The sequence below is a fragment of the Protomyctophum parallelum genome (genome assembly GCF_964188405.1).
Source record: "Protomyctophum parallelum genome assembly, chromosome: 19".
NCBI classification, from domain to species: Eukaryota; Metazoa; Chordata; class Actinopteri; order Myctophiformes; family Myctophidae; genus Protomyctophum; species Protomyctophum parallelum.
This window is the reverse complement of record NC_139717.1, coordinates 37541106-37685284: the sequence shown is the minus strand read 5'-3', so window position 1 is coordinate 37685284 and position 144179 is coordinate 37541106. Positions and strand designations below refer to the sequence as shown.

General features: G+C 41.1%; 3 protein-coding genes across 5 annotated transcripts in view; 1 reads left to right on the top strand and 2 right to left on the bottom strand.

The window, feature by feature from the left end:
• Window positions 1-51003: 51003 nt before the first annotated feature.
• Window positions 51004-84323, bottom strand: lin28b (lin-28 homolog B (C. elegans); the record flags this gene model as incomplete). Its single annotated transcript, XM_083790602.1, has 4 exons — window positions 51004-51319; window positions 57010-57197; window positions 79343-79533; window positions 84296-84323. 4 exons carry the CDS (start codon window positions 84321-84323, stop codon window positions 51004-51006), a joined length of 723 nt encoding a protein of 240 aa, XP_083646728.1.
• On the bottom strand, window positions 74352-119899 carry LOC310876755 (prolyl endopeptidase-like). 2 transcript variants are annotated; one of them, XR_014570776.1, is made up of 15 exons: window positions 119726-119899; window positions 119334-119408; window positions 110085-110218; window positions 109099-109229; window positions 107880-108089; window positions 106331-106452; window positions 105748-105853; window positions 104809-105000; window positions 104120-104317; window positions 102812-102915; window positions 98819-99050; window positions 98238-98369; window positions 97549-97705; window positions 92853-94455; window positions 74352-74372 (listed from the first exon to the last, which is right to left on the bottom strand). XR_014570776.1 is itself a non-coding variant. In XM_083790397.1 (14 exons), exons 1-14 carry the CDS (start codon window positions 119861-119863, stop codon window positions 94161-94163), a joined length of 2226 nt encoding a protein of 741 aa, XP_083646523.1. In that variant the 5' UTR covers window positions 119864-119899; the 3' UTR covers window positions 92268-94160. The 2 variants fall into 2 exon arrangements, 1 of the variants encoding a protein (XP_083646523.1); XM_083790397.1 differs by lacking the exon at window positions 74352-74372 and having other exon boundaries at window positions 92268-94455.
• Window positions 119900-137982: 18083 nt separating this feature from the next.
• The window catches only part of LOC310876612 (PR domain zinc finger protein 1-like), a 13440-nt gene continuing 7243 nt past the window's right edge, over window positions 137983-144179 (top strand). For both annotated transcript variants that reach the window (XM_083790195.1, XM_083790194.1), the window contains exons 1-3: window positions 137983-138139; window positions 139890-140150; window positions 141986-142105. In XM_083790195.1, the coding sequence (XP_083646321.1) occupies window positions 138113-138139; window positions 139890-140150; window positions 141986-142105 (408 nt within the window). In that variant the 5' untranslated portion in view covers window positions 137983-138112. The remainder of the gene's footprint in view (window positions 138140-139889; window positions 140151-141985; window positions 142106-144179) is intronic.

Here is a 144179-nt window from a genome sequence, read left to right as displayed (position 1 = left end):
TAGGCTAGAATGGGGTTGCTAGGTGTAAGTATGTCGTTACTAGTGCATGCCAAAGTTTGTGCTATTGCCATAGAGAATGCATTGGGCGTTTAAGTTAAATAACTCATAAACTACAAAACATAAAAATAAAAAAAAGTTCCAGCATGTGTCTCCACAGTAAGCTGAATAATAAAAAGTGTGAATGGAGTTTCTAGGTGAAAGTGACTTTTGACGTGCCTATAGAGCTGCCATTGAGCCCCATGTTAAATGTCTCAAATTTGAAAGCACTATATTTCTAAAACTATGAAACATTTCAAAGTTTCCTTTTCAGGCAAACATGTCCACCGTAAGATGAACCTAAGTAGGCTAGAATGGGGTTGCTAGGTGTAAGTATGTAGTTACTAGTGCATGCCAAAGTTTGTGCTATTGCCATAGAGAATGCATTGGGCGTTTAAGTTGAATAACTCATAAACTACAAAACATAAAAATAAAAAAAAGTTCCAGCATGTGTCTCCACAGTAAGCTGAATAATAAAAAGTGTGAATGGAGTTTCTAGGTGAAAGTGACTTTTGACGTGCCTATAGAGCTGCCATTGAGCCCCATGTTAAATGTCTCAAATTTGAAAGCACTATATTTCTAAAACTATGAAACATTTCAAAGTTTCCTTTTCAGGCAAACATGTCCACCGTAAGATGAACCTAAGTAGGCTAGAATGGGGTTGCTAGGTGTAAGTATGTAGGACTAGTAGCATGCCAAAGTTTGTGCTATTGCCATAGAGAATGCATTGGGCGTTTAAGTTGAATAACTCATAAACTACAAAACATAAAAATAAAAAAAAGTTCCAGCATGTGTCTCCACAGTAAGCTGAATAATAAAAAGTGTGAATGGAGTTTCTAGGTGAAAGTGACTTTTGACGTGCCTATAGAGCTGCCATTGAGCCCCATGTTAAATGTCTCAAATTTGAAAGCACTATATTTCTAAAACTATGAAACATTTCAAAGTTTCCTTTTCAGGCAAACATGTCCACCGTAAGATGAACCTAAGTAGGCTAGAATGGGGTTGCTAGGTGTAAGTATGTAGTTACTAGTGCATGCCAAAGTTTGTGCTATTGCCATAGAGAATGCATTGGGCGTTTAAGTTGAATAACTCATAAACTACAAAACATAAAAATAAAAAAAAGTTCCAGCATGTGTCTCCACAGTAAGCTGAATAATAAAAAGTGTGAATGGAGTTTCTAGGTGAAAGTGACTTTTGACGTGCCTATAGAGCTGCCATTGAGCCCCATGTTAAATGTCTCAAATTTGAAAGCACTATATTTCTAAAACTATGAAACATTTCAAAGATTCCTTTTCAGGCAAACATGTCCACCGTAAGATGAACCTAAGTAGGCTAGAATGGGGTTGCTAGGTGTAAGAATGTAGTTACTAGTGCAAGCCAAAGTTTGTGCTATTGCCATAGAGAATGCATTGGGCGTTTAAGTTGAATAACTCATAAACTACAAAACATAAAAATAAAAAAAAGTTCCAGCATGTGTCTCCACAGTAAGCTGAATAATAAAAAGTGTGAATGGAGTTTCTAGGTGAAAGTGACTTTTGACGTGCCTATAGAGCTGCCATTGAGCCCCATGTTAAATGTCTCAAATTTGAAAGCACTATATTTCTAAAACTATGAAACATTTCAAAGTTTCCTTTTCAGGCAAACATGTCCACCGTAAGATGAACCTAAGTAGGCTAGAATGGGGTTGCTAGGTGTAAGTATGTAGTTACTAGTGCATGCCAAAGTTTGTGCTATTGCCATAGAGAATGCATTGGGCGTTTAAGTTGAATAACTCATAAACTACAAAACATAAAAATAAAAAAAAGTTCCAGCATGTGTCTCCACAGTAAGCTGAATAATAAAAAGTGTGAATGGAGTTTCTAGGTGAAAGTGACTTTTGACGTGCCTATAGAGCTGCCATTGAGCCCCATGTTAAATGTCTCAAATTTGAAAGCACTATATTTCTAAAACTTTGAAACATTTCAAAGTTTCCTTTTCAGGCAAACATGTCCACCGTAAGATGAACCTAAGTAGGCTAGAATGGGGTTGCTAGGTGTAAGTATGTAGTTACTAGTGCATGCCAAAGTTTGTGCTATTGCCATAGAGAATGCATTGGGCGTTTAAGTTGAATAACTCATAAACTACAAAACATAAAAATAAAAAAAAGTTCCAGCATGTGTCTCCACAGTAAGCTGAATAATAAAAAGTGTGAATGGAGTTTCTAGGTGAAAGTGACTTTTGACGTGCCTATAGAGCTGCCATTGAGCCCCATGTTAAATGTCTCAAATTTGAAAGCACTATATTTCTAAAACTATGAAACATTTCAAAGTTTCCTTTTCAGGCAAACATGTCCACCGTAAGATGAACCTAAGTAGGCTAGAATGGGGTTGCTAGGTGTAAGTATGTAGTTACTAGTGCATGCCAAAGTTTGTGCTATTGCCATAGAGAATGCATTGGGCGTTTAAGTTGAATAACTCATAAACTACAAAACATAAAAATAAAAAAAAGTTCCAGCATGTGTCTCCACAGTAAGCTGAATAATAAAAAGTGTGAATGGAGTTTCTAGGTGAAAGTGACTTTTGACGTGCCTATAGAGCTGCCATTGAGCCCCATGTTAAATGTCTCAAATTTGAAAGCACTATATTTCTAAAACTATGAAACATTTCAAAGATTCCTTTTCAGGCAAACATGTCCACCGTAAGATGAACCTAAGTAGGCTAGAATGGGGTTGCTAGGTGTAAGAATGTAGTTACTAGTGCAAGCCAAAGTTTGTGCTATTGCCATAGAGAATGCATTGGGCGTTTAAGTTGAATAACTCATAAACTACAAAACATAAAAATAAAAAAAAGTTCCAGCATGTGTCTCCACAGTAAGCTGAATAATAAAAAGTGTGAATGGAGTTTCTAGGTGAAAGTGACTTTTGACGTGCCTATAGAGCTGCCATTGAGCCCCATGTTAAATGTCTCAAATTTGAAAGCACTATATTTCTAAAACTATGAAACATTTCAAAGTTTCCTTTTCAGGCAAACATGTCCACCGTAAGATGAACCTAAGTAGGCTAGAATGGGGTTGCTAGGTGTAAGTATGTAGTTACTAGTGCATGCCAAAGTTTGTGCTATTGCCATAGAGAATGCATTGGGCGTTTAAGTTGAATAACTCATAAACTACAAAACATAAAAATAAAAAAAAGTTCCAGCATGTGTCTCCACAGTAAGCTGAATAATAAAAAGTGTGAATGGAGTTTCTAGGTGAAAGTGACTTTTGACGTGCCTATAGAGCTGCCATTGAGCCCCATGTTAAATGTCTCAAATTTGAAAGCACTATATTTCTAAAACTTTGAAACATTTCAAAGTTTCCTTTTCAGGCAAACATGTCCACCGTAAGATGAACCTAAGTAGGCTAGAATGGGGTTGCTAGGTGTAAGTATGTAGTTACTAGTGCATGCCAAAGTTTGTGCTATTGCCATAGAGAATGCATTGGGCGTTTAAGTTGAATAACTCATAAACTACAAAACATAAAAATAAAAAAAAGTTCCAGCATGTGTCTCCACAGTAAGCTGAATAATAAAAAGTGTGAATGGAGTTTCTAGGTGAAAGTGACTTTTGACGTGCCTATAGAGCTGCCATTGAGCCCCATGTTAAATGTCTCAAATTTGAAAGCACTATATTTCTAAAACTATGAAACATTTCAAAGTTTCCTTTTCAGGCAAACATGTCCACCGTAAGATGAACCTAAGTAGGCTAGAATGGGGTTGCTAGGTGTAAGTATGTAGTTACTAGTGCATGCCAAAGTTTGTGCTATTGCCATAGAGAATGCATTGGGCGTTAAAGTTGAATAACTCATAAACTACAAAACATAAAAATAAAAAAAAGTTCCAGCATGTGTCTCCACAGTAAGCTGAATAATAAAAAGTGTGAATGGAGTTTCTAGGTGAAAGTGACTTTTGACGTGCCTATAGAGCTGCCATTGAGCCCCATGTTAAATGTCTCAAATTTGAAAGCACTATATTTCTAAAACTATGAAACATTTCAAAGATTCCTTTTCAGGCAAACATGTCCACCGTAAGATGAACCTAAGTAGGCTAGAATGGGGTTGCTAGGTGTAAGAATGTAGTTACTAGTGCATGCCAAAGTTTGTGCTATTGCCATAGAGAATGCATTGGGCGTTTAAGTTGAATAACTCATAAACTACAAAACATAAAAATAAAAAAAAGTTCCAGCATGTGTCTCCACAGTAAGCTGAATAATAAAAAGTGTGAATGGAGTTTCTAGGTGAAAGTGACTTTTGACGTGCCTATAGAGCTGCCATTGAGCCCCATGTTAAATGTCTCAAATTTGAAAGCACTATATTTCTAAAACTATGAAACATTTCAAAGTTTCCTTTTCAGGCAAACATGTCCACCGTAAGATGAACCTAAGTAGGCTAGAATGGGGTTGCTAGGTGTAAGTATGTAGTTACTAGTGCATGCCAAAGTTTGTGCTATTGCCATAGAGAATGCATTGGGCGTTTAAGTTGAATAACTCATAAACTACAAAACATAAAAATAAAAAAAAGTTCCAGCATGTGTCTCCACAGTAAGCTGAATAATAAAAAGTGTGAATGGAGTTTCTAGGTGAAAGTGACTTTTGACGTGCCTATAGAGCTGCCATTGAGCCCCATGTTAAATGTCTCAAATTTGAAAGCACTATATTTCTAAAACTATGAAACATTTCAAAGTTTCCTTTTCAGGCAAACATGTCCACCGTAAGATGAACCTAAGTAGGCTAGAATGGGGTTGCTAGGTGTAAGTATGTAGTTACTAGTGCATGCCAAAGTTTGTGCTATTGCCATAGAGAATGCATTGGGCGTTTAAGTTGAATAACTCATAAACTACAAAACATAAAAATAAAAAAAAGTTCCAGCATGTGTCTCCACAGTAAGCTGAATAATAAAAAGTGTGAATGGAGTTTCTAGGTGAAAGTGACTTTTGACGTGCCTATAGAGCTGCCATTGAGCCCCATGTTAAATGTCTCAAATTTGAAAGCACTATATTTCTAAAACTATGAAACATTTCAAAGTTTCCTTTTCAGGCAAACATGTCCACCGTAAGATGAACCTAAGTAGGCTAGAATGGGGTTGCTAGGTGTAAGTATGTACTTACTAGTGCATGCCAAAGTTTGTGCTATTGCCATAGAGAATGCATTGGGCGTTTAAGTTGAATAACTCATAAACTACAAAACATAAAAATAAAAAAAAGTTCCAGCATGTGTCTCCACAGTAAGCTGAATAATAAAAAGTGTGAATGGAGTTTCTAGGTGAAAGTGACTTTTGACGTGCCTATAGAGCTGCCATTGAGCCCCATGTTAAATGTCTCAAATTTGAAAGCACTATATTTCTAAAACTATGAAACATTTCAAAGTTTCCTTTTCAGGCAAACATGTCCACCGTAAGATGAACCTAAGTAGGCTAGAATGGGGTTGCTAGGTGTAAGTATGTAGTTACTAGTGCATGCCAAAGTTTGTGCTATTGCCATAGAGAATGCATTGGGCGTTTAAGTTGAATAACTCATAAACTACAAAACATAAAAATAAAAAAAAGTTCCAGCATGTGTCTCCACAGTAAGCTGAATAATAAAAAGTGTGAATGGAGTTTCTAGGTGAAAGTGACTTTTGACGTGCCTATAGAGCTGCCATTGAGCCCCATGTTAAATGTCTCAAATTTGAAAGCACTATATTTCTAAAACTTTGAAACATTTCAAAGTTTCCTTTTCAGGCAAACATGTCCACCGTAAGATGAACCTAAGTAGGCTAGAATGGGGTTGCTAGGTGTAAGTATGTAGTTACTAGTGCATGCCAAAGTTTGTGCTATTGCCATAGAGAATGCATTGGGCGTTTAAGTTGAATAACTCATAAACTACAAAACATAAAAATAAAAAAAAGTTCCAGCATGTGTCTCCACAGTAAGCTGAATAATAAAAAGTGTGAATGGAGTTTCTAGGTGAAAGTGACTTTTGACGTGCCTATAGAGCTGCCATTGAGCCCCATGTTAAATGTCTCAAATTTGAAAGCACTATATTTCTAAAACTATGAAACATTTCAAAGTTTCCTTTTCAGGCAAACATGTCCACCGTAAGATGAACCTAAGTAGGCTAGAATGGGGTTGCTAGGTGTAAGTATGTAGTTACTAGTGCATGCCAAAGTTTGTGCTATTGCCATAGAGAATGCATTGGGCGTTAAAGTTGAATAACTCATAAACTACAAAACATAAAAATAAAAAAAAGTTCCAGCATGTGTCTCCACAGTAAGCTGAATAATAAAAAGTGTGAATGGAGTTTCTAGGTGAAAGTGACTTTTGACGTGCCTATAGAGCTGCCATTGAGCCCCATGTTAAATGTCTCAAATTTGAAAGCACTATATTTCTAAAACTATGAAACATTTCAAAGATTCCTTTTCAGGCAAACATGTCCACCGTAAGATGAACCTAAGTAGGCTAGAATGGGGTTGCTAGGTGTAAGAATGTAGTTACTAGTGCATGCCAAAGTTTGTGCTATTGCCATAGAGAATGCATTGGGCGTTTAAGTTGAATAACTCATAAACTACAAAACATAAAAATAAAAAAAAGTTCCAGCATGTGTCTCCACAGTAAGCTGAATAATAAAAAGTGTGAATGGAGTTTCTAGGTGAAAGTGACTTTTGACGTGCCTATAGAGCTGCCATTGAGCCCCATGTTAAATGTCTCAAATTTGAAAGCACTATATTTCTAAAACTATGAAACATTTCAAAGTTTCCTTTTCAGGCAAACATGTCCACCGTAAGATGAACCTAAGTAGGCTAGAATGGGGTTGCTAGGTGTAAGTATGTAGTTACTAGTGCATGCCAAAGTTTGTGCTATTGCCATAGAGAATGCATTGGGCGTTTAAGTTGAATAACTCATAAACTACAAAACATAAAAATAAAAAAAAGTTCCAGCATGTGTCTCCACAGTAAGCTGAATAATAAAAAGTGTGAATGGAGTTTCTAGGTGAAAGTGACTTTTGACGTGCCTATAGAGCTGCCATTGAGCCCCATGTTAAATGTCTCAAATTTGAAAGCACTATATTTCTAAAACTATGAAACATTTCAAAGTTTCCTTTTCAGGCAAACATGTCCACCGTAAGATGAACCTAAGTAGGCTAGAATGGGGTTGCTAGGTGTAAGTATGTAGTTACTAGTGCATGCCAAAGTTTGTGCTATTGCCATAGAGAATGCATTGGGCGTTTAAGTTGAATAACTCATAAACTACAAAACATAAAAATAAAAAAAAGTTCCAGCATGTGTCTCCACAGTAAGCTGAATAATAAAAAGTGTGAATGGAGTTTCTAGGTGAAAGTGACTTTTGACGTGCCTATAGAGCTGCCATTGAGCCCCATGTTAAATGTCTCAAATTTGAAAGCACTATATTTCTAAAACTATGAAACATTTCAAAGTTTCCTTTTCAGGCAAACATGTCCACCGTAAGATGAACCTAAGTAGGCTAGAATGGGGTTGCTAGGTGTAAGTATGTACTTACTAGTGCATGCCAAAGTTTGTGCTATTGCCATAGAGAATGCATTGGGCGTTTAAGTTGAATAACTCATAAACTACAAAACATAAAAATAAAAAAAAGTTCCAGCATGTGTCTCCACAGTAAGCTGAATAATAAAAAGTGTGAATGGAGTTTCTAGGTGAAAGTGACTTTTGACGTGCCTATAGAGCTGCCATTGAGCCCCATGTTAAATGTCTCAAATTTGAAAGCACTATATTTCTAAAACTATGAAACATTTCAAAGTTTCCTTTTCAGGCAAACATGTCCACCGTAAGATTAACCTAAGTAGGCTAGAATGGGGTTGCTAGGTGTAAGTATGTAGTTACTAGTGCATGCCAAAGTTTGTGCTATTGCCATAGAGAATGCATTGGGCGTTTAAGTTGAATAACTCATAAACTACAAAACATAAAAATAAAAAAAAGTTCCAGCATGTGTCTCCACAGTAAGCTGAATAATAAAAAGTGTGAATGGAGTTTCTAGGTGAAAGTGACTTTTGACGTGCCTATAGAGCTGCCATTGAGCCCCATGTTAAATGTCTCAAATTTGAAAGCACTATATTTCTAAAACTATGAAACATTTCAAAGTTTCCTTTTCAGGCAAACATGTCCACCGTAAGATGAACCTAAGTAGGCTAGAATGGGGTTGCTAGGTGTAAGTATGTAGTTACTAGTGCATGCCAAAGTTTGTGCTATTGCCATAGAGAATGCATTGGGCGTTTAAGTTGAATAACTCATAAACTACAAAACATAAAAATAAAAAAAAGTTCCAGCATGTGTCTCCACAGTAAGCTGAATAATAAAAAGTGTGAATGGAGTTTCTAGGTGAAAGTGACTTTTGACGTGCCTATAGAGCTGCCATTGAGCCCCATGTTAAATGTCTCAAATTTGAAAGCACTATATTTCTAAAACTATGAAACATTTCAAAGATTCCTTTTCAGGCAAACATGTCCACCGTAAGATGAACCTAAGTAGGCTAGAATGGGGTTGCTAGGTGTAAGAATGTAGTTACTAGTGCATGCCAAAGTTTGTGCTATTGCCATAGAGAATGCATTGGGCGTTTAAGTTGAATAACTCATAAACTACAAAACATAAAAATAAAAAAAAGTTCCAGCATGTGTCTCCACAGTAAGCTGAATAATAAAAAGTGTGAATGGAGTTTCTAGGTGAAAGTGACTTTTGACGTGCCTATAGAGCTGCCATTGAGCCCCATGTTAAATGTCTCAAATTTGAAAGCACTATATTTCTAAAACTATGAAACATTTCAAAGTTTCCTTTTCAGGCAAACATGCAGTCCACCGTAAGATGAACCTAAGTAGGCTAGAATGGGGTTGCTAGGTGTAAGTATGTAGTTACTAGTGCATGCCAAAGTTTGTGCTATTGCCATAGAGAATACATTGGGCGTTTAAGTTGAATAACTCATAAACTACAAAACATAAAAATAAAAAAAAGTTCCAGCATGTGTCTCCACAGTACGCTGAATAATAAAAAGTGTGAATGGAGTTTCTAGGTGAAAGTGACTTTTGACGTGCCTATAGAGCTGCCATTGAGCCCCATGTTAAATGTCTCAAATTTGAAAGCACTATATTTCTAAAACTATGAAACATTTCAAAGTTTCCTTTTCAGGCAAACATGTCCACCGTAAGATGAACCTAAGTAGGCTAGAATGGGGTTGCTAGGTGTAAGTATGTCGTTACTAGTGCATGCCAAAGTTTGTGCTATTGCCATAGAGAATGCATTGGGCGTTTAAGTTAAATAACTCATAAACTACAAAACATAAAAATAAAAAAAAGTTCCAGCATGTGTCTCCACAGTAAGCTGAATAATAAAAAGTGTGAATGGAGTTTCTAGGTGAAAGTGACTTTTGACGTGCCTATAGAGCTGCCATTGAGCCCCATGTTAAATGTCTCAAATTTGAAAGCACTATATTTCTAAAACTATGAAACATTTCAAAGTTTCCTTTTCAGGCAAACATGTCCACCGTAAGATGAACCTAAGTAGGCTAGAATGGGGTTGCTAGGTGTAAGTATGTAGTTACTAGTGCATGCCAAAGTTTGTGCTATTGCCATAGAGAATGCATTGGGCGTTTAAGTTGAATAACTCATAAACTACAAAACATAAAAATAAAAAAAAGTTCCAGCATGTGTCTCCACAGTAAGCTGAATAATAAAAAGTGTGAATGGAGTTTCTAGGTGAAAGTGACTTTTGACGTGCCTATAGAGCTGCCATTGAGCCCCATGTTAAATGTCTCAAATTTGAAAGCACTATATTTCTAAAACTATGAAACATTTCAAAGTTTCCTTTTCAGGCAAACATGTCCACCGTAAGATGAACCTAAGTAGGCTAGAATGGGGTTGCTAGGTGTAAGTATGTAGGACTAGTAGCATGCCAAAGTTTGTGCTATTGCCATAGAGAATGCATTGGGCGTTTAAGTTGAATAACTCATAAACTACAAAACATAAAAATAAAAAAAAGTTCCAGCATGTGTCTCCACAGTAAGCTGAATAATAAAAAGTGTGAATGGAGTTTCTAGGTGAAAGTGACTTTTGACGTGCCTATAGAGCTGCCATTGAGCCCCATGTTAAATGTCTCAAATTTGAAAGCACTATATTTCTAAAACTATGAAACATTTCAAAGTTTCCTTTTCAGGCAAACATGTCCACCGTAAGATGAACCTAAGTAGGCTAGAATGGGGTTGCTAGGTGTAAGTATGTAGTTACTAGTGCATGCCAAAGTTTGTGCTATTGCCATAGAGAATGCATTGGGCGTTTAAGTTGAATAACTCATAAACTACAAAACATAAAAATAAAAAAAAGTTCCAGCATGTGTCTCCACAGTAAGCTGAATAATAAAAAGTGTGAATGGAGTTTCTAGGTGAAAGTGACTTTTGACGTGCCTATAGAGCTGCCATTGAGCCCCATGTTAAATGTCTCAAATTTGAAAGCACTATATTTCTAAAACTATGAAACATTTCAAAGATTCCTTTTCAGGCAAACATGTCCACCGTAAGATGAACCTAAGTAGGCTAGAATGGGGTTGCTAGGTGTAAGAATGTAGTTACTAGTGCAAGCCAAAGTTTGTGCTATTGCCATAGAGAATGCATTGGGCGTTTAAGTTGAATAACTCATAAACTACAAAACATAAAAATAAAAAAAAGTTCCAGCATGTGTCTCCACAGTAAGCTGAATAATAAAAAGTGTGAATGGAGTTTCTAGGTGAAAGTGACTTTTGACGTGCCTATAGAGCTGCCATTGAGCCCCATGTTAAATGTCTCAAATTTGAAAGCACTATATTTCTAAAACTATGAAACATTTCAAAGTTTCCTTTTCAGGCAAACATGTCCACCGTAAGATGAACCTAAGTAGGCTAGAATGGGGTTGCTAGGTGTAAGTATGTAGTTACTAGTGCATGCCAAAGTTTGTGCTATTGCCATAGAGAATGCATTGGGCGTTTAAGTTGAATAACTCATAAACTACAAAACATAAAAATAAAAAAAAGTTCCAGCATGTGTCTCCACAGTAAGCTGAATAATAAAAAGTGTGAATGGAGTTTCTAGGTGAAAGTGACTTTTGACGTGCCTATAGAGCTGCCATTGAGCCCCATGTTAAATGTCTCAAATTTGAAAGCACTATATTTCTAAAACTTTGAAACATTTCAAAGTTTCCTTTTCAGGCAAACATGTCCACCGTAAGATGAACCTAAGTAGGCTAGAATGGGGTTGCTAGGTGTAAGTATGTAGTTACTAGTGCATGCCAAAGTTTGTGCTATTGCCATAGAGAATGCATTGGGCGTTTAAGTTGAATAACTCATAAACTACAAAACATAAAAATAAAAAAAAGTTCCAGCATGTGTCTCCACAGTAAGCTGAATAATAAAAAGTGTGAATGGAGTTTCTAGGTGAAAGTGACTTTTGACGTGCCTATAGAGCTGCCATTGAGCCCCATGTTAAATGTCTCAAATTTGAAAGCACTATATTTCTAAAACTATGAAACATTTCAAAGTTTCCTTTTCAGGCAAACATGTCCACCGTAAGATGAACCTAAGTAGGCTAGAATGGGGTTGCTAGGTGTAAGTATGTAGTTACTAGTGCATGCCAAAGTTTGTGCTATTGCCATAGAGATCGAATGCATTGGGCGTTAAAGTTGAATAACTCATAAACTACAAAACATAAAAATAAAAAAAAGTTCCAGCATGTGTCTCCACAGTAAGCTGAATAATAAAAAGTGTGAATGGAGTTTCTAGGTGAAAGTGACTTTTGACGTGCCTATAGAGCTGCCATTGAGCCCCATGTTAAATGTCTCAAATTTGAAAGCACTATATTTCTAAAACTATGAAACATTTCAAAGATTCCTTTTCAGGCAAACATGTCCACCGTAAGATGAACCTAAGTAGGCTAGAATGGGGTTGCTAGGTGTAAGAATGTAGTTACTAGTGCATGCCAAAGTTTGTGCTATTGCCATAGAGAATGCATTGGGCGTTTAAGTTGAATAACTCATAAACTACAAAACATAAAAATAAAAAAAAGTTCCAGCATGTGTCTCCACAGTAAGCTGAATAATAAAAAGTGTGAATGGAGTTTCTAGGTGAAAGTGACTTTTGACGTGCCTATAGAGCTGCCATTGAGCCCCATGTTAAATGTCTCAAATTTGAAAGCACTATATTTCTAAAACTATGAAACATTTCAAAGTTTCCTTTTCAGGCAAACATGTCCACCGTAAGATGAACCTAAGTAGGCTAGAATGGGGTTGCTAGGTGTAAGTATGTAGTTACTAGTGCATGCCAAAGTTTGTGCTATTGCCATAGAGAATGCATTGGGCGTTTAAGTTGAATAACTCATAAACTACAAAACATAAAAATAAAAAAAAGTTCCAGCATGTGTCTCCACAGTAAGCTGAATAATAAAAAGTGTGAATGGAGTTTCTAGGTGAAAGTAACTTTTGACGTGCCTATAGAGCTGCCATTGAGCCCCATGTTAAATGTCTCAAATTTGAAAGCACTATATTTCTAAAACTATGAAACATTTCAAAGTTTCCTTTTCAGGCAAACATGTCCACCGTAAGATGAACCTAAGTAGGCTAGAATGGGGTTGCTAGGTGTAAGTATGTAGTTACTAGTGCATGCCAAAGTTTGTGCTATTGCCATAGAGAATGCATTGGGCGTTTAAGTTGAATAACTCATAAACTACAAAACATAAAAATAAAAATAAGTTCCAGCATGTGTCTCCACAGTAAGCTGAATAATAAAAAGTGTGAATGGAGTTTCTAGGTGAAAGTGACTTTTGACGTGCCTATAGAGCTGCCATTGAGCCCCATGTTAAATGTCTCAAATTTGAAAGCACTATATTTCTAAAACTATGAAACATTTCAAAGATTCCTTTTCAGGCAAACATGTCCACCGTAAGATGAACCTAAGTAGGCTAGAATGGGGTTGCTAGGTGTAAGAATGTAGTTACTAGTGCATGCCAAAGTTTGTGCTATTGCCATAGAGAATGCATTGGGCGTTTAAGTTGAATAACTCATAAACTACAAAACATAAAAATAAAAAAAAGTTCCAGCATGTGTCTCCACAGTAAGCTGAATAATAAAAAGTGTGAATGGAGTTTCTAGGTGAAAGTGACTTTTGACGTGCCTATAGAGCTGCCATTGAGCCCCATGTTAAATGTCTCAAATTTGAAAGCACTATATTTCTAAAACTATGAAACATTTCAAAGTTTCCTTTTCAGGCAAACATGTCCACCGTAAGATTAACCTAAGTAGGCTAGAATGGGGTTGCTAGGTGTAAGTATGTAGTTACTAGTGCATGCCAAAGTTTGTGCTATTGCCATAGAGAATGCATTGGGCGTTTAAGTTGAATAACTCATAAACTACAAAACATAAAAATAAAAAAAAGTTCCAGCATGTGTCTCCACAGTAAGCTGAATAATAAAAAGTGTGAATGGAGTTTCTAGGTGAAAGTGACTTTTGACGTGCCTATAGAGCTGCCATTGAGCCCCATGTTAAATGTCTCAAATTTGAAAGCACTATATTTCTAAAACTATGAAACATTTCAAAGATTCCTTTTCAGGCAAACATGTCCACCGTAAGATGAACCTAAGTAGGCTAGAATGGGGTTGCTAGGTGTAAGAATGTAGTTACTAGTGCATGCCAAAGTTTGTGCTATTGCCATAGAGAATGCATTGGGCGTTTAAGTTGAATAACTCATAAACTACAAAACATAAAAATAAAAAAAAGTTCCAGCATGTGTCTCCACAGTAAGCTGAATAATAAAAAGTGTGAATGGAGTTTCTAGGTGAAAGTGACTTTTGACGTGCCTATAGAGCTGCCATTGAGCCCCATGTTAAATGTCTCAAATTTGAAAGCACTATATTTCTAAAACTATGAAACATTTCAAAGTTTCCTTTTCAGGCAAACATGTCCACCGTAAGATTAACCTAAGTAGGCTAGAATGGGGTTGCTAGGTGTAAGTATGTAGTTACTAGTGCATGCCAAAGTTTGTGCTATTGCCATAGAGAATGCATTGGGCGTTTAAGTTGAATAACTCATAAACTACAAAACATAAAAATAAAAAAAAGTTCCAGCATGTGTCTCCACAGTAAGCTGAATAATAAAAAGTGTGAATGGAGTTTATAGGTGAAAGTGACTTTTGACGTGCCTATAGAGCTGCCATTGAGCCCCATGTTAAATGTCTCAAATTTGAAAGCACTATATTTCTAAAACTATGAAACATTTCAAAGTTTCCTTTTCAGGCAAACATGTCCACCGTAAGATGAACCTAAGTAGGCTAGAATGGGGTTGCTAGGTGTAAGTATGTAGTTACTAGTGCATGCCAAAGTTTGTGCTATTGCCATAGAGAATGCATTGGGCGTTTAAGTTGAATAACTCATAAACTACAAAACATAAAAATAAAAAAAAGTTCCAGCATGTGTCTCCACAGTAAGCTGAATAATAAAAAGTGTGAATGGAGTTTCTAGGTGAAAGTGACTTTTGACGTGCCTATAGAGCTGCCATTGAGCCCCATGTTAAATGTCTCAAATTTGAAAGCACTATATTTCTAAAACTATGAAACATTTCAAAGATTCCTTTTCAGGCAAACATGTCCACCGTAAGATGAACCTAAGTAGGCTAGAATGGGGTTGCTAGGTGTAAGAATGTAGTTACTAGTGCATGCCAAAGTTTGTGCTATTGCCATAGAGAATGCATTGGGCGTTTAAGTTGAATAACTCATAAACTACAAAACATAAAAATAAAAAAAAGTTCCAGCATGTGTCTCCACAGTAAGCTGAATAATAAAAAGTGTGAATGGAGTTTCTAGGTGAAAGTGACTTTTGACGTGCCTATAGAGCTGCCATTGAGCCCCATGTTAAATGTCTCAAATTTGAAAGCACTATATTTCTAAAACTATGAAACATTTCAAAGTTTCCTTTTCAGGCAAACATGTCCACCGTAAGATGAACCTAAGTAGGCTAGAATGGGGTTGCTAGGTGTAAGTATGTAGTTACTAGTGCATGCCAAAGTTTGTGCTATTGCCATAGAGAATGCATTGGGCGTTTAAGTTGAATAACTCATAAACTACAAAACATAAAAATAAAAAAAAGTTCCAGCATGTGTCTCCACAGTAAGCTGAATAATAAAAAGTGTGAATGGAGTTTCTAGGTGAAAGTGACTTTTGACGTGCCTATAGAGCTGCCATTGAGCCCCATGTTAAATGTCTCAAATTTGAAAGCACTATATTTCTAAAACTTTGAAACATTTCAAAGTTTCCTTTTCAGGCAAACATGTCCACCGTAAGATGAACCTAAGTAGGCTAGAATGGGGTTGCTAGGTGTAAGTATGTAGTTACTAGTGCATGCCAAAGTTTGTGCTATTGCCATAGAGAATGCATTGGGCGTTTAAGTTGAATAACTCATAAACTACAAAACATAAAAATAAAAAAAAGTTCCAGCATGTGTCTCCACAGTAAGCTGAATAATAAAAAGTGTGAATGGAGTTTCTAGGTGAAAGTGACTTTTGACGTGCCTATAGAGCTGCCATTGAGCCCCATGTTAAATGTCTCAAATTTGAAAGCACTATATTTCTAAAACTATGAAACATTTCAAAGTTTCCTTTTCAGGCAAACATGTCCACCGTAAGATGAACCTAAGTAGGCTAGAATGGGGTTGCTAGGTGTAAGTATGTAGTTACTAGTGCATGCCAAAGTTTGTGCTATTGCCATAGAGAATGCATTGGGCGTTTAAGTTGAATAACTCATAAACTACAAAACATAAAAATAAAAAAAAGTTCCAGCATGTGTCTCCACAGTAAGCTGAATAATAAAAAGTGTGAATGGAGTTTCTAGGTGAAAGTGACTTTTGACGTGCCTATAGAGCTGCCATTGAGCCCCATGTTAAATGTCTCAAATTTGAAAGCACTATATTTCTAAAACTATGAAACATTTCAAAGATTCCTTTTCAGGCAAACATGTCCACCGTAAGATGAACCTAAGTAGGCTAGAATGGGGTTGCTAGGTGTAAGAATGTAGTTACTAGTGCAAGCCAAAGTTTGTGCTATTGCCATAGAGAATGCATTGGGCGTTTAAGTTGAATAACTCATAAACTACAAAACATAAAAATAAAAAAAAGTTCCAGCATGTGTCTCCACAGTAAGCTGAATAATAAAAAGTGTGAATGGAGTTTCTAGGTGAAAGTGACTTTTGACGTGCCTATAGAGCTGCCATTGAGCCCCATGTTAAATGTCTCAAATTTGAAAGCACTATATTTCTAAAACTATGAAACATTTCAAAGTTTCCTTTTCAGGCAAACATGTCCACCGTAAGATGAACCTAAGTAGGCTAGAATGGGGTTGCTAGGTGTAAGTATGTAGTTACTAGTGCATGCCAAAGTTTGTGCTATTGCCATAGAGAATGCATTGGGCGTTTAAGTTGAATAACTCATAAACTACAAAACATAAAAATAAAAAAAAGTTCCAGCATGTGTCTCCACAGTAAGCTGAATAATAAAAAGTGTGAATGGAGTTTCTAGGTGAAAGTGACTTTTGACGTGCCTATAGAGCTGCCATTGAGCCCCATGTTAAATGTCTCAAATTTGAAAGCACTATATTTCTAAAACTTTGAAACATTTCAAAGTTTCCTTTTCAGGCAAACATGTCCACCGTAAGATGAACCTAAGTAGGCTAGAATGGGGTTGCTAGGTGTAAGTATGTAGTTACTAGTGCATGCCAAAGTTTGTGCTATTGCCATAGAGAATGCATTGGGCGTTTAAGTTGAATAACTCATAAACTACAAAACATAAAAATAAAAAAAAGTTCCAGCATGTGTCTCCACAGTAAGCTGAATAATAAAAAGTGTGAATGGAGTTTCTAGGTGAAAGTGACTTTTGACGTGCCTATAGAGCTGCCATTGAGCCCCATGTTAAATGTCTCAAATTTGAAAGCACTATATTTCTAAAACTATGAAACATTTCAAAGTTTCCTTTTCAGGCAAACATGTCCACCGTAAGATGAACCTAAGTAGGCTAGAATGGGGTTGCTAGGTGTAAGTATGTAGTTACTAGTGCATGCCAAAGTTTGTGCTATTGCCATAGAGAATGCATTGGGCGTTAAAGTTGAATAACTCATAAACTACAAAACATAAAAATAAAAAAAAGTTCCAGCATGTGTCTCCACAGTAAGCTGAATAATAAAAAGTGTGAATGGAGTTTCTAGGTGAAAGTGACTTTTGACGTGCCTATAGAGCTGCCATTGAGCCCCATGTTAAATGTCTCAAATTTGAAAGCACTATATTTCTAAAACTATGAAACATTTCAAAGATTCCTTTTCAGGCAAACATGTCCACCGTAAGATGAACCTAAGTAGGCTAGAATGGGGTTGCTAGGTGTAAGAATGTAGTTACTAGTGCATGCCAAAGTTTGTGCTATTGCCATAGAGAATGCATTGGGCGTTTAAGTTGAATAACTCATAAACTACAAAACATAAAAATAAAAAAAAGTTCCAGCATGTGTCTCCACAGTAAGCTGAATAATAAAAAGTGTGAATGGAGTTTCTAGGTGAAAGTGACTTTTGACGTGCCTATAGAGCTGCCATTGAGCCCCATGTTAAATGTCTCAAATTTGAAAGCACTATATTTCTAAAACTATGAAACATTTCAAAGTTTCCTTTTCAGGCAAACATGTCCACCGTAAGATGAACCTAAGTAGGCTAGAATGGGGTTGCTAGGTGTAAGTATGTAGTTACTAGTGCATGCCAAAGTTTGTGCTATTGCCATAGAGAATGCATTGGGCGTTTAAGTTGAATAACTCATAAACTACAAAACATAAAAATAAAAAAAAGTTCCAGCATGTGTCTCCACAGTAAGCTGAATAATAAAAAGTGTGAATGGAGTTTCTAGGTGAAAGTGACTTTTGACGTGCCTATAGAGCTGCCATTGAGCCCCATGTTAAATGTCTCAAATTTGAAAGCACTATATTTCTAAAACTATGAAACATTTCAAAGTTTCCTTTTCAGGCAAACATGTCCACCGTAAGATGAACCTAAGTAGGCTAGAATGGGGTTGCTAGGTGTAAGTATGTAGTTACTAGTGCATGCCAAAGTTTGTGCTATTGCCATAGAGAATGCATTGGGCGTTTAAGTTGAATAACTCATAAACTACAAAACATAAAAATAAAAAAAAGTTCCAGCATGTGTCTCCACAGTAAGCTGAATAATAAAAAGTGTGAATGGAGTTTCTAGGTGAAAGTGACTTTTGACGTGCCTATAGAGCTGCCATTGAGCCCCATGTTAAATGTCTCAAATTTGAAAGCACTATATTTCTAAAACTATGAAACATTTCAAAGTTTCCTTTTCAGGCAAACATGTCCACCGTAAGATGAACCTAAGTAGGCTAGAATGGGGTTGCTAGGTGTAAGTATGTACTTACTAGTGCATGCCAAAGTTTGTGCTATTGCCATAGAGAATGCATTGGGCGTTTAAGTTGAATAACTCATAAACTACAAAACATAAAAATAAAAAAAAGTTCCAGCATGTGTCTCCACAGTAAGCTGAATAATAAAAAGTGTGAATGGAGTTTCTAGGTGAAAGTGACTTTTGACGTGCCTATAGAGCTGCCATTGAGCCCCATGTTAAATGTCTCAAATTTGAAAGCACTATATTTCTAAAACTATGAAACATTTCAAAGTTTCCTTTTCAGGCAAACATGTCCACCGTAAGATTAACCTAAGTAGGCTAGAATGGGGTTGCTAGGTGTAAGTATGTAGTTACTAGTGCATGCCAAAGTTTGTGCTATTGCCATAGAGAATGCATTGGGCGTTTAAGTTGAATAACTCATAAACTACAAAACATAAAAATAAAAAAAAGTTCCAGCATGTGTCTCCACAGTAAGCTGAATAATAAAAAGTGTGAATGGAGTTTCTAGGTGAAAGTGACTTTTGACGTGCCTATAGAGCTGCCATTGAGCCCCATGTTAAATGTCTCAAATTTGAAAGCACTATATTTCTAAAACTATGAAACATTTCAAAGTTTCCTTTTCAGGCAAACATGTCCACCGTAAGATGAACCTAAGTAGGCTAGAATGGGGTTGCTAGGTGTAAGTATGTAGTTACTAGTGCATGCCAAAGTTTGTGCTATTGCCATAGAGAATGCATTGGGCGTTTAAGTTGAATAACTCATAAACTACAAAACATAAAAATAAAAAAAAGTTCCAGCATGTGTCTCCACAGTAAGCTGAATAATAAAAAGTGTGAATGGAGTTTCTAGGTGAAAGTGACTTTTGACGTGCCTATAGAGCTGCCATTGAGCCCCATGTTAAATGTCTCAAATTTGAAAGCACTATATTTCTAAAACTATGAAACATTTCAAAGATTCCTTTTCAGGCAAACATGTCCACCGTAAGATGAACCTAAGTAGGCTAGAATGGGGTTGCTAGGTGTAAGAATGTAGTTACTAGTGCATGCCAAAGTTTGTGCTATTGCCATAGAGAATGCATTGGGCGTTTAAGTTGAATAACTCATAAACTACAAAACATAAAAATAAAAAAAAGTTCCAGCATGTGTCTCCACAGTAAGCTGAATAATAAAAAGTGTGAATGGAGTTTCTAGGTGAAAGTGACTTTTGACGTGCCTATAGAGCTGCCATTGAGCCCCATGTTAAATGTCTCAAATTTGAAAGCACTATATTTCTAAAACTATGAAACATTTCAAAGTTTCCTTTTCAGGCAAACATGCAGTCCACCGTAAGATGAACCTAAGTAGGCTAGAATGGGGTTGCTAGGTGTAAGTATGTAGTTACTAGTGCATGCCAAAGTTTGTGCTATTGCCATAGAGAATACATTGGGCGTTTAAGTTGAATAACTCATAAACTACAAAACATAAAAATAAAAAAAAGTTCCAGCATGTGTCTCCACAGTACGCTGAATAATAAAAAGTGTGAATGGAGTTTCTAGGTGAAAGTGACTTTTGACGTGCCTATAGAGCTGCCATTGAGCCCCATGTTAAATGTCTCAAATTTGAAAGCACTATATTTCTAAAACTATGAAACATTTCAAAGTTTCCTTTTCAGGCAAACATGTCCACCGTAAGATGAACCTAAGTAGGCTAGAATGGGGTTGCTAGGTGTAAGTATGTCGTTACTAGTGCATGCCAAAGTTTGTGCTATTGCCATAGAGAATGCATTGGGCGTTTAAGTTAAATAACTCATAAACTACAAAACATAAAAATAAAAAAAAGTTCCAGCATGTGTCTCCACAGTAAGCTGAATAATAAAAAGTGTGAATGGAGTTTCTAGGTGAAAGTGACTTTTGACGTGCCTATAGAGCTGCCATTGAGCCCCATGTTAAATGTCTCAAATTTGAAAGCACTATATTTCTAAAACTATGAAACATTTCAAAGTTTCCTTTTCAGGCAAACATGTCCACCGTAAGATGAACCTAAGTAGGCTAGAATGGGGTTGCTAGGTGTAAGTATGTAGTTACTAGTGCATGCCAAAGTTTGTGCTATTGCCATAGAGAATGCATTGGGCGTTTAAGTTGAATAACTCATAAACTACAAAACATAAAAATAAAAAAAAGTTCCAGCATGTGTCTCCACAGTAAGCTGAATAATAAAAAGTGTGAATGGAGTTTCTAGGTGAAAGTGACTTTTGACGTGCCTATAGAGCTGCCATTGAGCCCCATGTTAAATGTCTCAAATTTGAAAGCACTATATTTCTAAAACTATGAAACATTTCAAAGTTTCCTTTTCAGGCAAACATGTCCACCGTAAGATGAACCTAAGTAGGCTAGAATGGGGTTGCTAGGTGTAAGTATGTAGGACTAGTAGCATGCCAAAGTTTGTGCTATTGCCATAGAGAATGCATTGGGCGTTTAAGTTGAATAACTCATAAACTACAAAACATAAAAATAAAAAAAAGTTCCAGCATGTGTCTCCACAGTAAGCTGAATAATAAAAAGTGTGAATGGAGTTTCTAGGTGAAAGTGACTTTTGACGTGCCTATAGAGCTGCCATTGAGCCCCATGTTAAATGTCTCAAATTTGAAAGCACTATATTTCTAAAACTATGAAACATTTCAAAGTTTCCTTTTCAGGCAAACATGTCCACCGTAAGATGAACCTAAGTAGGCTAGAATGGGGTTGCTAGGTGTAAGTATGTAGTTACTAGTGCATGCCAAAGTTTGTGCTATTGCCATAGAGAATGCATTGGGCGTTTAAGTTGAATAACTCATAAACTACAAAACATAAAAATAAAAAAAAGTTCCAGCATGTGTCTCCACAGTAAGCTGAATAATAAAAAGTGTGAATGGAGTTTCTAGGTGAAAGTGACTTTTGACGTGCCTATAGAGCTGCCATTGAGCCCCATGTTAAATGTCTCAAATTTGAAAGCACTATATTTCTAAAACTATGAAACATTTCAAAGATTCCTTTTCAGGCAAACATGTCCACCGTAAGATGAACCTAAGTAGGCTAGAATGGGGTTGCTAGGTGTAAGAATGTAGTTACTAGTGCAAGCCAAAGTTTGTGCTATTGCCATAGAGAATGCATTGGGCGTTTAAGTTGAATAACTCATAAACTACAAAACATAAAAATAAAAAAAAGTTCCAGCATGTGTCTCCACAGTAAGCTGAATAATAAAAAGTGTGAATGGAGTTTCTAGGTGAAAGTGACTTTTGACGTGCCTATAGAGCTGCCATTGAGCCCCATGTTAAATGTCTCAAATTTGAAAGCACTATATTTCTAAAACTATGAAACATTTCAAAGTTTCCTTTTCAGGCAAACATGTCCACCGTAAGATGAACCTAAGTAGGCTAGAATGGGGTTGCTAGGTGTAAGTATGTAGTTACTAGTGCATGCCAAAGTTTGTGCTATTGCCATAGAGAATGCATTGGGCGTTTAAGTTGAATAACTCATAAACTACAAAACATAAAAATAAAAAAAAGTTCCAGCATGTGTCTCCACAGTAAGCTGAATAATAAAAAGTGTGAATGGAGTTTCTAGGTGAAAGTGACTTTTGACGTGCCTATAGAGCTGCCATTGAGCCCCATGTTAAATGTCTCAAATTTGAAAGCACTATATTTCTAAAACTTTGAAACATTTCAAAGTTTCCTTTTCAGGCAAACATGTCCACCGTAAGATGAACCTAAGTAGGCTAGAATGGGGTTGCTAGGTGTAAGTATGTAGTTACTAGTGCATGCCAAAGTTTGTGCTATTGCCATAGAGAATGCATTGGGCGTTTAAGTTGAATAACTCATAAACTACAAAACATAAAAATAAAAAAAAGTTCCAGCATGTGTCTCCACAGTAAGCTGAATAATAAAAAGTGTGAATGGAGTTTCTAGGTGAAAGTGACTTTTGACGTGCCTATAGAGCTGCCATTGAGCCCCATGTTAAATGTCTCAAATTTGAAAGCACTATATTTCTAAAACTATGAAACATTTCAAAGTTTCCTTTTCAGGCAAACATGTCCACCGTAAGATGAACCTAAGTAGGCTAGAATGGGGTTGCTAGGTGTAAGTATGTAGTTACTAGTGCATGCCAAAGTTTGTGCTATTGCCATAGAGATCGAATGCATTGGGCGTTAAAGTTGAATAACTCATAAACTACAAAACATAAAAATAAAAAAAAGTTCCAGCATGTGTCTCCACAGTAAGCTGAATAATAAAAAGTGTGAATGGAGTTTCTAGGTGAAAGTGACTTTTGACGTGCCTATAGAGCTGCCATTGAGCCCCATGTTAAATGTCTCAAATTTGAAAGCACTATATTTCTAAAACTATGAAACATTTCAAAGATTCCTTTTCAGGCAAACATGTCCACCGTAAGATGAACCTAAGTAGGCTAGAATGGGGTTGCTAGGTGTAAGAATGTAGTTACTAGTGCATGCCAAAGTTTGTGCTATTGCCATAGAGAATGCATTGGGCGTTTAAGTTGAATAACTCATAAACTACAAAACATAAAAATAAAAAAAAGTTCCAGCATGTGTCTCCACAGTAAGCTGAATAATAAAAAGTGTGAATGGAGTTTCTAGGTGAAAGTGACTTTTGACGTGCCTATAGAGCTGCCATTGAGCCCCATGTTAAATGTCTCAAATTTGAAAGCACTATATTTCTAAAACTATGAAACATTTCAAAGTTTCCTTTTCAGGCAAACATGTCCACCGTAAGATGAACCTAAGTAGGCTAGAATGGGGTTGCTAGGTGTAAGTATGTAGTTACTAGTGCATGCCAAAGTTTGTGCTATTGCCATAGAGAATGCATTGGGCGTTTAAGTTGAATAACTCATAAACTACAAAACATAAAAATAAAAAAAAGTTCCAGCATGTGTCTCCACAGTAAGCTGAATAATAAAAAGTGTGAATGGAGTTTCTAGGTGAAAGTGACTTTTGACGTGCCTATAGAGCTGCCATTGAGCCCCATGTTAAATGTCTCAAATTTGAAAGCACTATATTTCTAAAACTATGAAACATTTCAAAGTTTCCTTTTCAGGCAAACATGTCCACCGTAAGATGAACCTAAGTAGGCTAGAATGGGGTTGCTAGGTGTAAGTATGTAGTTACTAGTGCATGCCAAAGTTTGTGCTATTGCCATAGAGAATGCATTGGGCGTTTAAGTTGAATAACTCATAAACTACAAAACATAAAAATAAAAATAAGTTCCAGCATGTGTCTCCACAGTAAGCTGAATAATAAAAAGTGTGAATGGAGTTTCTAGGTGAAAGTGACTTTTGACGTGCCTATAGAGCTGCCATTGAGCCCCATGTTAAATGTCTCAAATTTGAAAGCACTATATTTCTAAAACTATGAAACATTTCAAAGATTCCTTTTCAGGCAAACATGTCCACCGTAAGATGAACCTAAGTAGGCTAGAATGGGGTTGCTAGGTGTAAGAATGTAGTTACTAGTGCATGCCAAAGTTTGTGCTATTGCCATAGAGAATGCATTGGGCGTTTAAGTTGAATAACTCATAAACTACAAAACATAAAAATAAAAAAAAGTTCCAGCATGTGTCTCCACAGTAAGCTGAATAATAAAAAGTGTGAATGGAGTTTCTAGGTGAAAGTGACTTTTGACGTGCCTATAGAGCTGCCATTGAGCCCCATGTTAAATGTCTCAAATTTGAAAGCACTATATTTCTAAAACTATGAAACATTTCAAAGTTTCCTTTTCAGGCAAACATGTCCACCGTAAGATTAACCTAAGTAGGCTAGAATGGGGTTGCTAGGTGTAAGTATGTAGTTACTAGTGCATGCCAAAGTTTGTGCTATTGCCATAGAGAATGCATTGGGCGTTTAAGTTGAATAACTCATAAACTACAAAACATAAAAATAAAAAAAAGTTCCAGCATGTGTCTCCACAGTAAGCTGAATAATAAAAAGTGTGAATGGAGTTTATAGGTGAAAGTGACTTTTGACGTGCCTATAGAGCTGCCATTGAGCCCCATGTTAAATGTCTCAAATTTGAAAGCACTATATTTCTAAAACTATGAAACATTTCAAAGTTTCCTTTTCAGGCAAACATGTCCACCGTAAGATGAACCTAAGTAGGCTAGAATGGGGTTGCTAGGTGTAAGTATGTAGTTACTAGTGCATGCCAAAGTTTGTGCTATTGCCATAGAGAATGCATTGGGCGTTTAAGTTGAATAACTCATAAACTACAAAACATAAAAATAAAAAAAAGTTCCAGCATGTGTCTCCACAGTAAGCTGAATAATAAAAAGTGTGAATGGAGTTTCTAGGTGAAAGTGACTTTTGACGTGCCTATAGAGCTGCCATTGAGCCCCATGTTAAATGTCTCAAATTTGAAAGCACTATATTTCTAAAACTATGAAACATTTCAAAGATTCCTTTTCAGGCAAACATGTCCACCGTAAGATGAACCTAAGTAGGCTAGAATGGGGTTGCTAGGTGTAAGAATGTAGTTACTAGTGCATGCCAAAGTTTGTGCTATTGCCATAGAGAATGCATTGGGCGTTTAAGTTGAATAACTCATAAACTACAAAACATAAAAATAAAAAAAAGTTCCAGCATGTGTCTCCACAGTAAGCTGAATAATAAAAAGTGTGAATGGAGTTTCTAGGTGAAAGTGACTTTTGACGTGCCTATAGAGCTGCCATTGAGCCCCATGTTAAATGTCTCAAATTTGAAAGCACTATATTTCTAAAACTATGAAACATTTCAAAGTTTCCTTTTCAGGCAAACATGTCCACCGTAAGATGAACCTAAGTAGGCTAGAATGGGGTTGCTAGGTGTAAGTATGTAGTTACTAGTGCATGCCAAAGTTTGTGCTATTGCCATAGAGAATGCATTGGGCGTTTAAGTTGAATAACTCATAAACTACAAAACATAAAAATAAAAAAAAGTTCCAGCATGTGTCTCCACAGTAAGCTGAATAATAAAAAGTGTGAATGGAGTTTCTAGGTGAAAGTGACTTTTGACGTGCCTATAGAGCTGCCATTGAGCCCCATGTTAAATGTCTCAAATTTGAAAGCACTATATTTCTAAAACTATGAAACATTTCAAAGTTTCCTTTTCAGGCAAACATGTCCACCGTAAGATGAACCTAAGTAGGCTAGAATGGGGTTGCTAGGTGTAAGTATGTCGTTACTAGTGCATGCCAAAGTTTGTGCTATTGCCATAGAGAATGCATTGGGCGTTTAAGTTAAATAACTCATAAACTACAAAACATAAAAATAAAAAAAAGTTCCAGCATGTGTCTCCACAGTAAGCTGAATAATAAAAAGTGTGAATGGAGTTTCTAGGTGAAAGTGACTTTTGACGTGCCTATAGAGCTGCCATTGAGCCCCATGTTAAATGTCTCAAATTTGAAAGCACTATATTTCTAAAACTATGAAACATTTCAAAGTTTCCTTTTCAGGCAAACATGTCCACCGTAAGATGAACCTAAGTAGGCTAGAATGGGGTTGCTAGGTGTAAGTATGTAGTTACTAGTGCATGCCAAAGTTTGTGCTATTGCCATAGAGAATGCATTGGGCGTTTAAGTTGAATAACTCATAAACTACAAAACATAAAAATAAAAAAAAGTTCCAGCATGTGTCTCCACAGTAAGCTGAATAATAAAAAGTGTGAATGGAGTTTCTAGGTGAAAGTGACTTTTGACGTGCCTATAGAGCTCCCATTGAGCCCCATGTTAAATGTCTCAAATTTGAAAGCACTATATTTCTAAAACTATGAAACATTTCAAAGTTTCCTTTTCAGGCAAACATGTCCACCGTAAGATGAACCTAAGTAGGCTAGAATGGGGTTGCTAGGTGTAAGTATGTAGGACTAGTAGCATGCCAAAGTTTGTGCTATTGCCATAGAGAATGCATTGGGCGTTTAAGTTGAATAACTCATAAACTACAAAACATAAAAATAAAAAAAAGTTCCAGCATGTGTCTCCACAGTAAGCTGAATAATAAAAAGTGTGAATGGAGTTTCTAGGTGAAAGTGACTTTTGACGTGCCTATAGAGCTGCCATTGAGCCCCATGTTAAATGTCTCAAATTTGAAAGCACTATATTTCTAAAACTATGAAACATTTCAAAGTTTCCTTTTCAGGCAAACATGTCCACCGTAAGATGAACCTAAGTAGGCTAGAATGGGGTTGCTAGGTGTAAGTATGTAGTTACTAGTGCATGCCAAAGTTTGTGCTATTGCCATAGAGAATGCATTGGGCGTTTAAGTTGAATAACTCATAAACTACAAAACATAAAAATAAAAAAAAGTTCCAGCATGTGTCTCCACAGTAAGCTGAATAATAAAAAGTGTGAATGGAGTTTCTAGGTGAAAGTGACTTTTGACGTGCCTATAGAGCTGCCATTGAGCCCCATGTTAAATGTCTCAAATTTGAAAGCACTATATTTCTAAAACTATGAAACATTTCAAAGTTTCCTTTTCAGGCAAACATGTCCACCGTAAGATGAACCTAAGTAGGCTAGAATGGGGTTGCTAGGTGTAAGTATGTAGTTACTAGTGCATGCCAAAGTTTGTGCTATTGCCATAGAGAATGCATTGGGCGTTTAAGTTGAATAACTCATAAACTACAAAACATAAAAATAAAAAAAAGTTCCAGCATGTGTCTCCACAGTAAGCTGAATAATAAAAAGTGTGAATGGAGTTTCTAGGTGAAAGTGACTTTTGACGTGCCTATAGAGCTGCCATTGAGCCCCATGTTAAATGTCTCAAATTTGAAAGCACTATATTTCTAAAACTATGAAACATTTCAAAGATTCCTTTTCAGGCAAACATGTCCACCGTAAGATGAACCTAAGTAGGCTAGAATGGGGTTGCTAGGTGTAAGAATGTAGTTACTAGTGCATGCCAAAGTTTGTGCTATTGCCATAGAGAATGCATTGGGCGTTTAAGTTGAATAACTCATAAACTACAAAACATAAAAATAAAAAAAAGTTCCAGCATGTGTCTCCACAGTAAGCTGAATAATAAAAAGTGTGAATGGAGTTTCTAGGTGAAAGTGACTTTTGACGTGCCTATAGAGCTGCCATTGAGCCCCATGTTAAATGTCTCAAATTTGAAAGCACTATATTTCTAAAACTATGAAACATTTCAAAGTTTCCTTTTCAGGCAAACATGTCCACCGTAAGATGAACCTAAGTAGGCTAGAATGGGGTTGCTAGGTGTAAGTATGTAGTTACTAGTGCATGCCAAAGTTTGTGCTATTGCCATAGAGAATGCATTGGGCGTTTAAGTTGAATAACTCATAAACTACAAAACATAAAAATAAAAAAAAGTTCCAGCATGTGTCTCCACAGTAAGCTGAATAATAAAAAGTGTGAATGGAGTTTCTAGGTGAAAGTGACTTTTGACGTGCCTATAGAGCTGCCATTGAGCCCCATGTTAAATGTCTCAAATTTGAAAGCACTATATTTCTAAAACTATGAAACATTTCAAAGTTTCCTTTTCAGGCAAACATGTCCACCGTAAGATGAACCTAAGTAGGCTAGAATGGGGTTGCTAGGTGTAAGTATGTAGTTACTAGTGCATGCCAAAGTTTGTGCTATTGCCATAGAGAATGCATTGGGCGTTTAAGTTGAATAACTCATAAACTACAAAACATAAAAATAAAAAAAAGTTCCAGCATGTGTCTCCACAGTAAGCTGAATAATAAAAAGTGTGAATGGAGTTTCTAGGTGAAAGTGACTTTTGACGTGCCTATAGAGCTGCCATTGAGCCCCATGTTAAATGTCTCAAATTTGAAAGCACTATATTTCTAAAACTATGAAACATTTCAAAGTTTCCTTTTCAGGCAAACATGTCCACCGTAAGATGAACCTAAGTAGGCTAGAATGGGGTTGCTAGGTGTAAGTATGTAGTTACTAGTGCATGCCAAAGTTTGTGCTATTGCCATAGAGAATGCATTGGGCGTTTAAGTTGAATAACTCATAAACTACAAAACATAAAAATAAAAAAAAGTTCCAGCATGTGTCTCCACAGTAAGCTGAATAATAAAAAGTGTGAATGGAGTTTCTAGGTGAAAGTGACTTTTGACGTGCCTATAGAGCTGCCATTGAGCCCCATGTTAAATGTCTCAAATTTGAAAGCACTATATTTCTAAAACTATGAAACATTTCAAAGATTCCTTTTCAGGCAAACATGTCCACCGTAAGATGAACCTAAGTAGGCTAGAATGGGGTTGCTAGGTGTAAGAATGTAGTTACTAGTGCATGCCAAAGTTTGTGCTATTGCCATAGAGAATGCATTGGGCGTTTAAGTTGAATAACTCATAAACTACAAAACATAAAAATAAAAAAAAGTTCCAGCATGTGTCTCCACAGTAAGCTGAATAATAAAAAGTGTGAATGGAGTTTCTAGGTGAAAGTGACTTTTGACGTGCCTATAGAGCTGCCATTGAGCCCCATGTTAAATGTCTCAAATTTGAAAGCACTATATTTCTAAAACTATGAAACATTTCAAAGTTTCCTTTTCAGGCAAACATGTCCACCGTAAGATGAACCTAAGTAGGCTAGAATGGGGTTGCTAGGTGTAAGTATGTAGTTACTAGTGCATGCCAAAGTTTGTGCTATTGCCATAGAGAATGCATTGGGCGTTTAAGTTGAATAACTCATAAACTACAAAACATAAAAATAAAAAAAAGTTCCAGCATGTGTCTCCACAGTAAGCTGAATAATAAAAAGTGTGAATGGAGTTTCTAGGTGAAAGTGACTTTTGACGTGCCTATAGAGCTGCCATTGAGCCCCATGTTAAATGTCTCAAATTTGAAAGCACTATATTTCTAAAACTATGAAACATTTCAAAGTTTCCTTTTCAGGCAAACATGTCCACCGTAAGATGAACCTAAGTAGGCTAGAATGGGGTTGCTAGGTGTAAGTATGTCGTTACTAGTGCATGCCAAAGTTTGTGCTATTGCCATAGAGAATGCATTGGACGTTTAAGTTGAATAACTCATAAACTACAAAACATAAAAATAAAAAAAAGTTCCAGCATGTGTCTCCACAGTAAGCTGAATAATAAAAAGTGTGAATGGAGTTTCTAGGTGAAAGTGACTTTTGACGTGCCTATAGAGCTGCCATTGAGCCCCATGTTAAATGTCTCAAATTTGAAAGCACTATATTTCTAAAACTATGAAACATTTCAAAGTTTCCTTTTCAGGCAAACATGTCCACCGTAAGATGAACCTAAGTAGGCTAGAATGGGGTTGCTAGGTGTAAGTATGTAGTTACTAGTGCATGCCAAAGTTTGTGCTATTGCCATAGAGAATGCATTGGGCGTTTAAGTTGAATAACTCATAAACTACAAAACATAAAAATAAAAAAAAGTTCCAGCATGTGTCTCCACAGTAAGCTGAATAATAAAAAGTGTGAATGGAGTTTCTAGGTGAAAGTGACTTTTGACGTGCCTATAGAGCTGCCATTGAGCCCCATGTTAAATGTCTCAAATTTGAAAGCACTATATTTCTAAAACTATGAAACATTTCAAAGTTTCCTTTTCAGGCAAACATGTCCACCGTAAGATGAACCTAAGTAGGCTAGAATGGGGTTGCTAGGTGTAAGTATGTAGTTACTAGTGCATGCCAAAGTTTGTGCTATTGCCATAGAGAATGCATTGGGCGTTTAAGTTGAATAACTCATAAACTACAAAACATAAAAATAAAAAAAAGTTCCAGCATGTGTCTCCACAGTAAGCTGAATAATAAAAAGTGTGAATGGAGTTTCTAGGTGAAAGTGACTTTTGACGTGCCTATAGAGCTGCCATTGAGCCCCATGTTAAATGTCTCAAATTTGAAAGCACTATATTTCTAAAACTATGAAACATTTCAAAGTTTCCTTTTCAGGCAAACATGTCCACCGTAAGATGAACCTAAGTAGGCTAGAATGGGGTTGCTAGGTGTAAGTATGTCGTTACTAGTGCATGCCAAAGTTTGTGCTATTGCCATAGAGAATGCATTGGGCGTTTAAGTTAAATAACTCATAAACTACAAAACATAAAAATAAAAAAAAGTTCCAGCATGTGTCTCCACAGTAAGCTGAATAATAAAAAGTGTGAATGGAGTTTCTAGGTGAAAGTGACTTTTGACGTGCCTATAGAGCTGCCATTGAGCCCCATGTTAAATGTCTCAAATTTGAAAGCACTATATTTCTAAAACTATGAAACATTTCAAAGTTTCCTTTTCAGGCAAACATGTCCACCGTAAGATGAACCTAAGTAGGCTAGAATGGGGTTGCTAGGTGTAAGTATGTAGTTACTAGTGCAAGCCAAAGTTTGTGCTATTGCCATAGAGAATGCATTGGGCGTTTAAGTTGAATAACTCATAAACTACAAAACATAAAAATAAAAAAAAGTTCCAGCATGTGTCTCCACAGTAAGCTGAATAATAAAAAGTGTGAATGGAGTTTCTAGGTGAAAGTGACTTTTGACGTGCCTATAGAGCTGCCATTGAGCCCCATGTTAAATGTCTCAAATTTGAAAGCACTATATTTCTAAAACTATGAAACATTTCAAAGTTTCCTTTTCAGGCAAACATGTCCACCGTAAGATGAACCTAAGTAGGCTAGAATGGGGTTGCTAGGTGTAAGTATGTAGTTACTAGTGCAAGCCAAAGTTTGTGCTATTGCCATAGAGAATGCATTGGGCGTTTAAGTTGAATAACTCATAAACTACAAAACATAAAAATAAAAAAAAGTTCCAGCATGTGTCTCCACAGTAAGCTGAATAATAAAAAGTGTGAATGGAGTTTCTAGGTGAAAGTGACTTTTGACGTGCCTATAGAGCTGCCATTGAGCCCCATGTTAAATGTCTCAAATTTGAAAGCACTATATTTCTAAAACTATGAAACATTTCAAAGTTTCCTTTTCAGGCAAACATGTCCACCGTAAGATGAACCTAAGTAGGCTAGAATGGGGTTGCTAGGTGTAAGTATGTAGGACTAGTAGCATGCCAAAGTTTGTGCTATTGCCATAGAGAATGCATTGGGCGTTTAAGTTGAATAACTCATAAACTACAAAACATAAAAATAAAAAAAAGTTCCAGCATGTGTCTCCACAGTAAGCTGAATAATAAAAAGTGTGAATGGAGTTTCTAGGTGAAAGTGACTTTTGACGTGCCTATAGAGCTGCCATTGAGCCCCATGTTAAATGTCTCAAATTTGAAAGCACTATATTTCTAAAACTATGAAACATTTCAAAGTTTCCTTTTCAGGCAAACATGTCCACCGTAAGATGAACCTAAGTAGGCTAGAATGGGGTTGCTAGGTGTAAGTATGTCGTTACTAGTGCATGCCAAAGTTTGTGCTATTGCCATAGAGAATGCATTGGGCGTTTAAGTTGAATAACTCATAAACTACAAAACATAAAAATAAAAAAAAGTTCCAGCATGTGTCTCCACAGTAAGCTGAATAATAAAAAGTGTGAATGGAGTTTCTAGGTGAAAGTGACTTTTGACGTGCCTATAGAGCTGCCATTGAGCCCCATGTTAAATGTCTCAAATTTGAAAGCACTATATTTCTAAAACTATGAAACATTTCAAAGTTTCCTTTTCAGGCAAACATGTCCACCGTAAGATGAACCTAAGTAGGCTAGAATGGGGTTGCTAGGTGTAAGTATGTAGTTACTAGTGCATGCCAAAGTTTGTGCTATTGCCATAGAGAATGCATTGGGCGTTTAAGTTGAATAACTCATAAACTACAAAACATAAAAATAAAAAAAAGTTCCAGCATGTGTCTCCACAGTAAGCTGAATAATAAAAAGTGTGAATGGAGTTTCTAGGTGAAAGTGACTTTTGACGTGCCTATAGAGCTGCCATTGAGCCCCATGTTAAATGTCTCAAATTTGAAAGCACTATATTTCTAAAACTATGAAACATTTCAAAGTTTCCTTTTCAGGCAAACATGTCCACCGTAAGATGAACCTAAGTAGGCTAGAATGGGGTTGCTAGGTGTAAGTATGTAGTTACTAGTGCATGCCAAAGTTTGTGCTATTGCCATAGAGAATGCATTTGGCGTTTAAGTTGAATAACTCATAAACTACAAAACATAAAAATAAAAAAAAGTTCCAGCATGTGTCTCCACAGTAAGCTGAATAATAAAAAGTGTGAATGGAGTTTCTAGGTGAAAGTGACTTTTGACGTGCCTATAGAGCTGCCATTGAGCCCCATGTTAAATGTCTCAAATTTGAAAGCACTATATTTCTAAAACTATGAAACATTTCAAAGATTCCTTTTCAGGCAAACATGTCCACCGTAAGATGAACCTAAGTAGGCTAGAATGGGGTTGCTAGGTGTAAGATTGTAGTTACTAGTGCATGCCAAAGTTTGTGCTATTGCCATAGAGAATGCATTGGGCGTTTAAGTTGAATAACTCATAAACTACAAAACATAAAAATAAAAAAAAGTTCCAGCATGTGTCTCCACAGTAAGCTGAATAATAAAAAGTGTGAATGGAGTTTCTAGGTGAAAGTGACTTTTGACGTGCCTATAGAGCTGCCATTGAGCCCCATGTTAAATGTCTCAAATTTGAAAGCACTATATTTCTAAAACTATGAAACATTTCAAAGTTTCCTTTTCAGGCAAACATGTCCACCGTAAGATGAACCTAAGTAGGCTAGAATGGGGTTGCTAGGTGTAAGTATGTAGTTACTAGTGCATGCCAAAGTTTGTGCTATTGCCATAGAGAATGCATTGGGCGTTTAAGTTGAATAACTCATAAACTACAAAACATAAAAATAAAAAAAAGTTCCAGCATGTGTCTCCACAGTAAGCTGAATAATAAAAAGTGTGAATGGAGTTTCTAGGTGAAAGTGACTTTTGACGTGCCTATAGAGCTGCCATTGAGCCCCATGTTAAATGTCTCAAATTTGAAAGCACTATATTTCTAAAACTATGAAACATTTCAAAGTTTCCTTTTCAGGCAAACATGTCCACCGTAAGATGAACCTAAGTAGGCTAGAATGGGGTTGCTAGGTGTAAGTATGTACTTACTAGTGCATGCCAAAGTTTGTGCTATTGCCATAGAGAATGCATTGGGCGTTTAAGTTGAATAACTCATAAACTACAAAACATAAAAATAAAAAAAAGTTCCAGCATGTGTCTCCACAGTAAGCTGAATAATAAAAAGTGTGAATGGAGTTTCTAGGTGAAAGTGACTTTTGACGTGCCTATAGAGCTGCCATTGAGCCCCATGTTAAATGTCTCAAATTTGAAAGCACTATATTTCTAAAACTATGAAACATTTCAAAGTTTCCTTTTCAGGCAAACATGTCCACCGTAAGATTAACCTAAGTAGGCTAGAATGGGGTTGCTAGGTGTAAGTATGTAGGACTAGTAGCATGCCAAAGTTTGTGCTATTGCCATAGAGAATGCATTGGGCGTTTAAGTTGAATAACTCATAAACTACAAAACATAAAAATAAAAAAAAGTTCCAGCATGTGTCTCCACAGTAAGCTGAATAATAAAAAGTGTGAATGGAGTTTATAGGTGAAAGTGACTTTTGACGTGCCTATAGAGCTGCCATTGAGCCCCATGTTAAATGTCTCAAATTTGAAAGCACTATATTTCTAAAACTATGAAACATTTCAAAGTTTCCTTTTCAGGCAAACATGTCCACCGTAAGATGAACCTAAGTAGGCTAGAATGGGGTTGCTAGGTGTAAGTATGTAGTTACTAGTGCATGCCAAAGTTTGTGCTATTGCCATAGAGAATGCATTGGGCGTTTAAGTTGAATAACTCATAAACTACAAAACATAAAAATAAAAAAAAGTTCCAGCATGTGTCTCCACAGTAAGCTGAATAATAAAAAGTGTGAATGGAGTTTCTAGGTGAAAGTGACTTTTGACGTGCCTATAGAGCTGCCATTGAGCCCCATGTTAAATGTCTCAAATTTGAAAGCACTATATTTCTAAAACTATGAAACATTTCAAAGTTTCCTTTTCAGGCAAACATGTCCACCGTAAGATGAACCTAAGTAGGCTAGAATGGGGTTGCTAGGTGTAAGTATGTAGTTACTAGTGCATGCCAAAGTTTGTGCTATTGCCATAGAGAATGCATTGGGCGTTTAAGTTGAATAACTCATAAACTACAAAACATAAAAATAAAAAAAAGTTCCAGCATGTGTCTCCACAGTAAGCTGAATAATAAAAAGTGTGAATGGAGTTTCTAGGTGAAAGTGACTTTTGACGTGCCTATAGAGCTGCCATTGAGCCCCATGTTAAATGTCTCAAATTTGAAAGCACTATATTTCTAAAACTATGAAACATTTCAAAGATTCCTTTTCAGGCAAACATGTCCACCGTAAGATGAACCTAAGTAGGCTAGAATGGGGTTGCTAGGTGTAAGAATGTAGTCACTAGTGCATGCCAAAGTTTGTGCTATTGCCATAGAGAATGCATTGGGCGTTTAAGTTGAATAACTCATAAACTACAAAACATAAAAATAAAAAAAAGTTCCAGCATGTGTCTCCACAGTAAGCTGAATAATAAAAAGTGTGAATGGAGTTTCTAGGTGAAAGTGACTTTTGACGTGCCTATAGAGCTGCCATTGAGCCCCATGTTAAATGTCTCAAATTTGAAAGCACTATATTTCTAAAACTATGAAACATTTCAAAGTTTCCTTTTCAGGCAAACATGTCCACCGTAAGATGAACCTAAGTAGGCTAGAATGGGGTTGCTAGGTGTAAGTATGTAGTTACTAGTGCATGCCAAAGTTTGTGCTATTGCCATAGAGAATGCATTGGGCGTTTAAGTTGAATAACTCATAAACTACAAAACATAAAAATAAAAAAAAGTTCCAGCATGTGTCTCCACAGTAAGCTGAATAATAAAAAGTGTGAATGGAGTTTCTAGGTGAAAGTGACTTTTGACGTGCCTATAGAGCTGCCATTGAGCCCCATGTTAAATGTCTCAAATTTGAAAGCACTATATTTCTAAAACTATGAAACATTTCAAAGTTTCCTTTTCAGGCAAACATGTCCACCGTAAGATGAACCTAAGTAGGCTAGAATGGGGTTGCTAGGTGTAAGTATGTAGTTACTAGTGCATGCCAAAGTTTGTGCTATTGCCATAGAGAATGCATTGGGCGTTTAAGTTGAATAACTCATAAACTACAAAACATAAAAATAAAAAAAAGTTCCAGCATGTGTCTCCACAGTAAGCTGAATAATAAAAAGTGTGAATGGAGTTTCTAGGTGAAAGTGACTTTTGACGTGCCTATAGAGCTGCCATTGAGCCCCATGTTAAATGTCTCAAATTTGAAAGCACTATATTTCTAAAACTATGAAACATTTCAAAGATTCCTTTTCAGGCAAACATGTCCACCGTAAGATGAACCTAAGTAGGCTAGAATGGGGTTGCTAGGTGTAAGAATGTAGTTACTAGTGCATGCCAAAGTTTGTGCTATTGCCATAGAGAATGCATTGGGCGTTTAAGTTGAATAACTCATAAACTACAAAACATAAAAATAAAAAAAAGTTCCAGCATGTGTCTCCACAGTAAGCTGAATAATAAAAAGTGTGAATGGAGTTTCTAGGTGAAAGTGACTTTTGACGTGCCTATAGAGCTGCCATTGAGCCCCATGTTAAATGTCTCAAATTTGAAAGCACTATATTTCTAAAACTATGAAACATTTCAAAGTTTCCTTTTCAGGCAAACATGTCCACCGTAAGATGAACCTAAGTAGGCTAGAATGGGGTTGCTAGGTGTAAGTATGTAGTTACTAGTGCATGCCAAAGTTTGTGCTATTGCCATAGAGAATGCATTGGGCGTTTAAGTTGAATAACTCATAAACTACAAAACATAAAAATAAAAAAAAGTTCCAGCATGTGTCTCCACAGTAAGCTGAATAATAAAAAGTGTGAATGGAGTTTCTAGGTGAAAGTGACTTTTGACGTGCCTATAGAGCTGCCATTGAGCCCCATGTTAAATATCTCAAATTTGAAAGCACTATATTTCTAAAACTATGAAACATTTCAAAGTTTCCTTTTCAGGCAAACATGTCCACCGTAAGATGAACCTAAGTAGGCTAGAATGGGGTTGCTAGGTGTAAGTATGTAGTTACTAGTGCATGCCAAAGTTTGTGCTATTGCCATAGAGAATGCATTGGGCGTTTAAGTTGAATAACTCATAAACTACAAAACATAAAAATAAAAAAAAGTTCCAGCATGTGTCTCCACAGTAAGCTGAATAATAAAAAGTGTGAATGGAGTTTCTAGGTGAAAGTGACTTTTGACGTGCCTATAGAGCTGCCATTGAGCCCCATGTTAAATGTCTCAAATTTGAAAGCACTATATTTCTAAAACTATGAAACATTTCAAAGTTTCCTTTTCAGGCAAACATGTCCACCGTAAGATGAACCTAAGTAGGCTAGAATGGGGTTGCTAGGTGTAAGTATGTAGTTACTAGTGCATGCCAAAGTTTGTGCTATTGCCATAGAGAATGCATTGGGCGTTTAAGTTGAATAACTCATAAACTACAAAACATAAAAATAAAAAAAAGTTCCAGCATGTGTCTCCACAGTAAGCTGAATAATAAAAAGTGTGAATGGAGTTTCTAGGTGAAAGTGACTTTTGACGTGCCTATAGAGCTGCCATTGAGCCCCATGTTAAATGTCTCAAATTTGAAAGCACTATATTTCTAAAACTATGAAACATTTCAAAGTTTCCTTTTCAGGCAAACATGTCCACCGTAAGATGAACCTAAGTAGGCTAGAATGGGGTTGCTAGGTGTAAGTATGTAGTTACTAGTGCATGCCAAAGTTTGTGCTATTGCCATAGAGAATGCATTGGGCGTTTAAGTTGAATAACTCATAAACTACAAAACATAAAAATAAAAAAAATTCCAGCATGTGTCTCCACAGTAAGCTGAATAATAAAAAGTGTGAATGGAGTTTCTAGGTGAAAGTGACTTTTGACGTGCCTATAGAGCTGCCATTGAGCCCCATGTTAAATGTCTCAAATTTGAAAGCACTATATTTCTAAAACTATGAAACATTTCAAAGTTTCCTTTTCAGGCAAACATGTCCACCGTAAGATGAACCTAAGTAGGCTAGAATGGGGTTGCTAGGTGTAAGTATGTCGTTACTAGTGCATGCCAAAGTTTGTGCTATTGCCATAGAGAATGCATTGGGCGTTTAAGTTAAATAACTCATAAACTACAAAACATAAAAATAAAAAAAAGTTCCAGCATGTGTCTCCACAGTAAGCTGAATAATAAAAAGTGTGAATGGAGTTTCTAGGTGAAAGTGACTTTTGACGTGCCTATAGAGCTGCCATTGAGCCCCATGTTAAATGTCTCAAATTTGAAAGCACTATATTTCTAAAACTATGAAACATTTCAAAGTTTCCTTTTCAGGCAAACATGTCCACCGTAAGATGAACCTAAGTAGGCTAGAATGGGGTTGCTAGGTGTAAGTATGTAGTTACTAGTGCAAGCCAAAGTTTGTGCTATTGCCATAGAGAATGCATTGGGCGTTTAAGTTGAATAACTCATAAACTACAAAACATAAAAATAAAAAAAAGTTCCAGCATGTGTCTCCACAGTAAGCTGAATAATAAAAAGTGTGAATGGAGTTTCTAGGTGAAAGTGACTTTTGACGTGCCTATAGAGCTGCCATTGAGCCCCATGTTAAATGTCTCAAATTTGAAAGCACTATATTTCTAAAACTATGAAACATTTCAAAGTTTCCTTTTCAGGCAAACATGTCCACCGTAAGATGAACCTAAGTAGGCTAGAATGGGGTTGCTAGGTGTAAGTATGTAGGACTAGTAGCATGCCAAAGTTTGTGCTATTGCCATAGAGAATGCATTGGGCGTTTAAGTTGAATAACTCATAAACTACAAAACATAAAAATAAAAAAAAGTTCCAGCATGTGTCTCCACAGTAAGCTGAATAATAAAAAGTGTGAATGGAGTTTCTAGGTGAAAGTGACTTTTGACGTGCCTATAGAGCTGCCATTGAGCCCCATGTTAAATGTCTCAAATTTGAAAGCACTATATTTCTAAAACTATGAAACATTTCAAAGTTTCCTTTTCAGGCAAACATGTCCACCGTAAGATGAACCTAAGTAGGCTAGAATGGGGTTGCTAGGTGTAAGTATGTCGTTACTAGTGCATGCCAAAGTTTGTGCTATTGCCATAGAGAATGCATTGGGCGTTTAAGTTAAATAACTCATAAACTACAAAACATAAAAATAAAAAAAAGTTCCAGCATGTGTCTCCACAGTAAGCTGAATAATAAAAAGTGTGAATGGAGTTTCTAGGTGAAAGTGACTTTTGACGTGCCTATAGAGCTGCCATTGAGCCCCATGTTAAATGTCTCAAATTTGAAAGCACTATATTTCTAAAACTATGAAACATTTCAAAGTTTCCTTTTCAGGCAAACATGTCCACCGTAAGATGAACCTAAGTAGGCTAGAATGGGGTTGCTAGGTGTAAGTATGTAGGACTAGTAGCATGCCAAAGTTTGTGCTATTGCCATAGAGAATGCATTGGGCGTTTAAGTTGAATAACTCATAAACTACAAAACATAAAAATAAAAAAAAGTTCCAGCATGTGTCTCCACAGTAAGCTGAATAATAAAAAGTGTGAATGGAGTTTCTAGGTGAAAGTGACTTTTGACGTGCCTATAGAGCTGCCATTGAGCCCCATGTTAAATGTCTCAAATTTGAAAGCACTATATTTCTAAAACTATGAAACATTTCAAAGTTTCCTTTTCAGGCAAACATGTCCACCGTAAGATGAACCTAAGTAGGCTAGAATGGGGTTGCTAGGTGTAAGTATGTAGGACTAGTAGCATGCCAAAGTTTGTGCTATTGCCATAGAGAATGCATTGGGCGTTTAAGTTGAATAACTCATAAACTACAAAACATAAAAATAAAAAAAAGTTCCAGCATGTGTCTCCACAGTAAGCTGAATAATAAAAAGTGTGAATGGAGTTTCTAGGTGAAAGTGACTTTTGACGTGCCTATAGAGCTGCCATTGAGCCCCATGTTAAATGTCTCAAATTTGAAAGCACTATATTTCTAAAACTATGAAACATTTCAAAGTTTCCTTTTCAGGCAAACATGTCCACCGTAAGATGAACCTAAGTAGGCTAGAATGGGGTTGCTAGGTGTAAGTATGTAGTTACTAGTGCATGCCAAAGTTTGTGCTATTGCCATAGAGAATGCATTGGGCGTTTAAGTTGAATAACTCATAAACTACAAAACATAAAAATAAAAAAAAGTTCCAGCATGTGTCTCCACAGTAAGCTGAATAATAAAAAGTGTGAATGGAGTTTCTAGGTGAAAGTGACTTTTGACGTGCCTATAGAGCTGCCATTGAGCCCCATGTTAAATGTCTCAAATTTGAAAGCACTATATTTCTAAAACTATGAAACATTTCAAAGTTTCCTTTTCAGGCAAACATGTCCACCGTAAGATGAACCTAAGTAGGCTAGAATGGGGTTGCTAGGTGTAAGTATGTTGTTACTAGTGCATGCCAAAGTTTGTGCTATTGCCATAGAGAATGCATTGGGCGTTTAAGTTAAATAACTCATAAACTACAAAACATAAAAATAAAAAAAAGTTCCAGCATGTGTCTCCACAGTAAGCTGAATAATAAAAAGTGTGAATGGAGTTTCTAGGTGAAAGTGACTTTTGACGTGCCTATAGAGCTGCCATTGAGCCCCATGTTAAATGTCTCAAATTTGAAAGCACTATATTTCTAAAACTATGAAACATTTCAAAGATTCCTTTTCAGGCAAACATGTCCACCGTAAGATGAACCTAAGTAGGCTAGAATGGGGTTGCTAGGTGTAAGTATGTATAGTTACTAGTGCATGCCAAAGTTTGTGCTATTGCCATAGAGAATGCATTGGGCGTTTAAGTTGAATAACTCATAAACTACAAAACATAAAAATAAAAAAAAGTTCCAGCATGTGTCTCCACAGTAAGCTGAATAATAAAAAGTGTGAATGGAGTTTCTAGGTGAAAGTGACTTTTGACGTGCCTATAGAGCTGCCATTGAGCCCCATGTTAAATGTCTCAAATTTGAAAGCACTATATTTCTAAAACTATGAAACATTTCAAAGTTTCCTTTTCAGGCAAACATGTCCACCGTAAGATGAACCTAAGTAGGCTAGAATGGGGTTGCTAGGTGTAAGTATGTAGTTACTAGTGCATGCCAAAGTTTGTGCTATTGCCATAGAGAATGCATTGGGCGTTTAAGTTGAATAACTCATAAACTACAAAACATAAAAATAAAAAAAAGTTCCAGCATGTGTCTCCACAGTAAGCTGAATAATAAAAAGTGTGAATGGAGTTTCTAGGTGAAAGTGACTTTTGACGTGCCTATAGAGCTGCCATTGAGCCCCATGTTAAATGTCTCAAATTTGAAAGCACTATATTTCTAAAACTATGAAACATTTCAAAGTTTCCTTTTCAGGCAAACATGTCCACCGTAAGATGAACCTAAGTAGGCTAGAATGGGGTTGCTAGGTGTAAGTATGTAGTTACTAGTGCATGCCAAAGTTTGTGCTATTGCCATAGAGAATGCATTGGGCGTTTAAGTTGAATAACTCATAAACTACAAAACATAAAAATAAAAAAAAGTTCCAGCATGTGTCTCCACAGTAAGCTGAATAATAAAAAGTGTGAATGGAGTTTCTAGGTGAAAGTGACTTTTGACGTGCCTATAGAGCTGCCATTGAGCCCCATGTTAAATGTCTCAAATTTGAAAGCACTATATTTCTAAAACTATGAAACATTTCAAAGTTTCCTTTTCAGGCAAACATGTCCACCGTAAGATGAACTTAAGTAGGCTAGAATGGGGTTGCTAGGTGTAAGTATGTAGGACTAGTAGCATGCCAAAGTTTGTGCTATTGCCATAGAGAATGCATTGGGCGTTTAAGTTGAATAACTCATAAACTACAAAACATAAAAATAAAAAAAAGTTCCAGCATGTGTCTCCACAGTAAGCTGAATAATAAAAAGTGTGAATGGAGTTTCTAGGTGAAAGTGACTTTTGACGTGCCTATAGAGCTGCCATTGAGCCCCATGTTAAATGTCTCAAATTTGAAAGCACTATATTTCTAAAACTATGAAACATTTCAAAGTTTCCTTTTCAGGCAAACATGTCCACCGTAAGATGAACCTAAGTAGGCTAGAATGGGGTTGCTAGGTGTAAGTATGTAGGACTAGTAGCATGCCAAAGTTTGTGCTATTGCCATAGAGAATGCATTGGGCGTTTAAGTTGAATAACTCATAAACTACAAAACATAAAAATAAAAAAAAGTTCCAGCATGTGTCTCCACAGTAAGCTGAATAATAAAAAGTGTGAATGGAGTTTCTAGGTGAAAGTGACTTTTGACGTGCCTATAGAGCTGCCATTGAGCCCCATGTTAAATGTCTCAAATTTGAAAGCACTATATTTCTAAAACTATGACACCTTTCAAAGATTCCTTTTCAGGCAAACATGTCCACCGTAAGATGAACCTAAGTAGGCTAGAATGGGGTTGCTAGGTGTAAGTATTTAGGACTAGTAGCATGCCAAAGGTTGTGCTATTGCTATAGAGAATGCATTGGGCGTTTAAGTTAAATAACTCAGAAACTACAAAACATTTCAAAGTAAAACGTTCCAGCATGTGTCTCCACAGTAAGCTGAATAATAAAAAGTGTGAATGGAGTTTCTAGGTGAAAGTGATTTTTTTGACGTGCCAAAATCTGCCATTGTGTTTTACATCATTTTAATCGTTGATTAGTCACCTTTACAACGAGGTACAGCTTGTGTGTGTGTGTGTGTGTGTGTGTGTGTGTATAATAATATATAATTATATATATATATATATATATATATATATATATATATATATATATATATACATATATACATATAGTATTAGGGCTGTCAAACGATTACATTTTAAATGTTTTACATTACATTTCTTAAAAATGTATTAGTCATGATCAATGATATAACATGAATAACAGTAGACCATCTTGCCAATTAGACTATACCAGTAAGACGCCCTGAGGGCGAGAAGTGAGGTCACGTGCACACACAACATATGGAATTAATTCTGTATACTGGTCATGGAGCGTGTCTTGAGTGTACAGGGTTTGATGAGGTAAGATCAACATATGGAATGTCAGAACAGGTCAGCTCCATATATGGAGATCTAAGGGTGGCAGCGGGGGCAGTGTATTGAGTGTACAGGGTTTGATGAGGGCCCAGGTAGGGCCGGGCCTTTATTTTTGGGCCTGAGAACTCTACTAATAACTTTTGGGCGGGCCCGTCTAGAGTTTGAATGGACAGGTATCAGTCAAAAGGGAAAAATCGAAGAGGAAGGACGGGTGGGGAAGGATCAACATATGGAATGTCAGAACAGGTCAGCTCCATATATGGAGATCTAAGGGTTTGAGGTCAGATGTATAGGGTTGCTGGCCGGCTCAGCTCCATATATGGAGATCTAGGTGATGATTCAGTCTTTTCCATGTATGGCTATCCAGGGTTTGATGAGGTCAGTGTCGTGATCTTATATCATATATGGAAACGGCCATATATGGTGGCGTGACGTGTCACGAGGCATGATGTCATGAGGCGTGACCATATATGGAGGCATGACACGAGGCGTGACATGACACACTTACTGACTGACTGACGGGAAATGCAGGTTTTCATAGTAAACAGTGGCCTACAGTCGCAACAACACATTCTTAAGAACTTTGTCCCCCAATGCATATAGTATCACTTGTGTGGGACAGGGGTACGGGGTTATAGCAACTTATTACATTACTTAAATGCCTTGATATCATATGTCATATTCGACCATATAGGCCTAGCCTATTATTGCATATCATTTTTATTATTGTTAGATTTGCATTTCTTCAAATTTGCACACTTACCAACTAATAAGCTTTCAATGAAACTATTACCTACAACAAACTACATCAAACTTTTCCAAACCGAGCACGTAGATATGATTAAGCACAGCTGAGCACGGCCCGCTGACGGAGCACGTCATGTCTGCGAGGCTGCAGCTCCTCAATCAGCCACATGGGGGAGCTGTTGGCGAAGAATTGGACCCAAAGTTATTATAGCTCTAGGCTCAGGCTTCATGGCATATTACATCTGTCTGTCTCCAAAGGCTTTACACTAATTTATTTTCTACTTCTCTTCTCTTTATCTTTCTTTCTTTCTTTCTTTCTTTCTTTCTTGTATAGATCTAGTGATAATGCAAGCAAATCACTTTTGGTGTTTTTAAACTGAATTGTGATGAATTTGTAAAACTTGAAATAGTTTTTCTTAGAACACAACCCTGGGCTACAACAGCTAACTGCAGCTGCACAAAACGGTTTTAAATGTTAATTCATCTAAATTACAGGTCTTGAAAAGTTAAATGTAGTTTATAAGCCTGGAAATGTATATCCCAGTGTATAATGTAAATGTAAATGTACAAATACATGATCCGGTGAGATAAAAATTTACCATTGCACTTAGACTTAGATGTATTTTCTTGGTTGTTTATTTATCTGGCCCTCTGAGGTCTTAAGCATGAAGTCAATAAAAATGGCACAATCTTCTCTCCTGTATTTCCAGTTAACAGACCAGGTTATATTATTAACTAACTATCACCTGAAATTATGAGTCCTTATTTCCTTTTACTACCACTTAGGAGCAGAAATGCACATCATGTGGTTCTCATTGTCAGTAGGCTAAGTGGGAGTAGCAGTAGCTCAATGGGTGGGTGTGTTGAACAGACAGGTCCTATACTGTATACTCTCTCTAGCCTAGAGCAGTGCTCCTCAAAACTATGTTTTATTTCACTATTATTTTTAACGACCCTATAACTCTGAGAGTATATCCTATAATGGAATCATGCCTCTTTGAATAAATTACCTTCCCATTTCTAGGCCTACAATACAGTATATAGAGCATTAAAACCTGCCGCATAGATTCATCAGATGCATTCAGGACAATGTTGGGCCATGGAAGAGATTTCATATCTTAAGTCTTTTTTTATTATTATCATTATTTGTGGAAAAAAGACATAACATCGATTAACTCCTTTGTATGTGTTGCCTTGTTGTTGAGTGCACCATACATCTTAATCAAAGCTCGATAACAAGATCATAACATTCTTGCAATTACATTATTCGGTGATCCTACATGTAGCCTTCACAAGTCTCAATAAAGTCACTATTTAAATGTTACCACATGTAAGTAATCTGTTTTCTTGTACAATCATTCTAAGCCAGGTGTCTTCAACGTTTTTCAGCCCAAGGACCCCTTAGCTGAGAAAGAGATGCAGCAGGGACCCCCCCCCCCCCACCCACCCACACACACACACACTTAATGTATAAAATTGTGATCAGCATAGATCAGCTTCATAGACTTGACAGCACAATAATCCGTGTATATGCTGGATTCATGTCAATGTGTATTTTCAAACATTTAACCACTCAAACCGTCAATACTCAATAAACTTGACCTTTAACTGGTCTGCTCTTTTTCCATCTACACCAAACCTTTGCTGAAAATAGACACTCTACAGGCTCACAACGCCTCGTAGATCTATTTTGGGCTAAAGTTGTCAGAATAGGGATTCGAGGGTTCAAGTGGTTAATGTAAAAGCAATCATCCTGTAACACAAAGATAATAGGATGATCTTTGTGTATCATCCTATTATCTATTATCATATTACCCCCCCTCCCCATGTAGAAATTCTTGAGGATCCCTTGGCTAAGGGTCCTGAACCCCCTGTTGAAGACCCCTGTTCTAAACTATATGAGGTGTTCCCGGTGGAGTCAAATACTGAACTGGACAATAAACAAGATATCAATCAGTAGTTACATTGATTGGCAGAAAATGTAAAGCTAACATAAACAACAATATCACTTATCTTTTAACTGTGGTTGTGTATTTTTGTTCAAACTGGCATTAGCAGATATGAAGTTCATAGGCCCACTGCAATATAAGTAACTCTCTCAATGGAGTTTGAACTGTAATACTGCGGTCATATCCCAAAAATCCATCTTTAATCTCATGAGTTAGTTTCAGTAAAAAAAAGAAAAGAAAAAAAAAGTATTGATAACAATATTCATCTTCATAAACATTTTTAGAATGACCTCTATGCTCACGATTAGTACACAAATCTACTCATTTTCATATTAAATGTTAATAATGCCACTCAAAACTACAAACGTAGTTCACGACAGGAAGGGGCATGTCTCTGGACAATACAACATTCTGATTATCTGAGGTGGTCAAAATGGCCAATGAAGGCCATTACCCAGGCTGACCGGAGAGAGAACAAAACAATCTATTTGGTAATAGGATCACAGACAAAACATATAGTTAGGCACTCCTTGTGCGTATGCGTATTACAATCCTATTCGTGTCCACCTCATTGCCTGTCATATCAAGTGGTTACCAAAAAAAATAAAAACGCGGTTATGATAAAATACTTACAAACTAAAAAAGGAAAAAAATGTCTTTTCAAAATGTGTTCATACGGAAATGTAAAATATTTTATATATGTAGATAGCTAGCCCAATAAACTGAGGTAAATTCACTGGTAGTCCAAAGCTGAATGACAGGTGTGTATCGGCAAACACACTTGTCACACATCTGTAGCTCGTAGACACCTTTCACTCTGGATTTTTGAGACCAACAAACATGAGACCATTTTCAAAACTAAGGTAAAGTCTTGAGAGGGCCTTGATTGTTATGATATTTTTGGAGTCACACTTGGTGAGCCATCTCAGGGCCGTGATTGGTTGAAAATGCCACGTGACTCTAGTGCGTGCGCACGGCGTGTAACGAACAACTGCATGGAGGAAGAGGTAAAAGGGTTTTTGGAGGAGGTAAAAGGGGTTTTGGAGGTAAAAGGTTTTTTTGGAGGAGGTTAAAAGGGTTTTTGGAGGAGGTAAAAGGGGGTTTGGAGGTAAAAGGGTTTTTGGAGGAGGTAAAAAGGGTTTTTGGAGGAGGTAAAAGGGGTTTTGGAGGTAAAAGGGGTTTTGGAGGTAAAAGGGTTTTTGGAGGAGGTAAAAGGGTTTTTGGAGGAGGTAAAAGGGGTTTTGGAGGTAAAAGGGTTTTTGGAGGAGGTAAAAGGGTTTTTGGAGGAGGTAAAAGGGTTTTTGGAGGAGGTAAAAAGGGTTTTTGGAGGAGGTAAAAGGGTTTTTGGAGGAGGTTAAAAGGGTTTTTGGAGGAGGTAAGAGGGTTTTTGGAGGAGGTTAAAAGGGTTTTTGGAGGAGGTAAAAGGGTTTTTGGAGGAGGTTAAAAGGGTTTTTGGAGGAGGTAAAAGGGTTTTTGGAGGAGGTTAAAAGGGTTTTTGGAGGAGGTAAAAGGGTTTTTGGAGGAGGTTAAAAGGGTTTTTGGAGGAGGTAAAAGGGTTTTTGGAGGAGGTAAAAGGGTTTTTGGAGGGGGTTAAAAGGGTTTTTGGAGGAGGTAAAAGGGTTTTTGGAGGGGGTTAAAAGGGTTTTTGGAGGAGGTAAAAGGGTTTTTGGAGGTAAAAAGGGTTTTTGGAGGAGGTAAGAGGGTTTTTGGAGGGGGTTAAAAGGGTTTTTGGAGGAGGTAAAAAGGGTTTTTGGAGGAAGTAAAAAGGGTTTTTGGAGGAGGTAAAAGGTTTTTTGGAGGAGGTAAAAAGGGTTTTTGGAGGAGGTAAAAGGTTTTTTTGGAGGAGGTAAAAGGGTTTTTGGAGGAGGTTAAAAGGGTTTTTGGAGGAGGTAAAAGGGTTTTTGGAGGAGGTAAAAGGTTTTTTGGAGGAGGTAAAAGGGTTTTTGGAGGAGGTAAAAGGGTTTTTGGAGGAGGTTAAAAGGGTTTTTGGAGGAGGTAAAAAGGGTTTTGGAGGTAAAAAGGGTTTTTGGAGGAGGTAAAAAGGGTTTTTGGAGGAGGTAAAAGGGTTTTTGGAGGAGGTAAAGGGGTTTTGGAGGTAAAAGGGTTTTTGGAGGAGGTAAAAGGGGTTTTGGAGGTAAAAGGGTTTTTGGAAGAGGCAAAAGGGTTTTTGGAGGAGGTAAAATGGTTTTTGGAGGAGGTTAAAAGGTTTTTGGAGGAGGTAAAAGGGTTTTTGGAAGAGGCAAAAGGGTTTTTGGAGGAGGTAAAATGGTTTTTGGAGGAGGTTAAAAGGTTTTTGGAGGAGGTAAAAGGGTTTTTGGAGGAGGTTAAAAGGGTTTTTGGAGGAGGTAAAGGGTTTTTGGAAGCGGTAAAAGGGGTTTTGGAGGTAAAAGGGTTTTTGGAGGAGGTAAAGGGGTTTTTGGAGGAGGTAAAAGGGTTTTTGGAGGAGGTAAAAAAGGGGGTTTGGAGGTAAAAAGGGTTTTTGGAAGAGGTAAAAGGGTTTTTGGAGGAGGTAAAAGGGGTTTTGGAGGTAAAAGGGTTTTTGGAAGAGGTAAAGGGGTGCATGGAGAAACGGAGGATATGAGGTAGGCATTTGCTGTAAACAAAAAAGGAAGTAGTTATGTAGTAAAGGAGGAAAACTGAAGCCTAACACGCTGCCGAACGACATTGTCACTTGGCGAAAATAACAGATTTCTTTGCTTGAAGATCGGTTATTTTCTGCAAGCAATACAGTATAAATGAGGCTTTAGTAACTCATCAGATCTGGGAAGTACGACCAGGGAGTCTGTGGCAACACTAAGGATCTTCACACACAACACTTCAGTACATTGAGACCTACAGTTAATCATACAAGCTCATCAACAAAAAAAAAAAAAAAAAAAAAAATACAAAACCAAGAAATGCACAACTATGTATAACTCAAGAGGTAGTTACTAATATCAGTACATGAATCGGTTACATAACGAGTCCTTTCAACATTGCTGATCCGAGTGTGTTGAGTCAGTCGGTGGATGATTCCCAAAAGAATAAAATACACTTTTTTGGTTGATTCCCTGAGAACAGTTCATCATCCTGAGAGGAATATTGTGGGTAAAAATGTAAAAATACATCATACAAAAAAGATGTTATTTCCATAGAGATTTGAGCATGGGCTGTGCTCCTTGTGTGGTTTGGTCATTCACCTTTCTTGCTTTTCTCTCTGTCATGGTGCATTGTTGACATTTGATTTTAACGCACACACACATTCAAAAAGCTGTACATTGTTTAAAAAGAAAGAAAACGCAGTGTTGCACTTCCAGCAATAAGTCCCTCTTATTCCGAAAGAGCAGGATAGCAAGCACAAGTCTTACTTTAAATGCCTTCAAAGAAATAAAGCCAAACTCTTTGGCATAGAAAATACCAAAAAAAAGTTGGTTGTCTACTTATAGAGCTTTTAAAAAACAACACACAAGCTAGTTTGATATCGTTATACAAAGTCATTTGATTTGTCAGAACATTAAGATACGACTCCGAAGTGACCCGACTTGAACTTTGTGAGGAGTCAACTTCAGATAAGCTCTTTTCACATTCAATATGGTCAGAGAAGAGTTGTTAAGTCACTAGTAAGCGCCACTAAAGCCATGCTTGGGATTCAAGTTATACCAAAAGCAGCACTCTCTCTCCTCTAATCTCTCTCACTCTCTCTCAGTGAATCAGTTTGAAGCACAAGCAGCAATGGCGGTGGCCTCTGGACCAGGACAGCGCCAGTAGCTCACTGGATGCTCCCTAAACAAATTGTAGGCACAGACGGGAGAGGGACAGGTAGTCAAGATTTAAACGCAGCTGGGATGATAAGAGAGAGAAAATGGGTTTCAAATTGGATTCTTACAGCTGGACATTCCTCTCCGACTGCAAGAATGGGCCGGCCTCTGTACTGGCGAGGTGAACGTTCTGACACCACAACGATAATAGATTTATGTCCTTGCTAAATGTGCTGTCAAGAGCTGCGCTGACAAGGCAAAGGCAATCTAAACATGTTGAAAGACGGGATGATGCTGGGAACTGACGAATGAGGGGAAGGGCCTGGAGTAAAAACAAGTATGGGGTGCAATCGATAATCATTGACGGAAATAACCAGTGGTCAAATGGAGAGAGGGGTACAAAAGGCTACCTTGATTTCACGCCTTCTGTCACGTGCCATTGAAAATATCCCATGCAATATACAGGGCTATTCAGCTATGTCCAAACATACTCCATATATATAAGCGTTACTTAAAGTTAATAGAATTTCAATCATATATTGTAAATTTACACATATATTAATGACATATAGTGTGACATATAAACTGTGATGTTATTTCCAACTAATTACCCAACAGCCTAAAAAGGTTTGTCTGTATACTAAGAATCCAATGGAATACTGTTAAATTTCTTATGTTGGATCTTGGTTATAAACTATGCTCTACCTGGGTAACATGATTTCTTATCTAAGGCATATCTATCTAAGATTATAGGAAACAGAAAGGTTAATAGTGTCGTGTCGACTAGCGCTCGGAGAAAATGTTTTCCTTTCTTGTATTATTCACCTGCCACTGCCATCTTCCTTTCACAGCTTTAAAGCCTGCGAAAATCACACACACACAAACGTGTGTGTGCATGCGTGCGTGCGTATACACACACACACACACACACACACACACACACACCTAATTTATGCTCTGTTGTACGACGGTGTCATGCAGCGTAAATAGCTACAAACGTGTAGATTGCTATTGCCAGTGAGCAATGCAGTTGTACAACAAAGTAAAAATCAGCTTCATTAATTCTCTCTCCTTTGAACGTGCATGCAGCAAGACACATGCACACTCTTTGAAACCGAGTTTAGCAACAATCAGTTGGTCCAGTCTATTTTAAGTCAGAGAGAAGGATGCAGTGGAGCGCAAGGCTTTTTTTTCTTTCTTTTTTTTTTTCTTTTTTTTTTCTCGTTTTTGTTTTTTTTGGCCATTAGGCTGTAGAAAAAGTATTTAGCAGCTCACCATATTTGAACCATTCCCTCTGGAATCCGTTAATAGAAATCTTCCCTGCTATAGATCAGTGGGCTAAGCTAACAATCCTTTGGTTCTGAATTGTTCTAGCTTTGATGGTCACAGGCTGTTGGAAGGCTTCTTCGAATCCTTCTTACAATGAGCTATACTGCAAAAAGAAAAAGAAGGAACTTATTTTCTTTTTCGGAATGATTATAGAATATTCATTTGTGGCTTTTAATTCCAGCCAGCCCTATAGAAACAAGTGCCCTATATAGCATTCAAAATGGCCGACAATTAGGTCCAGGGGGGGGAGAAATAAACAACAACAACAATTGTCTAACCCAGTTTCATACCACGTTGTTTCACTCTTCAGCTGCACTGATTGAAATAAGACACACAGCCGTTCCCTGCAGTCACTTCTCCAGCGGTGGTTGCCGTAACGGTACAAAAAAAAGACAGCAAGTCAGTCACTTATACACATTCACACGCATCCGTACCCCGTTGATCATTGCCATAGCTGCGCTGGTCAAAACAAAAACAAAAACAAAACGATTAAAAATAAAAGTAAAACAAAATAAAGACCTCTCATGTTTTCGCAAGTGTGAGGTAGACAAGGATGGGGGGCTTCAGGTATCCTTGGTTGAGTGGTGGGGGGGGCAGGGGCATTCAGGGAGTGAGAGCTACACCTCTACACGGGGGCCGTCTCAGGATTTCCTCCATCGCTGGGTGTGGGGGCCGCGGTGTGTCGGGGCCTCCTCCGGGGAAGAGGAGGAGCCGTCCAGAGGAGACGAGCCCGAGCGCTCCTCCTCCTCGGAGGGGGGGTAGAGGTAGGGCCCAGTCCCTGGGCTGGAGGCCGAGGTAGAGGCATGCGGGTCCTGAGAGCCTTCGGTAGGCGCCAGCGCCTTCTGTGGACACTGAGCCACCATGTGCGTGACGCTCTGGCAGTAGTGGCATTTCTTTGGCTGGGGGGGCAGGCCACACTCCTTGGCATGGTGGTCCAGACCTCCACAGTTATAACAGCTACAGAGGAGACAAGGGAAGAAGGAAAGAGTTTGATGGCATGCATGCAGAGTGTGTGACACATGGCCTGTGCTAAGAAATATACAGGGATGGAGTGACCTTAGCTACTATTTATCACCCACCACTAGGTGGGAGTATAGCCAATGAGATCGTACTAGATGACAAAATGACAAGATTTTAAAGCATTTATTATGATGCAAACGGGAGCACAAAGAATAATGAAAAAGTGCTCTTTCTATATTTTCACACAATGTCAAATTAAGTAGTCTACTTTTGCTACTTTGAGTATTTTATGCTTGCCCTGGTATCATAAACAACTATTTTCATTATAAGTCCATTATAAGATTCATCTGAGTGGGCACACCTAAGAAAACCAGCTGTAAACTGAACTTACACAGGCTTTTAGATACTATTTTCATCATCATAATATCGCTCCATTTGCTGCCGTGCTGACTGCACTAAGCTGGCTCACATCTAGCAAGCCACGAAACGAAAGCGGTTCATTATTATGGAATAATGGTTGACCCTTGCGGTACTTGTCACTGTAAGACATTCAAAGGCCAGAGAGCCAAATGAGGAAAAATGAAAAAGTGTAAGGGGATCCGAGGCCACAATAGTTGGTTACATAACAGTGTGAACAGCAGGGGTCAGAGTAGCATAACAGCCAACAGGAGTCCCAGGGAGCGGCTTACACTGAGCGCAGGACATCACAGGGGAGTACCTGCCACCTCGAAATACATTACTGCCATACTACTGCCTCAGTAGAATGTGGAGACACTTGACCTTAAAAGTGGATCAATTATCCCAAATAAACTGAATAATTCAACAGTGTAAAACAATCAGGGAGCCTTCTCTGTCAGGAAAGACTGATTTCTCACGTTTAAGTACTGGATGATTGAGGGCAGTGTGGCAGCGTGGATTTATTTGAAGCATTCCGCATCGTTATGTTCCCGACGGCCTTCCAACAACAAATACAGCTTACAGTCTCCCTAACTCCGTCTGCTGTACACGCAATGAAGACGTTTGACGTCTACAGACAGCAGGAGACAGGCGATAAACACCTCTTGTGCTTCAACCATCAGGCACTTTCAAGGAGTGCACTTCAGGATTTTTCTGAGGCGTTTATTTGCCGTTTTCACCATCATATTTCTTAACTCAGGATTTCCCTCTGGGGATCAATACAGGTTTATACGATCATATCTTATCTCATTATATCACTGTATTTGCTGCACGTTTACTGTACTAAGTTATAGCAAGAGGTGTTCATTCTTATGGAATAATGGCCTGCAGTACTTGTCATTGTAAGACAGGGGCATTTTCAAGGCCACAGAACAAAGCACGAGCAAGCACAATACCTCCAGGAAGTGTAGCAGACAAGAGACATCAGCAAAGGGCTACCGCTACATCAAAATTGACATGCCATTATGAGGCTTTGCTGAGCAAGGCCATTGCCTTTTTACAGTATCATCTCAATTGCTTCCTCGTCTATAAAAGCATTATCCATACAAAGAATCACATTCAATCCACACATGTAATATACTGTACACTTTGTTTAACCTTTCAGTTAAAGGTTAATTGCATTTGACACTAATAACTGGCAGTGATTACTTTTATATATTTTCTTCACATTTTGATAACTAATGTATAGTGATGAATAGTAATGAATAGCTTGTTGTCAAGGATATTCTTAAGTACGGTAATTAGCAAACATGCATGAACAAGCTAAAAACGTGCTGCTTGTGGAAAGAATATTATTTACCGTATCCATTTTTAAAACAAAATGCATTACATTTTTATCATGTTTTAATGGCTTTGTTGAGATTTTCTTTTGACTGAACAGCAGTTAGACCGGAAAGGGAGATGGGAAGAGACATGCAGGTAAAGTGTCATCGATGTTTCCATTATTATTGATGAGTCTGTGAAATCCATTAATAATACAAGTCAAAGATTTCATTGAAGCTAATGATTTAATATTGAGTATCTTCCAATACAGGTCCTAATCAGACATTGACACGTTCCTACATAATACAACTGCACAGTGTGGGGAAAGTAGTCAACTAAAAAAAAACAATCCAATACATTACAATGGCCGTTGGGACGTGTTTTCATTTCCAACCACTAAATCACAGAAGAAGTGTTGGTTTAAAATCTGATCTGTCCTTTCTGCCATCTCTATGTTTGTAATTAAAATATAGAAACAATGTGGGGCTCCTTTCTCGATGCTCTGCCTTCATTGTCTCCTCTTGGACGATGTTCTATCATATTAACTAAATTCTGTTCCTGCAAAGAATGTTGTAGTCAAAACTGTGCCATTCTGGGCTTGGGGAAAGGATTGTTTGTCTTTTTGCTTTTGTTTTTTTCCTCTTTTTTCCTGTATTTTTGTTTAAAAAGGGATGACTGTACTGTGACTGCCTGTACACTGTCAAATAAATATATATATTAAAAATAGAACATAATATTGCTTCTATTCTATTGTACTTTTCAAAACAGCATTACAAAAGGTCTCTGAAAACGATTACGAAAAACAAAGAAATGAGAAACCATTTTGCTAACTCGGGATAATCATTCTAAAATGAATCATATGTAACGACACAGACACCGCTGTCAGAATTCCGAGCGGATTCTTTACAGTGAGCAGGACACAGGAATGTCTCTATTGCAGCAAGATGGCCCTTTATATAAAGGCCACTATGCAGCATTGCTGACGTCCTCATTAGTGTTGCTGCCCAGTCAGTCCTATACAGTACATCACAGCAGTGGCTCTTAACCCATTCTGACCTGAGATCAGATTCATACGAGGTTTCCGCCGGACAAACACTGGGTCTGATGAACCCATTCTGACCTGAGATCAGATTCTAAAAATGTCAGTCGCTCTTCGATTTTTCAAAAATAGCAGACCTACAAGCTCGTATCGCGCCACTCGGTGGCGCGATATGAGCTTGTAGATCTGCTATTTTTAAATAGCTAAAGCATAACATGATGCTGACACCAAAATGGGTGCCCGGTCAGAATGGGCTAAATGGAGTGCAGAGACACGCCGGTATGCTGTACAATATGTACAGTTATACAAAAAGTTATTATGTTTGATTTTTTTTAATTTACAATAATCTAAAGTTCTAAAATTCTATACAACCGTGAGGTGTCACTGTTTTGTGTATGACATTACAGGCAACATTTTTGATAATTATTTCTTATTATTATTATTGTAAGAAAGTGTTACAAAGTTTTCATAAACAGTCAAAATAGAAGATCTACAAGCACACAGCACGTCGTCAGCAACGTTCAGGGAGACATGGTATGCTTTAAGAGCGGTAGAGGAAAAGTGACTGGTGAGCATTCAGGAACATTCAGCTACACTTTAGTGATAAATGAATGACGAAAGGTTTGACTATAAAACCAATAGGTGTTGTGTACCCCAGATGAAGGCTATCATAGCCAAAAGACATCGGTAATGAAGTCCCTCCATGAATTAAAGACCATGGACAGATGCATTTTTCAATGCGTTCTTTGGGGCAACTGTGAGGTGGCAACAGATTTGGTTTCCTTTTTGACTGATGATCAATTGAAAGGGAAACCTGCAACTACACAATAGTTGGTTACGTAACAGCCTGACCAGTAGGGGTCAGAGTAGCATAACAGCCCCAAAAGCCCCAGGGAGACGCTTAAACTGAAGAGAGGGGTGACACTGAAGAGAGGTGACATCATGGGGGAGTACCTGCCTGCCACCTCCAAATGCATTACGACTATTATACGGCCTTAGCAGAATGTGGAGACACTTGACCTTAAAAAGTGGATCAATTATCCCAAATAACCTGAATAATTCAACTGTGTAAAACAACCGGGGAGCCTTCTCTGGATATAGTTTCCTGGTTTGTGAGGAAAGGTCGTTTACTCACTTTAAGTAGGCCTACTGGATTGGCTGATGGTTGCTTCAGCAAATGAGCCATGAGCCGTGAAACAGTAGCAAAAAAAAACGTTCTGATTGCATTCCAATGACAAACACACAGCTTACAGCTTTAAACTTTCTCCTGTGTCTCCCTGGCTCCATTTGCTATACAGTCCAGTGGTTCTCAACCTTTTCTGGATCACAGCCCACTTGAAAATCTCAGAAACGTTCACGGCCAACCAATCTGACCACAGCCAACCAATCTGACCACAGCCCACCAATCTGACCACAGCCAACCAATCTGACCACAGCCCACCAATCTGACCACAGCCCACCAATCTGACCACAGCCAACCAATCTGACCACAGCCAACCAATCTGACCACAGCCCACCAATCTGACCACAGCCCACCAATCTGACCACAGCCAACCAATCTGACCACAGCCAACCAATCTGACCACAGCCCACCAATCTGACCACAGCCCACCAATCTGACCACAGCCCACCAATCTGACCAAGGCCAACACAAATTCACACAGAGCATGATTATTATAATGAGTAAGTAAGTAGTAAGTTCCTATTCATCCGTATCACACAAAAAAACGAACTTTGTCAAGGTTCTAAAGAAAAAAGTAGCATTTCTGTGCATTTTTGCTTTCATATTAACGTTGAATTATCATTCAAATCTTAGTGTTTTGCCATTTATATAGGGGCCCACTTGAAATATCCTCCCGGCCGACCAGTGGGGCCCAGCCCACAGGTTGGCCATCGCTGCTAAAAAACGCAATGAGGGCATTTTCCATGTGCAGAGACAGCAGGAGCCGGACGAGGAACACCGCCTGTGCTTCAACCATCAGGCGCTTTCAGGAATCTCCATACGGCTCCCTCTGGCAGATTTTCCCAAAGCGCCCTTCAGGATTTTCCATGAGGACAAAGCAATTGATTGGAGCCACTGCTGCACGGCGCATTGAAATGCACACAAGTCCAATCCAACCTGTTGCGGTAAAAGCTGGTAAATTGACGTAAGATAGTGCCTAGATGGCAGGCAAATTGCCCTATTCAATGCGGCAGAATAACCATGGCAACAGGCATGTACTTGGACAGATTGAATAGATTGAATCTATAATCTCTACCCACTCAGAAATAGCACACTGCAGTAAGACGTCCATGTAACTAATGTCTCATACGCCTTCCACTGCCAGAGCACCGTTCTGATATATATATACGCATTTAAAGTTTTCATTAGCAAGCAGGCATAATATTGGCTATGGCTGCTACACATAAACAACAACAAAAACACTGACGGCCTACATAGTAGCTCTCAATGAGACAATCCCAGAATGTTACTTTGATTCCAGTACGTAATGGGATAAAGCAAAACAAATGACATTTTATCCATGATGTCCTAATCTCCGATTTGTACAGCATTCTGTACAATTATGTTTGTGCGTCATCGATCTAAAGTTCTAAACCTATGTTCTTGCCATTCTACATACAGCCAACCAGTTGAAGAAATTGCAGATTGAGGCTTCAACCTTTTGCTGTCATGAAATATCCGAGACCTTTGGGGTTTACAGAAGATGCCTCTGAACATGTATTCTATAGCTTAGTTTGACCAATTCAAATACTCTTCAATCATGAAATAGCCTACCCACAAGCTCACGTGGCTTGTGTGACGCATCGTGAGCTTGTAGATAGGCTATTTTCGGCGCACCGACATGCTTCCATAGGAGACATTGTTGGCTTCTATGGAATCCAAATGACTGAAATCGGTCATGGCGACAGATCCATTTTATGTACTCACCGGTCTCCCTTTGGTTTGCGTTTCTGGATGGGGACCTTCCCTTTGGGTCTCCTCTCGCTGCCCGCGCAGGGACCCCCGCCGGGCCCCGTCACCCGCAGAGACTCCAGGCCCTTGGAGGACTTCTTGTAGGTGAACTCCACCTGCTCACCTTCTTTTAAGCTGCGGAAGCCCTCCATCACCAGTTTACTCTATGGAGAGAACAGACCCAATTCAGTTCAAAAGTATTTTAAAGCAGTGGTTCTCAAACTTTTTCACGTCAAGGACCACGCCCAGATTAATGTGTACTTGGACCAGCGGACCCTCATCTGAAAATATTATACAACTCCCATACACGATTTGTGTTGTCAAGATTTTTGGATCTACAATCTACAATTTCACAACGCATCGCAGAACTCTTTTTATATGCCCGATACCATATACACGGTTACTGTAATGGTTAAACAATTTTTTATACTATACTCTCTACTTTTGCTGGGGGGCCCTAGAGCCCCCTCAAGGACCCCTGGGGTCCCCGGATCTCACTTTGAGACCCAATGGTCTACAATACATCTCAGATAGGAAAAATGCCAACATGAATATTCATATCCTAATCCAAGCCTTTCAAATGATCCTGAAGACCTCCAAATGACCTTGGATAATGTTGTCCTAGGCATGAAAAGACTTCTATTATAACATTGACATCATCTGACAACTAGCATTTCTTTAGCAAAGTAAAGTGCATGCTGCTTAGGGATGGGACCCATTTAGGACTGAGACCAGATTCTACAAAATGCCTTCTAAATCATGACAGTTTTCTGAGAAACCCATGTTTCTATATCAGTGGTTTTCAAACTATTTCATGTCAAGAACACCAAAAAGTATATGTAATTGGCCACCGACCCCCATCTGAAAATATATTGTTCCAGGGACCCCCCAGAAGCAAAGGTTTGAGTTAAAAACGTTCGCTCTGAAATAATATATATTTAAAGATTTGCACCACATTTTCATGATTTAAAAAAAATAGCAGATCCACAAGCTCGTGCCGCGTTATGAGCTTGTAGATCTGCTAATTTTTTTTTAGCTAAAGTTTAACATAATGCTTAAAACACCAAAAGGGGTTCCCGTCCTGAATCGGTTAAAACAGTTAATCACTGCCCGTTTACAACTTAATAACCAAAATTACGTAATGTAAAACATAAAAAAAATATTAACAGAATATTAATGGAACAAATCACTTAAATATAATCTATAATTGTTTATCATACAATATTTTACAATAGATACATGTTTTAGGCCGTACTTGAACTTCCCACACATAGGACTGTAACTTTATTCATTGATACAGTATGTCATATACGCATACGGATAACAGCCCACAGTCCAAAGATGAATGGTTTATCAAAAAGGTCCAAAAGCCCATCATCCCCAACGTTGCTGTCTCAAGCCCGTAGAACCGTACGTGGTTATCAACCTTTTCTGGATCAGGATCCACTTGAAAATCTCCAAAAGATTTGCGGGCCACACATCTGACCACCACTCTTAACATGGAGGCAGCCGTGGTCGGATTGGTGGGCCGCGTGCATTTTCAGATTTTAATGATCACTCAATCAATTGGGTTCCGACTTGGATCAATGAAACTATAACGCAACTAACAACAAAGTTCTTATTGGAATCACTATTAAAACACATTTTTCCTATTATAATTTTTACCGACATCTTATAGCTAATACTGTATGTTTTACCCCAGTTGGAATATAGCTGTTCTAGTCTCAGATACAGTGGTGGGCAAAGTACTCAACCCCAGGCCAGTTGAGTAAAAGTATAGATAATCCTGGTCAAATATCACTCACTCAAGTTCCTCAGTTAAATGTGTACTTGAGTGCTGGAGTATAGCCTACATGATTTTAGAAAATATCAACAACTTAAGTATTCAAAAGCACATGCTTTCTACAATAAGTAATAAGTATACAAAACTACAAATAAAAAAGTAAATTTTCTTTTTAATATCAATGCATACGCAATTGCGTATTGAAATGAACACAACCCGTCCAACTTTTGAAATAATTTAGGGAACTTTTCAACAGTAGGGAATGTAGCAGATCTACAATACAAGCTTAATGTGTTGAGAGCTTGTATAACTGCTATGTTCACTATATTAATTCATAATGGACCTTTTCCCTTCCCAGAAACACAATGGAGGCAAAGGAGGTCAAATGTAGAACAGTGAAAGTGAAAGTACCCAAAAATACAAATACAAATAAGTAAAGTGCAGAATGTAGATACGAAAAAAAAGAAAAAAACTCAGGTAAATGTACTTCATTACTGTCCACCACTGCCCAGATATGACTATGAAATGAGAAATAAATAAATAAAACAAGATACGGTTGGTTCGGAAAACAATAAGCATGCACGAATGAGAAGATGCATTGAGGTTTCCAGTCGAGGTTTTCAAATGAGCTTACACAGTCCTCAGTGTTCAAGGGAATAGGGTTACATTAACACTGTGGATTTTTACTGTCGAATGAAATGCATGCAGGTGTCATACTTTCATCATTATTTTGACTGACTGAACAATTGCCAACTCTGCTAAACGCTACCCCCCCCCCCCCCCCCCTAGCGTTAGCATTCGTCCAGATAGCACAGAAACAAAACACGCCGCGGCATAATTTCACAGCGCAGATTCCTGGCATTAACTAGCTTGTACCAACTGCCATGGCGGTCACAGCGCAGAGAGGCGCTTATCTCAGAATGTGCATCCCTGCTTCACTCCGAGTCCTACCCTATCTACTTATCACAGAGGCACCATTTCCTATTTCTTCAGCAGGGGCGGAGGGGAAGAAAAGTGTGTCGCACCCATGCAATCATTTCCCTGGACAGAAGACCCATCAGTCTTATCTGCCTGATTGGAACTATTGATTTAGTTACTACATAACCACCGGACAATGATTTATGTGTTGATGATGGTACAGGAACCACTGATAGCCACTGTATCCCTGACCTTCATGAATTGCACCAAGTAAACACACCCACACGCAGTGGGGTGTGTGCTTAAGTACAATTGTGAGGAATTTCTTTTACTTACTTCACTATTTACAATTTTCAATACGTTTACTACATCTCAGAGGAAGATATTGCACTTTTACCCTTTACTCTTACTTTTACAAAAACACTTTTGTTTTGTACTTTTACTCATACAGTACATTTTTTTATACGGGGCTTCTACCTGTAACAGAGTAAGTATATCTGCAGAATTGATACTTTTACGCATGTGAAACATGCGAGCACTTCTTCTATCACTGCCCACACGAGTGTGAGCCTTGTATACCTGCTATACAGTATACCCGGGTCTATAAATAACATGCCAGGATGTGGCGTACAAATCGATTTGTAGAAGATGGAGGGAGAAGAAACAAACGAACGACAATTATCTAAACAGAGACACTAAACAGAAGAAATGTTTGTTCATAGTAACATTTCTCATAAACTATGTCCAATGCCCATTTAGACCCGAGGACGCACCTGTGTCACCGCTATAGCTTTTTAACCACTTTAACCATTATTTTAAACTTAATTTAGCCGTTGATAAATAGCAGATCTACAAGCTCATAGCATGGCAAAAAGTGCCGCGCTACGATCTACTATTTTCTTTTTAATCATGAAAATAAGTGGAAAATCTTTGAATATACTGTATATGCGTTCACAGCGAACGTTTTTAACTAAAATCTTTGCTTCTGGGGAGATCCCTAGAACAAACATGAAATAGTTTGAGAACCACTGACATAGAAACATGATTTAGAAGACATTTGTAGAATCTGGTCTCAGGTCTAAATGAGTTAAGCGCTGGGTCTGGCCGATATAAATGGATAGCCTAGTTTTTACAAATGTGTTCACACAAATGTAACGAAAAAATTTAAAAGGGATTCAAAGAGATGACTAAGACTTACATGTTAATTGCAAACTAAAAATAGAGTTTGCACTCATTGTACTCATTTCACACAGACTGCAATTAACAATAGACGAATATGGAACCGTTAAGGAAGAAGTCGATTTGTTTTTCTTCTGGAAAACAAATGTTAATGAAAGCTTTGTAGAATTATTTCATTAGGATGCGTTTTCAATTCCAAAGCACCTTTTCATAAAGACAATACTTTTTAAATATGAATTCACCAAATACAAAATAATTGAAAGCAGACCCTTTCAAGTTTCAAGAGTTCAATTAACACAGATTTGTAATGGTAATAATAATGCTGTCAAATGCCATCAAATCAAACATTAAAGTGGCAAACTCTCCTTTCCAACTTGTTTAACAACATTATAATGGCCCTGAAGTTTAGATACCTGTTAATATACTTCTAATATTTTCAAATGTTTTTAAAATAAATGTTTTAATTACTACTCTTTACATTTTATTACAAAAATGTATATTAACATGGCATTGGCCTGTACTGTAATGCAGGACTGCCATTTGAGAAGAGTCACAAATTCATAATAAACTAATCAAAGCTTATAGTTAACTTTAAAGCCTCTTCTTCATTCACTATAATTTAATATACTAACATGTTGTGACAATATAGTCTGAGGCATAAACCACACTGGACAAAAACAAAAACATATGCATCAAAAGCAATACCTTCCTGTGACTTTTAGGCATGAAACAATTGACAGAATAAGCAAATATATTATATTGCATCTATTAATATCAGTTACAAGGGCATGTGGTCGCAACGGGTTCCTACTGTATATATACACACACACACACACACACACACACACACACACACACACACACACACACACACACACACACACACACACACACACACACACACACACACACACACACACACAGGCCTACATAATACATACATACATATGCGCACACACATACACTTAAAGTTCACATACACACACTTCACACTATTCAATTCAATGACAGATTTATATGCTGAGACACGTCAGATCCATCTGAAGACTATGGTACAAAGTACAAATAATGTTGGAGCCTGTGTTGTATGAATGTCTCTGTATTTCCTCATTTCGACATTGAGTGTTTCACTTTAAATGTCGAAACCAACATTCCAAGTTAGGGAGTTCACAGCTCAGGTACAAACAGTAAACTGCTTCACATGACTGAAATTAGTTTAATAAAATTCAATAAAAACGTAAAACATAAATAGGTGTATTAAACTTCTAAATAGAGCAAGAGTGCCATATGCTGATGAAAGCACAAACACCATCTCTGGAATTACTGAGATTTGCCACAATGCTGCTTTTTTCAAACCCTATGTATCCGTACAGAGGCAGACTATTAACTTAAACATATTTCACATGATCCATTACACGTGAATTCATCTGGACATGCACTGGTTGGCTGCCTTTCTCCAGTGAGTAGGTGACAGTCCTGGCCAGCTTGCAGCTACTTACTGTAACCAAAGCCTAATAGAGCGTCACAGTTCCGCCCCCTTTCATGACGACGACAGGCCCGGAAAAGCATTTCCCATGCATTTTCCCATAGGGTTTCAGAAATAATTTATTAGACCTTTTAAGCCTCGAACAAAGCCAACTCGTGACAACAAACAAATTTTTTGGGGGCTAACAAATAATTGGAAAGAAGAAAAAAGGGCAGGGTACAACACCTTTTTTGTTGTTTTTCTATTTTCTAATTATTTGTTTGGCACAAAAATTGTGTTTGTTGTCATGAGTTGTCACAATCCGAGTTGGCTTTGTCCGAGGCTTTAAAGGTCTTTAAATAAATACTATGTCGTCGTCATGATATATATATATGTCGCGAGACCGTATCGTACGACGAACATAGCCCGACCTACAAGCTCACACGGCGTCGCGTGAGCTTGTAGATCGACTATTTTCGAGTATGATTCGGGCTTGATGTAGAAGCCATCTCATTTTGAGTTGGCTCTGAGGGGGAAAAAGACGAGGATCAGGGAGAGAGAATGAGGAAAATGTTAAAGGATTCTAAACTACAGCTCAGAGGAAGGACAATGATTATGATTGTAATCTAATATGATTGAAATATATTTCCAATGCCTGTGGAAAAAAAAATATATTTATTTATTTGCCACAGCAGCCTAAAGACAACACCAGGATGAGACATATACTGTATGTCATGCAAAAACTCACGCCGAACCCCCCTTTCCTCTGAAAAGAACAAGAAAGCACATATTCTAAGTCTAACTTAACCACATAAACCCTAGGGGTGGTGGTAAATATTCGCAGAAATAGCAGATGCACAAGCTCATGGTATTATAGATGGACTATTTGTGGTGGAGAGATTTGGTGTAGAGGGGGGGACCAGGTATAGAGCCCTGGGGTACTCCAGGCAGCTAAGTACATCGCGTTTAAGTGGTTAACCTTTAGCCATTCTGGCTTGACCAATCCTTAGCAAGGAACCACCAGCGAATTGAACCGGTCACGTACTAATTAATACGCCAATTGATTTTATGTTTACGTAATCACTGGACCATTTGAAACGACTCAAGGGCATTTCCCGGAGCAAAAAATGAATAGGTAGATCGACATCACTCGTCTGATTTCAAAATGGCAATGCAGTGCACATAATGATAAGTAGTCATTGATTGCTTTCTGCTGTGTGGTTGAATCAGTATTTCCTCTTCCTGTTCCTTTCAGCCTAACAGGCGGCTTCTCTCTCCAGGTCAAAGTTGAAACCCCCCAAAAATCCCCCACAATGCAAGAGTGAGGAAATCACACAACTCCTTTTGTTCTACCAAAAGAAAAAAGAAGAAACGTGTGATGAAGCACACAAAGTCTCCAACAAAACTAGGAGTTTTAGCTCTTCAACATTTCGTTGCTCCCTCTCAATTTTTCGTATTTCGTATTTTTTTTGTATACATTACTTGAATTTAATCCATTGACTTTTCTGATGATACCACTCTCATGCACTGGTTCTCTCGAATCCGCCCTGACACAGCACCCGATAACCGCATGTATGGCTGGAACTTGTACCAATCCATTCGTCGCAATAGATGTTGGATATTCAAAATGACACTATTCATTCAACAAATAGCTACAGCGACACACAAAAAGATAAGTCAATCTGGCTTTAGAAATATTGTACCAATGAAAAACACTAACAACAGCTTGTGGCTGAATAATAATAACTACATTCCATTCTTGCTTCCATTTTTGGACATACAAGGTTTCCATCCGACAGTTACAATTTACACCTCCTGGTGTCTTCCTGAGTGAATAGCCTACTACTGCTCCCATTGACGTCCATTCACTGTTGCTGAAACATGGACGTACAGCAACACGGCCTCTCTGCAATTACATAATAAATTGTAGCATGTGGATTTACGTGAGTGTGCGCGCGCGTGTGTGTGTGTGTGTGTGTGTGTGTGTGTGTGTGTGTGTGTGTGTGTGTGTGTGTGTGTGTGCTCGCGTGCGTGCGTGCGTGTGTCTGAAAACCTTGCCGAATCAGACCCCGTAACATGAGTCATGTCCTCTCAAGTAACCTGGCGGGTGTCCTGACCGGTTTCACTTTACACACAGAGGTCAGAAAAGGGCATGGCCAGAGAGAGAGAGAGAGAGAGAGAGAGAGGGGGGGGGAGGGGGGGGGACACAAAATGGAGGAGTGGTCTTCAGCAGGGGTGGATGATGGTGGGCGGGGTAAAAAGGGGAAGGCGAGGGGAGGAGGAGGGGCGGGCGTAAACTGTGGCGGGGGGGAACTGGGAGCCCATGGAAATGCCTCCAGCGCATTCTGTTCAGCTCCAATGGAGGAGCAACTCCTGATCAGCGGCTGGACGGGTGAGGAGGAGGGGGGGCGGGGGGGGGGGGGGTTCCAGGAACAAAACCCCCATTTGATCAGGAGCCCCACAGGTCAGCGGCAGAAATCCGGGGGTCAGCGGTATGACCACCCCCTCGCTACCCCCCCCCCCCCCCCCCTTCCCCTTCTGAAGGACCACACCAACCTCCATGGGGGCACCGGCAAACTGGCAGCAGCCCCCGTCCCGTCCCGTCCCCCCCCCCCGCGTCCAAATTAAAATGTATTTAGCAGTGGATCCCCCACACAACAACACAAGATTTGTGGTGTTACTGTACAACCTTTTCAAACATACATTTTCCTTTCATCGCAGAGCATGTAGATCAGCAAGTTTAAAATAGCCTATACGCATATAGGCTTAAAAAAAACCCTGTGCTACTTTTGTGTGACTCCGTAGTGTGATCAAGTAGGACATCATTAGATGACGGAAAAATACGGAGATAAGAGGTTTCTGGCCCGACGGCAACCATATGATATCAACTCATCTTGCCAGGGGGGGGCCTTCTGGAACCTTCAGGGGACCTTCTGGAACCTTCAGGGGACCTTCTGGAACCTTCAGGGGACCTTCTGGAACCCCCCCTCAAGGACGCCTGACCATCAGAGAGCCAGTGCCCCCCCCCCCCCCCCCCCCCCCCCCCCACGTCAAAGATCAGGAGGAGATCCGTTAGAAATGGAAGTAAAGCATCCTGCCGAACTGGAGACGCACGGCTTCTCAAATGGCTCATGCGCCGCATGTATGAGCCCGGTGATATGTAATAAATATCCTTCTAGCGCTGCATGTGCACGTTCGTGTGTGTGTGTGTGGCTTTTTTGCATGCATGCATGCATGCATACATGCATGCATGCGCATATCGTTGCTGTTGGGCTAGAATCCCCTTATGTCCATATTCTAACTTTTGGTGCTTTTTTCTCGTAGATGAATGCCCCATTTGATCACACCATAGTTTCACAGAAAAGCATCAACGGTAGCAGATTCGCAAGCTTGAAACACCGCATTTTGAGCTTGTAGATCTGCTGCTTTTGCCATTTTTTTTTTGCCATTTAAAAAAAAAATTGAATCCTGAAAGGAAACAGTTTTGGACATATGCTGTTTCCACCCGACAGAGACGATATATGCATGTGTAGATTTGTGTGTGCGCACGGCAGTGTGTGTGCGCGCGTGCGTGCGTGTGTGTGTGTAGGAAGCCGGCAGTAGCGATCAATAAAGAGCAACATCCTGGATAGAAATATCCCTCCTTTTCATCAGACAATGTAGTTATTTAGTCACAAGCTCTTGTTAAATGGTGAATTTATATAGCGCCTTTATCCAAGGCGCTTTACAGAGATTGTGCATTACATTCAGCCATTCACACACCGATGCTGGGGGAAACCATGCAAGGCACCAACCTGCACATCAGGAGCAATCAGGGGTTCAGAGTCTTGCTCAAGGACACTTCGACACTAACTCTGGGGGAGCCCGGGTTTGAACTGGGAACCTTGTGTCTGTTCAAAACCCACAGACACACTTCACACCCTTCACTGTGACTTTCACAAATTCTCAAAAATAGCTTAAACAGTCAATCTACAAGTCGGCGGGTACAGGCTTTAGTTTTGACATACTATTGGTCCAACAACGACAACCTACCTCAAACCCTAACCTCACAATAACCGCAAGCACGGAGCAGCGCATGTTCGCCAACCTTAATCCGGTCGCCAACCTTAACGCATGTTCGCCAACCTTAATCCAATCGTTTTCCGCATGTCGGTCCTATGGTATGTCGGATAAGTGTGCGCACCCCAAGTCGGCAACACGTCGCGTCAGATTGGCTATTTTCGTTCATTTTGTGTGACACTTTTGTAGGACGGAAGTATAGGGCATTCATTTCAGAAACAAAATGTAGAAACAAGGTTTCTGCCCGAAAGCAACGATATACGTACATACAGTACATGCGTACGTACGTGTGTGCGCGTGCGTGTGTTTGTCCTTAATACGCATAATATCATAGCAGTCAGGTAGAAACGTCACATGTCCACAACTTTTCAGGATTCAAAAAAAAAAAATAGCACATTCACAAGCTTAAAACGCATTTTGAATTCGTAGACCTGCTATTTTTGTTAGTTTGTGAGACACTGACTGTAGTGTGACAAAGTAGGCCCGGGGCATTCATTTATGAAAATAACATCACCCGACAGCAACGATATGCATGTGGACATGTGTGTGCACGCGCGAGTGTGTGTGCGCACGTGCGTGCATGCGTGCGTGTGTGTGTGTGTGTAGGAAGCCTGGCCAGCAGGAGATCAATAAGGAGTAACATCCTGGATAGAAATAGCCCTCCTTTTCATCAGGCCAGGCCCTGTTCGTCACCAGCGATCAATACAGGAAGCTGTAACGTGAGGGGATGGGAAAGCAGAGGATACCCAGCGCCCTGCAGCCTCGCGCACTGTGGCGACCACCGGCTGAGGAGCTCTGCTCATTATGGGATGCTTTCAATCAGAGGCGGGCCGCAAGGAGCCGCACGCTCGAGTCTGTGGGTCTGTGTAAGTGTGTGTGTGTGTGTGTGTGTGTGTGTGTGAGCGTGCGTGCATGCATACATGCGTGCGTGCGTGCATTAAGCACACACGCGTGCTTAATGCTTATATTACTATACTTGTAAGGACCAGATGCCCCCATGAGTGAAGTAGAATTTGAGAAATAGAGAATTGGTTGTTTCAATTGTTTTAGTGGAGTTATGCTTACAATTAGGAAGAGAGGTTGGTTGGGATTAAGACGAGGGGTTGGGGTTACATTTTGGCAGGATTTATGAATGTGGCTTAGTTGTGCACGGGCGTCGTCTGTCGCGCACTGAAAACCCTTACAACTCGCTGTTGTGAGCTTGTAGATTGGTTATTTTCGGCTTTAGGTTTAAGGTTAAATATGGCCATTAAAGAAAATTGCCATTCATAAAAGCAGCGTCTCAAAATGTTAGTAGTAACACCAATGCACGCGCATTGTGTGTGCGTGCGTGCGTGCGTGCGTAGGGAGGGGTATATAGGGGTGAGAAGGAGATGGCGTTCACCATGTGGCGTGGTGCCATTAAGTAGCTTTTTACACACAGGAAATGCTAAGTGGACAAAGCTGGGCCAGATCAGCCCAGATGGACGTAACCCTACAGGATGCATATAAACCCAACAAGAAGACGAAGGGGAGAGAGAGAGAGAGAGAGAGAGAGAGATAGAGAGAGGTAGAGATAGAGATAGAGAGAGGGTCTAGGCAGAGAGATAGAGAGGGAGAGGCACAGATATATATATATATATATATATATATATATATATATATATAGTGATTTAATAGCTGGCGAGGTACAGAGCACAGCTTGTGAGCTTGTTAGATCGGCTATTTTCACTAGGGCATTATTATGGAAAAAAGATAACCCGTCCTATATAGATATGGAGAGAGACAGCAACGATACAAACTGTACAATAAATGCACCACACACACATAGGTACCAACCATTAACCTATTTCATCTTCCGGCTATTCAAGAAATAGCCGATCTGCACGATGCCAATGCATCGCACTATAGGTACTTCTTCCATCACATGCGCACGCACGCACACACACAGACACACACACAGACACACACACACACACACACACACACACACACACACAGACACACACACACACACACACACACACTCAGGTTAATGAGAAAGAGTAAAGGAAGAATGTCAAAAATGGTAGACGATAACTATGTGCGTGCATTAGCACGTTGTTGCGAGCTTATGGATCGGCCGGTTTCAAAAAGCCACCAACAAAGACGGTCTCATGGCGCTGACACCCCCAGCACTCCTCGACACGTTGTCATTAGTGGCCCCGACCTCTAACCCCTGCCCAACCCCCATCACACACTTAAAGAGCCTCTGCGTGTCCCCCCCCCCCCCACCCCCCACCCCCCTGCCTCAAATTAACAACACATCCAACTCTCCTGATTATGACTGGGGCAAATATTTGATCTGGGAGGCGGAAGCACTACATCATTCTGCAACATTTATCAGCATCAAGGAGGAAATGAACCCTCGCTGAGGTGACCGGTGATAAAAAGCACATCCTGGCTAATAACTGAACCAATTCAGAACAGGGCTACTATTGTTAGAAAGAGAAAGGACAGGGAAAAAAGGAACTGTCTAAGACAGTGGTTCTCAACGTCAACCGTTAATTTCAAGGACCTCCAGTTTGATAGAATTTCTGTCAGATGGAAACCCTATAAGAAGTTCAGACCAAAACCTTTCCCTATTTTATTATTTTAAAAACATAAAAAATAGCCCCCACACAACGCTAGATACGTTGTGTGAGCTCGACCCCCCAATCTACACTATGAAATCCTCAGTGTTATTTTAACTCTCGGTTCCATTTGGGCCTAACCCTATCCCTGGTGGGCCCCATGTTGAGAACCAGTGATTTAAAGGTATATTCAGTGATTTCACTCAAAAAACCTTAGGTTTCGTTTTTGGCTGGGACCTAAGCCTTTCATCCAATCAGGATAGAGAGCCAAAAACGAAACCTACGTTTTTTTGACCCCCAGGGGTTAACTGGGGACAGGGAGGAACTCCTTATATGGCCAGCACACTCTATAGTAGGGAGGATTATCACAACAAAACAAAAAAATAAGTGATATTTGAATTAAGTGAAATCACTGAATATACCTTTAAAGGAAACTTCAAATAAATGGAATGGGGCAACAAGATGAGCTATCCACCATGCTTTACAAAAAAAAGTGTAATTAATAATAAACTAGAACAGTGCCCATAGGGGGGGTGTTCTTTGTCAGGCATTTGTGAACTTTGTTATTTTGTGCTGGTTCTGGACAACAGGAAATGCAGAGAACCCGTTCCACCCATCTGTCTGTGTCACTTTTATGCCCATATGGAGATTTCTGTGTGTGTCTCTCGGTGTTCCTTCATTACTATAAATGGAGTTCTGTGTCGGTGAGCGTTGTGATATCAGAACAGGCCAGATTATGGAGTTCTGTGTCAGGGCATGCCCAATTATGGAGTGTTGTGATGTCAGAACTGGCCAGCTCCATATATGGACTGCACTCCCTGTGGGTGTATGGAACACGTGTGTCGATTTAAAGTCGGCGGTGGCGAACGGTTCTCGAGTTACGTGCATTACAGCCGTACACACGCACAGACAGACGTAACAGACAGAGACGTGGTGCATTTATAGATGGATACATCTTTACCAATCATTTCCCAATTCTTTCTATACCAGGGCTGAGGATAGAGTTATAAAGGACAGAGTGTGGACCGGGAGCGACAGCCCCACCCCCCGCTATTCATTTCAATGGAAGTTGCTCAGTGGCGTTTTGAAGCACCCGGAAGAACGCTCTACTTCCGCATTTGCCAACCAAAATATTGGTTAAATGTGTTGGCCAGCCTTTCCGGGGGCTTGTTGGGGCTGACAGAACCTCCTGGATCACGCAGGAGCCTCCTGGATTTGGTATCAAACTACCACAATTCACCAGAACACAGGAAATTACTTCTACTACCCTCAGACCCCCCCGCTTGGGGGGGTGTGTGGGCATTGCATGCAATCGTACAGAGATGTACGATTCTCAAAGAGCACTTACAGGCGGCTGCAATTCAAAACTGCCCCCACCTCCCCCCGCCTCTATTTTTCTATACTGTTACATACATATACATATTCCCTTTTTTTTCCTAACTGTGTATTTGATGATTTATTTTTATTTTGCATAGATGTATATATTTGCATGTCTTTTTTAACACTTTATTTTGATTTTTATTGATGAATAAATTAAAAAACATATGTGTACATTTTGTTGTATCCGACATGTAAATATCCCCCCTCCCCCCCCAATCAAGGTCAGAACAAGACAAATAAAACAAAGACAGACAGTAAAAGTAATTAGTAAACTAGTTTTGAAAGTACTAATGAACATAGTAAGAAGAAAAAAATAATAATAATAAAATAAAATAAACAGCATTTTCCATCAGGGTATGGTATCTAGGTTACATACATTGTATCCATCTTTCAGTTTAGATAGTAAATTGCTCTATATCCATGTCTTTTAATTTTGATGAATTGAAAGCGGAGGACCCTGAATCCCTGATGTAAACAAGTCTAAAGGTGGTTGCACACTGGACGTGTTTTTCGGAAAACCCGACGGAGATACGCTGCTAAAAATCCGAAAAACGCGCTCTGTGTGCACAGGGACCTTTAGTGCCTTTTCTGGTTTCATCTTAGCAGTTTTTGCATCGACCTTGGACTGTACCCATTGTACCAAAGCATGTATACCAAAGCATCATAGACAGCACAACCATGCAGGCTCAAGAGCAGTTTTCTTCCCCAGGCTGTAAGACTGCTAAACAAAATGAACAATGCACTCTTCCACGGTGTCATGGCCTTTTGTGTGCCGTTTGAGTTCTTTTAAACCTTTTTACATGGGTTTTGTATTGTTATTTATTTGCTGTGTTTTTATTTGTGTATTGTGAAGCACCCAGCAGTTTTTCACAATGCACGTACTTGTGCATCTGTGTTGATAATTAACCTGATAATAAATCCTGAATCTTGAATAACAAAGTTGTCAATCAATCAATCAACATTGATGTTCATTTAAGTGATAATGAATGGTTAAAGATGGGTCTTACATTGCTTCAGTGACTAAATACATTTCCGTGTGGGTTTCGGTGGGTTTTCAGACTCCGGCGGAAAGTATGAAACCTCTACAATTCCCCTGGACTACCACTGGAGTAGTGTGGTGGAGTTTACAGTATGAAACCTCTACAATTCCCCTGGAGTACCACTGGAGTAGTGTGGTGGCGTTTACAGTATGAAACCTCTACAATTCCCCTGGAGTACCACTGGAGTAGTGTGGTGGTGTTTACCTGCAGAAGCACACTGACCTGTCACTGTATTTTGGCGTTTCTGTTGGTAGGCAGGGAGGTGAATAGACCAAAACACAGCAAGACGGAATTAAGTGTGTTTCTGGAGGTAAACAAAACAACACTATATGCCAGTGGCTTATAACTGCTGTAATAGAGGGAAATGATCTGAAAATAAATTATTTTGCAAAGTTACATACTATGTCTTTAAAGATGGAGTGCCCTGATCATTTTTTTACTTTTTCTGTTTTGTATGTGTCTATGGAGTGGTTATATAATATTAAAATATCCATGTCTTCCCTCTGTATTTTTGGTTTCTTCAAGCTGAAAGCCGTTGAGTCAAAAGGCTACCCTAACCCCTCCCCCATTATGATACAACATCATCTGTGGGCGAGGCTTAAGTTCAGGTGGGTGGTGCTACGGCGAAAACCAGATATACTCAAGTGGCAATTGTGTCCATCATGCAGACAATATTTTCAAATGCATGGTTTGAGAAAATTATAATTTTAAAATTATGATTTTTATTAATATGCAATAAATCTTAGTGTATTATGTACATGAATGACACATTGTGATAGAATATACTGTATATATACTCTATCTATATATCACACAACAGTATATTATATATATCCATCAATCTATTTATTTATTAATGTAGGTGCTTTATTTAGATGTAGAACAGGAAACTCAACAAAGAGGGAGGGGGAAGGACACAGGGCTCCAGACGGAATTGTGGTCAACGCACTATCCTGTCACATCCTGGCATGCCACATACATTATGCACTGTATGTATGTTTGATCATTTGTTTTGGAAGGACTGATCATTTGTTTTGGAAGGACTGTCAAGAATGACTTCATCTTGTCTGTACAGATAGATGCTTTACGGTTAAAAAAAATAATTTTGCGGTTAAATGGAGGATTTTAATTAAACAGGTATTTGTTCCATTTTCTTTCATTTTTCATTTAGAATTGTGTCAGCGTCGATCACACTGCTAAAGAATGTTAAAGTAATGTCAAACACCCTTAAGAGCCTTTGCTTCAATAAAAACCCTTGTGAATAAATGTTGTTTACATGAATATAAATGCTAAATATCGATTACATTATTGACACAAACTTAATTCACCTTCACATATTTTACAGTTAAGAGCATGTTACCTGATCAAATCTGATAATACTTTTCATACAAAAACAAGTCTGAAAGAATGAATTTGTTCACAACTGCATTAGATCATTTAATAAATCTCTGTACTGCAGCTCAGAATTCTTTACTAACCAAGACGCTGTATTGTCTCTGAAAACTGTCTCTTTCATAGAGATACGAGTACCGTTTATTTAAATTAATTATACTCAATTTGTTGTTTCCACTGACAGATCCGACTCAATTTGATCCAATAAGAACTACTAGTGCATTTTAACAAACAAAGCCAATAAATACAACTCTGTGAAATGTCATTTGAGTGACCAGACGTCCCGGTTTGGCCGTGATTGTCAAGTCTCTCTAAAACTATAAAATGTCCCGGTTTTCATCATTCATTACCAGATTTTCCTTTATTATGTCATTACCAAATAAAGACATAATAAACTCTAAAAAGTAGCATAAAGTAATTAGCCAATCTAGTCGCACAACACACTGTGAGGCGACTCAGGCGACCCATTGTGAACTTCTGATTTAAGGGTCAATGTTTGTGTTTTGGAAAGTATGGTCACTCGCCGCATGTTGCCTCTAGTCGTCCACCACCTTCTCATTTACATCTCTGCCTTATAAGCCCAGGCAGGGCTCCCCAAAAATAAGTCACATGACTACCCTTTCTGCTTCTTTGGTTGTTTTTGTTTGTTTGTTTAGTTTTTTTTGACGCGCTTAAGGTGAAACGGGCTGCTGCTGCTGCCACCGCTGGTTGGTGGGATACTGTGGCTACAGGAGAGACAAAGCCTGATACTGGCGATCTGGAGGCAGGGATGGGTGGGGCCTGCATGCCAAACGGTGACACGGACCAGAGGTTAATCTCACTAGGGGCCCACTTTAACCTCGCTACACAAAACACACACACTCATGCACAAAACCATATACATGCACGCATGCTCTCTCGCTCTCTCTCATACACACACACACACACACACACACGTAAAACTTTTTTTTCCTTTTCTTTTTACAAAGGGCTTGCAATGTAGACATCAACACCCACGCAGCAAAAGCAGAAAATGTTTAACTCCTTTTTACACACACACACACACACTCCATCCCATAAAGTGAACACTCAGTCTTGAGGCTTTGGGAGAACAGCAGCACACAGCAGCAAAGCTAGCTCACTGCTCAACATTTCAAACTGATTACCGACAAAGGGCAGCCCCCCCCCCCCCCCCCCATCACACACCCCCTACCTCACCCAACCCCACTATAACCCCCCACCACCACCACCCTCCCCTCCCCTTTTTGTCTTTAAAGAAATTCCTCTTTTTAAAGAATGCCTTTAGGAGAGAGCAACCCCCATGTCCCAGCAGAGCATACACACACACACACACACACACACACACACACACAGAGAGATAGCGACATTTCTAATTCTTGTACACAACGGTACATGACTGAGGATTGCTTGTACAGGCAGATGGACAGGTTTAAATACTCTGACACTCACGTGCACAAAAAATATGTATATATACCCCCCCCCACACACACACACACCCACAAACACACACACACACACACACACTACATCAGCTCAAATATACAACACACACACATAGCTTCCAACAGGAAGTGATCAGATAGAAGCTATGATGATGCGGCCTCCCAGGAAGAACTTATGGTCGGGAGCCTCTTGCACACGAGCGAGCCCGCCCGCGCGCACACACACACACACACACACACACACACACACACACACACCTCACCCTTCTTCCCTCTCAGCCCCTCGTACCTCTTGCTCTTCCACACTCACTCTCTCTCTCCTACACACACACACTCCCCCCCCCCCCCCTCTCTCTCTTATTTTCCCACATCGCTCCTCTTTCCCTCTCCTGAGCTAACTCCTCCTCTCTCCCTCTCCGGGTCTCTCCTGGCCTTACACTCCCTCTGTACTGTCCCTTCCCTTCATACTACGTCTTTTCCTACCCCAGCCCCTCCCTCTCTCTCCCTCCCTCTCTCTCTCTCTCCCTCTCACACACACACACACACACACACACACACACACACACACACACACACAATCTTTCTCCCTCACCCATGCATATTGACAGGGCTCTCTCACATACAAACAACATATTATCTTCAAATCTCCACCAAATTAATTGAGAACATTGAGATATTACTGCATGCCACACAAAGCCCCTCTCTCTCCCTCTGTCTTAATCTTGAGTCACGTTCCAAGTAGTATTACTATCAAAGCTCCACACATCTTAGCTATTCAAATTCAACAATATAAATAAATAAAAAACATAATTTTGTGATTTTGTTTGACAGACAACAAAACATGGTCTTTGTGTGCTATGTCTCTGGTACTGTCTAAAGTTATCTAAACCACTGTTTACCAAACTGCAGGTTGGGACACATTTGTGGGTCACAGACGAATTTTTATTGGTCACGACTTTAGCAAAAATCACGTTAACTTTTCCTACTTTTAAAGAATGAAAAGTATGTTTTTCATTCGTTTAGAGAATATCCGTGGTCATCATATGAGCATACCTAACAATATGCCAAAACAATGCGAAAATTTCCATATCAAAAATCCAATTTGAATTACTTCCTTTGTACGAAAACATGCTGCGTGATGACGTAACGTGGCCCGAAGAATCTCGATTAGCCTACAAAACCACTCTGTTTTTAATCTCATTCAAGATGACATCCAGACAGTGAATTACTCATTTTAAACGTAATCACCACGCTAAAATATGAATCTGAAAGCATTATAGGTTAGAAATAAGCCACGTAGTAGCAAACATGCTGATCTTGCCTCTTGTCTCTCACTTGTAAACAAAGAGACTCAACACGGATGTAGCGTAGGATACCAACGTCCCATAGCCTGAAGGGATGAGACACTCTGATTGGTTCCAAAACACACAGGCTTCCGTTTCAGACTAAAACTTCAAAATAAAATGCCCAAAAAAAGCCATTGCACCGACTTATATATTTCAAAAGTTTTCTTATTTTCTTTACATTTTAAAATAAACAAACAAATCTAAGAAATGACATGAATAAAAATATATAAAAATTGAGAAGTAGTGAAAATAGCAGATTCAAATCTCAACCTGAAAAGGAACCACTGGTCTAACTACTTGAGACTGGCAATAGAAGTAATAAAATAGCAATATCCAGAATGACATTGAGTGTGTGGTATTCTTCTCTATTTGAATCTAGCTGCCAGTACCAGCACCTCATAAAAACGAAACTAGTGTTGTCAACTTGTCATTTATGACAGTATAAATTATTTTGTGACTTATGACGACGATAAATGTGTATCAGAACAGATTTAGCCAAATTCTCCTAAATTACCGCTCTGACTGGTCAAGATAAATTCATAGTACCTTTTTATTTAGACTCTGCTTTGCGCAAATTGAGGACAATTCTGATTTAAATAAGAAACCCTCAACCCAGCTCTTCATGCATGAATATTGTCATCAACATTGCTGGTAACTTCTATAGACATACCAAGTCTAATCGTCTCAAATCACATTATGGATTTGAAAAATGTTTCTAGTGAAACCTGTATCACACCAAGGGTCTCTGGCCCCAAGTTACAAATAGCTGAGACAGTTTATTTGAGTTGTGCTAGGTCTCTGTAGGTTCTTTCCCATGTCTCAACATTCATTCATTCTGGCCTGATTTATTTAACTATACTGTATATCAGTGCATGAATGGACCATTGAGCCATTAAACTACATCGGTATGTAATCGATTATGCAGCCAATGTGTCCCAATTTTAAACACTTTAATGACATACGTATTGACAAAATGGCATACCCAAAATAGCTACACCTGGTATCCCCATTTTGGGTATGTCATCATGGGCCAACATTTTCAAACAAGTTTCAAACATGATAGGGCATAAGAGGTTAATTCAATAAAGTTCAGTTTGTGTTTCAAGCTGTTATTTGAGGCTATTTTTATATATCTTTTGCCGATAAATTAAAGTTTCTCAAATAGTAACCTTAATTACATTTAAAAATGTTAATGCATTACAAAATGTACTTAAAATACAGTATCTGTCAAAACATCAGTAGCCGTACCAGAACCAAAGTTCTTCCTGCTCGGTCTATACCCAGAGGGACAGAAGATAAAGCATAATGAACAAATATTTATAGATATATGTCTTTTACAAGCTAAGAGAATGATAGCATTGACCTGGAAGAGACCAGACAAACCAAGTATTACACAGTGGTTCAGGGAATTGTCTATATGTTTACCTTTGGAAAAGATTGCATATATTCTGGAGGACAAACAAGAAGTGTTTCAGGAGGTGTGGGGCCGTTTTATTAGATACATAAAGAACAATAATTTGTCACATTTAATGGATGGAGCTGAAGAGGAGTAGTGCTGTTTTTTTGTTTTGTTTTTTGGTTATTGTTGTTTTGCTTTCTTTATATTAGTAATTGTATTGTCTTGTAATGTTCATTGTTGTTTTCTGTATGTTTGTATTGTCATTTGTGTGTAAAAAAGGAAAATAAATACATTGTTAATTTAAAAAAAAAAACATCAGTAGCCTATATGCAAACTTTTCAGTTTTGCCATCAGACCCAGATATTTGGCGGACATCTTTGGCCAGTCTGATGCGTTCACATGGTATAATGCCAGTATAAAAGGGCTTCATCTCACTGCTAAACACCCCATGGCAATGGGTTGCATTACCCACACAATACATACTTTGCAGAGCCTTTGTTCATTCACTAAACATTCATTATTAACCAGCACTATGCAGAGCACAAATAATATGCATCAGATAAATTAAGATAGATTGAATTAAGAGTGTGACTAGGACACCACCACACTGGTTACCCAAGTTGTCATTTTTCATAGGAAAGCTTTAAAAAGAAATAGAAAGAATAGGCATTTTAAAGATAAATGGTACATATGTCCAAAAGTGCAATTTACATCATAACTAGACAGGATGTTTGGAATGTAAACAAAACAGCATGTGGTGTTGTGCACCTCGGTTCATCACTGCAAACAGTTTCACTGGCATGTGACATATATTTTGAGAAAGATAGCCGTGCTCTGTGTCACATCTGAGCCACAATATTCCCCCAGTTTGATATACTATATCCTGCAAGACCACAATAAAAGCACCTCTCAGAGCGGGTGCGAAAATGAAATGGTGAAAATGACTCTCCTCATCCCCTCTCATTCCTTCTCAAGTCTTTAAAGGCACTTTATAGGACCGTAAAAAAGGCGATTTAACGGCAGCAAGAGGAGTTCAAAGGAGGAATCAAATGCTCTTTGTTTGTAGCGGAATAAGACGAAAATAAGGCCACTGTGACAAGCGACAAGCATCCGATGCACAATAAATCAAACATCTGCCACGCTAAACAGGCTATGGCTTCTGCCTTAGATTGATCACAAGACAGCACGGGGGTCAATACGGTATAGGACACATGGCTCGTAATGCAAGCAGCCATTGTTACCTTCAAGTCAGTGAACATGACCACAAAGTGCTATGCATGCAATTACATCAACAAGTGACAGAAAAACAACAGCAGGCCCTCCCTCTGCTTGTACTGTGTGGTCATCTGTGATCACATGTCACATGCTACCGAGAGTGTGCAATGGTTTTCTAGTTTGTAATGTGTTTCTTCTCCTTTTTTTTGTACATTCACAGACAGTGAAATCCTCAGTGTTCATCCATCCATTTGTATACGCTGACTTAAATCTGCAATCTGGAACTTATTTGAGTGAATAAAATGTCATACCAATCGGTATACCTATGGTAGTGTGTTAATGCAATATAACTATATAGCACATCTTCAGTGGTTGGAGACATTTAGACACTGGTGTCCGGCAGCACACATACTAGTTGACAGGTACTGCCTGGAGCTCATAAGCTCATTGGAATGGGGGGGGGGGGGGGGGGGCTCTAGGGAAGAAATATGGTCATACTTGCGGGATGCCTGGGCAATAGTTTTTGAATGCAGCTTTAAATAAACACTCAGGATTTTACAGTGTATCAAGCAGGCTCTATGCTGTGTCCATGAGGCAAGTGAAAACGAGGCTATAAGTGTGTCATAGACCATGAATGTCTCTCCCTTCCCTCCACCGTCAAGAGGGAGGGAAAGGAATCATGTCGCTTTGAGGAAACTTCACATGTTTTTTTCCCGTCTACCCCTATTTGGAAAACGTTATACGGTTACAAAGTATCAACCTGAATCCCTTGTGAAATGAATCTGATGATACGTTATACAAATGTAACCGTTAATCAGACATTAGAGAAGAAGTGTGTCTCTCGTTCCCAGATAGTGACACCACCATGCACTATACACCGCCAGTCCATAACACTGTGTGTAGGCCCACGTTTCAGAACTGGGACTAGTCAACAACATGCATTTTGCTCGTCTATACACTTCCTAAACTCACACAAGACGACCGCTGGTCCAACCGTGGATTATTTTTCCACCTTCCCAGACGTAACGGTATAGCATATTATGTCCACAAACAACATGATTGCAAAAACGTTTCTTCTTCATTTTTCACCGTGAACTTACTTGGTGGACGAAAACATCCAGAGGGGGGTCGACGGGGCTCCCGTCGCTGCTGGTCATTGAGATAAATCCGAAGCCCATCCGTACATTGAACCATTTACAGAAGCCAGCTCCTGACAGGGTCTGGGTGCGGGTTCGGTCTTCATGTTCGTTGGACTTGGCGGGGTCCTCTCCGCCACCTTTACCCGCCCCTCCTAAAAGGCAAATAAGAGCACTTAGCCCACTGCATGTTAATGTACGTATACGTATATAGCCTACAATGCATTCAGTATTATGCTGCCCTGTGCGCGTCCCGTTTGTGGTTTATTTGTAGCTATTTTACATAACCCAGTTCAGTTGAGAATGCAGTCCTTTGGGGTGAGAGTCTCCAGTCCACGAGTCTCAACGGGGGGAATCCCCCGCCACTCGCAAAAAAAAAATACTGTGAAGTTCAAGACCAGTACAGTTTTTTAGCTGCACCATTTTAAAGATCGGTCACGCATGGAACAGTTAGTCGTTAGTGCATATCCAAGCGTGCATCAATGCCCCCCCCCCCCCCCCACCCACACACACAAAAAAGAAAGTTGTTTTGTAGGCTGTGCTGTGACATAATACAACGTTGTGTACCTCACTCATGCACACAGTAGGGGAATATACATCCTCGACCAAATGGACCCTTGCGGTTGCAATTGGTTCCATATTGGCACACTCTGGAGTTACAAAATGGATCAATGAACACTGAGGATTTTTACTTGTGCAAAGCGTGCTCGCTGCTCCTGCTGAAACTTGGGAAGGGGTTTGTCGGAGGTCTAAAACTGTAGGCCTACAGTTCATCTGAGTTGCAAGGCTAGCAGGACCCAGAAAGGCAGGTGTACACATGGTTCCTCGATAGCTTTACTGAGCAGAAGCCTCTAACAATGCACAATGCAAAACATTACATATATATCGGTGGTCATCTGGGGCGGTAGAAAGGTAGCCCTGTGGGTTGTTTTAAGGTTTTACAGCAATAAATCTCACGCGACCTCATTTTCTATGCAATGAGACGTTAAACTAAAACACCCACCCACCAAAAAAAACAAACATAAGAAATAATTGCAGAATAACCTTCGGCCATGTTTCCCCGCGGACCCTCTGTGCCCAAGTTCCAATAGAAAGGCTTCCTTCTCTGCGAAAACGGGCTGCGGTGTACACCATTAATCCGACATCCTCGATCACATCGCTGCCGAATTTAGCTCGCATGGTACGGCGTGCTTTCTGTCTTTTGATATTTGGTCATTTCTCTCTCTCTCGCTCTCTCTCTCCCTCTATTCCCTCTCTGTTCCTCACACACTCTTCTCTCTCTCACACACACACACACACACACTCACTCATACACACCACCTCTGTGGCTGCCTGGTTCTCTCTCGCCGCTCTCAATCCCTCGCTCTCCCTCTCTCTCTCTCTCTCTCTCTCTCTCCCTCTCCTGTTCTCTCATTCGCTCGCTCGCTGGCTGTGCCTGTTCCCGTACTGAACACGTGACTTTGTCAATTACATGCTTTCTTGCTACTAATTTCACTACGATTTCCGAGGGCGGGGAGCGGTGCGTGTGTGTGTAGGCCTACGCATAGAGCAGTGGTTTTTCTTCTCAACAACTTATCATTTCAGGGACCCCATAACTCTGCAAGTGTGTGCAAATGGGACCAAATGGACTGTGGACGGAATACGGGTCCAATAGGCTTACTCCAGTTGGATCCATTTTCACACCCGCAGAGTTACACATGTAAGGGTCCACTTGGAACCCCCCCCATATACCGCCTACAGGAACCCCGAAGGTCCCTGGGCCTCATACTTTGAGAACCACATGGTGTAGAGGGAAACGAACTCGGAACCGACGAGGAAGGACCCATATAGTCGGGCTATGTCCATACTGAACATATGTTATTGCAATAGCCTAGGCTAGACGAGAAGATAAGCTTTAGAATGAACGTACGTGCAAGGGAGCCGATGCTCCTGTAAGTTTCGCATTTCACCCTCACCACATGAACCCTAGCGTCCAGTCTCTTCTGTGGCGAACATTCGGCGAAAATAGCAGATCCACAAGCTCCTGTCATGATGCCTGCCATTGCCTGCATGGTGAACTATAGGCTATTTGTGGGACCCCCGTAACCCCGCAACCTCTGGCTCTATAGCACCATGATAGTCCTCAGAGATATCATGTTTTGGGCTTCGGCGTGGGTTAGTTGTTTACAGCTCCTGTTCTCATAACCATACAAAAGCTTCGCCACAATGTGGACACCAGGGGAGAGTTGAACTCAGAGCTTTGGAATGTGACTGGGAAAACTCTTGAAAACAAACGACATAACTGATGATCGAGGCTCATCGTCTACAGCAACTGTCAATATCAAATCTATTGACAGGCAAGTCCTATATGCTATAGCCTACTATATATATGGCGAAATGGCAACTTGGTCACTACGAATAGTCCACTTTTCGAGTCAGAAATACACATGGAAGAGGCACGCAAACTAATACTCAAGGACACTGGACAGATCGATAACAAGCCCGGGAGAAGAAGTAGTAGAATGGGGGGGGGGGGGGGACGTCACAATCTTATCTTTTGGGCATATCTACAACAGGGCGGTTCTCAAGGGTTACTCTCGGGTACAAGGAAAAGAGGGAAAACACGTTGGAAAGGAGAATGAATCAACAACAACCTCATCCCCACCCACCGACCAAAGAGCCCACCCTCCGGAATTCATGAGCTTACCCCTACCCCCAATCCATCCCACCCTGCCCCCGCGCAAATGCTGTTTTTGAAGATGCGTGTAGTAGAAGAGGCCTCCGGTCCACAGTGGCCATAGAATTACTGTTTGGGTCACAGGGTTGGATACCGGTGTCAGATGGGATCGACTCCCTCGTGTCCTCAGAGGACATTTCCGACCGAGACGACGCCAATGGGAGAGATTTTATATATATATATATATATATATATATATATATATATATATATATGTGTGTGTGTGTGTGTGTGTGTGTGTGTGTGTGTGTGTGCACGTGTGTGTGTGTGTGTGTAGTAAATGTGTATGTGTATATATGTGTGTTCGAGCTCATGTAAAAGTCACCCGCACCTAATTCGGTATGGTAGGCCATATCCCGTCTACTATTGAAAACAACTTGAACAATCAATGAAAATATACGGTAACTTAACAACTTAACTTAACTTTTTTTTTTTTTTTTTTCAAATTCCCGTGAAAATATTTCCCAACTTATTATTTTTTAAATACCCCTATAGTCCCTTAAAGTGGGATTTTTGAGAACTAAGTAATGTAAAAAATAACTTTGTTCAATTTGTATGGCACGATTATGGTAGCATATGGGTAATCACAGCATTAAGCTTTACAAAGAATACCCCGTGCCCTATAACCTTAATATATGCCTATAATGCCTATAACACTCGATGCACTCACGAGCATATGGAAAGATTCCCCGTGCTACTTGAATACCAACATTCTGAGTAGACATTGGACTCTCTCACCCTAGCTAACCCCACCCAACCCCCACTTCCAACCATAGGCTCCCAGAGGAAATTTGCCTTTACCCTGCATTGCTGTCAATGCAGTTCAAAGGGTTCATTGAGTTCGTCTATTCCTTTCTCCTCTCTTTTTTTGGGAAAGGGGGTTGTTTTTTGTAGTTTAGTGTATGCATTCCAGCCACCAATCCCTCACTTTTTATGTCCTCGACAAGGAAGTGTAAACAGTGCTAGCTGAGCAGCAGGTCATCCCATGTCAGAGCTGTTTTTGAAGAATTGGAATGTAATGGACATTTGAAACGTTTTGCATTCAAAGGGTGACTATTGTTTCTTCATTTATCCATTGTTTCGAAGTGAGAAATGCGAGTGACTGCTTCAATTTCCTCCAAATTGTTTTGGTGTCAAGACTAATTTAGAGGGTAAATAAATTAATCCTGTCTGTATTTATCTAAGTTTTCACCCATATATGGGACTTTAACTTCGTCTCATGTGGCATATTTCGTTCATAAACATTTATAACCAACGAAAAAAAATTACAACAATCTCCTAAAAGCTTATGTGTGCCATGTGGTATTAACTTGCACCGCATGACCAACAAAGGCTTTGAACAAAAGGTGATTATTTTTCATCTCAAATATATTCCAATGAACTGATTTATTTCTCTTTTATTTTATTGTAAATAAAACCAGAGCTTAACATTTGTGTTTGGATTCAGAAATTAATTTTATTTTGAGTCTTGCACCTTTTTAAGGCCATGAACCAAAAGCCACATTCCTGGAGAATCTTTCTGGGGGAGGTTTGAATACAGCGTGTGGAAACAACTTTTCCCTGAGAGCATAAATCTCGACCATTTTGTCCAAGGATCTAACTTTGCTCGGTAAAAAAAAAAGAAAACCCCCCAAAACATGGGTAAACATGGTCAAAATAACTGAATGAATGCCGGTGACGTCAGAGAGGGGCTGAGAAGCGCCTTTTATCGCTGCAAGACGCATGCAGTAAACCGCCAGTTGGTTCACGGGTTATCTTTTTTATTTTAATTTCTGTAAAACATGATAGCCTAGTTTGCTGGGACATGGCAGGTCAGTATACCTTCCGTCTCACATCTCTAACGTCAATCAATTCATGAATGGGTTTCTTTCTTATCTGATTAGCAAAAATCGATTCTTCAATAATGTTTCTACACCTAACCCACAATCGGATGCATTTACAATTGGGCGCACATGCACACATTGCGGGTTTATTAAACTTGTTATTTGATAATCAATACATATATAATGATTCGTGATTTAACCAAGTTGCATTCAGTCCGTTTAGTTATAGTTTAGTTATAAAGTAGCCCGGCCCCAGACAGTAATTAGCATTTCCCCAAAAACTCCCGTTCCGTCAAATGTCGTGGATTTGACCGTAATTTTGACGATTCACTTCACATATGGTTCTTCCTAATATTTACAGTCGGATTATTCACTCACCTGTGAGCGGAGGCAGGGTCAAGGACATGTTAACCCAACTTCCCTGTGTGAATGGAACAGATGATAGTATAGTAGGCTAGCCGAGTAGCCTACAGTACAAGACAGGTAAACCAAACCTTCCCCTCCGGACCGTGTCCCAAGTTGATGCTGCAAAAACCTAACAGAACAAGTGTCGGATGTTCACTCACAAAGTTTACCGACGCTCTGTTTTGAAATGCACATGAAGGGGTAGCCTTTATTGCTTCAGATTTTGGCTGCCGGGTATAAGCCCGGCACACGTGAAGCAACTGGCCGACTGAATTCAAGGCGATTTTCCACCTATGAATATTTTATAGTAACACGGTAACATAAGCGGATGAGTGTGCAAGGCAGGCAGATTTGTTGAAATTTTGCGACAGGGTCCGGCAGATTGCACAGTGTATAGCAGAGCAGAGATGAAGCAAAAATAACATGATTATGGCAAAATTGTGGGCGATATCTCAGTAAAAGTGGCCATGCGTGGTTGAGTATTTAAAATAAAATGTAAACATTTTTCATTGAGCACATGCGGACACAGTGATAGCATTATAATTATTCCAGAGATCACTGACACTGACCATGCATTTTTCATTGAGGACACATTTTCTTTTCCTCGTGCAGACCTTAAATTAAGTTGTCATTATGATAAGAATAAGTAGGTTAAAACCGTTAACACATAACAATAGGCCTGTACAAATGTTACCCATTGTTTAACTGACATCTTCTCCACCAGTGTTAAAATCAAATGTATGTCATTATAATTCGGCCATGCATAGATAGACAATGTGGCATCCTTTTTGGTGCATGTGCTTGCCTCCCCCACCTCTTCCTTTCTTACAAATACAAACCTCACCTCCCCCACTCATTTTGCGCAGAGAGTAGCCTAGACTAGAGAAGAGATCACTGTCAATGATAGCATATCATAAACAATAGCCTACTTTTGTTTACTTTAATGCCAATGCAGTTACTCATAAAATTGACAAAAGAACACCTGTGCACAAGTTAGTCTGTTGCCATAGCATGAAATGTTTTAAGGCTATTCTCTGAACCTAACCTAACCTGATCTGAGATCTACCATAGACACACATGCAGTATTATCTGCGTCAAGCGGCACAACTCAACTGACCCCAGACCAGCTTCTATTCTACAAGGTGTGAAGCGCACAGTCTTCACTCAGGACTGAAATAAACAGCGCCACTCACCGGCTCACTGGTGACATTCTGAACCAGTTCCAAGCACACTGCAAAACAAGGAAAAGTTATGTTCAGAACTTAACCTCATAGTCCAGGATTCCACTTAAGATGGCAATCAAAACCACCAGGTTTCACTAAAGACTGATTTCCATCAATAGCAGCAATAAAAATCACACCCGTATGAATTGAGGGGCGCTCTTATGTACATCATCTCATACTGGCCAATCAGAATGCCTGTTGCCTGTGATTGGTTAGCTGATTTGCTCGGTTACATATATGACATACATTTTCCCTTCAATTTCAATGGTGTTTAATGTTTTTATGTTTAATTTACATCATATTTAGCAGAATTCTGATATCATTTCTCCGTTCATCGTCTATATGGCAAAACTTGAGGTGGCTGGGGACAACATTTAGAGGACATTTGACCGGAATTCTCTTAAATCTTGAGACGTGTGGGGACAAAAGCTGTTTATAGAAGGGGCTAGCGCCCCTTAAAAATACGATATAATCATTTTTGATTTCCTATAAAACCCAAACCACATGCTGTCGGTCCAGATCAGTGTTGGAAAGTAACTAATTACATTTACTCAAGTAATTTTGAGTTACTTTTACTTTAGTTCAATATGTAAAATGTACAAGACTACTCTATTCTACCACACCCAGATGTGGTAGAATGTGTTGAAATGTGTTAAAAAGACCTTCTATAATAATTTATACTTGTTGATGCTAATACTTTCACATATATATATATTTGTGTCTATTACATGGTCCGACAATATATAGGCTACATCACGTGGTGTCATCCCTTTAAGTAGGCCTACTTATTATACCACTTTTACTAGTGGTATTGGTGCTTTGACTTCTGAGTACTTTTTCATCCACTGGATCAGATCTTTTATAACAATGTAGGATAGCGTTGCTATATCAAGCAGAAATCGCTTTAGCACCTCTTATATTCAGTGTAGATTTTCGTCTTACACAAACATTAAATTCCCATTGACAATTAATGGAGAATTTACGTCATATGTGTCTGAGCAAATGTTACGTCATGTATGATATAAGAGCACCCCTCACTTCACACAGGTGTGATCTTTCTGAAAAGTAACAGTTTTGACAGACGATCATGTGTAACACCATTGGTAACAGGTGCCTGTCCAGACAACAAATTACATTTGTAGAGAATTGTGTTGGCCTCTTTGTGCTTTTAATAAAGCCACAAAAAATGATTCCAAAATGCACATGCATGCGTTTCATTTTGTTTTGTTACTTTGGTTAAAGTGTTCTAAGAAATGTTAGAGGAAATTTTAGGCATTTAAACAGGGGGAAACATGCTTTTAATTCACCCCATAGTTCGTTTCGGTTAAATTAAGATAATTCAAAACCTTTCTTGTAGTCAGGGATTTTGAGCAAACTTTCTTCAAAAGGTGATTATGAAACATTTTAATGTCACTGTCCCATTGTCCCATATAGACATATGTCTACTGGATGCAATAACTCCCACATGTCACAGCTACATCATGTTTAACTATAACTAAAATACTTATTTGTGGCATGATTTCCCATATCACCCCCTTCCGGGCTTGTTATCAATGAATCAGCAGCAACAGAATGCTCAGATATGAAGTGATATAATTTATTTGGTGGAAGCCATTACATTTTCGTTTAGTTTCAAAGAAGAAAGCAAACAGCTGTTCACTAGAAGTGAAAATACTTTCAGTGAATCTTCTTAATAAAAAATAATCAATACAATTTTATATGTAAATGCTTTTGGAAACAATTCTGCACAAAGTATAGCAGCTGCATTTTGATAATGGTTAAAACCAACCAGTGCAGTTTCTATGGTCAATAATGCATGATAATGGTGTTTAGTTCTTCACAATAGGCTAAATATCTTGATTTTTGTGAATGAATGAATGAATATTTCAACTTAATAAAAAGTAGCATAAATATCACAAAGTGATATGTAAGTGAAAGTGGTTAAGTGTGCCTATAAGGGTTTTATAAACATTGAACCAATGAAAAGTATTAAGAGCCAAATATTGCCTTTGGAACACATTACACATGGTTCTTTTTACATTCCCTGAAAAGTACCGGTTTTGAATGGACATACAAGGTTTCAACTGGCTGACAGGGATGATATAGTTACGACACATTTCCTGAATGTTTGCCAATACTATATACAAAGCAGGGGTTTTTTCCTCTCCCTTGTCTAATTCCTGTATATATTATGGTCAAATCAAAGTTGCACATTTTGTAAATGATTCTCCAGAAATAACTTTTCCAAGATGGTGTCATATATACAGCCCAACCAATGAGATTCGGGAAACTGGTTGATTGGCTATACTTTAGTGGTGGAAAGTATATACTCAAGTACAATATTTACTTGATTCTTCTGGAGTTATTGCTTACTTAAAAGTTTGACTCTTTAAAAAAAAAACACTTTAGTATGCCGTAAGTATATTTAAATTTCAATGTTTGCACTTTTATTATATATATATATATATATATATATATATATATATATATATATATATATATATATATATAATTTGTTTTAAGACATTTTAACTCATAACCCTATAGGCAGTGGTATATAATACTAACTATATAACTCCATGTACATTTACTACAACAGTAGGCCTATAGTCTAATCCACTACAGATGTATAGCAAATGCTCCACCACATATATTTGACACATTGAGTTACTTTGCAATTTTAACAAAATATATAGAATAGGTTTGGCAATTATTATAGCCTAGATTATGTTAATTAAAAACTATGGATGGGTGATTATTTTAACTATAGGTTGTCTGTCGAAAAGTTATTTTAACTATAGGGCCTACTATATATTTAATTAAATAGCCTTGCAACATTAATTAGCCTACATGAATGCATCAATAGCACAAATTAAAGTAATAGTCTATTTATTATTCTGAAATCAGCCATTCTGCATTATGAATATATATATATTTTGATCCAATACTTCAGTACGTAGCCTACTTTAAGTCAACTACTTTTATTGTACTTATAGTATTTCTACACTGTTATATTTCTATTAGCTATATGATAGCCGCTGTGGACCATCTGACGTCATTATAAATCTCAGGTGTCATAGCCAATAGCGACCATTTCAGGGTGGCCGAACCTCTATATGGTGGCGTTAAAGACCCGCCTTTCTAATGGTGTATTGTGGTAGCGAGAGACCGCATGCCATTTTGTCTAGCCTGTCATGACATCCATCAAGTCTCAAACTACTGAGCGATTGCATTTTTTTTTTTACTTTGAGACTCTTTAATAGGCTAGTCTACTACCAAATACGATCTTTGTGCATACAAACTTCATTGTTGGTTACGTTACGCCCGCCTTATATGCCTCATCATGCACCCCAATCGATTTTGAGCATGGTCTGATCGGTAAATATTTCAACGCGCCTTTTTCCGGAGTAGCATATAGCATAATGGCTCATCTGTAGGCCGAAATGGCTATTTAATAGTTAGTCGGCTGTGTTATAAATTATAATAATTGGAATTGGAACCACTGCACCAGCTGTGTGAGCTGTTGATTTAGCTTAGGTTCAAAGAGACAGATAGCCTATGCATTTCCTTTGAATTATTTTAGGCCCAGAACTCATGGGCCTACATCGATAATTCTTCAGACATTACCGATCCATTCATCTTAAAACTGATTGCACAGTGAGTGACTACGGTCACTGCGTACTACACACACACACACACACACACACACACACACACACACACACACACACACACACACACACACACACACACACACACACACACACACACACACACACACACACACACACACACACACACACACACACACACACACACACACACAGCACGGCTACTCTGTTTGGCTCCAAAGCGCCATCTCGTGGTTGGACATGGGTATGCAGTCCACCACAGTCAGTTGTAAGCACACTCCAAAACAACTACTTTTTTTAAAATCCAAGACTGAAAACGAATCTGACTGTTTGACAGGCTAAAATAAATATGTTAATGGCCAGCGCTAAATAAATGCTTCGCGTAAATTCGTTTGAACCTCGAAACGTTTTTTAAATTGTGTTTGTTTGCGTATTTTATTCGTGGCGGCTGTTTTTTTCCCCCTTCCTTCCCCGCGGTTAATGACGTGATACAAACTTGTGCTGGGTAGACCAATTGAAAACAGCGACGTTTCCATGTAAAATGACATGTCTTTGTAATTAAATTCCGTTCATGAAAATCCCCTTCTGTTTGTTTGAGCTATATCGGCCAATCGGCAAGCCTGCATACGTTTGTCTGAATGTAATAGTTTAAAGTCCAGAGGTTTATATGGCATTAATAGAGCAAACCATGTCACTCATTTGCCAGGTCTATGGATTGTAAATGCAACTTACTTGAGTAGCCTAACATCGGCAATTGGCTGCATGGGAGTCGGGACTTCTGAAAACTAAAACGCCTACATTTTGCAGTAGAATTAGCCTATAGTCATCCCTGATATGTTTGATTATTATAGCATGTCCCACTTGAGAAGTTCACTGCACTTGTTCAACGAATAAATTGATGTTTTTATGATCAAAGTATATATTTAAAAAAAAGTTTCTAAACCATGTGATGCGTTTCCACTTGACAATGAACGGAGGGATTTCTTAATGGCACTGAAATAAGTTTTTTGATGTCTGTGGTATCATGTAATATATATCATATTGTTTAAGTAACACAAATGTAGGCTACTATATAGCCTAAATAATCTGAATTTGACTTCATTTTTGTTAAATTGAATGCAAAAGATGTGTTTATAAGAATTAATTAGGAAAGCTATTTTTTGTTAGAGATGTCATTTCTACAGTAAATAGTGGTAGTAAAACAATTATTTAAAGGATCTAGTAAGTCATTAATTTACAAGACAACTGTTTAATAATTAAATCGAATAGTATATGCTACCTTTATTGCAAAAAAACTGTCAAGTAACCTATATGTACATTAACATTGTAATGCTACTGTAACTTGTGATTTGTTTTTTTACAATGCCAACAAGAGAAAATGTTATATGCATTTATTTTGGTAAAAATATAGGCCTGTGTAGTGTACCCAACCCATAGTTAAAAAATAAGACTGTACTTTACCTCATTATCAGAAATATCTGGAATCATTAAAAACTATAGATAAGATTACATTTTGATCCACAAAAAGTTAGCCTATATGCATTGCCATAATTTTACTAATAGTTTCAGGTCATTAGTTTTTGCTTTATGTTAGCTTATTAGCAAAAGCTGATTATAAATGTTCAGAACTGAAATAGTCATATATAGCTGTACAATGTTTTAATAATTCTATTTGCTGCCTCTTGTCCCTTTCAGCTGAACTAAAATGGAAAAAGATCTTTGTCAGGGTTTCTTCACTTTCCAAAATAACAGCTTAACCAAATTAAAGAAAGGAGTACATGGTCATTTCTTTGAGAATTTAGATGACAACTTAAACTTTAAAAGGTGCATGCAGTAAGTGACTTTCTTTTGTGAAAATAGCACAAAAAATATGTTAGTAATGATTGATACGTTGAGGGTGTTTGTTCAGTAACAGGGGTTCCCTGTCTCTCTGGCTCTTTAGTAAACACAAATTGCATTTTCAGGTCAGGATAACAATTTCATCCAATCAAGAGAGAGAACTCAAGACACACATATGATAAATAACAGGAATAGTAAATGATAACAATTAAATGAGCAGACAAAATCTACTGAATCTGGTACAGAGTACACTATATAACTGGTGGCTGATGTGATTTCTTGATTGGAGAACAAACACTGTAGCTATAAGAAAATATGGCTTTTAACATTTTCACACCAAAAAAAAGCTTTTAAACAAAGATATATCACTCTCACTATGCTACCTGAAAACGTTTCTTTTTCACCTAAACATCACCAAAAGAGTGAAACATGTATGAATGAAACCAGTGGTTTTAGTTGTCCTGCATACTTAATTCCAAAATGTTATGCCATAACAAATCTCTATTTTTAAAGAGGGGGGAGGGGATTTCTTTCTATGCACAGAATGACAGTTGCCGACCACAAAAACAATGCTGAAGATGGTCTAACACAGAATGTTCTGATGAATGAAATTCCCTCTTAAATGCTTTTAATAAAGTCAAAACTTTGTAATTGTTGGACGTCTTGTGGGAACTCTTAAAAAGGGTATTAGTAAGAAATCGTGGTCTAATTTGATTGAATATCTTACAATGGCGAACTGGAAGTCAACACAAAACGGTCAGTGAAAAGCCCACATGGAGCCCTCTGTCAGAACACACTAAACATGTCCTACTCTCAGCACGTGTTACCCATTTATTTTAACACACTGCCCCCTAACGACTGACTAGGAGTAGTTGTAGTTAAAGGACCACTTCACCACTATTCAACCCATCTTCATATAATAAAACTGTTGTGTCAACTGTTTTTAACTTGTTGTACGGCGACCTTGAGTGACCTGAAAGGCGGCTTATAAATAAAATGTATTATTAATTGGTCCCGAGTCCTCACTAATGTTTATGATAAAATACCACCACCACTTATTTCTACTCGGTGTGTGTGTGTGTCTCTCTCTCATAGGAAGGCTGTGGGCACTTCAGAAATCCATCCAGCAGTGACGTCAACGATGGGGAATCCAGAAAGTTGCAATGCGAAAATGGAAGCAATCGTTCTCACAATAAAAAACTGCCCACAGGCCTCCTGAGGCTATGAGACACAGAAAAAAATGTGCTCCCTTTAAGTAATGATAGTGATGTAAGATGCAATGCAAGTTAACTTACCCTTTCATTTGTTTTTATGGAGGAGACAGTGGCTCAGGAGGTAGAGCAGCCACTTGGGAATCGGAAGGTTCCTGGTTCAATTCCCGGCTCCCCCTGCGGAGTGTCCTTAAGTAAAGTAATTTAACCCACAACTGCTGCTGATGAGCAGGTTGGTGCCTTGCATAGGTCTCCTGTTAAATAATCTAATGTAATGCATAATGTATAAGGCCATTTGGATAAAAGTGCAATAGAAATGCACCATTTACGTTATCAATCATTTAATGAGCTACGCTGTTCAAATTGGTAGACATTCTCATTTGGGAACTTCATGTAAAAAAAGAAAAGAAAATCAGTCTTCCTGGAATAAATGGTTATGACAAGTTCACTGTTCCAAAAAAACAACAAATAAAAGTTTATTGAAGTTATAGCACTGTAGCCATTGTCATTGTGTTCCCTTTAAAGGTAGACAATCAGCACACATCAAGAGGTAGAAATCAACATCAGTCACTCGCACAGACACACACACGCGCGCGCTCGCGCATACGCATACAAACACACACACACACAAAGTAACCCCATGTCATTAACAACACTGCTGACTTGCAGAATTATTTGTACAATAGTGTTCAATTAAAAATTGACATGCTGAAATAATGCAAGCTGTGTGAGCCTCTATGATGTGCTCCAGTACTGATAGATAAATAAATAGTGTGGGTGGGGTCTGAGGGCACCAGAGGAGGTTTTAACACTCCCAATGTATCCCCTTATGATGACCTTCCACTTACCTTTGCCACTTGGACCTCATGACTCTAATGGCTGACTGGGTCATTTCAGTAACTGAAAGCCCCGACTATAGGAAGCAAAAAAACAAAACAACACCTCGCTGACAGTGTAGTTTTCATTGAACTATTTTAGAACTACAAACGTGGAGGTTGACGCGTAAACAAAAGTGAGTGGGTGTTTTTTAACTCCAAGTTGGCTTAGACTTCGATGCATGTGAAAAGTGCTGCAGAGGATATCCTGCAAACCTGATGGGATTACATGTCCATAACAGGCCCCAGAGGATTTATTTTGGGGAGAGAGAGGAACTGAAGTCAGAGGTGAAAGACCATCAGGAATGCCAAAAAGGTATGGGAAAAGAAAACAAAGATCTGGCCGAGGATGAGAGACAGAGGATATGAGCGTAAAAATAATGTGACCATGAAATAAAATAAATGAGGTGGGAGCGTGGCAGGGGGGCCTATCATCTCTGACGGGTGGAAACCTCACATGTCCAAAACACATTACTTTTCAGGGTTCAAATTCCAAAGTATTAAAATAAGCAGATCTACAAGTGCAAAGTGCACCACAAGCTTGTAGATGTGCAATTTAACCCATTTAGGACTGAGGCCGATTCTTTAAAAAAAAAGTCTTCTAAATCCTAAAAGTTTTCTGAAAAACCTGTTTCCGTCAGCTGTGCTCAACCTTTTTCATGTCAAATTTGGCCGCAGACCCAATCTGAAAATACGTTTTTCCAGGGACCTCCCAGAAGCAAAGATTTGAGTTAAAAATATATATTCAAAGATTTGCGCAACATTTTCACGATTTTTCAAAAATAACAGATCTACAAGCGGCACTCTGCCGTGCTATGAGCTTGTATATCTGCTAAAGCATAACATAATGCTTAAAACACCAAAAGGGGTTCTGTCCTGAATGGGTTAAAATGTTATACTTTTTGTGATGCTGTATGATCTAGTAATTAGGGCGTTAATTTACAAAAAAAGAAAAATGGAGATAAGAGGTTTCTGCCCGACAGCAACGCTATATACACCAGTACTAAAATGAAGTGCCTCTGGAAGGGGGGGGCGGGGGGGGGGGGTGTACGGCAGGGCTATTTGACCCAGGAGATGTTGAGGCAGCGGGCGATAAAGGCATAGGTGTCGGCCACCTCCTGGATGACCTTGCTGGTGGGCTTGCCGGCGCCGTGGCCCGATTTGGTGTCCACGTGGATGAACAGCGGGTGGTTCTGCTTGGGGCTGCGGCCCACGATGTGCTGCAGCGTGGCGATGTACTTGAGCGAGTGCAGGGGCACCACGCGGTCATCGTGGTCTCCCGTCAGCAGCAGCACGGCGGGGTACTGGACGCCGTCGCCCTCTGGCACGCTGATGTTATGGAGCGGAGAGTATCTGGGAGAGGGAGGGGGATAGGGATAGAAATAGCACAATTAGCCCTTCAGGAGGCTATGTAATAAATAGCAACTGTCCATTGCACAGCACTAGTGCTTCGTCTATTCAGCAGGAGTGGGCCACGACAAAACACTGCTTTAACACTTAGAATGCGCCAGAGGTTTTCAAAATAAATGCACTAGAGTGCCAGCAGATAGATTTTACTCTGAAAAGCCCCGCCTTCCGTTCCCCCCCCCAAAACAGGGAGGCATAATCTTCCATTCTTACCTCACGCTGGTCATGCTAAAGTCTCTCTAGAAGCGTTAATATTCCAAACGAGAGGCATGCTGAAGTCAGAAATGAAGACAGAACATTGCCCATCTGGTCAAAACAATGGAGTTCCCTAGGCCTAGATTAGGATACGAGCCATTCTTTTAGAGCTACAAACAAGGAAGTGAACGGCAGTACGCATTCGCGAACCAACAAGAGTACATTGCAGAAGGAGAGGACAATTCTTTTTTTTTTAACGCATCAATAAAAAGACCTAAAGACGCCAATACACTTCCAAGGCACCCCATGGTTTTGATATAAAAGACGTGTATACACATCAAAGTTCAAAATGGTATTAAAAAAATCACACCAGTGTGAAGTGAGGGGCGCTAATATATTAAAGTCTAACTCATGTTGATTAGGTGATGTAATGGTGATGTAAAACAAACGGTTTGTGTTAGGGACAAGATGACGTACATTTTCCCTTCATTGTCAATGGCGTTTTTAAAACAAACATTGAACTAAAGACAAACATTAAACCTTTTTCATTGTCGACGGCGTATTTAACAAACATTGAACTAAAGACAAACATTAAACCTGTATATAGGATGAAGAATAGGAGTACCAAAAGTACTAAAGGAAAAATAAATTCACCCAAATCTCGTCTCTTAAAGGCTTCATGACATTAATTTTCATTTATTTTTTGTTTTTCTTTTAGGTTTTATGAACTCAATTACACCCACACAACCTTAACTTTGAACATTCAGTGGATTTGCTGTGGTCTGGGGTTTTCTCTGTGTGTTCTGAAGCCTTTTAACCCATTCTGAACGGGCACCCATTTTGGTGTCAGCATCATGTTATGCTTTAGCTATTGAAAAATAGCAGATCTACAAGCTCGTATCGCGCCACCGAGTGGCGCGATACGAGCTTGTAGGTCTGCTATTTTTGAAAAATCGAAGAACGACTGACATAGAAACATAGCTTTTTCAGAAAACTGTCAGGATGTAGATGACATTTATAGAATCTGATCTCAGGTCAGAATGGGTTAAGCCAGTGTTTCTCAACCTATGTACCGCGGCACTTTACTGTGCCTTTGATTTGTCCAGGTGTGCCTCGAGATTTTGACCGAAAGTAACACTAGCCCTCCCCACACAAAGCGATAACTAGGCGTCCTATTGTTGCGTCGTTGTTGTTGTCACACGTCTAAATGGACGTGTGAATACAACATGACGACGGAACAATAGACTCTCTAACGACCATCGGCCATAGAAATGTTAATCGCCGACAGCACAGACAGCGCCGCCGTGTCCCCTGCATCTGATGACGGCACAGCAAGCGCTCCCTCGCCGCCGGGGGGAACAGCGACTACTACCAACGCAGCGCCTACAAAGAAAGCCCCTGCCAGACTGTACCGTAATGACTACATGAAGTTTGGCTTCACGTTTACTGGGGATACAACGTACCCGATTCCGCTGTGTATAGTTTGTGGATTCAAGCTTGAAAACAGCGGCATGGTTCCGAGTAAACTGAAGCGCCACCTTGATACCAATCATGATGAACTCGCTACAAAGGACAAACACTTTTTCGTGAGGAGAAAGACACAACGAAGCAGGCAAGTCTCTTGATACGCAGTACCACTAAGACTTCTGAAAAAGGTCTGGAATTAAGCTACCAAATCGCAGAGAAGTTGGCACAGTTAAAAATGCCACATACATTGGCAGAAACAGTAATAGCCAGAGCATTAAAACTCGCGGGGGGTGTGGGCTTGGTGCCAGCAGATTTTGCAAAGGAATTAGCAAATGTGCCGCTCTCAGATAGCACAATTGGGCGACGCATTGAAGAAATGTCTGCAGACATCGAGAGTGTTGTCATACACAAAATGATGACGAGTGGTAAATTTGCACTGCAAGTGGATGAATCAACAGATATAAGTGGACACGCACAGCTGTTGGCAAACGTGAGATTCATTGATTGTGACGCGGATGGTGACTTCATCAGAGAGAATTACCTGTTTTGCAAACAACTACCTGTCAAACATATTTACTTTTCTTTTTATCAATTATTTTTTTACGATTTTCTTTGTACAAAAGTGCTCAAGTTTAAGACCATTGTATTGTGGCAAAAGATTTTTGTTCTTGTTTTTACAACTCCTTTTTTTATTTTATTTAAGTATTACTTTGCATTGACAAATTGAACATGTGTGTGCTACATTTTGTATGAGTTTTCAAAAATAAATTGGTGAAACTGAGGCACTGTCTCTGTCCTTTTCTTTCGCTTTAAAGTTATTTGACGAGTGCTGTCATGTGTGTTTTTAAAAGTATATTGGGTTCATATATATATATTTATTTATTTATATATATATATATATATTATATATATATATATATATATATATTTACTATATATATATATACACCGGTATATATATACAGTATATACACACACCATATATCTAGGTGTGCCCCGAGATTTATAGGCTATGAAAAGTGTGCCCCGGGACAAAAAAGGTTGAGAAACACTGGGTTAAGCCACAATGAAAACAGGAAAAATCCCTCAACAGTGACATCTGCTGGCAAATCGTTATGTCATATATGGGATTTGTGGACTAGTCTGTTACATCACAGTCCACAGGCAAATCAGAGCACTTGTTTGAGCCAGAAAACCCCAGGCCACAGAAAATCTACTGAATGTTAAAAGTTGTCACCAGACCTTTAATGTCTAGTATTCTACTTGTGACTTTGGCATGATAGTGGGATTAAGGCAATGCGAAAAAAATATTGTTAGAGGAATTACAAATACTTGTATTGGGAATGTATGCACATCATGCAGAGAGCAAGCACCTACTTGATTAGCCAGTTGAATTGGTCTTTGATTTCTGAGCAGCCAAAGTCTGTCGTCCAAGCGTGTCCTATTGTGAACTTGTGGAATTTCAGCATGTCCATGACCCCCACCTGAGCTACAGCACAGCCAAACAGCTCTGGACGCTGGTTGACACATGCCGCTGAAAGAGAGAGACACACACACACACACACACACACACACACACACACAAATGTAAAAATGTAGTCAAATAAAAAAATGGTTCTTGATTGAGCGTTCTATTGTTCCAAGGTGTAGACTTGGGACTCTCTGGAATGCATTCGTCGATTGCTTTAATCTGAATAGCACCACTCAACTGCATTCTTAAATAAAAGGTGCGTCTGGGAAAAATTACACAATCATATTTATCAGGTCGCCATGTTCTTTCAGTGAGCCAGCACTCCAAAAATGCACGGGGAATGCAAGGCAGATGATCCAGAAGAAACACCGAGACATATGCTCGTATTGCAATAAACGTAAACATCCTTATGTGAATGGCCTGAACACGTTGCACTGTTTACCACATCTGAATAGCTTAAGTGAGCATATTGAAAAGTAGAATAATAATAAATTACTACTATCCAAAATAATAAATTGTATCAATTCTAGTTTCCCACGCCTATACTCTGAGAGGCTGGCCGGCCAGCCAATGAGGATAAAGTGACCATACATACCTACGAGGAGGCCGCCGTTGGAGCCGCCGTTGATGGTGAGTTTAGCGGGAGCGGTGTAGCCCTGCGTGATGAGATACTCAGCCGCACACTGGAAGTCAGTGAAACAGTTCTGCTTGTTGGCCAACATGCCAGCTGTGACCAAACACACAGGGAGAGGAACACAACATTTAATTGAAGGTTGTGTTTTTTTTTTTAAGGTACTGTGGTATTTTAGACCGGCGATTCACTGGTGGGCAATTGCATTGAGGGCCCCAAATAATTGGAATAATTGAAAAAAAGTATTTATATATAAATATACACACACACACACTGACTCCTGGGTGTGTGTGTGTGTGTGTGTGTGTGTGTGTGTGTAAAAGAGTTTTCATTGTGGCACAGACAAATAGTAGGCTAACCTAATAGGCTATGATCAATGCAACTAACATAGTATAGAGTACCCATCTGACCACTTAAGGCTTTTGAGATTTGCAAGTTGACCAGAAAATGTTGAGAACTACCGTCTTAGACACAGATGAAGACACAACAGCAAAGGGATCGTCTTACCACTGAAGACCTTTTTAGCTACACATACCAAATCTCACCTTTGTGCCATGTCTCCCCATACTCCCCTCCTCCTCGGATGTTGGCGACAGCTAGCACTCCCCCCATATGTCGCACGAAGATGAGACGGGATACGCTGTAGCTGGGTGTGATGGAGATGTTGAAGCCCCCGTAGCCGTACAGGAACGCTGGGTGGGAGCCGTCTAGCGTGATGCCCTTCTTGTGGACGATGAACATGGGGATCTCTGTGCCATCCTTACTGGGGTAGAAGACCTGGCGGGTGGTGGAGAGAAATCAATCCGTCTTTTAATTTAGACAGCAATGCCAGTAGTGTGTCCCAACGTACGGCCATTATAACCAGCATGGCAATCAGCCGTGGTTCCAGCCAGGATACTAGTGTGAGGCTTCAATGTAGGTAGAGTATCCTATCCTGTACTTTCTGTAAGTAAAGGTATTGTTACTTTCAAATAATGACTTGTGTAGAGGTGATATTCATTCGTAAGAATGTGTAAGTATTTAGTGAAAATACTATGTAAATAGTGAAATGTTCAGTCACACGAGAGAGACTCGGAGTAGAACCGCTGCTCCTTCGCCTGGTAAGGAGCCAGCTTAGGTGGTTCGGGCATCTGGTTAGGATGCCTCTCGGGCGTCTCCCTAGGGAGGTCCTTGACGCACGTCCCACTGGGAGGAGACCCCGGGGCAGACCAAGGCGCAGTTGGAGGAAACGCATCGACTCACTGGCCTTGGAACATCTCGGAATCACCCAGGAGGAAGTCACTATCTAATGTTGCTCTGGAGAGGGAAGTCTGGAGCACTCTGGTGGAGCTGTTGCCCCCGCAACCCGACTACGGATAAGCGGTTGAAGATGGATGGATGTATGGACTATGTAAATATTTTTCTCATAATTGTTATCCCACGATTTTGTAACCCATTTTTCCCCCCTGTGTCAATTATCTAATGTGATCCTGGGCTCTACACACTCTCCGCCAGCCTAGTCCCCATATATGAGGGACATGGGGAGAGCAACGGACTTGAACTCATGCTTCCTTCATGCCCGAGTGTCCAAGTTGCTCCTTTACACCTGACAGGGGGGAGTTTCCCTGGTTGGACGTAGCGCATGGAAGGAACACGTTATTCCAACCAGTTCCTTTCCCCTCCATCAGGCACCCTGGCTGGCCAGGGGGAGGCAGTTTAGAGACCAGGGTTACTGCATGTTTTTTGTGAGGGTACCTACCTACCCTAGGGGACACGGAGAGAACATGCAAACTCCACACAGAAAGGCCCTTTTGGGCACTGACGCGGAGGAGGAAACACGCCGCCAGCACCCACAGCGTCCCGAGCGGGAATCGAACCCAGGACCTTCTAGCTGTGAGGCGACAGCACTACCAAACCAACATTTCTATAACCATACCAGTAAGATGCCAGGTCAGATCAACATTTGGAATGAATTCTGTACTGGCCATATGGAGCGTGTCTTGAGTGTACAGGGTTTGATGAAGTCAGATCAACATATGGAGTGTCAGAACAGGTCAGCTCCATATATTGAGATCTAAGGGTTTGAGGTCAGATGTAGCTGGCCTCCATATACGCAGATATGGAGATCTAAGGGTCTCCATGTCACGAGGCATGACCATATATGGAGGCATGATGTCATGAGTCATGACCATATATGGAGACGTGATGTCACGAGGCATGACCATATATGGAGGCGTGGGTGACTAACGGATGGACGGACGGACGATGCAGGTTTTCATAGTAAATGCGACCTAACGTCGCAATTACACTCATTTCTAAACTGTTCACATGGAGGTAAATAATTACACACATGTATGCGTGTGTGTGTGTGTGTGTGTGTGTGTCGTTTTCCATTTAACTAAGGAGATGGCTGTATTATTGTATCATCTCCTTTTGTAAAATAGCTGTATGCATTACCAAAGCAACAGTAACAATCAATACAAAAGAAAAACAAGAAGCAAAGTGCTTCTTGAGTGTGGTGCCCTGCAAAGGCACTAAACTCAAAGGTAATTAAAAGCCTTTTTAATTTTCCTTGACGCGTGTCTTAATCTGTGTTATACTTGTAACTGTCTTTATATCATCTAAATCACAATGGCACTATAAACAGCAAAAGGTATCATATAGCCTTGCGTCATAATAATACACACGCACGCACGCCAGTGTTCACCTTTAAGCAGACAAAGATAGCAGTGCATGACATAGCTGTTCATTTTGGTAGTAAGGTAAACATTGTTTGAACGCGAGGCTGGGAGTGTACGGTGTATGTTTCTGAGTCACACACCAACACCATTGTTATCCACTCCACTCGTTATTTGTGTGAGTCTGCTATGTGCCTCTGTTGTATTCACTGTGCTGCTGCTGTGTGTGTGTGTGTGTGTGTGTGTGTGTGTGTGTGTGTGTGTGTGTGTGTGTGTGTGTGTGTGTGTGTGTGTGTCTAAACTGTGAATGCAGTGCATACAAAAATGTGTATATTGCTCGCCACGACCGCATCGTTGACCTAGTGTCTGATGCAGTGCAAAAGAAATGCAGCATGCCATCCAGAATAGCAATGTACAAACATTGAAGAGTGTTACCAGATGGGTTTAGTTATCTTTGCTTGTATCCCGAATACACCCGATATATTGTTTTTGTTGACACCAGTCATAAGGGGTCCTGGTTCTGGAGGTACCAACCATTACTCAGAATCATAACAAACCTTGGGTTCTACATACTGATATTTGGAAGCCGGGGCCATGTCCATAAACTGACCCTGAGTGGCTTAACAATAGCATTAGCTGGCATGACAAAGACTCAAAGAGCAATGCCAAACAAATGTTTCGGCTGTTATAGTTTGTCTGTGTGGAGGAGAAGGTGCCATGTGTATCCCCAGGTGGCCATGAACTGCCATAATTAAAATGTGTAACAATCGCAGAGATTTTGTGTAACTTCTCCTGTGACTGCCTGACTACGTTTGACTGGTAAAACTGAGCCATGTGACAGAGCCTTGAGGGTAAGTCTCTCTGACAGAACAGATAAAACAAATGGGTCAAAATGAATGTAATGAGCAGAATGTGACACAATGTAACTAAAAGTAGCATTTCATGTTCACAAATATACTCTGACTTCACAAATACTTCCCTCGCTTCACAAATCTTTCGATTAATTCACAAAACATGTGTCTGACTGTCAACCCAATTTATTGATATAACAGCAGACCAAGTCTTACGCCTGGGCTATTTCTTAGCCGATTCTTATGAACAACTTAAAAGTATGCCGAATAATGTAAAAATTACTTATGATCAACTACAATACCATCTAAGAGGCAATGCAAAGTAATAAAAAGAGAGAGAAACTAGAAAAAGTGCCCTTCTGGGCACAGGTCTCCACCAGGAGGATAGGAATATTTAGGAGTAATATAAACATGTTTTTTGTTTGTTTGTTCCAATCTTTGCCAATCAGGATGGAATATGGGAAATGGTGCAGATCCGTGTTGATGGCACGCATGCACAATCCACCTGTTGGTGGCGCTATAACAGGGCAATGTGAAATGGGTGGGCTATATTCCTCAGCCTAGTAGGAAAGTGCGTGAAAGATTTCACGTGAAATTGCACGCTGCGTTCATGATTTGAGGTTTTTTGTTCAAAACAGGCCAATCCTGCAAAATTTGAAAGCCAATGTTAGCCAATTAGGATGGAATATGAAATATCAGACACATCCGTCTTGAGCACATGACTATGGAGATACTGTGTAACGATTTGTGGGATTTTTGGACAAAATCTGTAGGTGTACTGTGCAAAAACTTGTTTTGCACAAAGCGGCCTCCTGGTGGCGCTATAACAGGCCGTTCTGGAAATCTTGGGGCAGAGGTTCATCGTTGGCATCCAGGGAGTGTGTGTGCAAAATGTGGCATCGACCGGGTTAACGGTGGCCGAGATTAGCTTGTCACGGACGGACACACGGACACACGGACGGACGGAGTGCAAAACATACTCTCTCCCCATGCCTTCGGCCTGGTGGAGACAATCATTGGCCGTAGCTACCTGGGTGGTCTGGTAGTCAGAGGGATCGAAGCCTTTGACAGTGACCTCCCTGAAGATACTGGGCTGCATGGGATCTTTGGTCAGGTCACAATGGTAGATGATGGCTGGATGGAAGACAAGACGAAGACAAATTAACTTACATTTTGTTGTTCTCAGGCAGAAACCTCTTATCTCCATATTACAACTTTTTGTGTTTTTACTTTTTTTCCGTAAATTAAACGGCATACTTGATCGTACTACAGTGTCACATTTAAGCATCAAAAGTAGCTAATCTGCAATTGATCTCAAACAAAACCCCTTCTACATCATTAGCTGTATGAGAAGAGAACTGATGTGTTTTTCCATTTCTTTATTCAACAGAGTAGCTTTATACACGTGTAAAGCTGCTTACGGCATTATGGTCTTTTCAGACAGTCCTTAGTAATTCATTTTCAGTTAAGAGGGGAGTGGGCAGTTCTTGTCTGTCCTTAGTTGAAAAAGACTGCAAGGTGAAAAGGTGGTATTATAACGTGCCACTATGAATAAGAATTAGAACTTGAAAAGTGACCTTTCCTTTGAATGTTACCGTATATAGTCTCTGCAGAGACTGATTTGCTGTGATCAAATCCATGTATACATGTATGCATACATACAGTATATATACACATGTTTGACGATTTATTGTCGCTCAATAAATTGAGATTAACGATTTAATTGTGATTGTCATTATGAATGAAAAAATGCACTTCCGTTAGACTTTTAGGCATTGCAAACAACAGTTGCACAGGGCAGATACTAGATACGACAAATAACATGCACATTTGATAACTTTTTTTATTTTTGAAAATGGTGATTCAAAGTGATTATCTCAAATAATTGTGATTAGGTGATTAACCATCTGACTGCCCCCCCCCCCCCCCCCCACAAGACCGGGGGGTGAATTCTTCCATTACTACTTTGGGCTACCTTGTCTGATGTCTCTTTAGAAGCGCTACTTTTCCAAACGAGATGCTTGATTAAGTAAAAAATTAGGACAGATCATTGCCGTTATGATCAAAACCATGGAGAGCGACGTAGATTTAGAGAGAAATAAGTTTAGTCGGGCCGTAAACTAGGAAGTGAAAGGCAGGTGTGAAACATGTCTAGGGTCGCTGAAGACAGCATGGCCAAGCAAAATACATTATTTAAAAAAAAATGTGATTACCGCAATCCCGTTTTATATCATTAAAAAAAGCTTTTAATGACAGAATTCCATTAGAAGCAGCTCACGGTTGGATTTTATATGACGGAATATTCCGGCATAAACAAATGAAGTGTGACAGGCCTAACCTGGGGAGAGGAAGGAGGTGAAATAGTAGAAGATCTCAGAGTCCCTCTTGCGGCCGGTGAAGCCCACCACAGAGCCCACGTCCAGGGGGAAGGTCTTCAGCTCCTCACCGCTGCCCAGCCGGTACATCTTCAGAATGTTCTTCACGTCGTGGAGGAAGCACACAAACAGGTAGCTGGAATACGTACAGGTGGCGAACACTGCAAGGGAGAACGAATGGACGATCAAAATGTTAGAGGAGAGTACCAGGATATAGCAGTGGGTAGTATTCAATTATCTCCGGACCCGACATGTTCGTCAGGAACTTCCAATGAAACCATTGGAATCAATCGAATAACCATCACACATTCTGTACTAGTAAGTAAGATAGTAAGTTATAGTGTCTAAAAAGGGCCAAAAGAAAAAGGGCATGATTTGATTAGGCAAAAAAGTTTTTCCAGAATTAGCAAATATTACATAATAAAAACATTCAAAAACATGTCACGCTGTGGCCTGTTGTGAGCTTGTAGATCTGATCTGCTATCTTAACTATTTGCCGTCGAACAAAGTAAGCATTTCACGTGCATTATGTGTTGACGTGTTTATTTTCACACAGTCACATCTGTTCTGCGTCACAGTGAGACGCCAGATTCCAATAAACTCATTATTGCATTCTCCATGACAGTGTCTACGGTCTAGTAGTGCATCCTACCGATGACATCCTTGTCATGTTGGGGGATGAGCTCCTTCCAGTTGCACTGAGCCGGCGAGGCAAAGTCTATGTTGATGAGCCGGTAGCGCGGCGCGTCTAGGTTGGTCTTGAAGGAGAACAGCGTGCCCTCGTTGGTCACATACTCGTACTCGGCGTCAAAGTTGTCGATCAGTTTCACCCACGGCAAAAGCCCTGGTGGTGAAGACCATGAGAAATGACACCCAACACCAAGCAAACAAAACCCAGACAGATCATTTCACTGCAATGGAAAGCATGCACATGAGAACAACTACAATGATGTCTCTGCGAGTTCGAACAAAGATCATCATGAATGCAAGTGGCATTGCAGGAGGTTAGGACTGGGTTTGCTGGCGTTATAGCAAACAGAGCCTGGATCCGAGCGGCCGATCCAGATTTTGGAGGAGACAAATGGAACCAAATGGATTTGGCTTTATTTGTACACTGTCAGAGTTAAATGAACACTGATGATTTTATAGTGTAGATTGCGGGTCAGTCCCAGAGATGATAATACAAAATTAATAAAAAGGGTATCAAATAGGGATCCGTGGCCTAATGCATATCAAACGGGGGAACAGGGGTTCTCAACCTTTTCAGACTGTGACCCCCAAAATATGTGACAAGGAGTTGAGGCATTACATTTAGTTTCAGTTTAGTTTCAATTTAACTGTAAAAAAAAAAACATTATTATTTTCACAAAGTTTGCCTATTTCTCATATAATTTGGCCAATGTTTGACTAGTTCTAATAGTATAGTTTGTTGATTACTTTTGATGCAGCAATGGTCTTTCTTCTTCTTTTTGTTTAGGCATTAGAAATGTCTCCAAAGTCCTTAAATTGTCAATTCACTGTAATCTGGGGACCCCCACCAAAATCATGTGAGGACCCCCCCTGGGGGTTCTCAGGTTGAGAGAGAGCATACCTGTGATCCCCTGTGGGGTGTTGTGGAGGTCACAGTACCACAGTCTGTTGACAGGGTCACAGCCCTCCCTGATGGACAGCAGCACATAGCGCCCATCATCAGAGACCTGCAACCGTGTCGAACAAACACACATTATGGATCATTCACTCACCCTATATATTTAAGTTGACTGAGGTCCCCCAGGGCTCTATACTTGGGGTGCTCTTTTTTTCCCTCGACACCAAACATCCATCTATATATATACTGTAGATCAGCTACTTTCGTCCCAGAACACACAAGAATAGAGATGCTAGGCTAAACCACTCCGATATACTTTGTTGCCTACTAGCTGGGCTGCTAGCTCACAGCATGGCACATTGCGATGCATTCTCAGCTTGTAGATCAACAATTTGTGTTGCCAATTGTTTTATAAATAACAATAATTACATTTTTGTGGCCAGCCTCAACTAAAAAAAACAAAACATAATCAAGTAATACAGTCACAGGACATTTTTTAATCATAAGTGATCTGATTTAATCCACAAAATGTCAAAATGTGTTGATGTGAGTTTATAGATTGGCCAATGGGGCCATGCCATCGTACCTCGACTCCACTCATCCACTTGGGGTTTTCTGGGAACTCTGCACACAGGCAGTCTTGAGACTGGGGAGTGCCCAGGACATGGAAGAAGAGCTTCTGGTGCAGGTTTGTGGACGTCTCAGTGCCTGAGAAAGAAGACAGTGACAGTTTCATTGCTGCCCCCTTGTGGCAATCTAACACATCAGGAATGTCTGTCGCATAGACATATAAAAGGCCTCTTCCGGCTCTGGGGCGTCTATCTATATATTTTTTAATATCTATGGTCTGTCGGGGGGAGATACAGCAGGGATGATTTGCAGAAACAAACCAAGAGTATATCAAAAGGATGACAAAAGGATCCATCAGTCATGAGATGAAAATGGAAAAAGTGGAAAGGCAACAAGACTACTGTTGGACTATTGTACTAGGATAGGATCAGAGATTTCCACCTACTGATGCTTGACTTTAGTGCAACCCTTCATATTTGGATGGAATCAGGATTGGTTTTCAAAGCGGTGGGCGTGGGTTTGTTAGCGCTGGCTTTCTCCGCCATTCAAACCCATTCATTGAATTTAACATTTATCAGTCAGAGGTCTCGGATCACTTGGCCGAGCAAGACTCACTTTACTATTCATTATCACTTCATTCAGGAGGGTATCATGGCCACTGTGGTAAATTAAACTATGTCGACTTAAGTTGATAGAAGTTCATAACGACACAAACTGTAACTACAATGCATCACATTCGGTACATGATAAATAATTTAAAAATACAAAAGGAATTATATAATTCTTTCAGCTCACATCATGAGCCCGTAGAGATAATTGCGAATATATCATATTCGCAATGTCGGATGGAAACCCGCTGTCGGGTGGAAACCTCATATGTCCAAAACCGTTACTGTACTTATCAGTATTCAAATTCAGAAGTAGCAGATCTTCAAGCTCAAAACGTGTCGCTTATCGCTGCGCTGCGAGCTTGTGGATCTGCTACTTTTGATGCTTTTGTGTATGACGATCAGTAGGCCTGTAGTATGATGAAGTAGGGCGTTAACCCATTTTGGTGTTTTAAACATTACTGTATGTTATAATTTAGCCATTGAAAAATAGCAGATCTACAAGCTCATAGCACGCCACCGAGTGGCGCGCTACGAGCTTGTAGGTCTGCTATTTTCGAAAAACCGTGAAAATATTGATATCAGAAAACTGGTGGATTTAGAAGAAATTTCTTTAAATTTTGAGGTCAGGCCTAAAATATGGAGATAGAGGTTTCTGCCCGACAGAGAAGCTGTGCTAACCCATTCTGACCGGGCACCCATTTTGGTGTCAGCATCATGTTATGCTTTAGCTATTGAAAAATAGCAGATCTACAAGCTCATAGCGCGCCACCGAGTGGCGTGCTACGAGCTTGTAGGTCTGCTATTTTTTGAAAAATCGAAGAGCGACTGACATTTCTAGAATCTGATCTCAGGTCAGAATGGGTTCATCAGACCAGTGTGTGTCCAGTGGAAACCTCGTATGAATCTGATCTCAGGTCAGAATGTGCTAACAGCGAGCAGAGCAGCCCTACTCACCGTCACTCTTGCCCTCCTGCCTGGGGTAGGAGTTGTAGAAGAGGCCCTTGCCGTCGTGGGTCCAGGACATGCAGCTGAACTTGACCCGCTCCAGCTGGTCCTCCAGGGTCACGGCGCCCTCCACCCGCAGGAAGTGGATCTCCACCCAGTCTGAACCGCTGGCACTCGTACCGTACGCCAGGTACTCCCCGTCCTCAGAGAACGCGTAACCTTCGTAGGATTGTATGGTTAAGAGAATTAGTCTCCCTTTGTTTTATTTGTTTTATTTTTATCTCACGATTTCGCAACCCATTTTTTTTTCACCCAGTGTAATCTAATGCAGGGGTTTTCAACTGATTATGAACCAGGGACCACCACCCTGACTGAGAATTAACCTGGGTACCACTGTCGTGTTGGGAGGGGGGATACCGCCGTGGTGTGGGGGAAAGAAATTAACCTTCCATATTAAACTCATGTTGCTGTTCATTGTAACTTTGTAAGCAGACACTTGCGGTTGATTATGGGCACATTTCTTTATAATGGTGACTCAACCGGGCAATCCGGTATGGTTTCCCTTGAGATTCTAACTCACTTTTCTGTGGAAGTTCAGAGTAGACTTCCCAGTAACTGATGACATCGACATAATTTGTCAGCAGATCATTTACTGCATTGTTTCTCAACTTGTGGTCAATACAATAAATTCAAATAGGAATCTTCACTTTCCTACATTACTAAATGCATGGTCAGGGACCACATGCAACACCTTCACGGACCACCAGTGGTCCACGGACCACCTGTTGAAAACCCATGATCTAATGTAATCCTGGGCCCTGCACTTCCTCTGCCAACCTGGGGGGGGGGGGGGGCAGGGGACTGACCTCATGCTTCCTTCTATGCATGAGGAGTCCAAGCTGCTTCTTTTCACCTGACTGACAAGGGGGAGCTTCCCCGGTTGGACGTAGCGCATGGAAGGAACACGCTGGCCAGGGGGAGGTAGTTTAGAGATCAGGATTACTGCATGTTTTTTGTGAGGGTACCTACCCTAGGGGACACGGGGAGAACATGCAAACTCCACACAGAGAGGCCCTTTCGCCAACCGCGCCTCGGGTATGGGCACTGATGACACGGAGGAGAGAACACAGCGGGAATCGAACCCAGGACCTTCTAGCTGTGAGGCGCAGGACTACCGACTGTGCCACCGTGCCCCCTGTTTGTTTGTTTTCTTAGTGGGTGTTGTTACCTCGCAGGGCGACGGTCCCATCCTCAGAAAAGGTATTTGGGTCCAGGAAGACTGTGGGTTGTCCGTCCAGACTCTCCTGCACGTACATCACACTCTGGTTCTGGAGACCTGTGTTGTAGAAGTGGAAGTACCTGAAAACACAGGACAACAACATAGCTGACCATCATACATCCTGGGTGGCATTGGAACATATTATTGTAATCAAAAGTTGCACAGGGCAGATATGACAAATGACCATAAAAATTAAAAAGCGGAAATAGCTTATAGAGTTGTGCTTGAAATGTACTGAAATTCTCCAATCTGTTAATAAATACTTCTATTAACCCATTTAGTAGGACGTGTGGAAATCATAGCTAATCCAACAGACGGGTCCTAGCGCATTTTGATTCTTTTTTTGGGGGGGTTGGCCTCTCCTTCTGCACCATACTCCTTGCTGTTGGCGCATGCGCGTTGCCGTTCACTTCCCCGTTTACGGCAAGGTTAATTAAATAAGGTTAGAAAGCGAAGACCGTACGGTGGACTCCATGTTGCTCCCTGGAAGGAAAGAAACATGTGCAATTGAGACCAAGGAAGCTGAACGCGGAAATGTTGGCTGCATATAGCCCATTGCGCATGTTTCTTTCCTTCCAGGGAGCACCATGGAGTCCACTGTACGGTCTTCGCTTCCTAACCTTATTTAATTAACCTTGGTTTACGGCTCAGAAAGAATGCCTCGTATCTCCTAATCTAGGGAGCTCTCCGTGTATATATATAGCAGATCTACATGCGCACAACACGTCGCTTAGAGCTGATTTGCGAGCTTGTAGATCAGCTACTTTCACTATTTCTTAATTATTATTTTCATTTATGTAATTTCTTAGATTTGTTTGTTTGTTTTAAAATGTATAAAATTCTTTAAAATGGGGGTTTTACTCGAGTTGTGGGCTTGTGGCCCATACAAAATTGGAAAAAAGTGGTCTAAAATAGTCCTATCAGACAGTTCTCACCTGCTCCCTCTCTTGAAGGGACAGCTGTACTTGGGGTAATCATAAAGCTCCGTCATGCGCTCCTTGAACAGGTCCCGTACCTCACAGCGCTCCAGATAGGGCAACGTCAGCTGGTTCTGAGAGTTCACAAAAGCCTGGAGAAAGAGCCCTCAATGTAAGACAGATGTGATCCTTTACACCTAATCAACAACAACACATTAACTTTTTATGTTTTTTGTAATGCAGCGTCACCTGAGCTTTTATAGATGCTACTTTTGCTATTTTTGAATTTGAATCCTTTTTTTTTTAAATAATTTATATTTTTTGTCCCACGATTTTGTAACCCATTTTTCACCCCTGTGTCAATCATCCTGTGATGTGATCCTGGGCTCTACACACCCTCCGCCAACCTAGGGAGAGCAACGGACTTAACTCATGCTTCCTTCATGCTTGAGTGTCCAAGTTGCTCCTTAACACCTGACAGGGGGGAGTTTCCCTGGTTGGACGTAGCGCGTGGAAGGAACACGTTATTCCAACCAGTTCCTTTCCCCTCCATCAGGCGTCCCGGCTGGCCAGGGGGAGGCAGTTTAGAGACCAGGATTACTGCATGTTTTTGTGAGGGTACCTACCCTAGGGGACACGGGGAGAACATGCAAACTCCACACAGAGAGGCCCTTTCGCCAACCCCGCCTTCGGGTATGGGCATTTGAATCCTGAAAAGTTAGCCGTTATGGTTTCCAACTGACAGAGGCGAAAACTTCAATCTGTCTATAGCGAATACAGCAGCAAATGTGAAAAAGCCCACCACCCATTTGACCACTCTGACCAACACGCCACGTCATCCAGCTGCCGTTTCAGTGGTCATTTCATAGGGGTGGGCCGCGTACATATTCAGAGCATGCATATTTAACGAATTTAGCTTTATCTCTGCAAAATCGGGGATATTATGAACACACACACACAGAATGGAAAGATGATTTTGACAGCTACTGCCCCACTTTCAATGCTACAACAACTGATACCTTAGAAACGAACTATTATACAGTACATGTAATTGCTTAGCAAAAAATCGGCAGAAATCTTTCATGCCCCATGTTTATTTTACATCTGCTGGTGGGTGCTCAAACGTTGACAATGTAGGCTACAGTAATGTATTTGATTGCCCATTTGCCTATGATAACACATGGTAGGCTATGATTCAAGAACACTTATTAGACTTATTAATCTCCACGTTAACTCTGTTCATTGCAAATAGCTGATCTGCACCCCACCAGGGTATATATTGGCTATTTTAATAAGCTACCACGGTAGTTAATTGACAGTTGACCTACTTTTACGTATTTTGCAGAGCAGTGAGGTTTGGGCTATTTTCTGGGTGTTCATTTAAACGTATGAATACATTAACCAAGAACACTTTAACAAGATACAATACAATGTATTGTTCATTGAAAATAGCTGATCTGCAAGCTCACTACTAGATGGATTACAATTATACTAATAGTGATATATAAATAAAATCATGACATGGCCAGCCAGAAACCCAATTAAAATAGAAACCTCATTGATTATATAAATGCGTATGTGGCTTAATTAAATGACCTGGCTTGGCTGTTATGCATCCATGGTTCTGTGCGCCGTCAGTGCACATTTGCTTGAAACTTGATTGTTTGATAGAAAGTCCAGACAATAAAATATTTCCTTCTAAAGTCCTTCTGTTATGGTATGAACCGAGCAAATCTGCATCATTGAAGTAGTGTAATAGCATGGTAAAGTCACTGTTTAGGCTACAAGCTCATCATGTCACTCTAGCAAAGTGATTGATCTGTGTCTCTCCTAGGGTCCTACTTGCCCTACAACAAGGATGCGGGCTGGAAGCAACAAATGTTTACGCCCCTTTTGGGATATTTTGCTGGGCCCTATCCTCGTGGCCCACAGGTTGGGAATGGCTGGTCTACAGCACTGGTTCTCAAACTGTGGGTCGGGACCCACTCATGATTTTTGGGGGTCCCGCAGGCGACAGTGACGTGACAATTTAAATACCTAAAAAAAATGGCCATTACTGCCTCAAGTCCAGACTTTAGGCAACCTTTATTTTATTTTCTGTTTGTTTTGTTTATTTAATTTAGAGTAGCCAATAATTTTTTACCCCCTTTTTCTCCCCAATTTAGTCATTATGACTCCCAAGTTGTATCCTACTGACTCACCGGCCAGTGAGTCTGCACTACTCCCTGTACACCCATTACTGCGTAGCTCTGTTCAGCTCCAACAAAGTGAAGCTTGCAGACGACACCACAGTCATAGGCTTGATCATGCAGTGGAAAGGGTCAGAGAGTTCATATTCCTGGAGGTGCACATCACTGAGGATCTCCCCTGGGCAGTACAGACACCAGACTGAGTGTGTGGTTTAGAAAGCACAACAACGCCTCTACTCTACATTCTACAAGACTCAAGAAAGCTGGCATGCACCCCCCCCCACACACACACACACAAACTATTATGCTCAAACTGCACCTTTTCTAAACTACATTTGTTGTATATATGGAACAAACAACAAAGCCTCGAATTGCACCTTTTTAAACTACTTCACATTGTGCGATAGGTTCTCTTGATAGGTGTGTGTGTGTGTGTGTGTGTGTGTGTGTGTGTGTGTGTGTGTGTGTGTGTGTGTGTGTGTGTGAGAAGGTAGTTTATAGAATGACTAGCCCCTTTCGGGACCCTACATAAAGCTTTTCTGAAATTTTGATGAGTTCTATTTCGTCCCTGCTGACCGCCAGAGGCGGTGCTTTAAGCACTGAATACGTCCCTTCGCGCATGCGCAGTCGAGTATTTTATACCAACAATGTCGGTTGACCCCGTGATGACCCGGAGTCGTCTATAACTTCCGGCAGTCGTCCGGGGCTCAGTCCCTAATTTCTTCTCGCTTTGCGCAAGTTGTACATAGCACAGAGTTCTACAGCAGAATTAAACTGCACGATAACAGAACTATTGCTTTGCTACTACTAAGTCGCCGGTAGTCCCGCGACCATTGTTGGTCGGAGCTGTGACGCGTGCGTTCGCCCTCCAGGGACTGCGACTTAATACTACTATTATTGTATCGTTTTCGAGTGGAGCTGGGCTTCACATCGTCTTCTTTCCCCGTGGGAACAAGGTAAGCAGACAACCCCTGTTCGCATAGGCTGCGTGCGCGCTGCTTCCCTGCAACACACACGGTCGCGTGCTACAAACGGCGACCTGAGCGTCCCGTTTTAGCACCCGTCAAAGTTGAACGGATAGCTCGTTCTCTTTGACAGCTTACGCTGTCTTGTTTTCCCACGAAGGCTGCGCCGCAGTGCTGGTGACGGCAAGCGTTAGCACTACCCGCTCCCAGCACGTGAGTCGACGCTAGTATTATTTGTTTACTACTTACCTATACTACTTATACTTATACTACTTATACTTATAAGTGTACTTATCTACTGCTATATTACTTTTACTGCTATATTACTCTGCCTCTCTGAATGAGTCTTTGCTGGCACTGGCCAGCTATATAGCACCACCGCGAGGTTACGTCAGTAACCCCGGTTATATGAATTGGCTTGACTGATTTAGTCACTTGTTCTCAAATAGTGTACTTTAATTTCGGCACAGAGCCATTGCCACTTTATAGGTTGGTTTTTCTGAAATTATATATATATAACTATATCATTATATATATATCATATATACTGGTCTCTGCTAGAGCACCCCTTACCTGGCATAGGCGGCGTGCGCGCCCCCTCCCTCCAGCTAAGCGGCCTTTAGCAGCTACAGTAGCCTCTACTGGCACAGGCAGCGTCCGCGCTCCCTTCCTACCAGTTTACGGCTCCACCCCTAGCGACCACTAGCGTCCGCGCTCTGGGCTACATCTGCGGGTTTCCAATGGACGAACCCCGCCACCACCTGTGCACCTCCTGCCAGGCTCCTCTGCGGCCAGAGGATGGGCATGACCTCTGCCCTGGGTGCCTTGGCCCCCAACATCTGAGGGAGGCACTCGGTGACAACCCATGTCACGTGGACGCAGGAGCGTCCAATCTCTCTCGCCGGTAATGAAGGCTAACAAAACCCTCCCCGGACAGAAGATACGTTATCGTTTAAAGCGGCGCTATCCCCGCTAAACAGACGTTCATATGATATCATATACTTATCATGGCATAACCTCCTGTGTGTGGGTAAAGGCTGCGTTCGCGCCGCCTCCCTGCTCTGCATACGAGGTCTGTTCGACTGAACGCTAGCGCTTATTATAAGCGACTATAAGACTTGCCGAAGGATAAGAACACTGTCATATTACCTTCGTTTGTTAAACACGCTACTTTTTAAGCTTTGTTTAGCCCCTGCTGGTGATGGCAAGAGCCTTGCTGGCCAAAGCCATATACCGATATTGGCAGCATTCAAGCTTAACTGCTTTTGCGAATAGCTGTATTGTTGTTATTATCAGCCCCGGTACAGGAGCAGCTTCCTGCGTCCTCCCAGGGTATTGATGTTGCTACCAGTATAGTTTGTAGCAAAATAGTATTAACAGCTACTGGTGTACATAGCCTGTCTGGTTGTTAACCCAGCTGGCCCCCAGTAGTGGGCGTAGCTGAAGCTGCTACCAGTATGTCTGGAGCTCAAAGCTCCATTAACAGTTTTTTGCATATACAGTGGGTGCAACCTGGTTTGTTCCCACAGGTCGGATTAGTGCCCCTGGGTACCTGTAGGTCCTATTAGCCCAGCTGGTCCCCAGCACAGAGTATCTGGCGCTGCTGACAGCGTAGCTCACAGCTGCTACCAGTAGCTTAAAGTTAAAGCTGTTTATGAACAGGCTATAGCTTGTCTTGTTTTTTAGTAGCCTAGCTGGTCTCCAGCATAGCTCTCTAACTGGCGCTGCTACCTGTAGTTGTAGCCCAAGCGCTTATTATACTATTGAAGATAAAAAGCTATCTGTATATAGCTTGCCTTACTGTTTGTTGGCCCAGCTGGTACAGGGCAGGCAGCGTATGCGCTCCGCTCCTCCAGCATACGGCCAGCTTGATGTTACTTACTACTAATCGTTTGTTAGCTCAAGCATTTATTAACAGCTATTGGTGTATAGCTTGTTATGTTCATTAGCTGCAGCTGATACAGGCAGCGTACGCGCTCCCTTCCTTCAGCAGGTGGCCCCTATCGGTGGAGCTATCGGTTGTAGCCTTTTCTCCAAAACTAGCTTGTGTCGGTTTATTTAACCGAACCTGGCTGGGGTAGGCAGCGGTAGCGCTCCCTCCTCCCAGCATGAATGCGTAGTAGTGCACACGTGACTAGTGTATTGGAAGTGTCTTTTGTTTCGCTCTGGACTAGCAAACATAAATAATAATGCACTGGAGTTTGGATAAGCGTCATAGTGCCGTGATAAACGGTCACATAGGAAACACTACAGCTGCTACATAGCAGCGTCCAAACCTTGACTGAAGGCTACTTTATTATCATAAATTATAAGTAAGCCTCCGCCGGGGGTACAGGTAGCGTAAAGCTCCCCTCCCCCACCGCGACCATGCAGGTCGCACAGTCTATCTAACAGCAACGTTTGTGTGCTGTTTCTATGATGCACTTTACATCTGGTTGAATCTCAAAGTGCTGCAATGAGCATTTGCATAAACGTAAATGCATATTCACATGCTGCGGCAGGTATAGCAGCATTCAGTTTTTCGATTAAGTCATTATATGCCGATCTAAGTTAAAGCCTCTGCTGGCACAGGCAGCGTACGCGCCCCCTCCCTGCAGCATATGGCCAACACCTAGCAAACCAGTAGCGTCCGCGCCCTGGGCTAGTTGGGACTGGTGTGCACCGGCCGGTCCAAAGGAACCGGTGCCACCACAACGGAGAGCACCCACTTTCGTACCTCGAAAGCCTCTGCTGGTACAGACAGCGTATGCGCTCCCTCAAGCATATGGCCAACACCTAGCAACCAGTAGCGTCCGCGCCCTGGGCTAGTTGGGACTTGTGTGCACCGGCCGGTCCAGAGTAACCGGTGCCACCACAATGGAGAGCTCCCACTTTTGTACCTCGTGTGAAGCTCTCCTTCAGCCGTGAGCCGACCTTGGTCCTGCCCCGTGTGCCAGGAGGAAAAGGTCTGACCGCTGACTACAGCAGATCCGAGAGGGCTCAGCTATCTGCAGAGTTGGCCCGCATGAGGGCCATGCTCACTTCAGATAACACCTAGGCACCTCGGAGGGTGCCGAAGCGCCTACCTCTCCGATGCCACAACTGACTCGAGGTTGATGTGCTCTCCCCGACAGCTTAAGCTACGCACTTCCATGACTATGAGGAAGATGCAGAAGGCGGTGCCTCCCAGGCATCAGAGCCGGCCTCCCACTTCTCAGCTCATGCGCATAGCCGTGGAACGCATACTAAAGCAGGCAGTCGGCTCCTCCAAGCGCCTTCTTCTTGCTGTCTTCGCCGTCCCCCACGCCTGTACCTGAGACAGCTACAGGCCTGCCGGGCGAACGATCAGGGCCCTCTCCCATCTCTATACCGATGGTGAAATCCTGGCAGCCCTGCCCTGATTGGGAAAAGTGTCCTGAGACAACCCGTTGCGACGTGACACTTTAATAGATTTGAACGCACAAGGCGATAAGGGCTGGCCTGGGTTACATGCCAGCCACCAAGCCTGTCATTGCATCCCTCATTGTGTTCCCCAACGAGGCCCGGCGGCAGAACGCTAGGTGACCTCGACCCCAGTGCAGGAGCACAGACAACCTGCTCACTGGGGCCTCCCGTTCACACTTAATAGTGGCAACGTTAATACTGGCTCAGTCACCTTTGGTGTGTCACTGGAGGCATTGGCGTCATGTCCTCAGAGCGTGGGCGGCTGATGTCCATCGTATCTCTAGCCCGTCGCCAAGTCGGGTTTTCACAGTCAAGCTTGACTGATGAGCCTAGGCCAACTCTCCGTAGTCTCCCTGAGGAGCCAGGAGCACTAGGTGGTTCAGCCGGGCGAGAATCGCCGGAGCGAACCATCCAGGGGGGGAAGACCAGGCTGCAGCTTGCAGGCCTACGACACATCCCGCCTCCCAAAGGGCCGAGCTCCAACATTGATGAAATCATCTTGACTGCCCTCGGAGCTCGCGTATCACCGCCGGCCCACACTAGAGGCCAGCGTGTTCCCTGGCGTCCCACGCAGGGACCTGACTGTGACTGTGACTTTCCGGGCTGTGCAGTGCCTTCTGACGCCAGCCCCCCATATCCGGCGGGTCAAAATGGCCATTATCAGCAACATGACGAGAGCCCTACTATCAGACCAGGAGTGATGTGTCCTCCTGCCCAAGGGCGCAACAGAGGCTGTATATCCTCAGTCACACTAAGGGAAGTCCGATCTACATACTTCCTCGTGACGCAAGACAGACGGGTGTCGACATGTCTTGAATCTGATGGGACCCATATGAAGTTTATGCCAGTCTACTGGGCCGAACACGGCAATGTGCTGGAGCGGCAAGTGGTGCGCTCCGCTCTATAGCACACATTCTCATACTCATGGGACCTTAACCGGGTACTGGACGCCTGGGTTCGAAGGACGCCCTTCGAACCCTTGGCACAGGCAGAGCTGAAGTGGGTGTCATGCAAGACAGCCCTTCTCCTGGCCATTACATTGGCAAAGCGTGTCAGTGAACTGCACGCTCTGTCAGTCAGCGAATCATGTCTGAGGTGGAACGCAGACGGCTCGGGGGTCACGCTGTGGCCAAACATAGCATTCCTCCCGAAGGTGCTGTCGCAGGCTCACCTCAACCGGCCTATCAGGCTGGCTCGATTCAACCCCCCACCTGGGGAGCTGACAGACAAACTGGAGCTGTTGTGCCCAGTCCGGGCCCTGAGAGCCTACATTGAAGCTACTGCACGCATCAGGCGAGCAGAGCAGCTGTTCTTTTGCCATAGTGGTGTGAACAAAGGCGGCGCTCCCTCCAAGCAGCGCCTGTCCCACTGGATTGTAGACACAATCAGCCACGCCTATGAGGCAAGTAACCTCCCCGTACCATCAGGGGTACGGTGCCACTCTACAAGGAGCATTTCCACATCATGGGCTGCCATGAGAGGGGTGCCCTTGGAGGACATTTGTGCCGCCGCCTCATGGGCTTCGGCAGGCACTTTCTCAAGGTACTACAGGGTGAATGTTGCCACTCCCCACCCAGTGGACGTGGCCCTCTTCCCCGAATCCTCCGGTTCTACCCTTTGAGGTCTGTAATCAGGATTCCTCGTGACTTGGCTGGTATAAGTCATTCAGTGCTTAAAGCACCGCCTCTGGCGGTCAGCAGGGACGAAATAGAACGATAGTTACGTATGTAACTACGGTTCTATGAGTCCTGAATGACCGCCAGAGGCACTCTTGTCACTCAGAATCCTCGTGTTCTCGCGAGAAGATTCTGTAGGGACTGAGCCCCGGACGACTGCCGGAAGTTATAGACGACTCCGGGTCATCACGGGGTCAACCGACATTGTTGGTATAAAATACTCGACTGCGCATGCGCGAAGGGACGTATTCAGTGCTTAAAGCACCGCCTCTGGCGGTCATTCAGGACTCATAGAACCGTAGTTACATACGTAACTATCGTTTTATGTTGGGTCCCTGGTCATGACTATATTTTCGTATGGGAATTCCGGAACGCGGAAGTAAACATGCTCTCTAAGATAGAATCTGCGCCGTTTGACGGCCTGTTTTAGTTTAAGTTATTCTGAATTCGGGAACTTTAAGTACCTATACATTCCGCTGCGAATATCTCCTGTGGCGCGGAAGCCGTTAAGTATTTTTAATCTTTGTTTGACCGATTTGGTCGCTTTATTTCTTCTTGTTTGTTTACCGTTTATTGTACCGCCTCCCGGTGGGCGGTTGGCTTGTGCGGCTACGTCCCTGCCTCTGATCTGCTGTGTCATAGCTATAGCGCCACTAGCTAGCCAGATAAGCGGTACAATGAGGTGTCAATAAACAAGGAAGGAAGAGAAGAATCAAAGCGACCAAATCGGTCAAACAAAGATTAAAAATACTTAACGGCTTCCGCGCCACAGGAGATATTCGCAGCGGCATGTATGGGTACTTATACTTCAAATATTCAGAAAGCCTCACACGGAAAAATGTCGTCAAATAGCGCAGACAGGCGTTATCCATGTTGTTTATGTTTTATGAATGGCCGCGTACCAGGTGGCATGGTAGTGATGCAACAGGACCCCATGGACTGGGTCGAACAAAATGTCAGAAACTTCAGTACCATTGGGTTCTGCTTGGAGGGCTATAGAATGACATGACCTACCTGTGTCTTCTCACTGTCAGGATCTTCCAGCCAGCTGTAGGGATCAGGGATCTTCTTGCCATGATAATCGTCCACCTGGGACAACAAAAAACAAACGTTACATTCCGTGCGTGAGGCATGACAACGTGTAACGCAATGAAAGGAGGGCTCGGCAAACACGCACAACAGCAACATACTCGGAGAGCGGAGTCATTATAAAAGTTATCAAAGGCCCATTCACTTGTCAACAAAGGCAGTCTGCGTTGACAGACCGTTGGCTAGCCACGCTAGCTAGCAGGCTAACAAAGCAGAAGGCAGCCGTTCAGTTCAATGAATGGGAAAGCATGATGATTAAGCATCCCCGGCTTGCTAGCATCCCCACCAGCAGGCTAAGTTTAGATAACAATACTCACAACTGCCTCGTCGCGGTAAGCCTGGGGATACTGAAAAGACATGTCGGAGGTCAGGTGTCGTGCTTTTCGCAGGAGAAAGGGCTGTTTCAGGGATGTAAATAGTGGTTTTGAAATGACTCTGTGGATCCTACAAAACATCAACTTGAGCAGCTTGCAGAACAACAGATCTGCTCTCTGGTTGCAACAGTCAACGAGCACTCTCAAGAGAACAGCGCTGGTTTCTTTCTAGTCTCTTAGATTCGGACGGCGCCCTCTGTTGCTGGAAAACTGTACATCTGGTAAAGGTTTAAGACCTATGATTATATATTATAATTATAATGATGATTATTATTATATATTATATTATGATTGTCTATTGTCTTACCTTGGATCAAGACTATCATAGATGTATTTTTAATGTCAGTCAGACTATAAAATATTTTTTATTGGCTTGCTAATAGCTGGATGGGTCAGTGTCAACACATTTTCTTTGGATATGGCTCCTTGTATGTCATTTATAATTAAAGGGAGGTAGGCCAGGGTATTAATTTTAATATATTTTCATTCAATCATTATGTCGAAATAGCAAATGCTTTTAAACATAATGATTTACATTTCGTGCAAACTGTCAGTAGTAGGCTACTCTTCACAATATTTTACACTATTTGAAATATTTAACTTTAATTCACAGAATGGAAGTCAAGGAGTCTGATTGGGAAGAAACCTTCCCCAAATGTGTAGTCATTATGTCATAGATATGTCATAGAGAAGTCAAATTATATTTGTCATATAAATAGTTGTTATAGTTAGACAGTGAAAGTGAGTAGTTTTGTTTTTGCTGTTTTTTGCATTTGGTGTTTTGTGGTGGTTTTGTTTTCTGCCTGTCTGCCTGTAAATGCAAATTAGCCGGTATAGCAGACTCTGGTGCAATTACTTTTAATTGTGCACACACAAACAACAAATGAATGAATTACTCCAAAACCCTGATCAAGTTCTGATTAGTTACCTTATCCCTCCACAGGTTAAAGGTTATCAGACTGATCAGGATGTCTCTATCAGCGACCCCATCAATCCTTCACTCTTCATTCTTTCCCCAGTCACCCCCATCCTCCGCAACCCCCGGCCCTTCCTTCCTCTCTCTCCTGGTTCATCAGTCAACCCTGATTTGACTATCTCTACCATTGTGAGTCTGCATGGGACGCACTGATTGGTAGCACAATTTAAAAACTACTCATGTCATGATTAAATGCTTTAGCTATTTAAAAATAGCAGATCTACAAGCTCATATCGCACCACCGAGTGGCGCGATACGAGCTTGTAGGTCTGCTATTTTTGAAAAATCGAAGAACGACTGACATTTTTTTAGAATCTGATCTCAGGTCAGAATGGGTTCATCAGACCAGTGTGTGTCCAGCGGAAACCTCGTATGAATCTGATCTCAGGTCAGAATGGGTTAATTAACCACATAAACCCCAGCATCCGTATTGTGGGAAACGCTTTCGCAGAAAATAACCGATTGCTCACAGCAAAAGCTTCCCCCAAAATAACAGAAAACATAATATACTATAGCATAGAGCCCTATGGGACTCCACTCAACCATAATAGGGTTTAAGTGGTTAACTGATGTGGAGAAGGTGACAACTATCTTCCGATTAACGATTAGCGATTAACTTCAGGTATTATTTCCACTCCAAACTTTTGGTGTGTGTGCATGCGTGCGTAGTTGCGTACGTGTGTGTGTGTGTGTGTGTGTGTGTGTGTGTGTGTGTGTGTGTGTGTGTGTGTGTGTGTGTGTGTGTGTGTGTGTGTGTGTGTGTGTGTGTGCGTGCGTGCACGTACGTACATGCGTGTACGTGCGTGTGCGTGCGTACGTGCATCTCGGTACACCTGAGTGGTTGTGCGTGCAAGTGAAGGAATTTTGTGGGTGTGCTGCAACGGCCGCTTCACACAAAGTGGTGAATACAGAATGCTAAAAATGACAACTATCTGATTCCAGCCACAGTTGCCATTGGTGAGTAAACATGGTCTTCTGTACTGTACAGTACGTGTTGTTTTATTCTACTGCCACGCCAGAATGTGACTGTACTTCATTCTAAAGTGATGTCAACATCAGCTCTAGGACAGATTTAATTACCAGTTGTGTTGGTGTTTCTTAGAAAGGAAAACAAGAAAAAGAAATTGTTTGGATGCTGGCCCGCTGCTGATCTCGGCCACTCTGACATCTAGAGATATTTGAAAGACTGTCTGTGTCACCTGACATCCTCTCTGAGACGTGTCAGAGCTGTCATTAGGCCAAGAGAAGATTCTTCATATGTTGCTCCCTCGTGGGTGAATGGTCAGTGAAAGTGGAAGCAGAGAGAGAGAGAGAGACATGGTTTTGGGATCCCTTCACCTTGAGGTGATGGTCATAGACATAAGTCATACACACAGTGAAATTTGGTATCTGCATTTAACTACCAGTACTTAAACTCAAGCATCCATATTCTGGGGTAGTTATCCTGAGAACATGAACGGTGGGCACTACAGGGACAGCACCTTGGGGAGTAAACGGTAAATGGTGCATTTATATAGCACCTTTATCCAAGGCGCTTTTTGCAGAGAGAGGGGGTTCGGGGTGCCAGAGTTAAATTAGCACTCTGGACCTGTGGACCATGTGCTTTGCTCCTGATTTCACATTGCTGCTTCTCTTGACACGAAGAAGAGACCCTTTACTCTATCCTGATTGGTTGCAGCTTAGACAGATAGAAGGTCAGAAGTCTTTGTGTCGAATGCTTCGGGTCGGTGGGTCTTCTTGTCCTCTTACAATGTGTGGGGTTGCTCTCGATTCTGAGTTTAAGGAATGATATTCTCCCAGGCTAAGAGAATTTCTTCCTGTTTGCTCATGTCAGCCTCGGATATGGGTCATGACTCATCATGGAACAGTTGGCCCGACACCTCGGTTTCAGAACGACACAAGTAAACGTGAGGAGAGAGAGAGAGGTGGGGCAGGCTGGGGGTGGGCAGATGGATAAACGGACAGAGTTAGAGAAGGAGTTTGTGAGTAAGTTGGTGTCAATGCAGTGGACAAGGGGAAGGCTGGTTGAGAGCATAGTAAACACACGTGAATTAGTGTTCATAGTTTCCTAATTGTCCCTCCATTGTCCAGAGCCCATGGTCAGCCGTGAGGTGTCCCAGGGCAGGAAGCACCTGTCCCTGTGGCAGGCGGACAAAGAGGGATGGCCACCTGTTGTCTTTCACCCCGCAAGGTCACTACCAGGTCAGCTACTCATTCATAAATCTCTGCGGTTTCAACTTGACCCAATACTATTAATCATTACCTTCTGTGAGAGGTGTTTATTCTCTCTTCCTCTGTGGATATTGCTCCTTTTCCTCCTTCTAGTGAACTAACACTAACACGGCACACATGCAGGAATGAGCTGCTGGTCATGCCCCGTGGTTTACTGTAACTTGTCGACGTGCGATAAGAGCAAGTAAGATCATCAAATAATGGAGGCAGGTGCACAGGGTTTTCAAAGCCTGCGATCACAAGATTAGATATTACCCACATCACATATTCCAGCCTGATCAAAGACTTGGTATGGCCATTTGGCCTTTTCATTTTTCTTCTCACCCCTTACAGTGTACAGGCTTCTTCCAACATGGACATCTGTGTCCTATACCGTTAAGCCAAGCGGGATCTCAAGGCGTATATACTGTAACAATACACTGGCAGTGATAACGGGGATGCTTCTAAATGCAGAGATCAGACAGGGGCAGTTTTTCTGTCTGTTTCTCTCGCTCGGCTGTCATTAGCCCGGGCCAGAATAACAGGCTTACCCCCATGTCCTGTCCCCTGTGTGATTTGGTGGCGGGGGAGTCGACGGTCAACACTACGTGTCCCCTCAGATGTCCTCTCAGACAGCAGGATGTTATTGAGGATCCGGCCAAGGAAATTACAGTGCACAAAAGAAGAGGGGAATGATTGGTGCACAAATTACAGGAAGTGTGAGATGTGTTTGTCATCATGCTTGCCAAGGTGAAGTAGGTTTGTTTGCAATTGGGGCCAATCCCATTGGCGCCCAGGTAAGAAGAAAAGAGTAGAGACTAATGTGGTTCAAATAATATCAAAAGAAGACTCCTTTTATTTGAGCTGTGCAAACAAGTTGAACGTCGTCTCGTGGTGACCTCACTTTTCTTGTTTTGGGATGACAGCATCACACCATGTCTAATAAGGTACTGTCAGTATCTTTTCAGACGTACAGTTACCAGAAACAACATATAATAAGAGTGACACTAAGACCAAGTCAATCACCCTGCAGGGAAAAAAGGAAGTTTGACATTGTTTCCGCTGACAGCACTGAAAAGGGTAAAGAGAGCACTCAGGTTACCAGCAGCGCAGTTGTTGAGAGACTCGCAGAGAATAGGACAGTTTTACAACAACACAAAGCTTATAGCTGAAAGAGGTTTTGGCGAGCTCGCCGCTGGTGTGCGCACCCACCCACCCACGCATGTTGTTTGTTGTTGCATTATGAGCTCAGACTACGTTCACAGGCATATCATGCACTAGTGAGCGGGCGAGATGATGTCAGAGAGACTTGGCCGTGGAACTTTTTCTTTGATCTGATTCATGAAGAGAAAGGCCCTGTATGTATATACACCAATATGGCTTTCAATGTGTTTATGTCCTTGTCAAACTTGTCAGTGTGCTCTCTCCTTCCAGCACGCTGCCCCATTTGCGTGAATGCCGACAGTCACATTTCCAGACAGAGCTTGTGCACTTATCGTCGCAGACATCTCAGACATCTTACAGAGAGCCCTCCTCTCGTTTTAATTAGTTAGACGAGAGCAAAGACGAATGGCTGAACAAAGCTGGGAGTTAATGACACCTTGACTGACTGGAGTCACTGAGGTCTGTGGTAATGTGTGTGTTGACCTCGGACAGACAAGTTGAAGAACTGCAATTTGTCTTCAAATGAACACTGTGCATAATGTACACACACACACACACACACACACACACACACACACACACACACACACACACACACACAAAAGGTGTGTCCATCAGGTCTCCCTCTTCGTCTCCTTTGTCTTTGAACCTCCTCTTCTTTGTTTTTCTGGCTTATCAAAAGAAGGGGCAGAGAGAGAACGAATGTATCGCCTGCGTGCAGACGGTTATTTACCCTTTTAGAAGCTGAACAAATATGTGTGTGTGTGTGTGTGTGTGTGTGTGTGTGTGTGTGTGTGTGTGTGTGTGTGTGTGTGTGCGTGTGCCCTGTAATTTACTGTTGACATGTGCACTTACAGTGGGGCTCTGGGACCCTGGTAATGACTGGGACAGGTAACACTGGAGACAGGTGGACGAGCTTACGGTCCTCATAGACACAGAGTGTGTGTGTGTGTGTGTGTGTGCATGACTGAGTGCGTGCGTGTGTGTGTGTGTGTGTGTGCCGCTGTGTGCATGTGCGAGGGAGTGACTCAGACCACGACATGCAGACAGACACAATGGCACCTGATGATGTCATTGATATTGTCACAGTGGTAGTGGTAGTAGAAAAAAAAGTCCCTCTTATGGTTAAACGAACATTCCTGAGCAGTGGACTCACCATGGCCACTCGAACCCACTCTGCCCTCATTTTACTCCTGTTCATTCACAAAACCACAACACTCTACAGTATCTGCTGCCTGCGTTCAATAAGCACAGAATACAACCTCTGTGTTCCGGTCATTTAACCACTTAACCCATTTAGGCTTGAGGACGATTCTACAAATACCTTCTAAATCATGACAGTTTTCAGAAAAACCCATGTTTCTGTGTCAGTCGTTCTCAAACTATTTTATGTCAAGGACGCCCAAAAATATACGGAATTGGCCGCCGACCCCCATCTGAAAATATGTCGTTCCACTTGTAGCGCGGCGCTACTGTAGATCTGCTATTGTAGATCTGCTATTTCTCAATAGCTAAAGTATAACATAAACACCAAAAGAAAATAGCAGAAAATAGCACATTGACAAGCTCAGCCTGGAAATCATGACGAGTCTGCCAGAGCTAAAACAAATGAGTGATAGGGGTCCACGTTTATGACGTTATGGCCGATATCCCATCTCCAATTATTTGCAGGGTCATATCTGCCGATACCGATTCTGACCGATTCCAATATTATACAGAGGACCACAATGGAAACAAGCCTAGGCCCTAGGCCGGGGCTTGGCCCAAAGCCTGTTAATAAATTATTCAATCAATCAATAAATGTACTATTTTTCCAAGTGTCTGTTTTCACTATTGAATGACTACTGAATGAGATGAGTACACAGAATAAATGTAGAATTTAGCCATTGACGGTCACATTATTATTGCAGCATCAATATCTGTGAAAATAATCTGGATTCTTTTGAGACCGATCCGATACCGATATTGTATTTTTATGGCCGATATGCTTTCCCCAAAATAGCAGAAAACAGAAAAAACACTAGTATAGAGCCCTGAGGGACTCCAGTCAACCACATAATGGTTTAACCCATTTAGACCTGAGGCCGATGTCAGTGGTGCTCAACGTTTTTCATGTCAACGACCCCCAGAATTATCTGTATTTGGCCGCGGACCCCCTTCTGAAAATATGCTGTTCCAGGGACCCCCCCAGAAGCAAAGATTTTTCAAAAATATGTTCCCGTCCTGAAGTGTTGAAAACCTGTTTTTCTGATTCATACTCATTTGCCTCCTTTGAAAATCTCAGTGCTATCGGCAGGCACATTCGGCTTATTCGGTCTGGCTTATTAGCCAGGCTACAACAGTGCTACTTTGTCACCCGTTGGTACCCTAAAGTTTAGGGCCTAAACATACAGACATAGGGAGCCTAAACATATAGGGACACACATTGCTGTGTATTGGAGTGGCTGCACCACTCAAAAATAGTAGCTACATACACAAGCTCACATTTGACGAGCTGTGAGCTTGAGGGTTGGTTATTTTCAGTAAAGAGATTTGGTGTAGAGGGGGGGGGGGGGGGGGGGGGGAGCAAGTTGACCTCTGCAGACCAAGGGAAATGAAGTACGTATATATGATATGATTTAAGTGGTTATAATTTATAATCCTGGAAGAGGGGAAAATAGATTTTTGGTCTCGATGACGCTTCCTAGTTGAATAGAGGTTAAATACTAAATATCTATTTGTGTCCGCTTGCCCCTTTAATAATAAGATTGCCAGCAGAGCCAGAGATCGATGTCGGTATCACTTTCTGCACCGTAAGGGATTGGTGACACACATACAGACCAGCGTGCGTGTGCACAGCGCACGCACAGTGCACATCACGAGGTGCACGCTCAAAGACGTTGATGCACGTCGCAGACAACTGTACATTTAATTAGGCCTACCACGTCCTCTTGAGAGGATCCCTGTATGTGTGCATGTGCATGCATGTGCGTAAGAGAAGTGTTTGTGTATGTTTGCATACAGTATATCAGTGTGCAACTGTGCGTGCATGTGTGTGTGTGTGTGTGTGTGTGTGTGTGTGTGTGTGTGTGTGTGTGTGTGTGTGTGTGTGTGTGTGTGTGTGTGTGTGAGTGTGAGTGTGAGAGAGAGAGAGAGAGAGAGAGAGAGAGAGACAGAAAACAGTATATTGGAAACTCTAGCCATGTGTCAGAGTGTGACGACATGGATCAGTTTCACTTGTTTGTTCAGAGGCCATCAAAAAATATGGAAGGAATCTGAGTATGCCAAGTTAGCAAGACTGAGTATGCCAAGTTAGCAAGACTGACTGACTGACTGACTTACTGACTGACTACTGTAGCTGCCTCTGATAAACAAGAGAGAAAGAGACGAGAGACACTTTGACACAAAGTACAGAGGTACTGTATAGTACTACTGCTCTCTGCAAATACAGCAGAGAATTGAGTTGTGTTGTGTACCGTCCGTAACATACTGTTAGGGTATTGTGTTTATAACAGCCCCGATATTTATATTAAGCTCAACAGGATATGTATAGTCGGCTATTTATATCAGTGAATTGTATGTCTATGAGAGCATGCTGGTGTGGGTGTAAGTGTATGCACGTATGCACACGTGTGCACACACGCGCGCGCGCACGCACGCACGCACGCACGCACGCACACACACACACACACACACACACACACACACACACACACACACACACACACACACACACACACACACACACACACACACACACACACACACACACACACACACACACACACACACACACACACACACACACACACACACACACACACACACACAATAGTGTTTATCATTCCCGGATGGTGCGTCTCACCATTGGCAATCATAGTCTCTCTCAGTAATCAAGAAGCAGACAAAATATTGTGAGGAAGAGCCTGTTTGGTTTATCTTTCGAGAGCTTCCACCTTATCTGCCGTCCTTTAGAAACTAGCCTTTCAATAGCATTTAAAATTAGTTTTAATTTAAATTTTATTGCTAAGACACCTTGTATTTATTCATTATTATTTAGCTTGATTCCAAAGTTGCGATTTCATTTGGTTTGAAGGAATATCTTGGATCTGATGAGATTGTCTTGATCCAAGCAGCAAAGTGATGTGTCACCTAAAGAAACAAACATTATTGACTTTAAGAACTGAAAGAGAACAACGTGAAATGATCCCTTATAATGTCAAAATAAATTATACGCAAATTAATCAGAACTTACTCTACTCTCACCTATGGTCAAGTGTGGGTTATATGACCGAAAGAATAAGGTATGGAATAAAAGAGTCCGAAATATGTTTTCTCCAGGGGGCTGGCATCTCCCTCAGAGATAGGGTGAGAAGTTCAACCACGCGAGAGAGACTCGAGAGTCGAGTCGCTGCTTCTTCGCCTGGAAAGGAGCCAGCTTAGGTGGTTCGGGCATCTGGATAGGACGCCTCTTGAGCGTCTCCCTATAGGGAGGTCCTCGATGCACGTGCCACTGGGAGGAGACCCCCGGGCAGATCAAGGATGAGACAGGAGGAATTACATCGACTCACTGGCCTTGGAACACCTCGGGATCCCCCAGGAGGAAGTTACTAATGTTGCTCTGGAGAGGGAAGTCTGGAGCTCTCTGGTGGAGCTATTGCCCCTGCAACCCGACTACGGATAAGCGGTTGAAGATGGATAGATTAAATTAATCAGGACATCACTTACTGGGTTTGCACTCCTCTGGTAAATACCGGTAACATGTCACGCAATGCCGATGCAAAACAATGACGCGTGGTGGGACATCACAGCTCACAAACATTGACAGTATGGCCTAGCGGTCTGGGCACCAATGCAGCCTGATCGTGTCCTGATCCTGACGACCGGTGCTGCATGTCACTACCCGTCTCTCCCTATATACCCACTTACTGTCTATCTACGGTGTATACTATCAATAAAGGCAGGAAAAGCTAAAAAATAATAAAATATACCGGTATATATATTTTTATTAAGTAGCCTATCTGAGACAAGGATCAGGAAGCATTATATCAGCCTACTGAGAGGGCGCCCTATGGAGGGCGCACATGAAAAAAAATCAGAGTGTTCTTGGTTAATGGTACAAGATACCGGGGAGCGGGAACTCTGGGGGGAGGGAGGGGTAAAAACAATCAACTATTTTTGTATGCTATCTTTTCGACTCATATATGTGACTTGGAAATTTAATAAAGAAACTTTGATCAAAAGAATTGTTAATTGTTCATTTGAGAGCCAGTGTACATTTGTACACTTGTTAAATGAACGGCCAGGCATTTGACAGTGTGCTAGTGAGCCTCTGAGATGGGCTGATAAACAGAGAGAGAGGACGGGACTTAAACTAGCAAATACGTGTGGGAAAACAGAAACACCCGGGAGACCAAAAATACCCCGGAAGGATGTTTCCACTCTGATGATGAAATCAAGCATCAGGAGTTCTCAGGGCAGGACGGTGGCTCCAATTAGCAGTGATGACGTGTGTGTGTGTGTGTGTGTGTGTGTGTGTGTGTGTGTGTGTGTGTGTGTGTGTGTGTGTGTGTGTGTGTGTGTGCGTGTGTGTGTGCGTGTGCGTGTGCGTGCGCGTGCGAGTTTGGCCATGTAAACGTATATTTTCTCATGCCAATAAAGCCCATTTGAATTGACTTGAATTGAGAACGAGAGATAGATAGATAGAGAGAGAGAGAGAGAGAGAGAGAGAGAGAGAGAGAGAGAGAGAGAGAGAGAGAGAGAGAGAGAGCTTGCAGGCATGCATTTGTCTAATCCATATTGCTGTCTGTGTTGAATGAACGATGCATTGCCTATACCTACAGCATAACTCACACAAAAATAACCATCTAGACTCTGGGTCACACACACACACAGTTCATTTCAATGTGATTCAACCCTTTGTGCAGGTACAGACGTGGTAGTAGCGCTCCTCTTCAAGGTGGGTGGTATCGTCAGGAACTTAGGAGACATCTGTCGTGAGGTGCAAGCAGCATTCCTTTTCTCTGCTCGGAATCACAGTAATAACCATTGGCCTGTCAACAGGAGATCCACTTTAAAGGGGGGAGGGTGGTGGGCGACGGGGTGCAGGATGTGATGAAATGAAGAGATGGAGAAAGACAAGCTACCTTGCTACAGCACAGTTTGTAGTCCTATAGCACCCGGAAGTTAATGTTCACAACTGAAGTTACTGGAAGTTATGTTCACAACTGAAGTTACTGGAAGTTATGTTCACAACTGGTTCACCTGGCAGGGTTTCCAATGCATTTTACAATTCATGCTGAATATAAGGCCTGTGGCCTACTACATGAATTATGATACACCCGACAGTTTTGAAGCTGTTGAGGTTTTTTAAATATTGCATTAGTTGCCTAAAATCTAATCATATTGTGGCTCTAGATCCATGCACATGGGAACGGCGTAGCTCCAAAGTGCACGTGTCCAGCGTGTGACGTGAGACTACTCAGTTTATGACATATCTATCATGTAGGGCTCCAAATTTGGTGGAGGATTCAGCCCTAACCGAGGCCCGTTGGCTTATTTGGAAAAAATAAATCAGTGCAGATATACTTCTGTGGCCTACTGGCAGTGTGCAAAAGACATTTGGTGCTGGATGGTGCCACGGTTTGCGAGACTAGATCCGAACATACAGACAGACACAGACCAACGCAGGCTCACAGACACACCCCTCTTACAGACAGACACAGACCAACGCAGGCTCACAGACACACCCCTCTTACAGACAGACACAGACACAGACCAACGCAGGGACACAGACACACCCCTCTTACAGACAGACACAGACACAGACCAACGCAGGCACACAGACACACCCCTCTTACAGACAGACACAGACCAACGCAGGCACACAGACACACCCCTCTTACAGACAGACACAGACCAACGCAGGCACACAGACACACCCCTCTTACAGACAGCCTTTTGCAGAGCCACACTAGTACGTATGTAGATTCATGTAGATGATCCTGTTGAACAAAACATATTAATACCATAAGCCTTTTGTTTTGCTAAAGAGCTTATTTCCTACAAAAAGATGTTATGTAACATTATTTTGGTGTGTTGTGCACAGATGTTATACGTATATCAAAGAATGGCATTGGATTAGTTATTGCTGTGACTGGGCATTAATTGCTCGGGTATACTGTATGTTAGCAAAACACGTTTTGAACTGCAGTTCAACTGGCGAGGCTAAACAGGCTTTAAACCACCCTGAGTCCTTTGTTTCTTAAGCCATAAAATGCATTTACAGCAGACTTTGAGAACAACAAAGGTGTTTTTCATGATGTGGAATGGACTCGATGACACCTGGAGAGGGAAAAAGTGAGAGGGCCACATGAGCAGAGGAGGGGACAAGAGCACAGGGGCGTCAGAATGTAAAACATCTGAGAAAGCCTGCTATGTATGAAAAGATCTGGTTGATTTTACTATATGAGTTGTTGTCAAAGGGTGTTATGGACAATACGGAGTAATGAAGCTGTGTAGTTTACCTTTTTTTGGGGGGGGGGGGGGGGGGTCCTTATGTTTTCCAGTTTAGTTTTTCTTGTTGCTGTTTGTTTTTGTTTTTCTGATGATCTGATGATAATGTGTGCATTGTCAATAAACAAATCTTTAAAAAAAAAGAAAAAGAAAAAAAAGAATGTAAAACATCTCTCATGGAGTCAGCCGTCATAAAAAATAACATTTAGAAAGGCAGAAGGCGGAGACAGGTTGTAAAAGGGGCGCAGTCTCAACCATCCCTGGTGATGGTCATTGTCCCAGGGAGTGGTGACAGAGTGGAGGGGGGGGGGGGGGGGGGGTTCGGGGCGGGGGCGAGTGGAGGCGTCTTTTTGGTCCTATACTGCGAGAAAATGCTGCTAGGCAGGTACAGACTCGGCCATGGAAATTACAAGGCTATACCACCAAAGACAGAGAGAGGCCCCCAGAAGGCTGACCCTGCTTCTTAAGCCTGATTTATAGTTGCATGTGCGTGTTGCACACTCCAAAATAGCAGATCTACAATCCCTGGATTGTAGAACTAGATTCCTGTTCTTTAAAAGTGTTTGAACACCTTGATAGTAGAATCCTCTGACCCCGCACCCTCCCCTCCTTTCTCTGTATAATTATACCTTACTAGAGCGATGGAAGTTGGAAATGCATGTACCTCCCAGTTATTACTTGCGCAAGTACTGTAATCGGCCGCGTATGTCGGTCGTATTGTCCGTTGGCCAATCAGATATTGGTATTGATCGGCTGAGGTACGTTTCGAGGTTGGCGCAGAGTGCATTTCTAGTTATGTCTGTGTCACTTTTATGCCCATATATGGAGTCCTTCGTCCGGCATGCCCAAATGTGGAGTTTATGCAAATGTCAGAACATCATTGTGATGTCAGAAAAGGCCAGCTCCATATATGGAGATATAGGGGTGATCAGGTCCGGGCAGAGGCCTTTCGTGCTGGTTCCGGACAACCCGCTATCCGACGGACTCGACCTCCCTGTGGGTGTGTGGAACGCGTGTGTCGAATTTGAAGTCGACGGGGCGAACGGTTCTCGAGTTACGTGCATTATAGCCGTACACACGTACGTACAGAGACTTGGTGCATTTATAGATAGATGATTCTACTGAGCTTTTGTAGTGAATCTGTATTGTTTTGTATTGTATGTTGTATTATTGATGAATTGAGTGAAATGGACCACAATGGAAACAAGTCCCTGGGGCTTTTTGTTGCGTTAGCATGGCTCATGTCTAATTGGACCCTGTAGGCCTACAAACCCTCCCGCTCGCTCAGGTCAGCCAACGCAGGGTGAAGTACCTTCACTAAAAACGCTGGGACAATGCACCACACGTCCCACAATATTCTCCCTTCTGGCTCCAAAACTATATGAAATGCACTTCCCATTACAATCAGAACTGCAGACAGATAGCATTTTTGTAGACATAGCACTGGTCCATAGTGTGTGTATGCACTTGCAATAGCCTCACGGCCCACCAATGGGCCCCAGCCTACAGGTTGGGTATCGCCGATATGACGCATACATGAAAAATATGATTCCTCAATGCCACTGTCAGTCAACAAATACTACTGTATGTTCACCCTCTGATGGACAGTTCCACTGCTTTGTGAACTATGGTGGCGTTACAGTGCCACTCTCATCCCCGTGGCAGGCCGCCGCGGACATCATAACACGCGTACGACAGGACTTTGATACAACTACGCAGTAGTTCACTCTGAGAGTGGATTTGACACGCATCCATTCCACACACACACCTTTGTACAAGGCACAGGGGAATGAGCAGATGCACGCACACGCACGCACGCACACACACACACACACACACACACACACACACACACACACACACACACACACACGCGTGTCTAGAGTAATCTCCACCACCACTACCACAATGAAAAGTGCGTTGTTGTTTTGATAAGTGAATCACTCATACACACGGACGGTGGGGACACAGATGTTGTGTTATGAATTGCACAGGTTGAAAAGAGCAACAGGAGAGTTGAACAGAACGTGATGAATGAGATATGTCTGAGGGGAGGGAGACACAGGAAGAGAGTAAGAGAGAGAGAGAGAGAGAGAGAGAGAGACAGTGCAGAGAGGAGTGGACTGTTAAATTACATGGCGGCTCTTGTCAGCGGCTGTAATTAGTAGCTTGGATAGGTGTGGTGAGTGCAGCAGGATGCAGGACCGACGAGCATGCAGGACTACTGGAGGTGAGAAAACAAGGTGAACCGCGGAGAGGGACTGTGAAGGTAGCCCGCCCTATACCATTAGGTTCTCCCTCCCGGGGTCCTTGGTGGAGTTAAAGGGGGATCCCCAGCTAAGTGATACATAGTTAGGAACCAAATGGACCCCTATGGGTCTGTAACTCAGAGAGTGTACAAATGGAACCAAACGGACCCTAAAGACCTAAACCACACCGAAGGGTCAAGACGGTTATAGCGTTGTCCCTGCGGTGTGATATGTTTTGTTGCACGTTGACCCACGGTGACCCTAGTGATTCAACACATGGGAAAACCACACCAAAAGGGTCAAGACGGTTAACTCCTTGCAACCGTGTGGACCCAAGGAGTTGCATGGTGACCCTTTGGTGTGGTTAGGGCTTAACGGGTCCATTTGGCTCCATTTGTACACTCTCAGAGTTAAATTAAAGGTATATTCAGTGATTTCACTTAATTCAAATATCACTTATTTTTTTGTTTTGTTGTGATAATCCTCCCTACTATAGAGTAGTAACTATAAGAGCAGTTAACCCCTGGGGGGGTCAAAAAACCTTAGGTTTCGTTTTTGACTCTCTATCCTGATTGGATGAAAGGCTTAGGTCCCACAGCCAAAAACGAAACCTATAAGGTTTATTGAGTGAAATCACTGAATATACCTTTAACATTGACTTTACAACATAAATTGGGATTCCAGAGATATAAATGCCATTAAATTGGGGGGTCTGTCGCCCATAATGCAGTTCAAACTGTGGGTCCTTGAAATTAAAATCACAGCCAGAGCCGTAAAAATGTTCTCTTATGGGGGCGTTCCTAATCCTATACCATAGCTTTTCAAACGGGGGTCCGCGGCTCCGCGCTGCAGGCTAATGAGTGTCAATTTGGGGGTCCTTGACATGACAAAAGTTTGAGAACCACTGGCCTATACAACACTATACAGCGTCCACGTGGACCGCCAGAGACAGGAATCATCAGCCCCGGGTCATGATGATGATGTGAGAGGACGTGACGTCAACCCTTCTGAACCACGCACACAGCCAACGACGTGTAGAGTGAAGTAACGTGCAGAGTAACGTGTTTTGCTCGACGTGTATTTCTGGTCCACCGCGATGGCGTGCGCTTTGAAGCGTCTTGTAGATGTTGCTATTTGTGCCAACTTCCGTGTGGCATTGTATAGTATGACCAAGTATACTAACATATAATTAAACACATAGACAGACATAGGCCTATTCTCACACAGACACACACACACACACACCCCGCTGGTGTGCAGAGTTGTCGCGTGCCATCACCGGCCATGTCGCGTGTGGAGGATAAATCCACTCATTCAGACAGTCGGCAGGGTGGCAGCTTGCCAAGTCAGACGTGGCCTTCCGACTAGGAAAAATAACAGTTTGCACTTGCAGTAATTAATTACTATGCCTGGGTGACCCTATACGACGCAACACCAGTTAGTCCTGATGCCATAGCACGCCACAGATAAAACCTGAGAAAACACTGTCGTGTCAGGGGGTTCTGTGGTTCTGAAACTTCACCCATTCTAAGCATGTCCATTTGGAACACCCCCTCAAGGAACCACGGAGGGTCCCAGGACCCCACTCTGAGAACCACTGCCGTAAAATCCGACTTGATAAATCAATAGGGAAGGTTACTTTTGAAATGTCATCCGTTACAGATTACACTTGTGAAATTGTTAACACGTATGTGTGACGTATCGTCACACATACATTTGTACATTTGTTTACTACTGTTTCTAAATCAAATCAGGTTAGAATGAACGCAACCCACACATAATGACACAACGCAGGAAACTATCAAACCCATTAGGTTACTTAATTGTGGTGTCTCGCACAGACACTATAATTACACAAGGTGTAGCGAATAATGAATATGTTCTAAATCTGCTGTTTCCGACACCGTCGGACATTACTCTTTGCTGTCTGCATGCACACGTCCGTCTAGCTTCCATGACCTTTGCCTACATGATTGAAAGATCTTGTACCTCCTAGCCTAGGGGGTCCTCAAAGTTACTATACAGGCGGCCCGTCAAATCTTTGTTTGATAGGTTATAAAATTTTGTTTAGGGATGTCCCGATCATGTTTTTTTGCTCCCGGTCCGATTCCGATCATTTGATTTTGAGTATCTATCTGCCGATATACAGATTTTTCCCCGATTCAATATTTATATTTTATTTGAACACTTATTTGAACATATCACAATCGCAAAATATCCAAAATCACAGACGATATCCAGTCATGATATGGATATAATATTGATACTAGGGATGTCCCGATCACGTTTTTTTTTCAGCACAATTTGATACAGTATGCAAATACAGTGGGGGTCCCTGCTGCATCTCTCTCTCTCTCTCTCAGCTAAGGGGTCCTTGGCATGGGTACAAGACCCCTGGCCTAGAGCATGGGAGCTTTTTATTCTTTTTAGCGGTGCACACCGCTCCAATAACTGGCCACGGGAGTCCGGGTGTCCCTATGCCCGTACTGTATGTCACTATGTCTGTTTGTACAGTATGCCTGTCTGTCTGTTTGGGGTATGAACAGCTGCAATACCACTGGGTGACCTATAGTGGCACTGTTGAGCAGCCTACATGGCAATTCACACTATAACCAACAATAAAACTGTACCGTACAGTACAGTAGCTATCACAATAAATGGATAGTTGCACCGCTCAGTTTGCACGGGTGTGATTTTACTATATATTCTGGTGTATGCCTTTTTACTTTTAGAAGGAGAAGGAGGGAGAATCACAGCAATTCTGCACAGTTTTCATCAGATATATAGGATTTGTGTTAAACAAGCATTAAATGAATACTTAAATATCAAGGGAAAGAAGTTTAATTCTACTTGATCTTCACAGCTTAATCCCTATTCACAAGTTCTTTTTGAACGATGATGTTGAAAATAGCAGATCTACATGCTCACTGAGCAACACTGTGTGGTGACCGCTGAGCTTGCAGATCATTGTTTTGGAAAGAAGCTTCCTAGAAAATGACGTGCCCAAATTAGTGGTGAAATTGTCACCCCTTGTAAATAATGTTTTCAACCACGGAAGCTCTGGATTACATAATTGTTATAACAGCTCCTTACATTTAATGATCTGTGTAAACCTTTCCTTCTAAGATACAGTATGTCAACTCGAGAGAATATCAGTTTCCATTAGGACAGATTGAAAATAACTTGCCGTTAAAAATAGCCGATATACAAGCTCGAAGCTTGTAGATCGGCTATTTTTGGTGAAGAGACTTGGCCTCGGTGTACTGTAGACTGTAAAAAATAATGCACCGAGTACAGTGCAACTCAGGTCCGTTTTTACTAAGAAGTAATAAATAATAAATTTATATATCAATTATTAGGTACTCTGAGGCACCGCTGGGACTTGTGTCAATGCACCCTAGGGCAGTGGTTCCCAAAGTGGGGTCCGGGGACCCCCCGGGGTCCTTGAGGGAGTTCCAGGGGGTCCCCAGCTAAATGATAGATATATAGGAACCAAATGCAACCGTACAAATATACAGTACATTCATGACCTCTGCAGTTATTGTCAAGATGTTCTTCACGACCAATAGTTATTGTTAACCCGAGTCCATCCCCACATGTTTTTTCTCTTCATTTTGAAACAGGTGACGCCTTCGCACCCCAACGGAGGAGGTAACTGTCAGAAGAAATGTATTATCCGGACATAGCTGTTGTTGACAGCCAGCGCGCCTCCAGGAGAAAGCTGTGTTGTTGTTCTTATCAGCCAGCCTTACGCCCTGGGGCAGGAGAGTGAGTGAGCAATGGACAGCTCACTTCCAACCCTCTAACCCCCCCCCCCCCCCCCACCCCCCCAAAAAGTGAGGCGGAGTCTTGAGGCAAAGGAGGAGGAGGAGGAGGAGGAGGAGGGGGGCGAGAGGAAATGGGGGTGTATCTCTCTCTCTCTCTCAAAATACACACGCGCACACACACACACTGACACACACACCTTGTCTCCTCCTCTGTGAGTCAAGAGATCGAGGCGCATGTTTAAACTTCCACTTAGTCACACACACAGGTACAGAGAACACACTGAGGTGTGTGGGAGTCAGAGAGGGAGAGAGAGAGAGAGAGAAGGAACAGAACCAAGTCAAGGAGACAGCAGAGATAGAGCTGCCACTGGTTGCTCACAGACTCTCAGCCACTCAAGCCAGCCTAGGGTGCACACAGCCTGCCCTATGTGTGGTTCTGCTGCCAGCTAGGTCACACACAGCCTGCCCTATGTGTGGTTCTGCTCAAGGCTTCACAGTAAGTTGCTGCACTTGCTCTTGCATGTATTATTGTGGGATGGGAATTGTGCATGCACAGTACATGTAAAATCCAGAGTGTAAATTCTAACTCCTAGAAGAGTTTTTTTTTCTTTTTTTTTTTTACGTTCCAAGGCGTTAACAATTGGGATTTCGCTGCAAATTTCTGTTGAATAGCCAGGACATAAAAATTCTGTACGTGTAAATCTTTACAGTTAAAAAGAGTTAAACTGACAATTGGGATTTTGGTATGTATTTCTGTTTATATAAAAGCATTTATCAATCTGGCATGGCACCATGGATCGGTGGTCTGCCACATGTCACCCTGTGCACCCAGCTGTGTGACTTTGACTCATCTCTCCATCTCAGAGGATATATTGTCTGCTGTGTCACTGGGTTTCATGCTTTCGAAGTGATCTGTCCCACTTGTGACATGCAGTCATTCCCAGTCAGCTGTGTGTGCCGATGCACTTCAGAGAAAGACGGCGTGGAATGCCAACCATCATGATATTTAAATGTCCGACAGTTTGTTGTCATGGCGTGTCAAGTAGCTAACAGGATAATTGTGTTGCTTCGAGGGACGCTCGGAAGAAATAATTTGTTCAGGTTAATTTGCTTTGTTCGGGAGTTAACATTATTTCAAGTGAAGAAAGGTGAACTACAAATGCAGAACGAAAGTGAGAGTAAGAAATGTGGTGGAATCCCCAAACCTATAGTATAATATTATATAGTAGGGTGTAATACAAAAAAAAAGAAAAAAGTGCTGGGTGATATTTGTATATTTCTAGTGGTGTCTTAAGTTAGAGAGACTTCACAGGATGCATGAACTAGTTAAATCAGACGTTAAAGTCACACATGAGCCTACAGTTTGGGCACCACAGCTGGTATCTTCTATAGTATCTCAAAGGCAAAAAAAAAAAGAGAAAAGATTAACCATAAAAAAAGGAATTCCTTGACTGAAATGTATTGAATTGAAGTTTGCTAACCGTTCTAAGAAAGAAAGAAAGAAAGAAAGAAGACAGCGGGGTGATGTAGAGATTGGGCTGAGAGCCAGGTTCCAGTGAGCTCAGAGGAAGTCTGGCCGATTCACTGGGAGCATTGGTTTCCTCGTGAAAGTGGTCCTGCTCCGGGGCTGACGCGCGCAGGAACCTCCCCCGTATAGCCTGGGGGTCGTGATTTGGACAGTCACAGGATGTTTGGGACAGCGGGGGCGACGGGGCAGCAAGCATCAGCGCTGCTCTTTGAAGTTTTGTTTGTCCGGTAGTAGTGGTGGTGGTTGATGGGAACGTTAGATACCCCCCCCCCGCTCTCTCCTCACCATCACCTTGCCAGGATACCTCCTCTGTGTCACACCTCCACCACAAGGATTTCTAATTTTGGATCTGTGTGAGACTGGACTTTCCCTCTGCCCGCAGCTGTGGTTTGCGTTGACCCATGGTTCTTCACATTCCTTAAGCATAAAGGCGTAAGGGACATTAGGAAGTAGACGAAGGAATAGGAAGTAGAAATAGGAAAGAGGAAAGACAAGAGGGCAAAGATCAACATAGACTCGCTGAATTCTAGAGATAGAGAGATAAAAGGTACCCAGAACTCCACGATTATTCTGTTGAGCTTTGTCTCTCAAATGATGTCCTTTAAACATGGGAGTGTTTTAAAGAATACAAGGTAACTTTGCCTGACAAAAACACCATTTTGACACATTGCCTGACAAACATCAAGTTGATATTTATCCGTATTATCTCCGTGTCTAGGCCTCTCAGCACAGTACAGCCATGTTAACGTCGGAAGGGTCGCCGAGCGGCACAGAGGTCATCACCGCGGCAACGCTGGAATCACAGCGCATCATGGATGTGGACATGACGTCGTGGACGGAGGCAGAATTTGAGGAGAAGTGCACTTACATCACAAAGGACCAACCAATGGAGGACGCCACTAAGACCCAGGGCCGGAGTCGGGCTGAGAGCTCGCTTCCCAGAAACCTGGGCCTGAGGCGCTGCCCCAACTCCACAGAGGTATGGCGGAAACAGGCTTTCTGTTCATAACGCAATGTGAATATAAGAGTTTGTCACAGTGAGTGTTTAACTCATCGTCACCATAATATAAATTTCCTTTGATTGGTTGACGATGCACATTTGGATTAGTCCCACGCTGATTTGAATTCACCACACTTTGCATATGAACGTTCCTCGTTCACTTTGACCTCCTTCATTAAAACCGACGGCCAAAGCCAGCCACGAAAACGTGTAAAAGGAAGTCAATAGTTAGTAGTTTCAGTCTCAGTCAAAAATGTAAATACATCCTCGTACAGTAAGCAGTGTGTAGTAGTAGTGTTTGTGAGTATATTCTGTGTGACCCCCAATTCTGCGTCACGTCTACATCCTTCCATCCCCTCGTCTATCCTCGGGCAGGAAGTGCTTGACATGTTGTCTAATTTCAGCTTTTCCTCCCCGCTATGTAAGACTTAAGACCAGGAGAGCGAGCGAGCGAGAGAGAGAGAAATTGAGTGGGAGGGAGAGAGAGAGAGAGAGAGAGGGAGAGAGAGAGAGTGGGAGGGAGAGAGAGAGACAATAGACAGCCCCTCACCACGCACCCTCAGGTCTCTATGATTAGCAGATTCCTGGCACCACTGCTGTCCAAAACACACAATTACACCGTAAAAAGCGAGGGCACCGGGACCCACTGTAGTGGATAGTGCCGTAAATTATCCTCAAGTGATGTGGTGTTGGCCATGAAAGTGGGTACGTGGTTGATGTTTAACTGGACAGACCAGGGACTCGGAGATGGGGGATCAAAGGTGGCCTTGTTTTGAAGCACATAAGAAGGGATTAAGTTGGTGTATTGTTGGAGGTGGCGGAAACGTGGGGTTTCCTGTTCAAATACACAATAGGGGATTAGTGATGAGTCTGTGAGTGCTGTGGTTCCTCGGCCTCCAGAGATGAGGGACCACAGCCAGGTGAGATAAGAGGAGATAGGGCCAGCTGTCTGGATCAAAATACCTGCACTACTACCACCTCTTTGACCTTCTAATAGCGTCTCTCTGGAGTCAGGGTGAAGAACGGGGTGTGTTTAGATAGGGGGGCGGACCGCATGGGTCGCTAGAATCGAGCTCGAAAACAATAGCAATGAAAGTGGATCGAGCTGCCTCAATAGACCACAGATGTAACTGTATTGTTAAGCGTTCAGTTTAGTGCATATACATGATGAGATCCAACTATAGTCTGACAGTATCGCTCTATACGATGAAAAGAGAATATGTTACCGTTGCTTTTATTAAGCTGCCTTTGAAGCCTTTTAGGTGCCGTTGACTGGCCGGGGTGTGCCCGTGACATTCTATCCTCTCTTCCCCACCCTGGAGGCTTGAGACGGGGGTGAGTTTCACACCTGCAGGTAGCAGAACAAGAGTAGCGGTTAAATTTTAATATGGCAGGAGAAACTAAAGATAACTAGTCTGATTGGTGTATGAAATATTCATCGTGTGAAGGTGAGAACGTAGTCTTCTGTTCACAGCCTCTCATGTTCTCAGGTTGCAGAATTGTATTTCAGCGCTCTGCAAATTGTCACCTCGGCGCCATATTGTCACGGGTACCAGGATTCATACGTTGTAATTGCTCATTTCCTAATTGTGAAGACAGACTACGGTATTCAGTTACGCCGTGAGCGGATGTGACGCTATAGTGGCCAGGTATAGGCGAAAGGTCCAATCAACAGATGGGATCTGTTGCCATAATTCTCACCGCTCTTATCATGGATTTCAGGACTTCTGTGGGCACATGCTCGCACACCACTCACGTCACATCTCCATCTCTCAGGTCATGATGACATCTCCCTGCTTCTCTTAAACAAACAGGTGCTCGGGGTGACCAGCAAGGAGCTGATTCCCAAAGGGACACGTTTCGGCCCACTGGTCGGTGAGAGCTACGCCGACGGAACCGTGCCGAAGGATGCCAACAGGAAGTACTTTTGGAGGGTAAGTGCTGTGTGTGTGTGTGTGTGTGTGTGTGTGTGTGTGTGTGTGTGTGTGTGTGTGTGTGTGTGTGTACATGTATGCATGTGGCTGTCACAAAGTGAGACACCGCTGTTTGGTTTCTGTGACGCAGCGATTCTCTTTCCTCCGCGCATCACTCGGCATTGCCATGGTCGCACTGCCAGTAAATGCAACACACGCACATGCGCACGCACGCACAAACAAACAAACACACACACACACACACACACACACACACACACACACACACGCACACTACGTGCACTGAGTCCTGATTCTCAAGCTCACACTGACTAAGCAAGGAAGTGGCTTTCAGCTGAAGAGCTATACTAACGCAACAGATAACAGTGCAACACAAACCAAAGTGTCATTGTTTTACGTTAAGACTCAGCGACCTCGAAGTCGGCATAGTCATAACACAGACAAGCCGTGGTTTCATAAAACAAACAGTGAGCGGTAGACATGCTAAGTGCAATGTACAGCCCTAGGCCCCGCCTGACTTGCACAATGATTTCAAAGAATGCTTTCAAAGAAATCGCTCTGTACTTAATTGATATTTGAATGTCCTACTTCTGCATGTAATACATTGGGATAATATCGCTACGTGTGCTGAAAAGACTAAATTAATTTCTATAATATAAATCTAATAATAATTCCTATGATTTAAATGGAAAAGACAACCAAGTTTAACATGATTAAAACCCTCTTAACCCATTTAGGCCTGAGCTAAATTTCTTTCTTTTTTTTTACTTCTAAATACTCCAGTTTTCTGAAATAAATATTTTCACGATTTTTCAAAAATAGCAGACCTACAAGCTCTCTCTACATGAGCTTGTAGATCTGCTATTTTTCAATAGCTAAATTATAACGTAATGTTTAAAACACCAAAAGGGGTTCCCGCCCCAAAATGGATTAATTGACTGAAGAGCGCAATGGCAAATCATTGCCTTCTGAAGGCGCTGGGTGAGAGTGATGTGGCTGAGAACGGTACAGGTGATACTGTACGTGTGCAGTCATAAGGAGAAACCCTAGACGACTTGTGTCTCTTATACACAAAACACAACATCCCCACACCAACGGCGGCCTCCATTTACCATAAAGGCAGAGCATGGAGACCGGCTATCACGTCACAGTTTCACATCCGCGAGAGTACATTCCGTTCACGGTTAGTCATCCCCCTAGTTTAACCCTATAGACACGAGGACCTGGCTCCACAAATGTTTTCTGAACCCATGGACAGGGTGTCTATGTTTCTATGTCAGTGAGTGGTTTTCAAAGTTGTTCATGTCAAGGACCCCCAAATGATATGTATTTGGCCGCAGACCCCCCATCTCCAAATATTAACTAAACAACCACCATTTTTGAGGTTTTTGATTTTTTTTCTTTTTTTTTCATAAATCAGTGCTATTAAACACCCAACATCTGTGTGTTGTTTCGAAAATATTGAACCAATGAAAAGTAGTAAAAAGTGCTTCGGACAAAACCTCTCAATTGGACCCTCAAACTGTCTGCTAAAGCAACTAACTCCACCACCTCTCCCCCTCTCAAACTGTCTGCTAAAGCAACTAACTCCACCACCTCTCCCCCTCTCAAACTGTCTGCTAAAGCAAACTAACTCCACCACCTCTCCCCCTCTCAAACTGTCTGCTAAAGCAACTAACTCCACCACCTCTCCCCCTCTCAAACTGTCTGCTAAAGCAACTAACTCCACCACCTCTCCCCCTCTCAAACTGTCTGCTAAAGCAACTAACTCCACCACCTCTCCCCCTCTCAAACTGTCTGCTAAAGCAACTAACTCCACCACCTCTCCCCCTCTCATGGAAGTCATTTGGCGATATATAAGTCACAACGCCAACTTTGACGAGGCACAGACACAGAGGCAGTATTGCTTTGTTTTCAAAATATTAGGTTTTCTTAATCTCCTGAAAAATGAACACTTTGGAGTCTTCCCGACAGCAGAGACATATTCAAAGATTTGCATACATTTTCATTTTTTCCCCTCCAAAAATAGCAGATCTACAAGCTCGGCTATTTTTCAAGAGCTAAAGTGTAAAAT

Bases quoted from the DNA above. Each gene is read 5' to 3' on its own strand.
- LOC310876755 (XM_083790397.1), bottom strand. From the start codon at position 119,863: ATGTTTTGTAGGATCCACAGAGTCATTTCAAAACCACTATTTACATCC. The intron at 104,318-104,808 runs GTAGGATGCACT...TCTCCCTTGCAG, and splicing joins ACATGACAAGGATGTCATCG to TGTTCGCCACCTGTACGTAT. The intron at 97,706-98,237 runs GTATGTATGGTC...TCTCTCTTTCAG, and splicing joins CAACGGCGGCCTCCTCGTAG to CGGCATGTGTCAACCAGCGT.